Genomic DNA, 144,179 nt, shown 5'->3' with positions numbered 1-144,179 from the left:
GCAAAAGAAGGAAAAAGTACCAACAAGAGGAAAAAAAATAAATATCAATGTAATTCCCTAAGAGCCTCGTTTGGATCTACCTGCAATGGGGGCACTAAAGGTCCAGTTGAGTTACAGCAAAAGGTTTAGACCTTATTTCCACACTGTTTACTTTCTACTAGCTAGAATGAGCCAGTACAGGAATATCTATAGAACGGGCTGCATGGAGAACATATGCAGAGTCACTTGTATGGAACAGAATAGCTCCGTAATCTGGGAAGCATTTGAGATGGATCTTTAAAATCCAGCAAACACTCTACATAAAACGGTGCTTGAGCAAGAATTCCACTTGAAGCAATGGAAAGGAGTTAAGATGTGGAGGCAGAGATGTATAAAGAATCTAGGAGAATGTGAGGAAGGTCCTAGACTTAAGACAGGTCTGGACACTTTGAAAACATTACAGGATGGAATAAGAGAAACCCTAGGTCTCCTTGGCACAGGCTGAAATTTTCTTAATAGAGACCCAGAAACACAACAAATCAAAGAAAGGTTGGACAAATGGGATTGCATGAAATTGCAGAGCTTCTGCATGGCAAAGGACATAGCTAGCAAGATAAATAGAAAGCCCACGGATTGGGAGAAGATCTTCACTAGCCATACAACAGACAAGGGTTTCATATCTAAAATATACCTGGAATTCAAAAAATTAAATCCCCCAACAACAAATCTTCAAAGAAACAACTGCCCTATAAATAAGTGGGCTAAAGACTTTCCTCTGAAGAGGAAAGAAGGATGGCCAATAGACACATGAAGAAATGCTCAACCTCTCTAGCCATAAAAGAAATGCAAATCAAAACAATATTAAGATACCACCTGAGCCCAGTTAGAATGTCTATAATCAAGAACTCTAATAACAACAGATGCTGGAGAGGATGTGAACAGAAGGGAACCTTACTGCATTGTTGGTGGGAGTGTAAACTTGTTCAAACACTTTGGAAAGTAGTATGGAGGTTCCTCAAAAGACTCCACATAGCACTCTCCTATGACCCAGCAATCCCACTTTTGGGCATTTAACCAAATGTTCACAAACAAGACCACAGTAAAGCTACCAGCACGACTATGCTTATTGCAGCATTATTTACCATAGCTAAAATATGGAACCAACCCAGATGCTTCTCAGTAGATGAGTAGATCAAGAAAATGTGGTATATATACACAATGGAATTCTATGCCTCCATCAGAAAGAATGTCATTGCCCCATTTGTTAGGAAATGGAAAGACTTGGAAAAAATTATATTAAGTGAAGTAAGTCAGGCCCAAAGAAACATAGGTCCCATGGTTTCCCTTATTTGCAATAACTAGTATATGTCTAAGTCAAGCAGAAAAGGTCAGATAAGTTGATGCTAGAGAAATGAACCCTAAGATATGTATTCAAATGTTTTTTTTCTTTCATGCGATTGTTTCTAACACATTTATAAGATTATTTCTTTGTTGCTTTGTATGTCCCTCACCCACGGTATAACCCCTGCTTTCACTGTTGTTATAATTTGTGAAGGGGAAGGGAAAAAACAAATCGTTTAACTAGGGATACAGGTAGACCCATTGCAACAATGAGACGTACAAGTTGTATGTTGAAAATGAACTTTACAACTTTGGAGGGGGAGGAGGAGGGTTGGGGGGGAGAGAATGGGAAGGGGAAACAAAGGAGGAGGCTACAATGCTTGATAAGAAATGTACTCATTATCTTGCCCATGTAATTGTAACCCGTCTGTACAGTATTTTCACAATAAAAAAAAGAGACATGTCTGGAGCCCAATAAACCATGAATGACCAATGAAAGCATGGGAGAAAAACAAAGAAATTCAATACAGAAACACCTTAGCCTAGACTAGCCTACCTTAAACATGCCTAGAACATTCTCATTCAACCAAATCAGCTCACACCACACTTTATTTTTTTTAAAAGGACAGTGTTGGCTACTTGATACAATTTGTTGAGTATGTTTATACGAAAATATTGGCAGGACTGTGTACTGTAGAGTTTCTAGCTGCTCCAACTCATGATCATGAGGCTGACAGAGATTTGACGAACTGCTGTTACTCAACAGTGCAGGAACGTACGTGCTGTGTGCTGCTGACCTGGGGGAAAGACTGCAATTCAAAGTATATTTTCTACTGCATGCTGTTCCTTTTGTGGCAAAACAAATATCCTCATTTGAGGACCATCTGTTTAGGAAGTTGGTGGAAGAAACATAGGAAAAAGACATTGTGGCAGTATGGAAAAGAATAAAGTAGTTTACATTGAATCCAGAAGAAAGCTAGATGCTGAAGGTTTCTGAGCCTGGAATTAATTAAGAGACGGTTATCAGGGAAGGTAGCATGGTCACGTGCGAAGACATGGAAGATTACTTCGGGAGAAGAGGCCCATTCAATTCACTCCTTTATTCTGCAGACTTCTGGGGTGCCCATCTCAGAGACAGGCAAGAGCCACAAGCTCTTGACATATAAACTAGGAGTAAGAGAAACAGAATCAAGAGGATCTAGGGACTTACTGGGCGCACAAACTAAACAATGAAGATGATGGGCTTTGTGCAAATGTGACTCTTTACCTAATACACACTTTACCCTCTCTTATAGAGAGAGCTTCAGAGATCCAGACATCCAGACAAGCTGGCAGAGAAAACGAGTAAGAGGGAAGATTGAGCACAGAGAATGGTCAATTCCAAATGAAAGAACCTTAGGGAGAAAGGAGGATGCTAGCTTTAAAGAATTTGATGTTTCTTGAATGTTCTGGGGGGGGGGGGGGAGAGAAAGAAAGAAAGAAAGTAAAAAGTAAAAGAATGAACTAGGCAAAACTAATTTTATTACTATCGGATGAAAGTGGGACTATCCAGCAAACAATCTGTCTGCAAGTGCTTGCTCTTCTATGACTCTCTCACTTTAGCTGGTTGATATTAGGAATTTACCATCATTTATAAGGGTTTTGAGTCTCTGTGTGTGTGTGTGTCTCTCTGTGTCTGTGTCTGTGTCTGTCTGTCTGTCTGTCTGTCTGTCTGTCTGTCTCTCTCTGTCTCTCTGTCTCTCTCTCTGTCTCTGTCTCTGTCTCTGTCTCTGTCTCTGTCTCTGTCTCTCTCTCTCTCTCTCTCTCTCTCTCTCTCTCTCTCTCTCTCTCTCTCTCTCTCTCTCTCTCTCTCTCAGTAGACTCAAAGAAAAGTTGTAGAAACAGCTAACACCAAATATCCCCATGGTTCAGTCACTACTCAGAGGTAATAAGCATTACCAGGCTGAAATGGCCTCTTCCTTGGTATTTCTTGATTTACAAATAGGCCAAAGTGGATTTTCACTCTCACTCTCCTCTGTGTGTATCTGTCTGTCTGTCTCTGTGTGTCTCATGCTTGCACACACACACACACACACACACACACACACACACACACACACACAGAATGTCTAGACATTATATCTTTTTGAAGCAAAAAGTTGAAAAACATACAATGAATTACTGACAGGAAGGAACATATTATACTTGATTCTTGACTTCATGAAGTTCTGGGCAGAATTAACAGAATTAAAACTAGGCTTGAGGGGAGCAGAGGATTTACCCAAGACAGACCAAGAGTTAAAGAATTATTATAACCCAGATGCCTTCCCTCACCTTTCCCTTGGCCGATTGCTCTCCCCCTCAGCCCCCTCCCCCCCTCCACTTACCCCATGCACTGACGCCTGTGAGCTTATTTACTGAGTCAATTAACAAAAGATAACCTCCCATTGTGCAACCATCAATAAATCAATCGTGTTAATACTATCTTGGAATGTCCCTCGCTATTGACTTTCATATTATTTACATTAGACACTTGAGCAAGTCTGAGCCCTCCGAGTCAGCTTGTTCCAGTGTTAATGGATTCTGGAGTAGCCATTACTACGTATAACCCCCTTCACAAAATATTTAAGTGTCTCCGGGGTTCACCTGCTCCTCCCTTCTGTCCTCCTGTCTCCCACCTCCTCCCTTCCCTTTCCAGCAGACCAAGGCTACACCGTGGTGAGCAGGGAAAGGAACAATCCTCTGGGGACACACCTACTTCTTTGTGATTTGAATAATCTATGTGCACCCAACCCAAACTCCCCAATCCTGCTCCCTCCCTCCCTCCCTCCCCCCTCTTCCCCCCCCTCACTCCAGGCACAACTACCTTCCAACCAGTCTGGGGAATCAAATTAATCTTCAATTATGCGAAAGAATTTCAGGAATGAGCCCGCCTCAAGTTACCCAGTAACTTGGTGTCGTGAAAAGATTCACACTAAAAAAGCCACCCAAAATGCCAAGCTTTAAACGAATCTTCCTTCCTCCTCCTAACCAGGTGAACCTGCCCTTCCCAACCCACCTCCTGGCTCCACAAGAGGAAACTCCAACACTTGGAAAGCTACCTCTAAATGGAACCCCAAACCAAAACCTTTCTGCCTGCCATCCAGATGTGTAAAACCAGAGGGGATATGTCAGTTATCATCATCATCATCATCACCATCACCATCATTATCACCAATTTGGGTCTAATTGTGTTCCTCTTAGAACTTCCTTTTTAAAGATACAAGAAACATTTAAGAGAACAGATTTTGGGGGGGAAGGGTGTGTTTTGTTTGTTTGTTTGTTTGTTTGTTGTTTGTGTGTTTCTCCGAGCAGGAAGAGTCCTTGAGTATCCAAGCCCAGGGAATTAGCGAAAAACCATTTGGAGGAGAGAAGGGGAAAACTTCAGCTCTTGGAACTTGTGAAGTTTCAGGTTTCAGAGCTGGCTGCAGACCTGGGCAAAGTTCACTGCATGCGTTTCACGACATGCTACATACTTTTCAAGTTCCCACTTGCTTCTTAGAGAGGAAAAAATGTGGCCTCTGAGTTCAGGTTGCTAAGGACAAGAGGGGCCAATGTAACCCAGGCATTCCTGCCCTCAAAGATAGGCTTCAGTCCTGTTGTCATCTCCCAACACCCCCCCCCCTCCTGCTGTAAATACCAGAAAGTCTTGATCCTCCCCATTCTAAACAAATACTTAATGCTGCTACTTTGAAGCCCTCTTTCTTCTACCATGGGAATCCAGCTAGTTCCTCTCCTTCCCTCCCCTCTCTCCCCTCACCCCTCCCCTTTTCCTGCTCAAGTCATGACAAAAATGGATTACTATGCTACTCTGTGGCACATCTTCTTATCAAATATCTGGCTTTATTTTTCTCTCGATAATGATAGTTATTTAAAACTCATGTGACTAATGGATAACCCCCCCCCAAAAAAAACTTCATTGTTCTTAGTCTTTTTTTTTGCCTCATGATATATATGTATACTTAAGGTTGTTTTGAAGAGGGTGTAACAAGCAGCAGACAGTACTTTGAAAGGGAAAACAGACATCTAATTGGTTGTCTCTTGCAGACCTCTGGGTGACCCTGTACCAAAAAGAAAGAAAGAAGAAAACAAAACCTCAAGTGGACATGTGTGATTTTTTAAAGTCTTCACTTCCATAAACAAGTTTTATACCTTCTACTTTTTTTTGTATTTTTTTGGCAGCAGGATTTTTCATTCTCTTCAAAAAGGGATTCTTTTCTAAATGAATGGGTAAGGCTTTAGCACAAGTATCCTTCACCAAGGTGTGAAATGATTGTGGAGTGGTTAGGTTTTTATTTTTAAGGGGATAATATTAAATTTCAAAACAGAAGAATTGGGGTCAGTCATGAATTTAGTTCATGTCAGTGTGTCACTTTATATGCCCTTAATGAAAGAGCAGATACTTACATTCAAAGCATACTGACTAAGCCTAAAAGAGTTCAGAAAAATCAACTAGGTATCAATCCTCTTTATTCCAAAAACAAAAGATTCCCATGTTTATATGCAGCCCTGTAAATCCAATCTTGATACCTTATTAGAAAATGGTAAAAGTCAATTCAAATCCTTTTGTGCTTTAAAAGCACAGGAGATGGGCATCAATGTCTCATGCCTGTAATCCTAGCTACTCAGGAGGCTGAGATCTGAAGACAAGAGGTCAATGCTAGTCAAGGCAGGAAAATCTGTGAGACTTTCATCTCCATTTAACCACCAAATGCCAAATCAGTAGAGCTCAAGTGATAGAGCACCAACCTGGAGCAAAAACAATTCAGGGATAGTCCCCTGGCCCTGAGTTCAAACCTCAGGACTGGCATAAATTTAAAAATATAATAAAGCACATGAATAATTTGAAAAGAGTTATTCAGTGGCATGAAAAATGGGATTCCCCTTTTTATTTTTGACAAAAGACTAAAAGCCTCCCTCTCTCCAGAGAGCCTGAGAATTCCCAAGGTCGGCCATCTTGCTTTTTCCCTACCTAACATTTCCTTCTTGTTATTTTCTCTTTTTTTTTCCTTTTCTTTTATTTTTTGTTTTTTTTTCTGGCTTCCCTGTTGTCTTGTTTTCAACTTATCATCAATGTCATGTCTACTTTGATGTGGCTCTGTGCTCCCACCAACTCTCCTAAAATCACCTGTTTGCTTCCAGCTTTTTACATATCCATTTAACTACCACAATTTCATGGTCTCCTCGGCAGTGATGTGGGGAATTATTGCAGAAAAACAGACCAATATCACATTCTGAGGTTCCAATATGAAAACATAAAGACATCCCTAAATACAATTTTCAAAATATATTCAGGCCACCAAGCACCACTATCTCCGAGGATGTGAGGTTGGTGTGCAAATCCGAGAGACTCTTATCTCCAATTAATCAGCAAAAAGCCAGAAGTGGAGGTATGGCTCAAGTGCTAGAGCCCTGGATCAATAGCAGGAGTATAAACACTCTAGAGTAGGATCTAACTCTGGGAAAAGAGACTGCTCTTCATTTCTCTGTTGAAATTCTACTGCAAAAGGATACATAAAGTGGCAGGCAGAGAAACACCCCCATCCCCCAAGAGATGCCTTCAGAAAATCCACACATGGAACTGGGAAGGTAGCTCAGTGGTAGAGTGCTTGCCTTGCAGGCATGAGGCCCTGGGTTCAATTCCTCAGGACCACATAAGCCAAAAAAGCCAGAAGTGGTGCTGTGGCTCATGCGGTAGAGCACTAGCCTTGAGCTGAAGAGCTGAGGGACAGTGCCCAGGGCCAGAGTTCAGGCCCACGACCAACAAAGAAGGAAAGAAAGAAAGAAGGAAGGAGGGAAGGAAGGAGGGAAGGAAGGAAGGAAGGAAGGAAGGAAGGAAGGAAGGAAGGAAGGAAGGAAGGAAAGAAGGAAGGAAGGAAGGAAAGAAGGAAGAAAGTCCACACATGGAAAATGGTATATTCCTCTTTTACCTTCTTCTCTCCTGAGTATATGGAGTGACATGATCAGGACTGAAATCCTGGTCTCTTTAACCACACCAGCAACTTTCATACATTCCTCATATTCAAGGTCACTGTCTTTAGATTCAGAGTCTTCTCCCCAACTTTGTACAAGCATGGGATGAGTGTGTGTGCATAATAAAAAGAAAAATTACAAAAGTCCTCAGAATGCGCAGAATATGTAATTCTGGATTAACTGTTTCTTTTAAAGAGGCTCCACAGAGTTTAATCCGCAGGCTGATTCTGTTGCTTTCATGCAATGCCAATATTATCAGTAGCAATAACAGGACCCTGCCTCATCTATTTGGATGTCAATTAGCTGGGAAGTTCTGTTTTTTCTTTTTTGTTGTTTTTTGTTTGTTTGTTTGTCTGTTTTTTGTGGGTTTTTTTGGTTTTGTTTTGTTTTGTTTTTTTCTGAATGGAAGCTAAGAATTGATGAAGTAAGTATGGAAAAAAAGAAAATCCTGTTAGCAGTCAAAACAGCCAGGAGAGCTGCAGGGTGCTAAGCTTTCCCAGTGATTCACGGAAGAATCTCTTCAGACAAAACTTAAGTCCTGTGATACTCGAACAAAGTCTAGCAAGCCAAGACTTTTTCAGTTCAGACCTTTAGAATGGTGTGTAGGCCAACCTGGTTTAAAAAAATAATAATTAAACAACCAGAAGCAACAAAGAGCACCCAAAAGATGCTACAGTTTGAGAAGATGGAATGTAAGAAAACACACACACACACACACACACACACATAAATGTTCACTTTGGGGTTACTCTTCTTGTTTAGATCTTGAATGGTCTCCCAAAAGAACCTTGTGTTAAAGACATAGTCACAAAGCTTGGGCAGTGAAGGAATCTGTAGTAGACAGGGCCTGATGGGAGGAAGTTAGACCATTGGAGGCGTGGCTTGGGAGGAAATTTTGGATTACCGCCACTTCCTTTCCCTTTTGCAGTCTGTTGGCCAAGATGAAGGCAGTCATCCTCAGCCACACACCCCCACCACCATGCTATGCTGTGCTGACCCTAGCCCAGGGACAATGGGACCAAAGGACCACAGAAAGAAGCTTCTTAACTATAGGTGTCAATAAACCTCTCCTCCTTTTAAGCAGGCTTTCTAACTTGACACTGCCACCACGACAGCACTTTATAAACTTTGTTCCTGAAATCATAGCTCCCCAAGATAGGACAGATGGTCCTTAGAACTAAAGAAGAAATGCCAAGGGCCGTGGCACAAGCCAATCATGCCAATACTCGGGAAGCTGAGTCAGAGGAGTGTGAGCCTGAGTTCTATAGCAAGACTTTGTCTCAAAATTTTAACCATTTTCATTTATTCTTTAGGGCAGTGTGTACTATCAAACATGTTTAGGGAATACTGGGCAAATGGAGTTACTGTTCCAACATTCCTATGAAAGAACATTGTACTTTTGTTGTTGTTGTTATGGTAGTGGTGGCAGTTCCTTTTCCTACTCCACTTTTTTTCTCTTATTTTGACTAAAACTTACAAATGCAGTTTCCTTTTCTCATGCTTGTCATGTTCATCCATCTGCCTGTACTTTCTGCTCTAGGTGTGGCTCTGACTTCTCCCACACCCATTTTAGACAGATGTTTCCTGCCCCCCCCCACCAAACTTTATATCCTCTTTGTTTTGTACCAGGTAACATTTCTACTTTCTGAGGACAACTTCCCAACCACACACGTGGTTCCCCCAGCTTTCACTTCCTACACTCTTTTCCCCGTGTCTTTCCAGCTCCCATGCCAAGCATTCTTTGTCTGAACTCTGCATTGAAGCCCTTCCTACACTTCCTCTTCATCTCACAGCTTGGCAGTTTGGGGGGATGCTCTTGTTTGCCTCTAGCAAATTTGCTTCAGATCCTGGGTCTCAGCTGCCTTTCCTCTTGTACCAGGCTGAGGCTGAGTGCCTTGTGAAGATCTCCATCCCCTTCCCATGGAAAGAATCTCCCCCACTTTATCGTCAGCACATAATTCATTCTCCTGGATGAACCCAAGGCTCCTGCATAGAAGCCTTGCTCTATTGACCTTCATGGCCAACCTCCCAATACAGAGGGCCTTCTGCCATTTTGTTACCAGCAATGGATTTCAAACCAGCACAGCTGTGATCCATCTTCCCCTGGCTCAGCCAGTCACTTCGCTTCTTTGAATTTCATTTCCACATCTATAAATCATACTCTCAGTCTGATTTTTCTCCCAAAGTGATGTTTCTGTAAGTATTTACTATTATTATTATTTTTTAAAGATTGTGACACTTGGAAACTTTATTCCTGTTGAAGTTCTGGGGTAGAGCTTCTTTCTCTTCCAAATACTTCATCTCTTCTTACTTAGATAGATAGATAGATATCTATAAGAAGATATAGCTAGCTAGCTAGCTACCTACCTACATACATACATACATACATAGGACAGAATACATACATACATACATACATACATACATATTACATACATACATAGGATAGAATAAATAAATGTGTGTATATTGCTTACACATATATACATCTATATAGATTAGGATATATATATGTATATATATATATATATATATGTACATATGTGTACGTGCATGTGTGTGTATTGCTTGCTTTCTGAACACCATTACCTAGTTGTCTAGTTCAATCACAACACAGACTTGTTGCTGAGGTGCCTGCTAGCAAAGTCCTTAAGTGTGTTGTGTCTAGACTCCAGTCACCTGGCTGAAAAGCTGATTTCATCACTTAGTGGGAATAGGAAATTAGGGAAAGCCACTTAACCTTTGTTCTTCCGTTTTCACTTCTTCACAACAGGGATGTAAGTAAGCATGGCTGGGAGAGGAGACCCTTCTAAGGAATGTCCAGGGTCCATAACCTGCTCTTCTGTCCCTGACTCCCCCACTGTTCCATGCTCTCCTCTTGTTACCCTGATGCCCTGAGAGCTGGTGTGTGTGTGCATGCACACACACACACACACACACACACACACACACACACACAGAGGAAAGTCTGGGAGGGAAAAGTTCAGTCTTTGAAGCCTCTCAAGACCTGCCCCTCCCTTGGCTGCTGCCTTTGTGGCTGCCTCGTCCTCCTCCGGAGTTTTCTCTGGCAGGGTCCCCAAGTTTCCCCTGTCTTCCTGATTAGAGAGTATGTCAGCGTAGCAGGATAATTTACCGATATATTAATTTGGGTTTTTATCACAGTGTTTGCAGGGCTCAACTCTAACAAAGGAAGCAGCCACCCCCCCCTCCCGCCCTGCCCCGAAGGGAGGTTTGTTTAAAGAGGCCAGTGCCAAGCCACCTGGTTTTTGTTCCCCCAAAGCCCAGACTTTGGGAGCAGATAATGCCAGCTAGGAGAAGAGAAGAAAGAAGCTTAGGGGCTTGAAAGGAGGAAGGAAAAGGGAGAGAAGGGGAGAGAGGTGGTTTTGGTTTTGGTTTTCTTTTCTTTCTTTTTTTTTGAGTAGATTGAAACACTGTGTCAGCCAGAGCCAGGTCACCAGCAGGGACCTGAGCCCCAGGTCCTGGCAGCCCCCTAGCCTTGGGGGAGGGGGGCAGGAGATGGGGTGATTGGGCCTCCTTGAGATAGTCTTTTGGATGAGTCGAGATTACTGGACTCCATTCCTGGCCTTCAAGGAAGCCATGCTCTCACAGGAAAAGGGAGGGGCTCATGGACGCGAAGACAGCGGAAAGCAGAGGCAAGGGGTCCATCCTGACATTATCATCTCCCCTCCCCGCCCAACATCAGTGCCCAGCTCCGTGCCAGGATCTGTGCGCGGATAAGAAGCCTGATTGTCTATGACAACCTGGGGCCCCCACCAGCACTGGGGAGAAGTTAAGGCACGGCTTGGTGAGATCACACTGCCAGGACGGACTTGGGGGGAGGGAGGCAGACAGACCCATTCCAGGAAGCCTTTGACCACGTACTGTGAGAGAGACGTTCAGAATGTGATCCTGTATCAGCCAAAGGGTAACTCCAAAACACATAGGAGACTCAGAGAGACAGTAGCCATGCCTGGGGTCTTGCTGATCAGCTCCAGCTGCCACAGCTCTGTAGTCAGGTGCATTTTGAGAAAGGAAACGGCTCTCCCGATCTAGGGGGATTCACAAGCCCAGTGCGAGTGACCCATCCAGCAGCCAGATTCCTTTGTAGTTCCTTGTCCTTCCTGATTTACCCTGGGACCATGACCCGACCTTGCTGAGTCTGACTTCTATCATCTGTAAAACGTGGGGAAGTGTTTGCGGGGCAGGGCACATGGAATCCTGAGTGACAGGGGTCATTAGGAGCTATGATTATGATTGCTATCAACCCTGTGTTTAGACCTCTGGCCTGCCCAGCTTCCAGGACTGACTGCTTCTATTTATTTATTTGTTTATGGTGAGTCATGAGACTTGCATTCCAATCCTGGGCACTGTCCCTGAGCAATTTTGCTCAAGGCCAGCATTTATACCACTCGGAGTCACAACGTCACTTCCGGTTTTCTGGTGGTTCATTGGAGATGAGAGTCTCATGGACTTTCCTGCCCTGGCTGGTTTTGAACCTCTATTCTCAGATCTCAGCTTCCTGAGTAGCTAGGATTGCAGGTGTGAGCCACCAGTGCTTCTTTGATGATCTGTGTGGTTGTCTTCAAGCCTAGCTAGATGTAGCGATTCAAGGAGTCCTAATAGTGTCCAGGGGGTAAGCAAGGACAGTGCAAGGACCCCCCCACATTCCCCATCTCCCACAGCGCTCCAGGACCAGGACCCTCTAGCTATCCTAGCAATCCAGGAAGGAGGGCAGCTTTCCGGCAGAAATTAATGGCCCAAATCTTTGCAAACACCACCATGACCTCTACCTTGCCAGTGAGCGGGAATTCAGCACTCTCCTGTTCCACTCCTTCCCACAGGTCCAGAGAGTAGCTAGCTGCTGGACTGAGGCCGCCAGCTCCCAACACTGCCGCAGCGGTGGACTTGAGAGATCTGAGCCACACATAATTTGCATCATTCTGGGCCAAGCACCAAGGCGGCAGAGATGCCAAGAGCGCTCGGGCCGCCCATGTAGTCCCTAAAACCAAATTTCCAGGGTTTCCTGGAATAGGAAATTTTCCATGTTGTCAATTAAGCTCACAGGACCAGATGACATTCAAAGGAAATGTAAGTGGGGAATTCTGATGGGTAAAGTTCAAAAGCCTGTCATTGTGATGCTCAGATAGAGCTCTGCAAGCTGCTAAGAGCGTGCACTTGACTTCCCAAATCCAAAGGGGATGAAGAAACTCCTGCTTGGCCCATCAGAGAGAAGCACATACAGCCCTGAATAGCAGCCTTGGGAAAACATGTAGTTTCGAAAGCATCATGTCTACGTTCAATGAGATAAAGGAGCAAAGCAACTTGTTCTACTTCCCTGTCATTCTGAATCTTACATATCAGTTCAATGTTTGGTTTTCTTTTCTTTAGAAAAAAGAAAGAAAAGAAAATGATGTATCATTTGACTTAGATTTTTCCCCCCCATAGATAGGCAAGGCTGGTGACATGAGCTGGTAAAATCAACCTTGACTTGGGATTGCTTTTCAGTTCATATCGTGGTCAACTTAGCATAAAATGCCCGTTCTTATGTTTCCACTTCAGGAGTGTATTGTACTGCTAGCACAATGATTGAGTTCACGTGTCTATTCCCGGACACAAGAGAATCTACCTAAGTCAGCACAACCCATATCGAGCTCCTGTATTTATTTATTACCAAATTCACAGAGAAAGACAAGCTGAGTTATCACTTAGCCGAGCGGCATTTATGCACATGACTTGGAGGCAGGCTTGAAGGAAACACTCTAAACACACAGAGACAACCAAAGCAGAATCAATGGTGGCCCAAGAGAGCTGGTCTCAAATGGTTCTCCAACCCCCCAATGCAAGCCTCAAAGATCACAGGCTATAATCATTTGTGACAGACAGCTTCCTCAGTCTTCAGCTTTAAATTCTATATGATAAATCCAACATGAAGTGACAGTCACCACGGTATTCAGAGATCTCTCTTTTAAACAACAACAAAAAAATAACAAAACTAATTTTACTGAAGTTAAGACCCAATGAAGAAGAAAAGGCGGATGTATACCTGGAGCATAGATCAAGACTTTAATTAGTCTGTGAAAGCTAGAATGCTTATTTACAGCCTAGCTGATATTTCACTCAAGAAGCAGTGGGAGACTGCAAAATTGTATTGTGATGCAATAGTATTTCCATAGGTGACCTGGAATTAGTGGCTCCAGCCTGTAATCCTAGCTAGGCAGGGGACTGAGATCTAAGGATTGCAGTTTGAAGCTCGCCCAGGCAGGAAAGTCCGTGAGACTCTTTATCTCCAATTAACCACCAGAAAACCAGAAGTGGAGCTGTGGCTCAAAGTAGTAGAAAACAAACAAAAAAAACCTCAGGGACACTGCCCTGAGTTCAAGCCCCATGACTATCTATCTATCTATCTATCTATCTATCTATCTATCTATCTATCTATCTATCTATCTACACATACATATACATACATACATATATACATATATATATACATACATAATATTTTTTCGGTGAGGGTTTCCCTGTGCTGGAATATTAATAGGGCAAGAAAAGGACAACACATTGCTTTTAGTATCCACGTCACTGCCTTAAGAGAGTTGTCCGGTGGTTCCTTTCTAAGAACAGCTCTTCCTCCTTTTTTTATTAATCATCTGGAGCAGGGGTGGGGGGAGTGGGGGGAAAATTGTCTTGGCTGCTATTGTCTGTTTAAATTAGGCAAATGCAATTAAGAAGAGTCAAAAATATGCAGGCTGTGATGCTGGGTAAAATTAAGGTCACCAGTTGCAGTCCTAATCCGGCGGCATTGCATAATCTCTGTGTAAGCCATTACAACTGTGCAGAATGGAAATTATTTAGGTAGTGTTGGGGTCAATGTAGTCTACCAGGGTAACTAGAGATAAATCCTGTAAGTTTCCCCCGTGAGGCTACTGCTTCATATTGTCCTTTTTGAAAGAGTATGACTCGACGGGGCCACTCCTGATATGTTCCCTACGCAAACCCAAAAGTAAAAACTTTAAAAAATAAAATAAAGCCAGGAGCTGAGAGCTCACATCTGTAATCCTAGCCACTTAGGAGGCTGAGATCTGAGGATCGTAATACAAAGCCAGTCTGGGCAGAAAAGTTCCTGTGAGACTCTATCTCCAATTAACCACTCAAAAACCAGAAGTGGAGCTCTGGCTCAAAGTGTAGAACATTAGCCTTGAGCCAAGGAGCTCAGGAACCCAAGTTCAAGCCCCACAACTGACAAGAAAAAAAAAACACAACTTTTTTTCTTTCCAGTTACATAGTGCATTGGTTTTAATTTTATTTCCCCCTGCAGATATTATCCACAAGTTTGCCATTTGTGTATATTGCTTGCTCATGTCAAACAAGAATGTTCCTGTATTAATCCTCTGAAAAATTAGGTCTTGTCTGCCTGGTTTGAAAACATAAAGATGCATTTTTGTTGTTTGATATTATTTTGCTTTCTTAAGAAGTTGTTTCAGGTACTCAATCTATAAGAAAAAAAACCATTTAACATAGTTTAAAAAAAAGATGACATTTACAGCTAGCAGCTAGGTACAAAATTGCAAAGGTCATCACTGAGTAAACAGATATTAATGGTTAGCCCGATAACTGGCACATAAACAGGTCACATTAATAATTAACAGGAAAAACTAACACTTTCAACCAAGTACAGAGAAGTGGGTGCCCACGGGGGAAGCCCCAGAAGAAACAAGAAAAATTCAGAGGTGATATCTAGTTCCTAGAGTGTAGAAATGGCAATGATCTATATTTACATTCTTCATATCCTTACCAAAAAATATATATTTGAGATGTCCATAATACTTCTCCACCTATCCCCCCCAAAAGAAATCAGTGGGCAATAAAGAAGCACTTATGATACTTAGCATAACATTGAAAGTCCTCTGGTTTTTACAAGGTGTAAATATTTGTATATATATATAGATATATAAATATATATAATATATAAATATTTATAATATATAATATATAATATAATTTATAATATATATAATTTATAATATATATAGATATAGATATATATAAATATTTACACCTATATATCTATATATCTGTGTATATATATAGATATAATATGTAGCTTAGGGAATTTATCACTAATTTCCTTTTATTTTTCCCAAAGCTTAACCTAGTGGCCACTTTAGATTTTTTTTTTTTGGTCAGGTCGTGGGGCCTGAACTCTGGGCCTGGGCGCTGTCCCTCAGCTCTTCAGCTCAAGGCTAGCGCTCTACCACTTGAGCCACAGCACCACTTCCGACTTTTTTCTTTTTGCTTATGTGGTGCTGAGGAATCGAACCCAGGGCCTCAGGCATGCAAGGTAAGCGCTCTACCACTGAGCCACCTTCCCAGCCCCACTTTAGATTTTTTTTAAATAAGTTTTTTATTGTGAAAATACCATACAGAGGGGTTACAATTACATGAGCAAGGTAATAGGTACATTTCTTATCAAGCATTGTTGCCTGATTTTTGCGTGAACTTTTCAAACTTGGCCTGTTTGACTTCTAACTGAGTTGTACATTGTATTTCCAGTGTGTCATTTCTTTTAACCTTATTATTCTTACTCATTGACCCTCGGTTGTCAGGAAAACCTTGCATTATAACCAGAAGTTTGTCCAGGAGTTAGAGAATGTCAGAGCTACAAAGGATTTTGGAAATCATCCTAGGAAGGGATTTTTTTTTCAATATGTCTCCTTTAATCTTTTAATTTGCATTAAAATTTAGCATCAATACAATTAGACTAACATTGTAAATTTTGGGGGCTGGGGGGGGGGCTGAAGGGGTGGAGGAAAGTTAATTTGTGATAGAAAATAGCCCTGTTGCAAACAAAACAAAACAAAAACAAGAAGCAGCACAGTCCCAAGTACAGGGTCTTTCTTTCCTCCATTAATTTCTTAAAGTTGCTCCGAAAGTATTGGCTCTCATTTTTGCATTACGCCTGTGACTCTTGTATAAACTTCTGAACTGAGAGGGTAGCATTGCGCACGTGCCCCTTGGCCTTTTCTCCAGCTGGTGAGTTGGGGAAGGTCTAATGCAGATACCTGAACCTGTAAGCAAAGACTCAGTGACTGAGACCTGTCCTTCAGGGACTGTGGAAAACTGGGAACAAATGTGCTTGAGCTCAGAGAGTGACATCCTGACAGCCTGGGTCTCTGGGTGGTTTGTTATTGTTTATGGGACTCCTGGGGCTTGAATTCCCAGAACCTTGGGTTCTTTCTTGACTTTTTTGCTCACAGCTGGTGCTCTACCACTTGAGTCACACATCCATCCCCGCTTTTCTCTGGTTATTTAGAAATGGACTATCTCACTGACTTTTCTACCTTGGGCTGGCTTCACACTGTGATCCTTCAGGTTGTAGCCTTTTGAGTGGCTAGGATTACAGGTAGGAACCAGCAAAGCCTGGCTCTGGATACTTCAAAGGATGATGGGTTTTATGGAGCATCTCTAGATTGCGTGACATTGAAGTGTTCATAATTCATTGAGACCATGCCAACACTAAACAATAAGCATGTAACCCAGCCACATCAGGTCAATTCAAGTCTCCTGAGATATCTACATATGTATATATATATATATATATATATATATATCTCAAAATATGTATTTCTATAGATATAGGTATACCTAGATATATATATTTATATATACATGAATATATATATTTGTATTTAATATATAATGTATAAGTATATATATTTCCCCCCAATTTTACATTTGGAGTAAATATAATTTTGCCAAGGACAAACAGAATCTACCTTTAAATCTTGTTACAGACTTTTCCCTTCTCTTCTCAATGAATTCCTCTGGTTCTGTAGTGGAATGCTTTTATAAAGAAAACGAATAAGTTAATAGATTTGGTCCAACACCGGAAGGTCAATGCGGACCTACACCTGATCCCCAGAGGCTCATGAATAAAAGCCCAGGTTAGATGCCTTTCTCCATGAGGCCAGTGCCTTACATGTGAGCAACAGTTCTGCTCTTGAATAGAATGTGAAAAAAACAATGTTTAAAATAAGATGTGTAGGTTGACTATCAAGCCCACAGGAGATATTGTTACATACCCAACCTGAAAATCAAATTATTTAAGGTTGGTTCTACTAATAACAGTCTCTAACCAACTGCTAAGGTGGCTAGACAAACAGAGTGGCAGCCAGGCTGTCGGTGGCTCAGGCCTGTCACCCTAGCTACTCAGGGAGGCTGAGATCTGAGGATCACAATTCCAAGCCAGCTGGGGCAGGAAACATTTATGAGACTCATCTCCAACAAACCACCAAAATGGGAGAACACAGAGCGTCGGTTCAAGTAATAGTGCACTAGCCTTGAGCACAAGAGCTAAGGGACAGTGCCCAGGCCCTGAGTTCAAGTCCCAGTACCAGAAAACAAACAAAACAAACCAGACTAGACAAAGACAACCACAGAGATAGCTTTGAGTGGACCCAAGGATGTATAGTGGGGCCGAATGTGACATGGCAGGAATTGTTTCTGAACCATTTGGTTTAAGGGCCTTGTAACTCTGTCCCTCTGGTCCCCCTCACAGACATCCCCCTGCCCCAGGGCCTCTGTGATCACCCTGAACACAAAGTCCAACAAGACGGGCTCTCCCATCCACCCTCATCTCTGCTCACTTAATATCTTCCCCCACCTCCCCCCTGCTTCTGACAGGTCAGTTCCTCCTTCATCCCCACAGCCTCCTCAGCCTCTACCCAAGAGCGGGGGTGGGGGGGTGGGGGAGTGGGGAGGGGGCGGGCGGCGCTCCTTTTCTGTTCCCTTGGACTCCTGGCTCATACCTACCTTTGAAATACAACTAGGGTATCCTCTCCTCACAGGCCCCAAACTTCTTGTTCAAGGAAGGAGGCTGCCATTCTCTTAAAACTGCCAGTGGCTGAACATGGGCCCACGTGCTTATCATCCCAGTGAGGACGGAAAGGAAGCCTGAAACAGGTGATCCAGGTTCACACGCTGGGTGGGGTGATTGGAAGCCCTGGCCGAACTTCAGCATTCAACCTGTAGCACTGTGGTTGACAACAATTAGCTGTGCGTTTCAGAATAGCTAATGAAGGGGACGTTGAATGTCTCCAACACAAAGGAATGAGAAATGTTTCAGATGATGGATAAGCCAATTACTATCATCTAATTACTTCATGTTATAGACACGTATAAAAATAACACTCTGCAACTCACAAGTATGCACAATGATTTACCCATTAAAAAATACCTTTAAATGGCACATTTAAATGTATATATAATACAAATGTATTATATGTATTTATATAATATATAAATTTATATATAATATAATGTATATAATATATAATTATATGTATATATAATTATATGTATATATAATTATATGTATATATGTGTGCATATTTATATATATATATATATATTTATTTATTTATACACATACATCTGCACATCTGCTATCGGAGATTGAACCCAAGGTCTCATTCTTGCTTTGTTTGATTGACTCGTGCTTTTTGCTGATTATTTTAGAGATGGGAGTCTCACGAACTTTTCTACCCAGGCTGGCTTTGAACTGCTGTCCTCCAGATCTTAGCCTCTTGAGTAGTTAGGAATACAGGTGTGAGCCACTGATGCCATCTATAAGTACATTACTCTATAGACCATAAAACTGTTTCAATACTGGCACTGTTCACACTCAATTGTATGTTATATAATTAAACAAATTTTCTCACAAAAACCCATTGACCTCCGACAGAACAGGGCCAAGATGATTGACCAAACAACCCTGGCTGAGAAAACAAAGAAAGGCCTCATAAACAATAATGAAAACAATAATTAAATGTGAAAATAAAGGGCAAAGGCTTATGCTCTTTACAAAAAAAAGGAGGGGGGGAAGGAGAGAAAACTAAGGATAGGAACAAAATAAAATAAGCCCTCTGTGAAATTCCTTCAGTCATCCTTCCAAGTTTTCCCAAATTTCCAATGGCTCTGCTATTAAGTAATTCTGAATGTGTGAGGCACTAGTTTAAGAATAAATCTTGCAGTAATTCCAAACAAGGGCTTCTCAGTAAATAGTGGAAATTAAGCAAGGGGAGGGCGAGACATCTGTTTTCCATTAGGATGATAAAATAGTTCACTTGAAACCCTTCACAATATGCTCTGTTACAGGGAGGTGTCCGCGCACCTCTCCTCCAGCATTTGACACAACATTTAGAAAAGAAAAAGGAAAAGAGAAAGAAAAAAAAAGAACGAGCTTCAAAAGCCATGCTAGGCCTCTTAATCAAAAACTAATTGTAACAGATACTGGGGAGTGTTAACACGGTGTAGCTGGGGTGAGGAAGCGGCTGTGAACATTAAACACAACCCCTAGGTTGATAGGGCTTATCTCCATTTCAGAGGTAAGCCCTAAGTACCATAGGCCAGTATCTCTTTCTGTTGCTTTGTACCACTTCGGGAGTTAATTGCCACATCGGGCTTGGTTCTTCTTGATGAAATTTATAACGTTGTCAGAGAACTTGGAAGGTACTTGCTGCAGTCTAGGAGACTTTACAGAACACAGAGACATAAACAGAGGGGAAAAGAAAACACATACTTGGAATCTAATGGTTTTGAAGCCTGAGTAGAGCCAGTGCAGAACTCCCCAGGCCCAAGGGGGAGGAGGACGGCGGGGTGGGGGCTGGGGACCCTTCACAGCACATTAACTCTTTTAGTTCTGCAGTGGAATATTCACTGAGCTCTAATAGAAAGGTAATCATTAGTATCACAGGGCCAGATGAAAGCATTCAATAAATACTTAATGATCAGACTTACAAGGCTAGAATTGCCAGCAAAGAAGAATTGGCTGGGGTTTTTGTTGTGTGGTCTCCGGGCCTAACCAAACAAGAAGTGTTTTCTGAATGTCAGGTGGCTGAGATCTGGGGAATCACAGTTCAAAGCCAACCTGAGCAGGAAAGCCCATGAGATTCTTTTCTCCAATTAGCCACTAAAGAAAAGTTGGAAGTGGAGCTGTGGCTCTAGGAGTAGAGTACTAGCCTTGAGCAAAAGAGAACAAACCAAAGGGGGTCAATGACAACACCCAGGTTCTGAGTTGAAGCCCCAGGACAGACAGACAGACAAACAGATACACACAAACTTGAGAGTGGAAAAAAAATTAAAATCCTTAAGAAAAATTACCATGATCCTAAAGATGTTATACTCTGTAAATTGATTGGTTTGACTGCTTTTAAAGTATGTAACATACCAATGATCCAGATGCAATAGAGTTTATTTCTCTCTAATGTTAGAGAGATCCAGAAGGCTTTGTACCCACACTAGCATCATGAAGGACTCCCTTTAGTATTTTTTTAAATGGGGCAAATGTCCTAAACAAAAATCTTTCTTTATTCTTTTGTTGTTGTTGTTAAGGGGAGGGTCTTGATTTGATTTGGTTGGTTTTGGGAGGATAGATTCCTTGGAAATAGAATCCTTGTCCATCATCCTCTTTCTGTCATGACTTTCAGGATGTTCACCATTTCTATTTGACTTTCATTGTTTCTGGTAAGAAGTCAATTGTTCATCTCACTGAAGAGTCTTGTGATTCTCTAGCTACTTTGAAGATTCTCTTTTATCTTTCACTAATTTGTTGATTTTTTTTTTTATTCTGCCAAAAGTAGTTTAAATTTACTTCTCACCCTACTTGGTGTGGACAAAAATCTTGTTCTCAGTCCACAGGTCTGAACACCTTGGACAATGTTTGCCAGTGTTAGAGCTGATGCGCACCACAGGAAGAGTAAGGCCTGTCACTTGGGATTACGGGAATTAAACAAGATAAATATTTACATCGTCCTAGGAAATTTGCCACACACTTTTATTCCTCTTCTCAAAGCGTGAATCCCTTCTTTGGAACATTTCCAGGAAAGAATGCATCTCAGCCTGGTTCTGTGGAGAGGTAGAGACAGTTCCTTTTCATTCCTCTTAGCTCAACTGAAATATCACCTCTCCATGAGTTTTCCTTGCCACCCCTCCCCCGTGCTCCACCACAAAAGAATCTTTCCCCTAGTCACCCTTCTTCCTATTATAAATACAATAGCCCTTATTTGAATTCTGGGAGCCCAGAAACGTTTCCGATTTGTGATTTAAAAAATATATATCACAAGGTGATATCTTAGGGATGGGACCCAAGTCTAAACACAGAATTCATTCACATTTCACAGACTCCTTGCGCGCATAGACTGAAGGTAATTTTAAACAATAATTGTTATGCTTGTGTATTCTGACCATACACCATTCCCTGAGGTTAAGATTAGAAATGTCTACCTGGGGAATCAAGCTGGAGCTCAACAAAGCTTCAGATTTGGAGATGTTTTGGATTTTGAATTTCTTGATTGGAGGTATCCACCTGGGACCTGGGTTTGTGTGGCAAATGGTTTGAATTTGACTAGGACAGGGGTGAAAGATTTTCTAGGCTACTACCAAGGTAACCTAGAAAAAAAAACATTTATCATCAGCCTGTTGCTCTCTTATTCATTGTCTGGACCTCTATGTGATATCACCAAGTGCATTTAAAAAATTTGTATCTCCATCTTGTCAAGTTCTTCAACCTGAAAGGCTAGCTCATGAGGACTCAGTATTTTGGCTGGGTTCTTTGTGGCTTGATCCAGGTGCAGCATTGCTACCATGTCCATATTAAGCACAAAAGAACAATTTGTTCCCAAATGGAATGGGTTTTTGGTGAACTGGGTAATTCATTTTCTAAACTGTCCATCCTTCCTTTCTCCAAGTTCAACACGAGGAAAGGAGTGCCAAGTTTTCCACAGCACCACAGTTAAGGAAAGGACATTTTGTACATTCTGAGCTTGCAGAACCTTTTACCTATGTGGTTATAAGGAATTCAAATTGCTCTCTCTCTTTCTCTCTTTCTCTCTTTCTCTCTCCCTCTCCTTCTGCCTCTCTCCCTCTCCCTCTACCCCCCTCCCTTGATCCCAAACAATACAATAAAAAAAGAATTCACTGAAATGATTTTTTTTTGCCATCTACCTTGGAATGTTGGCTCTATCCAACATTCCTCTATTTGCAAATATGAGATTAGCTTTTGTTAAGGCAAAACATTTCTTCTACAAAAGCACATTCAGAAAGAAAGCCAACCTTTTCTTCTTCTTGTAAAAACAAGAGCATTACATATAAGACCCATAATTACTTTGCAGGATATAGGAAGTACAAACGTGGTCACACAATCTGAGAGCACATGATCCAACTCTGCAAGGAACCAGATAAAGATGATGCCTTTTTTTTCCTATCAGCTACTATATAAATGAGAAGGCATAACGTACTTCTAGGTTTAATTAAAGTAATTGGCTGAATTGCATTTTGTAGTGATGATTGCCATTAAGAGCCTTGACCTCTCTGTCACAGAGATGTGCCGAGAATTTTTCCAGTGGATATCTATCATGAGTATTATCATCAATAAACACTATCAACACATTAATTTTAACTTCTATATGGAGAACTGCAAATGCAACCAGCTGTTGAAAAACATCCATTCTAAAGCTTTCCCTTTTTTCAATCAATTCAACAAAGGCAATACCTCAAATATAACTAACAGGGAATTGTGTGTGTGTGTGTGTGTGTAAGCAAATTTCTCTCTGCATAAAATATTCATTTTTATCTCATTACATGAATCACATACCATGTTTTCCAAGATCAAGGATTCACTGGCTATTGGAAACCCTTATTGAACAGTTCTCACACTGGCTAGTTCCATTCTCTGTGGATATTTTAGGACCCAAGGCCATTTGGTTTTATTTTGACTGCTTGCAAAGAGTTTAATAAAAGACAGGCTTTGGTGCATCAAAAGAACTTAGTCCACAGGTGTTTGAGCTGGGCTAACTTGCCTGTAGAACAAAGAATTAAGCTCTGAAATTTGAGACTCTAAATTGTATCAGTTGAGCACCTGTCCCGAAGGGAGGAGGAAAACACCTCTCATTACATTACTGGAGGGTATGCGGGGCTGTGTGCTGTGTAGAGTTACAGCGGATCCTATTCAGGCGAGCTGGCCGAGATGGAGGGCCAGCTCCCTTCTCACGCTGCCACTGGCTTCCAGTTCAACAGTATTGTAGCCTTTCCCCATCGACAGCCATGCGCTTCTCCCTATCTTTCCCCGATGTCCACTGCTTTCCCTAGAAGTTCCAAGGTTGGCACGGTGCTAAAGATCTTCAATAACAACATGGCTTCTCACCCTCCAACCAGCTCTGCAGTGCTGACAAAGTCTGAGCCAGAGGTCCTCTCTGGCCTCTGTGGAGGACCCTCTTCAGGTCGTCTATGGCATCCACCTCAACCCTCTTCTCTCCTTTCTCAATAGAAGACGCTCCCTTATCCCAGCCACCCTACCCCACCGTGGTCCCCGCCTTCATCCATAACCATCCATGTGAAGTCTGTCTCTCCAGGCAGGTCTCCATCTTGTCCTCCAGAATGAGGAAAGCAACCTTCTCTTGCCATCTCTGCTGGAGGGACCCCAATGGGCTGCCCCCCCTCTGCTGAGCATCAAATGCTCATCTACCTGAGGCTTTTTTTTGGCTGTTCCCAGCTGTCCATGTGTATCAATGATACTGGTCTTGAGATGTTACACCTGAAGCAAGGTATGACCCACTCCCGTTGGTTGAGATGTTGCTAAAGAATATACAGCTTGCAGGAAGAGCTCCCCGTCCCCGCATAAAAACAATGATCTGGTCCAGCTGGCATGATTGGCTAGGCTGTTGCCATAGCTACCCACATATCACTCCAGCCAGGGGTTACTCTCTTCAACCCCATCTCCTCTCCACACGGTGACCCCCTTGTCTTTTACAAACACAGGTGTAGTGTCTCCTCTTCAAACCCACTGACGGATTCCCAGGTCCTTTATTGGGTGGCTTAACCAGAGTTCCTGTCTCTAGCTTTAAGCTGTTCTTTTCAGTCTTGAATTCCTTCTCTTTCCTGCTAGGTGACCCTTCGCCCACATACTTCCTGCATTCCTTCACACTTCTGCTCAGAGGTCATGTTAACAGAGAGACCTTGTCTGACCTTCCCAGTCCTCTCTCTCCCATTCTCGCCTTTCTTTCTTTCTTTCTTTCTTTCTTTCTTTCTTTCTTTCTTTCTTTCTTTCTTTCTTTTCTTTCTTTTCTTTTCTTTTCTTTTCTTTTCTTTTTTCATAGCACTGACAGCCTTTTTAAGTCCTGGTATATTACACACTTGTTTTTATTCAATCATTTGACCCTGTCAGTCTCCTCCCACCAAAATGGAATCCATTGCAACTGAGGTGGTATCTGTCTTTTGTTTAATGCTCTACACCTGCCTGTGACTATGTCCAACATATAATTGGTACTCAATAAGCATTTAGTGAAGGAGGAGGAATTCTTATAGTACTGGACTTTTGAATGGCACAGTTTTATGCTTGCTAAGCAGACCCTCTACTACTGAAACCATGCCTTTAGCCTTTTTAAAAAATAATAATTGTTTTGAGATAAGGTCTCACTCACCCTTTTCCCCCAAGGGTCAGCTTCAAATCACCATCTTCCCATCGCTGCTTTTATATAGCTGTGAATACGGTGTGTATCATGACACCAAACTTGCTTATTGACATGAAGTCTTGCCAGCTTTTCCCAGAGCTGACCAGACTTCAATCCTCCCAATGTTCTCTTCCTCCTGAGGATCTGTGATTCTAGGTGTGTGTCACCATGCCCATCCCACTTTTCTTTTCCAAATCTGTATGTGTTCATCACCTAAAAGGACTCAATATTCATTTGGATCGACTATTTGGCTAACCATAGATCATCACATAAATTCAGGAGAAACCTAATCTAAAACTACTGACATATGAAATAGTAACCTCTTTGTACAACTGCTTAACAGAAATAATAATAAAAGAAAACAAATCTGAAGAATAATATTAATAATAGTAGACAATTAATAGGAAACAACCAAATGGCTATCTCTTCTAGCCACTCATTTATGCATAGCTGTAGATTCCTTCACATCCAAAGCCGTGGACCTCAGATAGATGAGCTGGGATTTAGAAAGAACCAATCGACTTTCCACATCAGTTTCGACAATCCTAGTGAAACGTGGAGTCAGGTACATTTTGACTAATCCTTCATTTACTCGTGAGTTTTCCCATTACAGTCTAGATCCACTATAAATCCCAGGGATTGTGGCTAGGCCCATCATGGACTTCAGTCTTCAAGGGGTCGACCATCTTTTCCCAGTCAACGGAGCCACCTCACACATCTACCTGTCTTTGTAAAGAAAGAGGCAGCTTCTTCTGATGGCCAAAGATCAGGGTCCCCAAAAGCTTTGGTTGCCCCAAATGTTGAGTGTATACCATGATAGTATTAAAAAGTATTTTATATAATATTAGTAATCAGTGATGGTGATACTTAGAGCAATAGTTGCTGGAGTATATGGATTGCTTTCCATAGGTTTAACAGCCAGTCATTAGAACCTATACACAGGGGATACTGGCAGACCCTTTAAATATCCTCCAGAAAAAAAATGTCCCCATTATTGGGTCAGATAAGTTCAGGGATGTGAGAATTTCAAGACACATCTGAAAACTGTGCTTAGCCAAAAATGAGGATCTACCTTGCTTCCAGAGAGCATCTTCCCCTGTTGACCCATGCCAGGTACACACTGCAACTGTGAGCTGAATGAGACAGCCAGGCCAGGCTGGGGAAGAGATCATCACCACTACAAATCCAGCACCTGAGTTGTTCCCAGGCTAGGCTACAGTGCTGGTCTTCAGACTGCATAAAATAAGTGACCTAATCGGCTGCCCTCTGCTTTCTGTGCCTCTCAGAAAGATGTGGGCGGCTCTTCTAGACTCCTGGAGATAAATTGAGAAGTTTTCGTTTCTGTATGCCCGTCACAGGCCAGCACTGAGTCAATATCAGCACAAACCTTTGTACATTGCCCAGATAAGTTATATTTGATCTAGTAATCCAAAGGTGAACTGAAGGTTAGATTTAATGACACACATGACTCAAGTGCAAGTCAGTCACAAACCTTCTTACTTTCCTCTGAAATACCACCAAACCCCTTAAGGGAGTCCACTGATTATACTACTGAGGTTTGTATGAGCCAACTAGGGTAAATAATTAGACTGTATTTTTAATTAATATTTCAGTGCCTTCTAGCACAATGATATTTAAGCCAATGACAGGATAGAAGGATAGTGGAGAAAGTCTTACTACTGGTGAAGTCTGAAAGAACAATGAAGATTTTTGTCTAGTTGACAAAAATTATCCTACCATTTTGGCAATCCAATGTCCAAACTATCTAGTACATTTGAAGGAAGTTTTCAATTTAACATAGGCTCTGTTTGCCAAGGTGAATATCAATCTGTATTACATAATAATAATAATAATAATAATAAACCCAGAGAAAATGAACAGTAGGTGCTATGTATTTCTTATTATGTATAATTGCCATACTTTTTTTAATCATGTGAACTTTATGGAATTAATAATAACTTAAACAGATTCCATAATGGGCATATTTTCATTTTTTTCCACACATTTAATAAAAATATAGGCTCATTAAAAGAGAAGCCAGTTCAGTTAAATATGAACTTTTTATTATTAAATTCAACACCTTTTACCTGTTTTTAATTGATGGAAGTATTACATATTTTGCCAACCCAAGAGTTATTCACACTTCTTTAATTCAAACCAGCTTAATTTTTTAACTCAAATAGACTATTATTTAGCATCAACTGGAAATCAAATGGAGTGATAGTAAAATTTAAAATTTACCAAATATATTTCAACACATACATTATTTCCTACATTTATTTTATACATTAAAAAATGTGATAAATCTTGAGTTTAAGCCTAGCTAATCCTCACATCGCCAAAACTACAAAGATATGAATGGTCTACAAATCATAGTCTGCCAACAATATTCTTACAAATGAGAAAATCAAGTGTTAAAAGACTACGTCATGGCCAGGCACCGGTGGCTCACTCCTATAATCCTAGCCACTCGGGAGGCTGAGATCTGAGGATCATGGTTCAAAGCCAGCCTGTGCAGAAAATGTTCTCCTCAGCCTCTTCAATTAGCTACTCAAAAACCAGAAGTAGAGCTGTGACTCAAAGAACCTTGAGCAAAAGGAGCTTAGGGATAGCACCTGGACCCTGAATTTAAGACTCCTGACCAACAACAACAACAATAGCTATGTCATTAGCTGAGAGCTCATGGCTCACACCTATAATCTTAGTTATCCCAGAGGCTGAGATCTAGAGGATCATAATTTGAAGTTAATCCAGACAGAAAAGTCTGTGAGATTCTGTCTCCAGAATTAAAAAAATCAAGTAAGGCTAAAAGTCTGGCTCAAGTGATAGAGTGCTAGCACAGTAGGCAAGTTGAGAAAACTGAAGACCCTGAATTCAAACCCTATTAGTGGGGAGAACAACAAAACAAAACAAAACTTTTGTCATTCACCACAAGACACGTAACAAGGGAAAGTTCAGAATCCAAATATACTTTGAGTTCATTTCTTCAGTAAACTTCAGATCATAGGAAATCAAGCAATGGGTTCACCTTTTGTTTTTAGTCACTGGTTGTGGGTTTTTTTTGTTTGTTTGTTTGTTTTGTTTGTTTGTTTTTTTGCTGTTTCTCTTTTGTACCTTTGCTGGGTGAGGCATATATTAATAGCTCAATGAATATAGTTAATAAATCATTTGTATTTGGCTTCCTATTGAACTAGGCTTTTGGAACCTGTATGTTTATACATTTATGGTCAGGGCAACACTTGATTAATTATGATGACCCCTAAGATGTTGTAAGTTAATAAAGAGTCACCTGAAGCATTGTAGAAAAATCAAATTAACTCCATGTGTGCCCGGACTTGCAGATAACTATTTTCAATGGTTGGCTGTGCACAGATCTGATGATATATCTTATAGACAGCTCAATTATAACATGTCCCAAATTAAATTAAGTTTCTTCTCATCTACCTAACATGTCTCTTTACTGTCTAAACTTCACATCTAGAAATCAGGGATCCTTCCTAAATCTTTTTTTTTTTTTTTAACTCAGTCAACTTCCTCATGGTTACAGAATTCTACCTTACCAAAAAAAAAAAATCCTCAAAATTCTTTCTTTCCATCTTCATTGCTTTAATTCTGGACATAGTTTTCTTTTGTCTAGAAGAATTTTTTTTTTCAGTCGTGGGTCTTGAACTCAGGGTCTGGGCACTGTCCCTGAGCTTTCCCCACCCCCGACTCGACACACCACAGACAATGGTAAAACATGAAGCCAGATGCAAGCCGTAGCAGAGACAGATGCTCATCTCCATGGTCTATCAGGAGACTAGGTTCATGTGGTCCAGCCATCTAATTGCTTGGTGGTTCTCACCCACCCTCCACTTTGTGTGCACTCTCATATACCATCATTTCACAGGATGATCTTCTCCGAAAGATCAAGAGAAAGTTCTCAACTATAATCGCCAAGGAGAGATAGTGTCAGAATCAGGCATGGTTCTACTCACCACTGAGTGGTCATCTTTTTGTTTTGTTTTGCTTAATTTTTGTACCAGACCTGGGGCTTGATCTCAGAGCCTGGGACTGTCCTTTAGCTTTTACTTTGCCCAAAGCTGGTGTTCTACTACTTGAGCCACAGCTCCGCTTCTGGTTTGAGAGTGTTAAATTGTGTGTTGAGAGGGTTTCATAGTCTCACAAACTTTCTGGCCTGGTCTGGCTTCGGATGCTAAAGTCTCAAATGTCAGCCTCCTGAGTAACTAGGATTACAGGTGTGAGCGTCGGTGGTCATCTTTGTCCTATCCATTAATAGTAGCCCCAACAGGTACAGGAAGTTCTTCGCCACTGGAAGAACAAGGTCCACTGAGATGAAGTCCACGGTACTTGGCTTCAAAGAAGTTTATTTTCAAAAGAAATTGCATCAAATCAGTTTCTAATAGCAAGGCAGGTCTGCAAGTGACTCCGCTATGTCCGGCTGGGTACAGACGTTTCAGCTCTCCATATCCTTCCGGCGTGGAATAGGAGGATGAGAAAGGCCACATTTAAAAAGCATTTAGCACCTTGCTTGGCACATGGCAGGCAATCAATAAATGGGTTCTGCCCTTGGTTCTGGTATGCGAGAGTTTCCCTGTTTATAAAAAGAAAGAAAGAAGAGGAGACACTTAAATAAAATGAATAACCGACTGGAAAAATATGCTCCTGAGCACAATTTGGACAGATCTATTTGTCTCTGCCATACTCTGTGTGTGTGTGTGTGTGTGTGTGTGTGTGTGTGTGTGTGTAAAATTAAACTTAAAACACACACTGTAAGAAAATAAAAGGCTCTCTTTTATTCAGCAGCACAGCACTGAGAATTACGCTTCCTGAGATATACATTTCCATGCTGACTGGCGCCATTTGTGGCCCCAGTTTTAACCAGGTGAAACCGTATCTTTAAGGAGAGGCTTGTAGAAGACAGGTGTGTCCAGGGTAAAGCTTTACTGTGAGAGTTTTGGAAAACCTGGATGGAATCGAGCAGAAAGCAAGTAGTTCTTTGATAAGACTGGGACTTTTGAAATTCTCCTCCCATTATTCTGTAAGAGGACAAAAGGCATGAGGCAATTTAAACAGGCCAGGCAGGAAACTATCAGAACTCCCATCGGAGGCTGGACAAGTTAGACATGAAGAAGACCTGGGCTGCATGGTAGAGTAAGGCCACTGGCTCTTACAAAAGCAACTCCCCACAGCATTGGAGTTAATGAGGCCTTTGGTTCACTTATTTTCTTTCCCAGAGATTATCCTGATCAAATTTGCATGATGATTATGGGAAAAAATTAAAATACTATTCCCAAAGATCAAGTTAATAAAGGCCTTTGAGACCTAGAGCTTCCTGAAGGAGAAAGAAAGAAAGAAAGATAGATAGATAGATAGATAGATAGATAGATAGATAGAAGAAGAAGAAGAAGAAGAAGAAGAAGAAGAAGAAGAAGAAGAAGAAGAAGAAGAAGAAGAAGAAGAAGAAGAGAAAAAAGTAAGCATTAGTAATATTCATTTAGTTCCACAAAGCTATCATGAATTCATTCCTGCTCTCTCCCCCCAATTTTTTTTCTTATTTGTAGTCTTACATCTCAATTAAACCCTTGAGAACTTCTCTCCCTTAAGAGTAGGTAATGAATTTAATACAAATTCAAGGGGGAAATAAAGAAGGCAAGAAGAGAGTGGGAATGGAGAAGTGAAAATAAGAAGTTGTAAAATACACCTGGGGTTGAAAAGCCATTTTCTCCTCCTCCCGCTCCATGAGACTCTACCTAGCTTAGATTGAAACAGAGCATCATTTCTCCTTTAACACTCAGGCCAGCCTTAGAGGTGGGTATCCATGGTGGGTCGCTTCTCTGTTGAGTAGGGATAAAGCTAATCCTTGGAGATTCTTCCTAAACCTCTTCCCCCTCTTGGTTCTCAAATCCACTGCAATTCCTCCTTTCAGTTCTCCATTTGCCCATTCCCCCCCCCCCACTTCTGAGTCCTGATTTCTCCTATCCTGAGATCATCTCATTCTCTTCTCCATCAGAAAAGAATCTGGGCAGTTTGAGGTACAAAATCTCTGGGAAGCTCTTTTTGTGGGTGATAGTGGGCACATCAACAGAAGAAAATGTCAAGCAGATACGATGTGCGTTCTGTGCATGTCTCTTTGTAATCCTGGCCCCAAAATTGCAGTCCAGAGCACAAGACTGGATAGAGAGCCCTATCCCATGGCTAAAGATGTAATTGTGAACCGCTCACAACAGAATAAGCAGAAGGAAAAGATAGCTCAATCCCCTCCCCATGTACTATATCACCGCTGTTTTCTTATGAGTTTTTCTATTTCTCTCTTTCGTATCCTATACACAATTTGAACATCTTTTGATCATTTGTGCTGCCTCAGTTCCTTCGAACACACACACACATATGCATGTGCGCGGGTGCACACACACACACACACACACACACACACACACACACACACACACACACTTATGTGCTGTTTATATCCAAGACCCTCAGGAAGAGTAGAATACTCTCTTCTTTTCTCATGATATACTCAAAAGAAGTTATATAGTAAAAGGACAAACCTATGTTTATAATTATTTTTTTACTCTGTGTGTGTGTGCATTTGTGTATGTACGCACGTATGCACGTGCTTCTACTCAGAGCCTGAGTTCTGTCCCTGAGCTTCTGTTTTCTTCTACTCAAGCCTAATGCTCTATCACTTGAGCCTCAGCTCCATTTCTGGCTTTTTCTTTCTTTTTCCCCCCATCCTGCAGCTTGAACTCAGGGCCTTGGTGCTGTCTCTCTGCCTCTTTGTGCTCCAGGCTAGAGCTATACCACTTGAGCTTCCGGCTTTTTCTGTGTAGTTTATTGGTGATGAGAGTCTCAAGGTCTTCCCTGCCCAGGCTGGCTTTGAACCTTAATCCTCAGATCTCAGCCTCCTGAGTAGCTAGGATGACAGGTGTGTGTCATGGCTTTTTTTCCCCCTTATGTCTTTTTTTAACTTTGTATCCAGAGTTTACCCAATATGTTTTTCAATGGCTATAGTAATCTCTTTGAAAATACAATGCCATCAACAGTGACTGTAATACACTGTAACACACTGAAAACATTTAGGTAGCATGTTGTCGGGCCAAGCACTGTATCACATACATGCTAGTACAGAGAGACTGTCACAAACAGATAAACAGCTCATGCCCAGCACCCAGGCACCCAGCGGCAGGGGCAGCTCCTGGTCACCCTCTCCCAGCTAGCACAACCTGGATTGCCCTCACCCCCAAGAAAAGGCATCCTCTTTGCCATCCATCTATCCCAGCAGGCACCATTTCCTGCCATGCAAATTTCACCAAGGATGTTCAGGGTATCAGGATGTCAAGAGCTTATAATGGAAGAGAGGATCGTTACCTGAAAAGGCACTATTTCTAAAACAAAAGGGAAACCATTAGTGGACATTGCTTCTCTCTGTCACTTCTGTATCTCATTAACTTTGGGGGTAATTCCATTCTCTACCACCACCGCTGCTATTTCTCTGATTTCCACTGGAACCGTCATCATTGTGCCATTATGATTCACAAGAGCAGTGCACGGGAAAGCCAGACCCCTGGGGCCCCAGTTACATGGTTTGCTTGTATCAGGAGCATCGTCTATACTCACCCAAAGCCAGATGGGCCAGACAACTTCCTATCAGGGGATGTGGTAAACACAGGTGTCTGAGGTTCATCAGCCTCTGCTCATACATTGCTCATGGTCAATGAATGACTCTAAAAAGCACATGCCAGCCATGCTTATAGTCAGGAGGCTGAGTCTCGACTGGTTCAAAGCTAGCCGAGGGAGCAAAGTTCATGAGCCACTCATTTCCAATCAACCAGACAAATGCTGAAAGTAGAGCAAGGGTTCAAATGGTTAACAATGGTTAACAACCAACCTTGAGAAAATACATACATACATACATACATACATACATACATACATACATACATACATACATGCATAGCTAACCAACAGCTCTGAGTCTCTCGAAGTTCAAGTCCCAATGCTGGCACACACAAAAGAAGAAATACACACCAAACCAATAACTAAGGAAGAAGAAAGGACAAGAAAAGCCTTGAGGAAGTCCAAAAGGTGCCTAGAATATACAGGAACTCTCTCCTTCTCCTCTCTCTCCTCCCCCTCCTCATCCCTCTCCGCTGTTCTTCTCCCATCAGACTTCCAGATCCAAGGTGTGTGGATAGACAGATGTTCACACAGCTCTCCAAAGAGTCCGCCCTTTCTCACCCATTGGCCCTGCTTCGTGAGCACTGCCAAACCTGCACAGAGAGACAAGCAAACCCTGGATGAGGCCTCCCATCCATCTTCCCGGTGGTCTTTCATTTCTTTGCCAATAAGGTGGTCTGCTTCACAACACACTTCGATGTATTTGACATCTGTCATAAAACCCAGGTCGGGCAGATCTGTCTTCTGTTAAAATAAGCCATTCTGCAGAAACACGTCTTTTGCTACAAGGGACCTACCAGAAATAATTATTGACATATTGTCTGCACATCTAGCCAACCCTCTTAATGGGAGCCATAAATTGCTGGCCCTGGTGTACCCCCACTTCTCTTGGAGAAGCAAGGTAACACTTAAAGACATCCAGGAGGAGAAAGCCACCGTATTAAATCCTGAAAGGGGAGGAGGACTGGTTTCAAACAAATCTCTTCCTTTAACACCTTTCCAGAGTTAATGACTGTGGCGGTCCACAGCTGTTTCTTTGTGATGAGGCATGAATTTTCTCATAATACTACTACACGGAGATGAGTCTAAGATGGAAGTTTGACAACTTTTCCCCCAAACTTCCCGGGGGTGGGGCGGGGAGGGGGGAGGGACTCGGTCTTCTCAGAAACATCCAGGTAGAGGAGAATGCTGAACAGTCAGGTTCTTCTCACAGTGTAGAAATTTAGAGGAAAGGCACCAAAAGTATCTCATTCTCACTGCTATGTAGAGACCTAGATCTCAATTCCCCAAGAACGCACCAGTTGGAAGACTGGTCTCAAGATTACTAATATTGTTGTGATGCTCAAGGTTGTTATAACTCCTAGAAACATCTGAGTCAAATACATATAATATAACACAAATGATTTAAAAAATAATATTTTATACCAGATGCTGGTGGCTCACACCTGTAATCCTAGTTACTCAGGAGTCTGAGACCTGAAGATTGTAGTTTGAAGCCAGCCTGGACAGAAAAATCCATGAGGCTCTTATCTCTAATTAATGACCAAAGTAAAAACAAACAGAAGTGGAGCTGTGACTCAAGTAGTAAAGTCATAGGCTTGAGCACAAAAGCTTAGGGACAGCATCCAGGCCCTCATTCAAGCCTCAGACGATAGACAGACAGACAGACAGTTATAGATAACTGCTTCACCCTTGCAGAGAGAACATAGCTGGTCTTCCTGAACAAGAAGGACGAAATAGGCTGAGTTTCTAAAAAAGAAAGAAGCCTCTAGAAATATGTGATAGCTTCTATCTAATTTTGTTCAGGATAGGATCTCCTCTTTGAAAATATTTGCAAATACTTCCCTGTAAAGGGACATTTTTAGAAGAGATCCCTCTGGGCTTCAAGCTGTGGCTCTGTGGTAGAGTGCTTGCCTTGGATGCATGAGGCTATTTAGGATAGATGGAATTAGGAACGTTTAGACTTGGGGCCAACGTGATGTGCAAGCAGCCCATGTAGCTATTTAGGGAGAGACATACTAGAGAGAGGTTGTTGTGTAACAAATAAACACCAAGATGTAAAACCATAGGTGAGCTGGTTCGGAATCCTTGGAGTCGATTAAGAGTAGCCAAAGATTCAGGCTCCGGTGTAATCCTAGCTATTGAGGAGGCTGAGATCTAAGGATCATGATTCAAAGCCAGCCTGGGTAGGAAAGTCTGTGAGACTCTTATCTCCAATGAACCACCCCAGAGCCAAAAGTAGAGCCACAGTTCAAGTGGTAGAGTGCTAGCCTTAAAGCAAAGGATCCCAGGAACAGCACTCAGGCCCAGAGTTCAAGCCCCAGGACCAGCACCAAAAATAAATACGTAAATAAATAAATTGCCAAAGGTTATTCTCTGGAGTCTAAGCAAATTGAAGCATCTGGTTTCTCCAACAGGACTTTTATTTAAACATTGATTTGATTTTTTTTTAAAAAATACCTCCCATAGACAAATAGTAGGCACTAGAAAATAATATTTCTAGCTGTAAACTTCTTTCTAGGCCCTTCTTTTCACCCAGCCCTCAAAGACATGTCAGGCATCTTTGTCTCCTAGCCACCATGCTTAGAGGAGACATGGACCACCTCATTTAAACTGGAATAAATTGTTGAAAGAAATACGAAGTGTCTAAGAGTCATCTTCAGCACCAGGAAACCATTTCTCATTGGAATATGGCACAGCAGTCTCTGAAGAAGAAACGTGAACAGCACAGTTAGGCTGTTAAACTGGAAACGAAGGCAGCCGTTGAGAGAGATGCTCTCCCAGGACGGAGATGAGAGATTAACTCAATGAGAGGCAGAGGAAATCGCCTATTACACCTTGTCCAACCCACTCAACCCAAACCACCCCCCCAAAAAATATCTGTCAGTGGATTTAAAACAAGAGGAAGTGGCTTATTTTACAAGCAAATAACAACACCGGGGGTTGAAGATGTGAAGATAAGGTTACTATAGCTCGTGTTTCTAACTATGAGCGGATCAGTGGCAGGAATTAAAAAGAAAAAAAGAAAACATCACCAAATAAAAACAAAACAAAGAAAGAAAAGGAAAACACAACTGACAATGACAACTGACTCAAAATGCTCTGTGGTGAATGTCTCAGACCCTTAGTTTTGAAAGGCAGGAGTATTTCTTCTTATGTCAAAACAGGCATCCATCTTACATGAACTGTGAAACTGGCATCATACTTCTTGTTCAAACATGTCATCTATTCCTGAACTGAGCAGAAGAACCATCTTCTAACACTGTAGTCACTCCCATAAATGATTCTTCAAGACAGGCCACCAGCACCAGGTCTGAGATCTGTAGGAGTTCCTTCGCAGGGACTTCCTTCATAAAGTACCTCAAATGGTGTAAGAGTACTCCAGGGCAAGTCATGGTTTTTCTTTTTGCACCAGCAGCCAGAATTGGTGGATTGGCGGGTGATTGACCATTAAATCCTCTTCACCATCAAGACTTTTATGTTTTCTTTTTGTGCGCTTTCGTAGAGGGAATCTATTACTTACATTTCAAAGTAAGCTAGATGGACATAGCAGAGGTGCTGCAGAAGAATTAGTTTACCTTCCTGCCAGAGTTGGACCTATTTTGCCCCATTAGGCCTATATTGGGTGGCTCTCTTCATATAACTGACCATATATTGTTGCTGTTTGAGAAATGGCTCAACTCCATTGCACAAATCAAAAGTTGAGCTCTGATCTTGGGGACTGCTCCAAAAGATATTTGCTATCTACAGGCAAAATACACACACACACACACACACACACACACACACACACACACACACACACACACACACACACACACACACACACCGAAACAACCTCCTATGTACAAATGCGGGTTTCCTTTTTCACTTGTTTTCATGGTATTACCTCTCAGGGAAGGCCTATAAAAACTTTGATATACTTTTGGACATCCTGGGATCCGTACCGACGCTCATCCTTCTCACACTGAGTCCCCTACACAGCCCTCCCCTGGATTTGCTGATAGTTAAACTCACAGCACTGCACCCTTCCTCAGTACTGTCATCATCTGCTTAAGCCTAAATTGTGTGCCTGTAGGTGAGAAAGACTGGATCCTATTACCCCCGATTGCTGGCGATAATATTTCTGCACCCATTGTTAATCTTCTTACATTTCTTCTGCACTTTAGCGGTGTTTAGCCTATCTTTTTTTTTCTTTTCCTGAAAACCAGGACCAAATGTGCCTTAGGTAAAGGAAGATTCAATACAGTGTTGGAGGAGATTATCTAGGAGTAAGCTCTAGGAGGAATATATCAGCCTTGCTCAGCCCGGTCTCTCTATAAATGCACCTTTATAAACGTCCCAAGGGTAAACTGGGTGACTTGAGGTCGTTTCAAAACATCTGGGAGAAGGCACGGGGGGATGGAGGGTGCTGGGAAACTCTGTGCAAAGACTCCTGGAAGATGTCATGAAAACAAGAACATGACACACCCCAAATGACTCCAAACCACTCACTTGTTTATCAAAGCCCACCCTACTCATCATCCGCTTCTACTTCAAGGAAGTCGGGTTTGGCAAGGACCCTGAGCTCAGATCCATGGTCCTGCCTCAGGGTGAGCTCCAAATCCCCCCTCCCTAGCTGGTTTTTGGCAATTGGGAAACTAACCATGAGTGAACATCCATCCATCTTACCGTCCTCCATGAGCAAGGACCAAAAGTGAGCAGAGAGGCGGGGAGCAGAGGACAGCAGGCTCACAGGGGCTGGAGGGAAGGGGACCAGGGAGGCACCTTGTAACCATGGACAGGCCAATTGGGCAGGGTAGAGAAATGTTGGAGATCTAATGGACAGCCTGAGAATTACCATTAGTAGAAATGTGTTGGGCTGGGTGTATAGCCTAGGAGTAAAGCATAAGGCCTCGGCAATGCAATGTTAATAATAATAATCATACTAATCATAATAATGCTGTATTATATACTTGAAGTTTGCTAAGAGAGTAGGTCTTTGGTATTCTGGTCAGAGGAAGAGCATAATGAGGAAATTCCACCTGTATACCCCAACTGTTCAACCCTTATTAATTTCAGTAAAACGGGCTGTGGACAGTGGATATTAGTAGAAAACTAAGCCCCTAAAAACAAGAGCCTACGACAGCTACTCGGGATGTGACAGCGACCCCCCACCCTTCCTCTCTCTCCTCTCTTTCTCTCTGTAGCTATTTCAGATCAAGCAGCTATTAGTTTTCAAGATCGCCAGCAAATTGATTCCCCTTCCCAAGCCACTTTCTTCCAAGGCTGCAATGTTCTTATATCAATAGAGACTCAGACTTTTCAAGTGCCAAAAGTCCCTTCCTAAGGAAGGTGTTGGTAGCTCATGCCCAGGACCTTAACTACTCAGGAGACTGAGTTCTCAGAATCATGACTTGACGCCAATCCAGGCAGGAAAAGTTCCTGAGCCTTGTAATGCTAATTAACCAGGAAAAAGAAAATATGGAAGTAGAGCCATGGTTCAAGTGGTAGAGCATTAACCTTGAGAAAAAAAAAAAAAACAAATAAGCTAAGGGACAATGCCTAGGCTCTGTGTACAAGCCTCATTACTGATACAAAAAAAAAAGGAAAAACAAAAACAAGTCCTTTCTAAAGTGGCTTTGAAAACTTGGGACGCAATTGAGTAATGTGGTTCATGATTCTCATTTTCCTTAAAATATTAATTAAGAAAACAAATGAGAGCTTTTCCTGAAGGACTTCTCTAAGAGTTAAAGGACTAGCCCTGAGATGCCAGGCATATGGCTCTTCCCTCCTGATTAACCCACATCTGCCATCAAATTAAGACACACGCTCCTAGTGATGAGCTAGCTCTTACCCATCTAGCTTGCTTTTTTTGGTGACCTGGCTCTCATTGAAAGGCAGCCATTTCTCCTGCCTGGGACTGATTAAATAGAGACTAAACCTGGTCCTCTGCAGAGATTCTAAAGATTCCCCACTGTGCATGCCTCAGCCCGGCTCCTGCAGACGCCGGCTTCCCAGTTTTCCATCTGAAGATGAGGCATCCTTGTTTGGTGGAGGTGCTATCTTTTAATCATCCGGTGAATCGCTCTGGTGGGAGGGGGCACTGCTCATTTGGTACCCCAGGGCCGCCCTGAGGAAGTTTTCTTCTTATCAAGGGTCCAAAGTTACAACTTCGAGTAGAATCCTGTGACTTTAGGTTAAAAAAAAGTCTTCATGGCTCCTATCACACTACAATAATGTCCTTTAATTTACTTATTTTCTGTGTGTGCTAGTTCCTGGGGCTTGTACTGGGGACCTGGGTACTTTCCCTTCACTTTTGTTTGCTCAAAGTTGGTACCCTTTCCACTTGAACCACAGCTCCACTTCCAGCTTTTGGGTGGTGAATTGGACGTCAGAGTCTCTCGTAAACAGGAGACTGAAAGCTTCATTGCTACTAAGAAGCCCTCCAACCATTTATTGAGTAGGAGTCCTTAGCGTTTCCTTACACGGTGCAGATATTTGTCATTTATGGTCTCCAACCATCCAAACACTCTTCTCAGTTGACTATTTGGGGCCTTACTTTGTGGTGCGTAAATGAGAGTTAAGGGATGGTGAGTGGCAACCACATTCACACAGCTGCGGGGGAAGGAGGCACGTCCCTAACATAAACCAGGTCCACACATCCATCCTTTGACCTGTGCCATATTTCTTGTGCTACCTGGACCAGATCTCAAACTGCTAAGTGCCCACAATGCTTCTTCAGCTTTTATCACCTTGTTCCCATTTTGGTTTGCCACTTCAGATCTTTCGATGTTTTGACTGATAGGCATGACAGTTCCACTTACATCGTGTAGAACTCAAGCCAGACGAGGCCCAAAACCTTAAGCTGGTCCCTCTCCCCCTCCCCCACCCCTACCCACCCCCCATCCCTGTGGTAACAAGACAGCCTGAGACCTGGAGTTCCACTGAGCTGGGTACAAATCCTGGCTCCTATTGCTTCGTGGGATTCTCTATTCATTGCACTAACTACACCATCATTCTTTTCTTCTCATCAGTCTCCTCTCGGTCCACACGCACGTGTTTACCCCATCCCCAGCATCAGTACAGTCATATGGCATTGAATATGTGTGCGATAAAATTCTTAGTAAATCGGGTAGAAATATCTCAGCACGTAGCACAGTACCAAAGGACAAGACAGATCGTCATGCTATCTGTCTCAGAATCCCCTGCCATGCTTGATGTTAGTTTTAGTCATCTCACTATGCCTTTTAAGGAGCTAACCATTTGGAGCATACTGAAGCATGGGGAATCAAAAACAAGCAAATAGAAAATAGGCTGAGGGCATAACTCATGAAAGGTGGGTAGATGAGGAAAGGATGGATATGGACGGATAGAGAGACATGGTTAGGTGGAAAGATGATAGATGGACAAACAGAGAGCTGGATAGACAGAGATAGATAGATAGATAGATAGATAGATAGATAGATAGATAGATAGATAGATAGAGAAAAACAGATGAACAAATGGATGGATAGACATAGATAAAGGAAGAGGGAGAGAAAGATAGATGAGAGGCAGACAGACAGACATGCATAGATGGAAAGACAGATGGATACACACAGATACACAGATGAACAGAGATAGATAGAATACAGGGTAGACAGAGATAGCTAAGCAGGCAGACAGATAGACAGACAGACTGGCAGGCAGGCAAATTGTGATGTTATTAAGTAGCTTGTAAAGGAATTCAGGCTAGAGCACACTGAAAACTGTAAATGATCCTTGTTTGGTTTTCAATAGTCTCAGGGCATTTCACTCAAAATCATCATGCAAAACTTTTCATCTTTAAAAGACAGGAATAATGAAATTATAAATAGAGTCCTTTTATAGGAAATTCTACGGTGCAGAATCCGATATAGTTAAGAAGCATCAGAAAGTTTGTCCTGGATTTCCTATCTGCCTCCCGCTGCCTGCTCAGGGCCTAATGGGTCCACCAGATCCAAGACTGAATGGAGGACAGGTCCATCTGCAATGCAGGTACAGCACTGTGGCCGTGAAAAGTTATAGAGTGTTTTTTCCTCTCTTATCTAAAACCAGACATACTTGATACTTGGCCAGAATTGCTCAAAGTAGGTTATATCTCCATTTGACGTTGCAGTAAGTACAAAGAGAAAAAGCTTGGAAATTTATAAACAAAAGTTTCTTCTTTGCTTCAGAGTTCAGGGTAAAAAGTGGGGAGAAAAACAGAAAAAGAAAAACTTTCACTGACTCTCAGACGTACCGCAGCTTGAATGTTACAGGGGCATAAAATATGTTTATTGTTACTGGGGCTCAAAATTTCCATCCTCTTCCACCGGAACACTGATCTGCCGTGCACAAAAATAGCAGCAGCAACGTCGCCAGAGAGATCCAATAACCTTAACACAAAGTAAATATGAACACAGAAAAGAAACGTAACCTTTCTAAAGTTCTCCGCATGCAAATACCATGAAGAAATCACCCACTACCGAATCCTCCCACACTTCTCCAATATCTGCACCCCTCCCCCACGAGACATCATGGCAAGCTTATTTTGATCTCTCACAGACCTTCTTAAATCCCCACTCATTCTCTGATAGCTTCTGTATGTAGAGCCATCATCTAGAGGTAGTAAATGTTTTAAGAGCCCAAAGAGTTATAACTACACAATCTCTGTCTCTCTCTGTCTCTCTGTCTCTCTCTCTCTCTCTCTCTCTCTCTCACACACACACACACACACACAAACTTTTTATAAAACTTTTGGGCCTATTTTTACCTATTGAGATCAAATCATTCTTTTATACTTAAGACATGGTCCAAAGTAATCTATTAAAATAAATTGTGTTGAGCTGGGGATGTAGCTCAGTGGTATAGGCCCAACCCTCAGCACTGAAGACAGACAGACAGACAGACAGACAGACAGACAGACAGACAGACAAACAGACAGATAATGGTAGATCTGTGATAGATGATAGACAGGTGGTAGGTATAGATAGAAGATAGATGATAGATAGATAGATAGAGATAGATAGACCGATCGATCAGACAGAGAGACAGACAGACTAGACAGACAGACAGCATTTGTTGAAGCAATGTGCTCAGACTTGAGGGACATACAAACCCCTTCCATGCTAGCCCACCCACTAACATTGCTGTGCACAAGTGTACGGTTTATGTCAGAGCTATTTTGTCTTAGAGTATGGACTGAGAAGAAGTTTGGAGCAACTCTAGCTGGAAAGGTGTGGAATGCCAGGTGGGTAGAAGATGATGTGTATTTTTCACACAATAGAGGAAATGAGGGAGGGGTAGAGGAGGAGAGAGGAAGGGAGGGATGGAGGGACATAGAGAGTAAACAATGGGGTGAGACTTAAAGGAAAATATGGACACATATTTTTAGCATTTTTAAAAGCCTACATCTGTGGAAATAATCCATAAGTAAAGAAAAATTGTACATATGTCAAATTCAACTGCCTACATATATTAGTAACACAAAACACACTAAATCTTTCAGGAGGTCCAACTTTCAAGATAGTTTAAATGACCAAAAAAAAAAAGGAGTTTGCTTCAGACTTTCCTTTTTGATATTTAAGGGACATGTTAAGGGAAAAGGGAAAAGAAAGCAACTCTTGTCAAAATAACATTTCATCTCTGGGATTCGGTCTGTTCACAAGTGTAACAATGTTTTAAGTAGTTTATTCTTCCCATCTTGATTAAAGACAGTCAAGGCCAGACCACATGTGTGTTAAAAGATGTTTATTTGGCTTTTTATATTTTATTGTATTTTTTTCCCTGCAGAAACAAATGTGTTTCTGCTATGCAGACATATGGGACGGGAGATTCCATTCTCAGCCCAAAGGTGTCTAACTGACATCGATCCTGAATGTGCTTTCAAATCTTAGCTTCCAAAAGAGAGAAGCAAATAATAAAATCATTCCATCCTCCTCTTTAGAAGATAGTCTGTATTTGTCTCTCCCTAACTTACTGTTGTTCTTTTTTAAAGAAATGGACACTCACTCAAATAGGCTTTGAACGAGGCAAGAACATTGTCATTCCAAAGGAAAATTGCTTCTTTTTCTGATTAATTGTGATGATTCAGAACAGGACCCCTTGGCCATGATATAATGCTAGCAAATTCACAGTGAGCAGGGTGTGTGTGGGGGGGGGCGGGGGTTGTGGGTCTTGAACTCCAGGCCTGGATTTCAAGACCTCCATCCCTAACCATTGTTCTCAAGGCTAGCTTGCCCTATCACTTTGAGCCTCAGCTCAGTTTCTGGTTTTCCAGTGGTTAATTGGAGAAAAGAGTTTCGTGGACTTTCCTGCCGGAGCTGGCTTTGGACTGTGACCCTCAGATCTTAGCCTCCTGGGTAGCTAGGATTCTAGGCATGAGCCACCAGCACCCAGCTTCACAGTGATATCTAAAACCACACATTAACAAAAGCATGCTGTGGAAGCATGCACCAAATTCACATTTATAACTTCCTTTTCAGGGATAGGAATTTTCCTGCGGTCCTTTCTCCCAGCACAAACCCTCTGGCCTACTATATACAAAGGTATCGTCGATTATGAGGACTACTACAGTTATGTGCAAAGGCCCAAGGGCTAGAGTCCAGGAAACTCAACTGGTTTAACCAGATTGCATGCCGCCGCACCTTCAGCGAGTTCTAAAGTGACCGAGTCACTTAAAATCAAGTCTACAATGAGAAATGGGAGCATCAGGGAAATGCCTTTGGGTAACTAGCATCTGAGAGTTCAGAGAGGGTCATTTGTGTGTTTCAGACCACTCTGACCCATTCCAGTCCCCAAAGACAGAAAGACACACAGAAAGAGGGGCTGGGGGGGAGAGGCGCAGAGATTAGATGAAGACTCATCCCATACCCACCCAATTGCCTCTCTTTATACCTTGGTCCTGAAGCCCTCTCACCTCTAGTATGAATTAGCTTCTCCCGTCTTCCTGAGTATTTTTCTCCAACGTTTATCTTTCGTTTAGATCTGCGGGCAGAGCATTGAGCAAGTTACACTCCAATGACCCTCAATGACTTAACTTGTAGCATGTGATCATTACAAGTTTCTTCCTGGGGCCCTTTATCGATTGATTACTTTTATCCTCTCCTGCCACTTCCTTCATGTAAGCCATAATCAATAGCGCCGTTGCGTTTGAATTTGAATACATTCTCATAGAACACATGCAAGCTACCTCCTTTGGGGTACTTGGGGTGTGTGTGTGTGTGTGTGTGTGTGTGTGTGTGTGCGTGTGTGTTTTAGGGTTTTGTGGATATGTTTTCACTTACATAAATGTATCCATGGACTTTGTCCTTCTTTTTTCCGCCCAACATAGGTGTTATTTTATCGACACTGTTACCTGACATTGCAGGAATATCCTCCCTACATCTCCTGACCCATCTCCTCAGTGATAAGATACTTTATCATCCCCATCCTCAAACCACCCGGCAGCAACAACCCTCCCCACCCAGCCCCCCTGGTGGGAACAATATTCTGGGTTCTGCTGTCCCTGGAACAGCTGGTTCTTGGGATGGATGGCCTGGATTTCCTCAGGCTCCTCTGTCTTGACTCTACCATGGCAGACAGGCCACGGTGCTGGCCTGGGGCTCATGTCCTGTACAAGGGTAGAAGAACCAGAGGCGCGAAGGAGTTAGGTTACATGCTCCACTCCACATAGCTGGTGGCTGTCATGGACCTGTGGCTCTGTGTTGTCCACCGGAGATTTACGTAGTGGGTGGGTGACATTAGGCTGTGGTGGACTAATTTAAGGAATAGAACCTTGTTGGGGAGGGCGGGGTTCAAGGAGGCCTCTGGCTGCCCGCTGGCTGCTTGGCTGGCGATGGGATCTCTCTTCTTCCAGCTCTGATCCCATCTGCCATGGGCGATAGGGAGTGGGCATCCTCGCTGGGGCTAGTGCTGTGCTGCTTACACTTGTCTTTTCTGGGTCAGTCCCCAGTGTGGGTATTTCACTAGAGTAGCAGAAACCATGAACGTACTAGTTAAGTGGGGGAAAGCAAGAGGGGTGGGGGGAGAGCTGGAATCCAGGCCCAGTGTCTCTGACTCTGACTTTCAGCCTTGTCCTGTTAGGCCCCCATACCCCCCCCCCCACCCCGCGGTTCCATGGACTGGGGCAGAGCCAGGAATCCTGCTGGCAAGGACGCCAGGAAACACTCTCTTCCCTCCACCAGACAGCCATTCCTAGGGTGCCATCCTGCAAGCAGCACAGAAAGGATCCCGCCACACAGCCCTGGAATAATCAAGAGGAGAGAGCAGAGCCCCATTGGCTGGGGGCCAGACAAGCTTAGCCCCCACCCCCTCCCGCCTTGCACCCTGCAGCCAACAGATTAACAGCTGCCATCTGGCCACCAGAGGTTCCCCCTCGCAAGAGGCCAACCCCACACCCCCCATGAACCACTGGTGCGTCCAAGACCAGTCAGACCCAATGAAACTTTGATGGCTCCATTAGGAAAGATGAAAACGCCAGATATGCCAAATGCAGATTAAATGGCATCTTGGTAACGTGATTATCTCTGAATTACTAGCTGCCTAGCGAGACGGCCAAGTGACTAATCCTGGGGAAGGCTGGGTGTTTTGGATGGAGGATTCACAACTTCCGACCTGCAGGGCATCTTTAGCTGAATCAGAAGAAGTGTTTGACTACTCTGCTTTTTCAGCTCCAGCTTGGGAGGAACAAAACAAAAAAAACAAAAAACATCTCTGTCCAGGAAGTCACTTTTGTTCAGAGATAATTTGATTTCATGAAGTTCTGAGGGTCCAGAATGATCAGTAACAAATGGGGATGGGGGGGGGAGAGGAAAGATAGATAGAGAAATAAATACAAGACTGGCAAGTGTGTGTGTGTGTGTGTGTGTGTGTGTGTGTGTGTGTGTGTGTGTGTGTGTGTGTGTGTGTGTGTGTGTTCTGTAGGATTCTTGATTTTTTTTTTTAAATCATCAAAAAGGAAAGGAGAAGAGAAATAAAAATCAAGAAGTCCCAGGTATTTGCTCCTGCTTTTGTTGTGCCTGTCCTTGGCACATTCTTATTTAACAAGGTCTTCTCTGCTTGTGCCTCTGTAAATGCTCCTCATCTCTGTAAGTAACGCTATTTCCACTTTTTCTTTTTCTTTTTGTTCTTGTCAGAGACAGGACTTGAACTCAGTATCTAAAGCTTGCTTTGACTCATTGGTCACTGCTCTACAACCTGAGCCATGCTCCAAGCCCAAAAGGATTGGTTGGTTTTTTGGTTTTTGGATTTTGGGGGTTTTCTTTAGGTACAAGATCAAGACTCGAACTTGGTACCTGATGCATTTGCTCATTGGCTAGTGTCCCACTGATGCATTCGCTCATTGGCTAGTGCTTACTGACATGTTTGCTCATTGGCTAGTGCTCTACCAACTGAGCCATGCCTCCTTCTCTGAGAATGGACGTCTAAAGCTGCTCACCCTCTAGACTTAACTGTGCACTTACGGAAGTATCATGAGTTGACTTCACAATCTGAGAGAGCTACAGACATTAATTCCCCAAAACAAATGGGAAGCCAACTCCTAAAGAAGAGAGAATAAGATTTTTGTCTTCTTTAAGGCAGAAGATTGAGTCTTGCCAAGAAAGGATGATGTCGAAGAAATGAGATTGTTAGTCTGCATCTACAAATATTCTGAGGAGGAAATCTCATATGATTTAGCTAGAATTGTATACGAATATCTTGGGGAGGGGGTTGCAGTACTCAGGTCCGAAGTCAGGGGCTCATGTATGCTTGAACTACTTACTCTGCTGTCACTCTACCACTTGAACCACACCCCCTAGCCCAGCTTTCTGCTAGTTATTTTGGAGATGGGGTCTCAAGGACTTTTCTGACAGGGTGGGCTTTCAATCTCCATCCTCTGGGTCTCAACCTCCAGAGTAGCTAGTCCTGCAGCTATAAGCCACCAGCTTTGGGCTTGTAAGACAATCATGATCTTTGGCAACTATGAAGTGTGTGATGAAATCTGCAGCACTCCCTTAGTACCTAGAAATCTTTTTTTTTTTTTTTTTTTTTTTTTTTTGGCAATTTGACTGTAAGTGGCCAAAGGGAGGGATTGATGACGTGGTATGTGGTCTAGGCAGTGTATGACACAAAGTGAATGCCACGGGAGAGAGCACAGACTTCCTCTTTCCTCCAGAAGTCATTTCCGCCCCATGCATCAGATTAAACAAGACGGATTCTGAGCTTCCTGGTGGGTGCAAGGTATCTGTTTCAATCAGATGCATAATTGTGACGGAGCGCTTGTTTACTTTTCATAACCCTCTCACTAGCAACTTTAATTTTCAGTTAAGGCCTTTCCAATCCATTTCTGGGAAAGCAAATGAGATCGCATTCTCCATTTTCCTGGTAAGCAGGGTCTTTATCACACCGCAGATTCACAGAGTAATCAGCTAAATTCCATTGTCATTCTGAATCCCTTCTTTCTTTTTGTAATGCTTCCACAAACTCAAGCAAGTCTTCTGCCTTCTCAATAGAGAAACAACCATAAACAGCGCATAATTGCAAAGGGCTTTAAAAAGCCATATGGAAGGATGAATAATCTTCCTTTTTGTTTCCATATTCCCTAAATATTCTAAGGCTTTGTGTTTTGCAATACCTTTTTTTTCCCAGCATTGGTCAAAATTGTCACTGGCCATTTGCCAATTTGAAATGTCCTACAAAATGAATTCTTCTTTTGTAAATAAGAAGACTCAGTAACTTTGGGAAATACCGCTTCGAACAATACTCCACCAGAACTATAGCTAGCTGGGAGCACTTTGGGAGGGAGGGAGGGAGGAGGGAGAGTGCTTGCCTGTTCAGCATATATAAATCATGACCCAGGGAATATTGTGTGTTTAACTTCCAGTGGCTGTACTTTGGAGTATCACAAATATTCTCTCAGGAATGAATCACCTATTCCCTGTGTCAGGATGGCCTTTCAGATTGGGTTAAATTTTCAAATAACACTAGCACCAAGTGGAAATTGGGGCACATTGTTAATCACTGATTTTGTGGCTAAGTTTTAATGAGGACAGTACAATGTGAAGGTAAAAGAGTTCACCCAATTTTATGGCCTTCCTATGTTTACTTTTTGTTTATTTTTTTTTTTACTTTATGAAGTTCATTAGTATCTCTTACCATTTAAATGCCAAACTTTTCTACTTACACTCTGACAAGGTAACTTCTGACTTGTAGGTGTTGTCTTCTCTCTATCTCGATGTGTTTCAAAGGAGAAATCTCACGAAATAGAACATCTAGGAAAAATATTTGAATCGTAAGATCATTCTCAAATCAAGTGGCTGTCAAAATTAATCCAATTGTTTAGGGCAGGACAAGTCATTCTAGGACAGATTATCACATAAATAATCATGTCTACTACTCTTAAGGACTTAAAAGTGATAGAGAAAGGCTATACAGAGTGGAACATGCCTGGGATCCCAGCTTCTTGGAAGGTAGAGTTAAGATGATTGTAGTCCAAGGCTGGGCATTGTAAAAGTGTGAGACCCTGTCTAAAACTTAAACTAAGACAAAAAGACTGGAGTGGGATTCAAGTGGTAGAGCATTTTATGTAGCAAATGGGAGGTCTTGAGCTTAATCCTTAAATGACATTAGAAATATACTAAAAATAAAATCTCAAAGGTCCCACTTCAAAAGGCAAATGTTTATAGACTCTATTTTGTCCACTGAAATGAATTATGTATACATATGCATGAGTACATGTAGCAAGCCGCTATGCCTATTAAAGATAACTTTCCTCATAAAACTTTTCTAATGCATGATTCTTCTCGTATGTCTTAAATATTCAGACTTAGAAGGATATCGTTTTTTAAAGCTTTATTAAAAAGATGGAATGCTTGAGGAAGAAGTAAATTGATCATTTTCACTTAAAATACTATCATGACACTTTCAGTCTGTGAACTGTTTTCTGTTTTCATCACTAAACATCAGCTAACATTATATTTTATTTATTTATTTATATATATATATATGTACACACACACACACACACACACACACACACACACCTGGGCAGGAAATCACCATCATTTGTGAACAAGAAGCATCTAATCTCTCTGCATCATGGGGGAAAATGCAATCAGTCATACCAATACTTAGACAAAAAGACATGCAAAGACTCAGCTATTTCAGAATTCTCCATTAAAAATCAACTCGTGCATAATCTGTAATGAAAGGAACTGAAGGAATCAATGAATGAGATCAAAAACATCAAGCCTGTTGATTTTACATCTCTTTCCCACACACTTTTTTTTGATCATCCAAGAATAATTAATTTTAATGTCTGTCTGAATTGAGAAGAAAAACATCTTGGCTCTCTTGAGATATGTTGAAAAGAATAAGGGCTACTCAAAATCATGACATGAAATCATACAAAGACTCCATGACACACTTGGCCCATGATAGGTAACTGCTATCAGAGGAGGACTTTAGTTTCATTGTTATTTGTTTGTTTTAGGTTTTGGTGGTGATGGTTGTGGGGCTTGAACTCAGGGCCTGGGTACTGTCCCTGAGCTCTTTTGCTCAGGGCTAGCACTTCACCATTTTAAGCAACAGCTCCAGTTCCATTTGAGTGGTTCATTGGAGATAATTGTTTAAAAGGACTTTCTTGCCTGGGCTGGCTTGGAACCACAATCCTCAGATCTCAGCCTCCTGAGTAGCTAGGATGACAGGTATGAGTCACAGGTGCCTCTGGGTAAGACGCTGGTTTTTTCATTTTGTTTTGTTTGTTTGTTTTAATCTTATATCTCATATGCTTTCTCTATAAGCCAAGTTTCATTTTGGGAAAGACTTCATTTTTACCAGACCAAGGTCCAATATCACAAAAATCTTAAAGAAACAAAACATCAGATCCAGGTAGATTGGCTCATGCTTGAATCCTAGCAACTCAGAGGCAGAGATCAGGGAGACTGTGGTTCACGACCAGCCTGGGCAAAAAAAGTTCACAAGCCCCCACTTCAGCCAATGAAGAAAGGCTGAGTATCATTACATGTTCCTGTCCCTCATGCTACTTGGAAAGTGTCAATAGGAGGATCAGAGTCCCTGGCTGGCATAGGCAAAAAGCAAGACTCTTTGAAAAATATCAAAAGCAGAAAAGAGCTAGAAGTGAGACTCGAGTGATGGAACACCTGCCTAGCCAATGAGAGGCCCTGAGTTCAAATCCCCAGTATCACAAAGAAAAAGAAAGGGGAAAAAAAGTGGAGATTCTAGTGTCAGTAGAAATGTAATTAAAGCAACAGCTTCTAATGTCACTATAAATGTAGTACCTTAAGGAACATCAAAATAACCAACATCTACGCTTTACTACTGCCCAAATACTGTGGGTTTGTGTGTGTATGTGTGCCTGTGTGCTCACATAAGTGTTTACAAATAAAGTTGGTCACATCATTCATCCGTTAAAGGCCGCCGTGTGTTTGTCTAACGTGGCACGAGCCCACAGTTCTGTGAGCAACTACATCTGATTAAAATCTGTCAGGTTTATCTTTTCAGCAGGGGAGAAGAAATATGCATTTCCCTAGAAAGGAAATCAATGTGTCCTCATGATAGATGCCGAGTGAAAAGCTGGGTACTGTCACTTTAAGTGATGAAATAGAGGGGCTGGGCAGCTCTGGCCATTGGTTGTTGGCATCATTTCTTTGAGGCAAAGCCCCTGCTTAAATCTTATAATCCTTGTTTATAGGATAGACTTACAGTCACTGACCTAATAGTTATTACCCCAACGTGTTCAGTAACAGTGCCTTGTGCCTCAGGTGCCTGGGGCTTGCTTTATCTACATTTCCTTAGCAGCATCTTTTTAGCCAGAGCTCTGTTCTTCTGGGGTCTGCAAAAGATCACTCCTTTCCACATCCAAAGACAGCGTGTTTTTAAGGGCCCAGAACTGCACCAACGGATTCTCCTTTCTCCAGGCAAACAGAAGGAGAAATCCTTGAAATCAAGTCTCATATTATGGCAGGGGGATTCCAGGAAGATGAAGCTCCTTGGTTTTAACAACAATAAAAAAAAAAAAGGTTCCAATCTCTTCTTAGAGAATTCCCAGAATTCCAAGGGACTCCAGACAGAGCTGTGCTTGCTTGGAAAAGAAAACCTAGTTGACCCTGGCATTGGGCATCCTGACAGCTCCACCCCTCAGAGCCTGTAGGCTCACCGCCAATTAAGATCAGGTGAGTGAGGACATCTTGGCCACAAACGTATTTGTGTCTCCGTGGTTTCAACTTACGTTCTAAGGAGTTTTCAAAGATTGGCACAAGGTCTCTGAACTCACACAGCAGTCAAAATCGCTATCGTCTCTTGTCTCGTGAAGGCCACCTGTCAGTACTGGAAGTGGTTTATTTGCCATCAGTTTCAATAGCCATGTTCTACTCAGAGGCCTATGTAATGTCACTGAAAGTAATGTGTTGAGGTCTGTTCCTTAATGCGTGTTTCTCTCAGTTTTATCAATGAGAGAGAATATATGTGTTCTGTATATTAACCCAGACCTGAGGATTACCATCTGAGGCTGGCCTGGACAAAAGGCAAGAACTTATCTGAGAAAGACCTGAAGCAAAATAGGATGGGAGTGAGGGGAGATGGCTCAAGTGGTAGAGCACCTGCCCAGCAGCCACAAGGCCTTGAGTTCAACCCCCAATGCTGCCAAAAGAAAAGGAAGGAGGAAGGAAAGAAGGAAGATAGGAAGAAAGGAAGGGAGGGAAGGAGGGAAAAGTGAGAAAGGAGGGAAGGAGGGAAGAAATGGCTCTATTTGGAATTGAAAAAAATCTTCCTGGCCTAAGAAGCTTAAATTAGGCACCTATCCCTTTAAGGATACAAATCAAACACAGATGGCCTATTATGTTTATGACCTCATTGTCAATTACTCTAGATGGAGCATGCATTAATTATTGAAATATTTCCATAGTATACAAGGTTTTAGTGGTTACATTGCTACAGATAATTTCAACTTTCTGAATAGGAGCTGGTGTAAACAATGTTATTTATGAGAATTAATCTCTTGAATGTAGTAAAAGACTCCAAACACAGTAGTAGATTTTTGTTTTCCACTGAATGAAGCCAAAACTACAAATCCTGGCCTCTCTGCTTAGAAATCAGAGTTATGCCCACATTGCATGCAATACTTACATTCTGCCAAAATCGATTTCAGCTGTAGTAAATTTTGATTACTTGAAGGTTTTATTATTATTATTATTATTTGTGTTGAGAAGATAAAAGTAATTTTGAGAATAGTCCTCTTCTATTCAATGTATAGATTGCATCAAATATCTTGTTTTTAAACATTTTTCTAAAGAACACAACTACCTTGGTTGATGCTTCAAATTGTTGCAGTACTTCAGTTCAAGGCAATAAACATTTTAGATGATGTGGACAGTCAGCACATTAGACTTCTAATGGTGCCACGGGTTTGGTTTGGTTTGTTTGGGATTGGTTTGGGGGTTTGGGGATGTGTGTCTTTTTTCTGGAATTGCAAATAAAAGACTGGGGGTGTTAAGTAAGAGTGGTCCAGCCAGGCACTGGTGGCCCATACCTATAATTCTAGATACTCAAGAGGCTGAGATCTGAGGATTGCAATTTGAAGCCAGCCAGGACTCTGTGAGACTCTCATCTCCAGCTAACCACCAGAAAACCGGAAGTGGAGTGTGGCTCAAAGTGGTAGAGTGCTAGCCTTGATCAAAAAAAGCTCAGGGACAGCGTCCAGGCCCTGAGTTCAAGACCCAAGAATTGGGGGAAGGGGAGTAGAGTAAAGCAGTGTGTTCAAAGAAGGCAGGCAGAGAAAACATCAAAGATGCCTTAAAGAAAGATCTATGACTAAGTGCCAGTGACTCAGGCCTATAATCCCAGCTACATAGGAGACTGAGATCTAAGGAGTACAATTGCAAGCCAGCCTGGACAGGAAAATCTGTGAGACGTAACCACCAAAAATCCAGAAGCAGATATGTCGCTCAAGTGGTAGAGTGCCAGCTTTGTGAGTAAAAGCTAAGGGACAGGACCCAGACCCCGAGTTCAAGCCCCAGGACTGGCATCAAACAGAAAAAAAGAAAGGAAGGAAAAAAAATGTTTAGATGTTTTCAGTCTGGTGAGCACATCTATGAGCCTAGAACAGTGATTAAGTTGCCTGATCCCATTTTCCCTTCATTGAAATGGGTATCCTTCTTGAGGAGTTGCAGGCAAAGTTATTAACAGAGAAGAAGAGAGGATCAACTAACTTGTAAGTTTAAGTAGAGCAGAAATAGGGGTCTCAGAAATGATGATAGGATTGTCATTGTAATTTCAATATGACTATCAAGATATTAAATATGCATACTTAGGACCCAGCGATTTCACTGTAAGTACTAATGATAAAGGAATCCAAGATATAAGTACTGTTTATGTTATGCATATCATAAGTATATGAGTGATGTAGAATGTATACAAAGGTATTCCGATAACACCTTTGTGAACCTGAGTGCACATTAGATCAAACTCAATACGTTCTAATGTAAACATACAATGGAATATACTTGAACCAGTTAGAAAGAATGACTTATACCTGTTCCTACCAACACATTTCCATAATGATCATGAGCGGAAATATCAAGTGCACAATGACACATACATGATGCCACTTGTTTTTGAGATTCATCTGGACCAAAAAAAAGAGATTAGCAAATTGCTCAGTATTTGTGATATAGATGGAAATGGAGAAATCAAATGGAATTAGAACAAGTCTTTTTTCTGGGGCTTGAAATCAGGACCTTGGCTCTGTCCTTGAACTTCTCTACACTCGAGGTTAGTACTTTACCACTTGAGCCACAGTACCACTTCCAGCTTTCTCTGAGTAGTTTCTTAATGATAAAACTCTCACGGACTTCACAGAGTTTCCTACCCAGGCTGGCTTCAAACCATGATCCTCAGATCTCAGCCTCCTGAGTAGCTAGGGTTATCAGCGTGAGCCACTGGTGCCTGGCTTAGAAGTAGTCTATTAGGACTGATCTATTTAGGAAGGGAATGAACTTAGGGCAAATAAGAGAATTTTTAATTCTTTCAGCCTAGAGAAGTTTTTTACCACTGTAGATTCTACTGAATATATGTTCCCTATAAAAACGATTACTTAATTTAAACAAAATAAGTTATTGAGGAATTGGTTAATGGTTGAAGATTGACAGATGATAGATAGATAGATAGATAGATAGATAGATAGATAGATAGATAGATAGATAGATAGATGATAGATAGATAGATAGATAGATAGATAGATAGATAGATAGATAGATAGATAGATAGACAGACACAGACCAGACCAATGGATAGCATATAGACAGAGAGACAGACAGACAGACAGACAGACATACAGGCAGGCAGACAGGCAGGCAGGCAGGCAGACTGAACTATCTGACCCGGCTCCCGTCACTGCTTCTAGTTTTCTGCAGGATTACTAATGCAGCATAAATAGGTATAATAATGGACTCTCCACAACTCAAAATACTTTGGGAAAATAAAAACTGAGTGGCATGCCACTGAATTACAAGTGCAGGAGAATCCTCCCAATCGCCATACTTCAAAGGGCCAGTGTGAGTCAGGAGCAGGGGTAAAGGAGGTGCAGGAAAATAAACCGATTTGAAATCAGAACTAGCTACTAGAGATTGGAATTAGACACTGGCATACTTTTGAGGTTCAGAAATCAGTGGAAGCAAATTACTTTTGAAATGAGTGTCTACCATACCTGTATAACGGTTCCGATTCCAGAGGACAAATAGAACTAATGCAATTTTAATATAGCTTATCAGATAATGACTATCATAAAACCATCATTTGTTCCCTCTGGGCTTTGCTCCTTGGTTAATGGGCACCTGGGGCTCACATCTAGTTACTCAGGAGACCGAGATAGGAAGATCAGGATTCGAAACCAACTTGAGCAGGAAAGTCTGTACAATTCTTACCTATAATTAACCAGCCAAAAGCTGAGTGGAGGTGTAACTCGAGAGATAGAACACTAGTTTTGAGTAAAAAATGAGACAATGCTCAGGCTCTGAGTTCAAACCCCACATACAAAAAAAAAGTTTAAAAAAAAAAAAAAAGAAAGAGAAAGCTGGGTGCTGGTGGCTCATGCCTGTCATCCTAGCTACTCAGGAGGCTGAGATCTGAGGATAGAGGCTCAAAGCCAGCCTGGGCCAGAAAGGCCCTGAGATTCTTATTTCCAATTAACCAGTCAGAAAATGGGAAGTGGCCCTGTGGCTCAAGTGGTAGAGTGCTTGCCTTGAGCTGAAGAGCTGAAGGACAATGCCCAGGCCCAGAGTTCAAGCCCCACAACTGACCAAAATAAGAAGGAGGAGGAGAAGGAGGAGGAGGAGGAGGAGGAAGAGGAGGATGGAGGAGAAGAACTGGATGATGTTTGGGCTCATACATCTATAAGAGAGATTCCAGCATGTAAGAACAAAGAGATTATTAGCTCACCATATTAGCAACAGCTAGAATAATCCTTTAGACAATTTAAAAGAAACTGGGAACATAAACCCTAAAAGACAGCATACAAATTCTTGAAAAATGCTACAACAGTTACACTGCACTTCGGTGCAAGTCAGTTATTAATTTGACTCTTTCATGTAAAAGTTCTACATTTTAATTTTTAAAAAAGCTCACATCATGTTGTCCAGAATTTGAAAGGAATTGCTACTGACACTGGTTTATCAAAGTATTTCTGGGAGCCCAAAGAAAAACACCATCAGCCTTGCACCAAACCTCGCAGGAGTCACTCTGGGAAAAGGGTGTTTAATGAATAACTTTACAGTAAAGGGCTCTGGAAACTTCCTCTAAACATTAGACCCGTGCTCTCTTTCTGAAATACATTAACAGTCTCCAGAAGGCTCGTAGACACTCGCTGACCCTGTCGGGCAGACTTCAGAAGTCGCTGACATTTCCATTCTGTCACAGGGAAAGGTTTCTTCTGAGCCTTCACCCCTCCCTTGCTCCCTCCCGGGTGCCCTCCCCACCCCCCCCCACCCCCCGCCTCCACCAGGGGCTCCGTTTTGGAGATGGCGTTGACTGGAATTCTGCTGGAAAGATTGATAAAGCTAAGCAATCGGAGTTATTTCCTATGCATGAAATTGATTAAATGCTTCACTAAATGGCTTATAAATTTGTTTCTCATATTTCTGTCACCCACTGAAAAGATTACAGAAACGCGGCCTATAACCATGTTGTGTACAATACCAAATTACAAAAGGTTGTAAAAACTAATGTTTTGTTTAAAAGTTTTGAGCAGGACCATATGCCTGCAGTGACCTTGAGTAAGCTATTTTAATTCAAAACATTTCAAAGAATATAAAAAAAAAAAGAGCAGAAATATGCAACTACATAACAAACCAGACGGAGAGGTTGGGTGGGTGGACCTCAGTTCTGCTGTGAGCTGGACCTCTGTGCTTTTCTACCAGGGTGCAACAAAAACCTCTCTTAAAATCAATCGCCTTGTGCCTGGAAAATCAGGAGGCACATGTGGTGTCAATAGAGGAGATATTTACAAAGGAGATGAAACAAAGCCTTTGAGACCTCCCAACGTTGAGTCTGTTCTATTATTTTTAGTTCAGAAGGAACCATTCTAACCAGTTCTGAGGCTTGTAGGGACATGTGAGGGCTATGTCAGAAAGAGAGAGAGAGACAGAGAGACAGAGACAGACCGAGGGGGGAAGAAAAGATGGCAAGTATTAGCAGGGGTGGGTAAGATTGTTTAATTTGATTTTGAGTTTTGGGTGTGTCCGTTCATTTGGTCTTCCGTGTGAGAATTTCTTTGCACTGTTGTGTGACAAGGGGAGGTTGGGGATGAGGGGCTGAGAAGAGATTTATAAGGAAGCAATGGGACCTGCGGCTGTTACTTGGGAAATTAACTTCTTTTTTTTTCTAGCAGGGCTTTCGAGAAAAGTGCCTTCGTTTCTACAGGAAAAATGATATTCTTTCAGGACGTTTATAAGTTGTCATGTCCTCCGCAGGAATTAACATTTGGTATCAATGCACAGTTCTGGAAGGAGCTTCAAGAGTAGAAATTTTATGACCCATGATAGGCTTAAAATTTCTACTAGCTTGATCTCTGGTCCTGCCGAAGGCTGATCTGTTTCACCTTCGCCTTCTTACACTGGATGGTGGAGGGAGGGGAATGACCGCAATGGTGAAGTACTTGCCTAGCAAACAAGAGGTCCTGAGTTCAAGCCTCAGTACTACACAGTAAACAAACAAACAGCCTCAGGACAAAGATGTCCACTACAGCCACAAAGATCCAAAGACCAGTGAGATAGTAATGGCCAGGGCCATATTATCCATGGAAGAGGACAGAAGTACTTTGAAGCAAGAGAGCCATTCTGATGGAGAGCTGCTCTTGCTTTTAGTGTCTGAGTCCTTGCAAAGTGTCAGGATGGCATTATCGCTTATCTAAGAAACCACAATGTAATCTCACTTAGTAAAACCCAGGTAATGTGGTTTTTTTCTCTTTCTTTCTTTTCTCCTTCCTTTTTAAAAATTTTTTTTTTCTTAAATGAGTCCCTGCTCTGGGACATATGCCAATAATTCAGGGATGATTAAACCAAGCCGTCAGCAACTGGACAATGTATTTAACTCTTTGGTGCTGATTCTATGACCCTTCTGGTTGGCATTAAGCCACCATGTTAGTAATCCTGACGCTAGGTAGAGAGGGCTTAATAAGTCATAATGAAGAAAGAGTTTTCTTGCTGGATGATGTGCAGAACTAGCTTCTGCACATAGGCACCTGTGGTCTTTTAAAGACACGAATTCATGACTCCTGACAGCTGATCCTGGGATGAAGATTCTGAGAAGTATGATCAATAGTCATTTGTTCCTGTAAATCACTTTAACCTACTCTTGCTCACTTGATGTCAGCCATCTTTTTTTTTTTTTTTTGCTTCTGTATTAATACTAGAGCCATGAAATTGTTTAAAACCTCCTCTGCATAAGGGTGATTTAAATGTAGGACATGTTTGCAGACAAGTTAACCTTTGGGGAAAGCTTAGCAAGCTCTGAGGCGCTCCTTCAGGAAGATTCCTGCCCATGGTGACAGGAGTCTACACAACTCAAAGCAAGTGATAGACACTTCCTCCTCTTGATGGCATGTGAACCTTGTCCCGTGACATCTCCCCTCCTGGCTAAAGCATATTACATGTCCCATGGGTTTCAAAGTTGGCATGGGAGCCAGGCTTTGGTGGTTCACGCCTGTTATCCTAGCTACTCAGGAGACTGCAATAGGAGGATCTCAGTTCAAAGCCAGCCTGGATAGACATCCAAGAGACTCTGACTGTGAATGAAATGGAGGTATTATGGCCCAAGTGATAGAACACCGGAATTGAGTGGAAAATGCCAAGCTAGAATGTGAAGTCCTGAGTTCAATCCCCAGTACTGACACAGGGGGAAAAAATGAAGAAAGAGAGAGGGAAGGGAGGGAGGGAGGGAGGGAGTGAGGGGGGAAAGGTGGGAGGAAGGAAGGAAGGAAGGAAGGAAGGAAGGAAGGAAGGAAGGAAGGAAGAGGGAAGGGGGGGGGAAACACCAAGTCTTATCCCTAATCATAGTTCTAGATCCCCTAAGACGTAATCACTAAGGAGATTCAGGAATCTGTCCTTTTTCTTTCTTTCTTCTATCAACTCCACAGGTGATTCAAATCACACAAGTGTGAACCATAGCCAGAAAAGGCCAGGCTTGCCTTTGAGATGAAGGCCTCAGGTCTTGGGATCCCAGCCCATCTGGGTCTACAAAGACCTCCTCCCAGTGCAAAGTCCCTTCAAAGTACGTGATGAAGACTAAAAAAGACATGGGAATGCCTCCTTCAATACCTTGTCCAGTAATTGGTCTATTGATTGCTAGTGTCATCATGTTTTAGTATATATCAACCCCTTCATTCTAATACCCAGCCTCCAAAAATCGTTCCCCCCCCCCCGCAAAAAAACAAAAGTCATTGTTTATTCATTGTGGCTCCAAAACTGGCCCCCTCTGCTCCTGCTGGAGGGCTGGCTGATAAGAATCAGCAGATGATTGGACGCACACATTCTTAACGTGACTGACCCGTGACAGCTCCTAGGGCCGGGTCTCAGCCTGTCATTAGAGCACAATACTTTTCTTTCTTCCTTCTTATCTAGCCCAGATGATTTGGAGATTTTTATTAACTCGTAAATGACTGAAGATGTCATTAGACCCAATGGAGTGAGAGTTTGATGCTCTGGCTCTTTTTTTTTCCTTTTCTTGTAAAGTGGGGATGAGTATAGGATTTGCGGATAGTGGCGGGTGAGTTGGCTGATGCCACCTAGAAGATGATCTGAGTGACTCGACTTTATTACAAGTAGAAGCCTGATTGATTCTTCCTGGAATTAGAATTCTGCAGATGGCCACATCTGCTGGTTTTAGGAACTTGTTGGGGGAAACAGGACAAATATGGTCAAGGAAATAGAGCCTATAAAATCCAGAAATTTCTATTGGGCTGTGAAGCTCGATCCTTCCCAGCTAACTGCTAAATTAAAGAAACAAAACAATTTTTTTTTAGTAGCATGAGGCTACTAAAGCCCCTAAATGTTTCTTAACCTATGCAGTCATTAAATCGTATCTTGTTACTATGTGCCTTTAATTTTCACAGCTGTAGAATTGCCTTGAAAAATCAAATGAGATTTTTTGAAGGCACTTAAATTGCAATAACCTTATGGATACACACACGTATTCTCTCTTGAGGTTTGCCCTTTAAACTGGGCTATGTGTCAGATTACTGGGCTATCTCAAAGAAGTACTAATCATTTCAAAAATGTAAGAATAGAAAAAGCAGACTATTTCCATTATAACTGATTGGATTGACAATAAACCACAGAAGAGATGTTTGATCATTATGATAACTCTTTTTAAAGAAAATCTCTCTCCATCTCTTATAAACACACACACACACACACACACACACACACACACACACACACACACACACACACACACAAACTGAGAACAGTCACAAAAGGTGCTTTTCATTGCCTGGAAGTCTTTGAGTTCAATTTGACTTTATTCTTTGGGATTCAGCCCGGGGCATGTCAGAAGATGGCTCGGAAAGTGGGTTTACACTGATTTTTATCAGTTTGTATAATTCAGTTGGCAAAGGAAACATCTATTACTAGATGTATCTCAGATGTTCCTAAGTGTTTGCTAAATTTTACTATTGTCAAAACACACTGAATTAATCTAGTCTCGTATTTGAGGAAAACTATTCCTCAAGAGAGAAAATGATTGCCTGAACACCTTCAAAGACTTCTGCCTCTGGAAAATGATGTCGGTGTAGTATGACCGAGATTTAAATATGCTTTAAGCCAAGTTTAATTCTTACATAGCCTAATTACAAGGGGAGGGGTTGGTACTTATTTGCCTGGGGATGGCAGATTTTACTCATTCCGTATTATGTTAAAGAGGGTAATTAGTTTGTGTTTGCAAATTAATTGAATACAACAGTTTTATCTAACTCAATAAGGATGATACTGAGTCTGCTTTGTCACCTTTCTGAGAGGGACAAACACATGGAAACTAAGGGAAAGAAAGAGTTAAGAACCCAGATGTTTATAAAAATCCAGATGTCGCCCATCAAACACACATAGATGTTTTCTTTTTATTACTATACTTTTTTTTTTCTTTTTCACCCAGATGTTTGGTGTCATATAGACATGGTCTTACTCTGTTCAGTCACAACTACAGTGTTTCGAATATCATTCTCCAATATTTGAATCTCTTCCTCACAAAATTATCACAACAAATCCCATTTTCATTCATTTATAGGGAAAGGACAAGGATATAATCTCCAAAACCAAAAGAAAAAGAAAAAAGAAAAATGTAATGTCCAGCAAACTTAGGACACTCTTATCCAGCATGGTACCTGAGTCTTTATATTGGCAAAAAAAATTCATATCTATATTTTTAAATGAAGAAAGGTAATTTGACTGATTCTAACTGGAATACTGGAATGGGAATTTACTTTAAATCATCATACACATGCCGATTTCAGTTCTAGTAAGTAGCTTTGGAGAGTCCCAGGCTCTTGAGTATAAACAATAACCATCTTTGTGATGGCTCTTTCTCAGCTTGCTTTTACTAGAAATTAAAACCAGGTGCCCATGGTTCACGCCTGTCATCCCAGCTACTCAGCAGGCTGAGGTCTCAGGATCGAGATTTGAACCCAGCCTGGGCAGGAAAGTCTGGGAGACTCTTATCTCCAATTAACCACCAAGAAAAAAAAGCCAAATGTAGAGCTGTGGTCCATGTAGGTAGAGTGCCAATCTGAACAAAAGAGCTCAGGGATAGCATCAAGGCCCTGAGTCCAAGCCCCAGGACTGTCACAACAACAAAGAGAGAGAGAGATTAAAATCAAAATTAACCTTTCATATCTATGTGTTCCCATTCAACCAATCACAAATTAAAAATTTGTGGTACTGAAAGGATGACAGACTTTTTTTTTCTTTTTATCCTTGCCAATATTTCTTAAACAATGCAGTATTAAGAGTGTTTACATAGCATTCACATTGTTTTGTGTATTAATCATCCCAGGGTGGATTAATATATACAGGATGATCTACGTTACACTTAGAAAATAGTAGAATATGGCTAGGAATGTGGCTTAGTAGTGGGGTGCCTGCCTAGCATATATGAAACAGAAAGAGCCAGAAGTAGCGCTGTGACTTAAGTGGTAGAGTGCTGGCCTTGAGCAAAAGAAAGCTCAGAGACAGTGCACAGGCCCTGAGTTCAAGACCCAAGACTGTCAAAAAAAAATAGCAGACTGTTTTATATAGGGTACTGGTTTTTATACCTCTGGAGGAACCTGAAACTAATCCTTTAAAGATATTTAGGAACAACTGTACTTAATCATTTCAGGATAATTCCTTCTCTGTAGCCTTGGCTGGCACATTACGGTCCTAAGAATCTAAAGGCTCGGCAGCCCTTCCTATTTCCTGCGACTTACTGGGTACCCAGGGGGCACTGTGAGACATCACACTGGAACGGGTTGGGCTGGCATCTACTGTGTATAAATAATACAGGATTATGATCCTCCTTTCCCAGAATGGGTAGGAGAAAGGCAAACGTGAAGGCACCTGGCAGCTCTTTTGTGCTTCTGCATTTGTCCTGGCTGGATTGAAGAAGTCATATTCTGCAACTAACGCACTGTAACTAAACCGATGAACCACGACCCCGCTGACAACAGGGCCCTTCTGCCAGCCTGGGATTCTATTGTTGGCCAACTGTTCGACTTCCTTTTGACTCACACAACTTTCTTCCCTCTGGGGCAAGGCCGGCGTGATGGCTGACTCTCCACACAACCTCTCCGTGTCTATCACGGACACAGCCTTCATGGTTCCCGTTTGGTTTTTTAATTTTGCGAGTAGTGAGTTGTCACCAAAGATCAAGCTATTGGCCCGTCTCTTTCCTTTGCAAGAGAAATGGGTTTCTAAGTGAGAAGTTAATTCACACACTTGTGAAAGGTTCATGATCAAAAAAAGCAATCTGACAAATCTTTCAATCTGATCCTTTTTTTTTTTGCAATGGCTCCAAGATGTTTGGAAAAGACTTCTCAACTTTTCGGTTGGACATGGAAAATACTGAAAGATGGGTGAAGTACAGAGAGAGGGAAACAATAAAACAAAGGAACACAACTTGGTTCATTTTAAGGAAATCCATAGTGTTGGTAAACAAGCAATCAAGATGAAAGAGAGAAAGTGAGAGAGGTAGATGAAAGAAAGGAAGGAAGAAAGAAAGAAGGAAGGAAGGAAGGAAGGAAGGAAGAGAAAGAAAGAAGGAAGGAAGGAAGGAGGGAAGGAGGGAGGAAGGGAGGAAGGAAGGAAAGAAAGAAAGAAAGAAAGAAAGAAAGAAAGAAAGAAAGAAAGAAAGAAAGAAAGAAAGAAAGACAGAAAGACAGAAAGACAGAAAGAAAGACAGAGAAGGAAGGAAGAAAGACAGAGAAGAAAGGAAGGAAGGAAGGAAGGAAGGAAAGAAGGAAGGAAGGAAATGGAGGAAGGAAGGAAAGGAGAGAGGGAGGAAAGGAATGGAAAGGAAAGGAAAGGAAAGAAACAGAAAGGAGAGAGACCACATCTTAGAAATTTTCTAAGTTTAACCCATTTTTCCCCCCATGGTCTGAGTCTGAAGAAGAAGGAAGGCTAATCAAGTTTTACTTCTTCAACTTTGAAGTCCCAAATCACTCATTAGCCTGTTAACTGTATTTGAACACTTGCTCCAAAGAGCCAGAAAATCAATACAAAAGGAAACAAATCAGAATAAAAAGGGAAGATTCCTAGGGCCATAATAGAGAAAGGTGTGTGAGTTGGGAAGAAGGCACAGTACAGAAACCCATGACAAGTCATGATAAATGGGTCGTTATAAAATTCATGTTTAGGCAGCACCAGGCCGGGGATAAAGCCATTCGTCATGGAAACCCTGGGCCGCTAATGAGTCCTCATTGTATATTCATGTACGTGGTGATTCTCCTCTCCCTCCCACCCTGAGCCAGTGCCTGGAAATATCTCTACCTCAAGCTAAAGCCAAGCTTAGGTCTTCTCCTTCTTCTCTTTCCTTTCTTCCTCTTTTTTTTTTTTTTGTATTTGTTATGTTGCAGCAATTACACTGTAAAAGTGCTATCCAAGATTGATTGCTCTGATCTGTAGTTCAATTGTAAATTAGAATACACATCCCCCCAGAGACACACGGCCCCCTATTTGTGATTAAGGGGGGAAAAAAAAGCTCTATAATAGACTAATAGCTAAAAGTTCTCTCTCTTTTACTTTCAGGCAATTAGCTTGATGAAATGGCCTCTTTCTGTGTACCCTGGAAGTGTAAACCGATATCATAATGAAGTATATGATGTTTATTCTATTATTTTCACCTTGCCTGGGACGCGGGAATGCATAAGTAATGGCCGCTTTGTCTGGTACCATTTTTACCCATGCGCCAGGCCACTATTTCTTAAAGATGCAGGGTCTGCTTTCTGAGCTGGCTTCACTTCCACGCCCAGGGTTCAAGGCTAGAGGCTGGAAGTGGCTTTCTCAGGTAGGGTCCAAAGCAGAATTCCAACATGGTAGGGGTATCCGAATGCCGGGACCTCTATGTGGCCATGAGGTGCGAGGTGCGATCATTTGCGATCAAGGAAGGCCTCAGGACACTTTGAAGAGGTCACACGGTGACTCTGTGTCCAGTGACACACCAGCTGTTATCTTCTTCTGGATTATCTATTTGGTCCACACTTTGGGGGAGGAAACTACTCTTACACATGTGAAGCCATTATTACTAATTATTTTTTCAATGTGGATTGTAACGCTCACCTTAAAAATCAGTCTTGCCTTTGCAAGAGCCACTATTTTATTATTTTATTTGTCTCTACAAGTCTTGGGGTTTGAACTCAGGGCCTTGCACTTTGCTAGGCAGGCCCTCTAGGACTTCAGCCACACGATTTCCATCTTTAGAGTTTCCCATGGCAAGAAGACATCTTCCAGCCGCCCTTCCCCAGGTTCTTGTACACATGGGCTGAAGGAGACTCTATCCAGCCAGCCAATGAATCCACACCCTCGGCGCTGATAATGAATTACATACAAAGGCCATTTCTGTCATTTATATGTAATTCTTTCATACTTGCCTTCTTTGCATTTGCCAGGAGGTTAGAAAGATTAAGAAGAAGAGTATCCCAAATGACATTAAAAAAAAAAGAAAAGAAAAACAAAATAAAAAAAATTTTAAATGACAAAAACAAAGAAACCGAAAGCAAAAATAGAAGTGCCGATAAAAAAAAAAGAAATCTATCTTAATATTGATTGCTTCATGGTAGACTAATATTCCAAGTCTCCACTTCACTTTCTCTGCAGGTTAGAAAAAGTTGCTTTTACCCACCAAACACTTACTGGATGTGTGTACTCTTTCCATTAATTAATTAAGAATCTACCCTGGTCACTCTAAAGTGAATCTAATTTGAGGGGTTTTTTTTAATCTTTTTTTTTTTTTTTCAGTCATGGAGACTGAACTCTGGTCCTTGGTGCTGTCCCTCAGCTCTTCAGCTCAAGGCGAGCGCTCTACCACTTGAGCCACAGCGTCACTTCCGGTTTTCTGGTAGTTAATTGGAGATGAGTCTCACGGATTTTCCTGCCCAGGCTGGTTTTGAACCACGATCCTCAGATCTCAGCCTCCTGAGTAGCTAGGATGACAGGCGTGAGCCACCGGTGCCCTGCTTTAAATCATTTTTATAGCAAAGCATCTCAGTTATTTTCATACTGGCTTATTAACTTTTGAAATAGTCTTTAATTGCATATAAATACATTTAACCTCTTCACAGTTATTCCAGCTGCTTCCAGTTTAGAAAAGTCTTTAAAAAAAAAAAAAGTTAGTTACTGTATTCTAGAAAGTGACTGTGAGGCTAAATAAGTTCTCAAAATACTACAAAATGAGCTACCAGGAAATAGCTCATGAAAATTCATCTCTACCTTCCTTCTTAAAAAAAAAACAAAGAAAGAAACAAAGAAAGAAACAAAGAAAGAAAGAAAGGAAGGAAGGAAGGAAGGAATCAATTTTATTTTTTTTAGCCAATCATTATTTTAAGGGCTAACTTTGAGATTTTTATAACCTTAATATTTTACAGCCTTAAATGCTATCACCTTGAGCCTTTACCCTCAAGCCTTTGCTAAATTACAGGTCTAGAACATAAGTGTATGTTTTCGTTGCTTTTAGGAATGTTTTTCATATTTGCAATCTAGTATTGGAACAGTCAAAGGATATTGACACTAGTTTTCATCACCTGTCACTTTTTTTTTCCAGGCATACTTGTTCTATGTGATAGTTTAAAAAAAAAAAATCTTAATCTTAGTAGAGACTCTAGAATTTTCCAGAGGCCAGAGACAGAAAGAAGAGAAATGGGAAGAGTTTCGTCAATGGGTACAAAGTTACCATAGAGAGGAGAGGTGAACTATCAGGCTGTGTTACACTGTGGGATAATTACAAGTAACAACAACAAACTGGCTATTTCAAGATGGTTGGAAGGAAACTGATGATGCTTAAGTTGATGAGTGAATTGCCCTGATTTGAACAGCACGTACTACATGCAAGTTTCAAAGCTTCACATTTTACCCAGAAATAGCGACACCTATTAGACGTCAATTACTTAGTCTATACTACTATGAGTGCCTTGCTTTCATAATAACATGCAGAGGTTTTTCCATATAAGCAGTGCTATGAAATTGGTAAGTGGGATGATTTTATTATGACTTTCAAAGTAGAGGTGGATAACTGATCACCCAGAAAGCTGATATGACTTCTCCAAAAAAAAAAAAAAAAATCACATATTACTGAAGGCAAAAATTAAGCCTTATCCTCAAGGGTACAAATCCCAAGTCTGAAAAAAGTCCCATGGTCTTGGTGTACACTTGCTTTGCCTGGGCAATATTAACAAATGAGCTTTGCCTTTTGGTTCTTGGGTTGTTTTCTGTAGTACTTGGGTTTGAACTCAGGGCCGGAGAGATACTCTTATCACTTGAAACATGTCTCCAGCTCAGAAAATGGAATTTAAAAATATGAAGCATGCAAGTTTGTGGACATGTGCATGCACACACGCATGATTTTTTTTAAAAAAACTAGAAATTATAGAATTTACACTGCAATGTTAGTCCTGTACCCAAATTTAAGATACATAATCCCTCTGATATGACAGATATGTATTGGCTACATCTGATGCTACAGAGTTGAAGCCATTCTTCAGATGCTTCAAGTGTTAAGTTACAAAGGTGACCTTTTTGTTTTGGTCTTGTTGGCTTTCATTTTCTATTCATGGCCTGTTTCAAGACACAGGCATTTGAAAATCCAGGCATTTGGTTGAGTCTTTTTACCCAATGTTTCTGCCACGCGGGCCATGTCCTCAACCCCACCCTAAGCGCATGTGACATTGTTTCCTGGCCCAGTAGAGTCAACCAAAGGATCCCTTCTCTTCAGAGATGTTCCTTGACTTCCGTCCCTTTATCCCACATTCCTGTGGCTTTATCTCCACAGATGAGCCTTCTTTCCCTTGATAACAGCCTCTCCCCTCTTGAAGCTAGTGATCTGCATAGCCAGATAGGATTTGTACCTGGACACCAGTGGACGTGAGCGTTCTTTTCAGGGGTGCTGGACCTGTCTGTTGAGCTGGGGTTCACAACTGAGAAACCCCTAAGTGCCAAAAAGCCATTTTCAGAAATTTCATTTATTTGTCAAGAAATGAGCTTTGGTGGCTCACGCCTGTGATCCTAGCTACTCAGGAGGCTGAGATCTGAGGATCGCACCTCAGAGCCAGCCTGGGCATGGGATGTGAACCACTAAAAAGTCACCAAAAGTGGAGCTGTGGCTCAAGTGGTAGAGTGCTAGCCCGGAGTATAAAAAGCTCAGGGACAGCGCCCAGGCCCTGAGTTCAAACCCCAGGACTGGCACCAAATAAAAAAAAAAAAAAGAATGAGTACCACTTCAACCAGAATCAGGGGCCTGGCATATGGATGATTCCTTGCTGGATCATTGTACTAAAGAATCATTGTCCTAAAGAATTGTGCTGAAGATACTCACTGTACTCACTGTACTAAAGACAATTGTAGCAAAGCAGAAAACAATAAAGCAAACCAAAAAATGGCAAAAATCATAAAATGATACATGATTTCCTAAGAGAAACTATAGCAGCCTAGACTTATAACAGGAAGAAAAAAAAAAGAACAAAAAGTTAGCCCCAAACTCATGAACTCAGTATACGATATAAATACTTCTAAATCTCACATGTAGCATTTGCCTCAATCTGTAGGAAAAATGAAGGCATGAGTTACGATGTTTTCATTAATTCACTCAATAATTCATTCAACAAATATGGAGCCCTGAGGAGATGGTCATAAAGTGGGCATCACCCCTGCCTTTGTTGAAATAAGGGCTTAAAGGAAGAGATGATTATCTTATCATTGTAGCAGATAAAAAATATGCACACAGATTAAGGATGGTGGTGAGACCTGATACCGATCCATGCTAGAATACAGAATATCTTGCAATAGACGCCTGAAGAATGCGGATATAGGTGAAGTTGTCCAGAAGGGAGAAGCATTTCTGCAAAGAGCATATACAAAGGTCCAGGGGTCACCTTGCGAGTCAGAGAAGATTACATAGGCCGGCATGATTGCCCTCACCTCCGGGGCCTGGGTGGTAGAATGGGATGTGCCGAGGCCCAGGCAAGAACGTAATTGTTCAAAGCCACATCCGAGAGAGGAGCTTACAGACCTCAACCCTTCGGGTGGAGATTTGGGATGCCACCTTAACTACAAAGCAAAGCAGCTGAGAGCCCTAGGCAGGAAAGGCACGGGGTCAGAGCCGGGGCAGCCTGCAGGATGAGGGCATTCTCCTGCTTTCAGTCAGGAGATGCTCCACCTCTCATGAAAGAGGCTTCCCTTCGTCCAACACCAGCCACCAACCACACCGGTGACATACGCCCTGTCCTACGGGAGCAGATGTGCTCACTGGAGGGCCTCTCTCTCTCTCTCTCTCTCTCTCTCTCTCTCTCTCTCTCTCTCTCTCTCTCTCTCTCTCTCTCTCTCTGTCTCTCTCTCTCTCTCTCTCTGTCTCTGTCTCTCTCTCTCCCCTCTACCCAAGTCCTGGGAAAGTCTACCACCAGACCTGTCCATGTCGAATGAGAAAATCTGGTACGAAGTATGAAATCAAAAGCTTGTAGGAGTAAGCCACCTGCTAAAATGAAGACGCTAAAACAAAGATCCTGTGTGGGGTCTTAAGAAATGGAGTAAGAGCTTGGTCCTAAAGCTCTGACGTGAATGCTCGTTCTCCACATCTTGAAATGCTGTCTGGGCCACATGACGGGTTCTGGGTCACAAACGTACAGCCCCAGCCCTGATGAAGACCTGTCACTCACCCCCCCAGGTCTCACAGGGTTGACACTGCTTCTTAAAAGTCTGGATTCTCGAAAACAGCCTGATCTCACTCACCACTTTGGTATAAGATGTTTCCTTAGAAGGCGGGGTGTGCGGCTTAGTGGTAGAGTGCTTGCCTAGCATGCGTGAGGCCCTGGGTTGAATTCCTCAGTACCACGGAAACAAAGTGTACGTGAAACAGAATGTCAGTGTACTGAACCAGGTGCCCGTGGTTCAGGCCTTTAATCCTAGCTACTCAGGAGGCTGTGATCCCAGGATCAAGGTTCAAAGCCAGCCAGGGTAGGAAAGTCACTCTTATCTCCAATGAATCACAAAAAGCCAGAAGTGAAGCTGTGACTCAAGCGATAGAGTAATATCCTTGAGCAAAAAAAAGCTCATGGACAGGGCCTAGGCCCTGAGTTCAAACCCCAGGACCAGCACAAATATGGGCTTATAGCTGAGTGAAAAATCCTTACCCAACATGTAAAAGACCCTAGATTAGATCCCTAGAGCTGCAAGGAACAACTGGACATTTTATGCATTTATACATATATATGTGCATATATATATATAGATAGATATAGATATATATTAAAACACACCTAGAAAGGAGTGTGTATGTTAAAACTGGCAACGTCTGAATAACTCTCTCACCACGTTCACAGTTCTGAAATCAGTTCCCAGGATTTGTCATGCAGTGCAGTTAAATGAGGTGCTATCCATTGGAGAGACGAGGGGAAAGGGACACGGGATCTCTCTAAATTATGTTTTACAACTTCCTGTGAGTCTTAAATTATTTAAAATAAAATGTACCGATATACCTAAAATGTCCAATGAAGGCCAGAGATTCTCCCTTTAGCACCACAAAATCAAGTAGTTATAATTTCCAAACAAACTCATGTGGTAAAGAAAGACAGATATGTCTAGAATATCTAAGAAATATCTAGGATATCTAGAATATCTAAGAAAAATGGATGTGATTAAGTCACGTCACATAGTACACTACATACAGGAAAAGCAGGATCTCGCTCCTGGTGGGTATTCTTTTTATATGGTCAAGTTGACATTCAATGTATTCGGAGAATGAAGGCGTTACATTTGTGTCATTCACGTAGGTCCTCAAAATGATGTTTACAGGAACAAATTACTAGTAGCTATAATCTTCTCCTTTCCTTTTCTTCTAATCTGGGTCACCCCAGACTTTTCTGCTCTCTCTGGTAATCCTCTAGACTTTGGAAGACCAGAAGCAGTGACCAGCAACTGAAATAATCACAGTTCCCAAGCCTTTACACTTCTCCCTACCTAGCACTGTCCTTTAAAAAGAGAGAATAAGGCCCGTTTCAGAAAGAGATATCCTACATCCGTAAGGGTGCAGGGAAGTCCCAGGGTTATTTTTTTTTAACCCACTAACAATAGTCATCACACTTCGTACACTCTGAACTTGGTCAGAGTTTTATGTTACACAGTTGAGATTCCTGCAGTTGGCTAGTTATGATAACAAAAATATCAAAAATCGGAAGAAGAATAAAAAAGAGCCTTGTTCCCATTATCCAGGGGATCTGAGAACTACCAGCAAGAAATCATAGCTCAAGGCAAAATTCCAGTATGTCTCAAAACGTCTTAAACTGGTAAGAGCTCCCTTGAAGCCTCCACCACTATTCAGTTCTTAAGCTGTCTGTAGTCAATAGGATAAGGGTTACGAAGCATGAAGTAAACCTCTGTAAACATGGAGCCATACTCCAAGGTACCTGGCCTTCCTCCACTTACCTCGCCCCGCCCTGCCTTTTCTTTAGAGCTTGAAAACTCTTTAGGGTGCACATGTGAGACAAGCATCTATATCAGAACTTCCAGAGTTGTGCGAACTTACGTAAAGCAGCTTCAGCTTTGTGTTAAGAGACTCACCGTCATTTCTAGAAGATTCTGAAAGGGTGCGTAGCCAGGTAAAGGAAAACAGTGCCTCTCTGTTCACTCAGAAGACTCATTAGGGAAAGGCATCCAGCTCGACTTCTTCAGGAAAATATCCCCAAGCTATAAAGACAGGACAGGGCAGACAGTAAAGGAGAGAGAAGAGATGGGCAAAAATGATTTTACTCTTCGCTCTACTGGTGCACTGAATCAAAGAGGAATCTATCTTTGCCTCTGGTTCTCTCTGAATGGAGAGAGGTTCATTGGCACAATCTTTTGCACGGCAGAAATAAAAGGTTCATTCCAAAGAAAACCCATTTTTAACTATCCCCCAAAGAGATAAAAAAAAAAATCCTGCACAATCTTCAGTTCTTTAGTACTAGCTATGGGCCAAATCGTGCAATTAGAATCAGTCACTTTAAGTGCGAAAGTTGTGGGATGCTAATAGATCACTTTATAATGTGAGCAGTTTTTAAAAGTCATATTTAATTTTTCCGTTATTACTGTGCCGAATGCTGGCTGTATCTGTCTGTTCCATTATAGATTCTGAGGTCCAGGAAAGAAAATAGATTGGCGTTTGCTGGATTTCATTTCAGAGAGCTGAATTAGATCGACTCTGAAATAGATCCCATTTCAACTTTGTTCATTATTGTGTTTAATTTCATTTCCGAGTCAAATGATGAGAGATTCTCTCTTTTTTTGTTGTTGTTGTTTCATGATTATTGTATCTTAAAAAATGTACAGATGGAGGCCAAAGCTACAGTAGTAGGGGTGTGCCCAAATGAGTGTGTATGTATATGGGGAGGGGGGTATGTACAAACACAACTGTGTGGTTTTCTTTAAGAAAATGAAATGAACCAGAAAATAAGCCCTTAACAGTAACCCAAGAAATAAAACAAAATCATTTACAACACATGGGATTGTTGTGAGGTATGTCCAGATTAGATGGTTTATAGAAGCTATCCGGAATGTGGAAGCAATTACAATGAAACTCATGACTCATTAGCAAACATTCCGTACTGTGTTTCTCATTTCTGGGTCAATGTCACTGGGAAATATAGACTTAAGATTTAGATATTTTGTTGACTTGGGTGCTCCATTAGAGATAGTTGGGCCAGACCAGGACAAAAGGCAAAGACTTTTAAGGTTTTGTTTGTTTGTTTGTTGTCAGTTGTGGGGCTTGAACTTGGGGCCTGGGTGCTGTCCCCCTGAGCTCTTTTTGCTCAAGGCCAGCATTCTACCACTTTGAGCCACAGCACTACTTCTGGTTTCCTGGTGGATAATTAGAGATAAAAGTTTCATGGACTTTCCTGCCTGGGCTGGCTTAGAACAGCAATTCTCAGATCTCAGCCTCTTGAGTAGCTAAGATTACAGGCATGAGCTACGGGTATCTGGCCGACTTTAAGGTTTTGAAGTTCTTCATTTCACAGAAGATGGCCACTTAGTCCTTAAGATAAGTATGAAAAAAAATAGTTTCAAAAATGTAACAGTGCCCTGTACTAGTGGCTCTTCCTATAATCCTGACCACTCATGAGGCTGAGATAGTAAGACCATGGTTCCAAGTCAGCCTGGGTTAGAGAGTCTACGTAACTTTTTTTTTTTTTTTTTTTTTTTTTTGCAGGTCCTGGAGCTTGAATTCAGGGCCTGGGCACTGTCCCTGAGATTCTTTTGCTCAAGGCTAGCTACTCTATCACTTGAGCCACAGCACCACTTCCGGCTTTTTCTGTGATTAATTGGAGATAAGAGTCTCAAGGGCTTTCCTTCCCCAGCTGCCTCAGATCTCAGCTTCCTGAGTAGCTAGGATTACAGGTATGAAGTATGGGCACTTGGCTAAGAGACTCTTATCTCTACTTAACCACCAAAAAGCTGGAAGTGGAGTTGTGGCTCAAGTGGTAGAGCACTAGCCTTGGGCAAAAAAATTAAAAAGCTTAACGACAACACCTAAGCCTGAGTGCAAGCCCCAGGGCTGGTGCACTTGTGCAAGTGCATATGTATGCACATGTGTGTGTGCGTGCACATGCACACGCACGCACACACACACACACACACACACAAAAAGCATATCGGTAAGCATTAAAGGGGTTGATCAAAGGTTTGTCTAGGCACTGATGGTGTCAGTGGTGATTTTGCGTGCATTCCAGTTGGTATGCAAAATGGCGGGTGAGTTCAAGTACCCAATGCTACAATAATGGGAACCAGATGTCTAAGAGGGAGAGAGAGAGAAAGAGAGAGAGATTTCATAGCAATGAATGTGACATTGACTTTTAAAGGGTTGGCTGTGGTTAAAGCATTTCCTAGTCATACTTTGCCTTGTAGAGTAGTTTTAAGTAGGCTGTGTTAGGAAAAATTACTTTTGTGTTCTGAAAGATAAAGTATTTAACTTGCTACTAACTTCTGAATTGCATACAAGGGGGAATGATCTGAAAGAGAGAGGGGGGAGATTCTTTATTTACCAAAGCGTTTTGCTCAGCAAGGCAAAAAAAATTATATGTGTGTGTGTGTGCATACACATATATATGTATATATGTGCAAATGCAGCATAGTTCCTCTTGACCTTCAGGAACCCAAGATACACTAGATGTGATCAGATGCACACAGCTGTCTAGGGACAGGGCACAAGCAAAGCCTGGGAAAGAGGCACAAATTACTCTGAGAAATCAAAGGAGGAAGAGGAAACTCCTGGGCTAGGAAACTCCCATGTCCACCTGCTCTTCTGCAACTCATCCTGTTCTCCATGTACCTCTTATAAAACACTTCTCCAGGAAAGCTTGATGTTTCTCAGTACAATTACTAGTTCCCCCTCCATATGATTACCATCCCCCGCACATGTCCAGCCCAAGATACTAGTTTAAACTCAAGGAAAGAACAAGAGCCAGGTGCTGGTGGCTTTCACCTGTAATCCTAGCTATTCAGGAGGCTGAGATCTAAGGATCATGGTTCAAAGCCAGCCAGGGCAGGAGAGTTTGTGACACACTGATCTCCAATGAACCACCAGAAAAGCCAGAAGTAGAGCTGTGGCTCAGACTGGTAGAGTACTAGCCTTGAATGAAAAGGCTCAGGTACGGTGACCAGGCCCTGAGTTCCAATCCCATGACCACCACCACCAACAACAACTAAAGAGCAGGTACTAACCCAAGTCTGACCAGATGTCCTAGCCCCATTCTAGGTAACTTGAAGCAAGGGACCAGAGTTGTGTAAAACTCCTTCTGGGGGCTGGGAAGGTGAGTCAGTGGTAGAGCGCTTGCCTTGCATGCCAGAGGCCCTGGGTTCGATTCCTCAGCACCACATAAGCAAAAAGAAAAAAGCCGGAAGTGGCACTGTGGCTCAAGTGGTAGAGCGCTAGCCTTGAGCTGAAGAGCTGAGGGACAGTGCCCAGGCCCAGAGTTCAGGCCCCACGACCGGACCCCCCCCCAAAAAAACTCCTTCTGTAGCGCAGCAAGTGGCTTAGAGGAAAATACTGACCATCTAAGTAGTGATTTTTTTTTAATCCATAAAATTTATAAATATGGACAGGGGGAAAAGTTGAGAGGAATGAACATCAAGGTGTCAATGGCATTTCTATCTATAATACGTGTGTTATTTTGGATGGTCTATGTGTTCCAATTTTTTTTTTTCTGTAGCGGAGACACATCACTTTGTACAAAGAGAAAAAAAAAAAACGCGGCTTACCTGAGGATTATAAAGTGAATTCCACGGTGGGTGGTATTTGGAGACGAAAGGCTCAGACGAAGAGAAAGGTATTTTTAGTGATGACGGCAGGTACAAAATGCTTACCAAAGAAAGAAGAGCAAGTAAGCAGCAAACCCGCACTTAGACTGGAGCAAGTCTGCCCTAGCAGGAGGTCAAAGTTCTTTGCCATGGAGGCTGGACATGATATGACTCTGTGCTAAGCAAGCGGCTCCCAGGAAAAGAGAGATCCAAAAGAAAGAAAAGAAAGGCATGAGTCATGAGAAAATGAGACCTGATTTTAGAAGGCAGGAGACAGGCGCCCTAAGAGAGGAAAGCAAAATGAAAATTCCTTACCTTGAGCAGTCAACTGAAGGAGATTAGAAAGGGCAGAGGGGAGTTCATTGGTATGGAAGATGCCAAAGAAGAAGCCGGAAAGTCAGGCAAAAGAGGGGAGGAAGGTGAGGCTTCTTTACACCCAGGAAGGATGAAGTTGTGGCCGTGGTCCTGGAAGGGATGATTCCTTCGAGAGCTATAGCAGAATGATGATGAACTAAAAGGAGGATGAGATAGAGGAAGAGGAGACAAGCCCCTTAGCAGATACATTATTGGGACCAAATGCACCGGCTTGAGCAAAGCTAGCACTAGAACCCACTCCAGAGTTAGAGAACAGGAGCCACACTGTCCTGTTGGCTTTCCATGTCATCCTGGGACACTGCCTGTACTCTCCACCCTGGCAATGTCCCTGATACTGGCTTTGCACACACCCACTCACCAATCTTCTCACTCCTATGGCGGATGGAAAGTAATGGATGTTTGATTGAATGCTCAGTAGACTCGTGTGTGTGTGTGTGTGTGTGTGTGTGTGTGTGTGAGAGAGAGAGAGAGAGAGGGGGGGGGGCAATCTGGGGGCCAACCCCAGAATGTCTTGCCTCCTGGGCAGGTACTCTAGCACTGAGTTACACCCCAGCCCCTTCGTGGAACTAGACAGAAACTCCTGGAGGTCGGGAGCTGGGAGGTACTGGTGTGTGACGGTTGGATATCTTACAACTTCGGAGATGTGCTCACTGTACCACCTGAGTTATGTTCCCAGCCCCTTCGCGCTTCTGTTATTTTTCAGACAGGATCGCACACTTGTTGCTCCGGGTAAGCCTTCGACTGCCATCCTCCTATCTACTCCTGAATTGGGAAGATCCCAGGCATGCGCCACCGCACTTGGCTGCTACAAGTTCTTTGACGGTCTTTGAATCAAGAAATGCCTTTAGGAGGGATGATATGCTTATTTTATCTATGAAAGGCATTCCTATGGAGGGAAAACGGTTGACAGGGACACACACACACACACACACACACACACACACCATCAAGATATTAATGATGTCTCTATCTATCTAGAATGTTTGTTGTATACCGTTCTCTGGACTCTGACATGACCGTAGGGACTCAGGGACTATTACAGGTGACTTAGCCGAGAAGAGGGTTCTGTTTTGGAGCCTTGAGCAGCAATAGCAAAGCAAGGGATGAGATACAGAGCACAGAGCCCAACGCCATTCTGGTGCTCTACCAGGCTGTTCCAGCTGGAGGTGCGGCCGTGAGCAGGCTCACCAGCTATGCGAAAGAGGAAAGCCAGAGAGATGCCAGCCTCAGTTCCCCGTAGACCTCATCCACAGGAATGGCCCAATCAGCACTCAGAGCCCTGTCAGAGCAGGATAAAAATGATGCCTGTGGCTTTAAGTTAATCGATTTTATGGTGAACTGTCATGCAGAAAGATAACAAAACCAGACAGATTCGTTTCTCAATAAATATCTATTAAATCCATTTCAATCATTTAGCTAAGGGAAGGCCATGTTGTCTCCTGATCTTTTTCTTCTTCTTTTGGTCTTCTCCATGATTTTCTGTCCCTCAGTCAGAATTTCCTTATGTCTTAATATTCTCTCTCTTTTCTCTCTCCCTCCCTGTCTCTCTCCCTCCCCGTCTCTCTCCCTCCCCGTCTCTCTCCCTCCCCGTGTCTCTCTCTCTCTCTCTCTCTCTCTCTCTCTCTCTCTCTCTCTCTTCCTCTCTCTCTCTCTCTCTTTCTCTCTCTCCCTCTCGTCTTTTCTCTTGCCTTTTCCATGCCTATAAAAGGCTTCTGTTTGGACATGAAAAAAACAAAAACAAAAAAAGCCTCAATTCCTTTAAGAAAATAAAAACCGAAGCTCATTTCCTTGTTCTTCGCTGACTCCATGCCTCCTTCCTGTGTGATCTTCGCATCTTGTGTGTACTTTTCAGGTTGTAAAACGAGGAACAAGATACGGTGATGATCTTGGCTCTCGTTTCATCCTCATCTGGAAAGGGCTGTTATTGTTGGCCACCTGGGGACCTTCTCCTGGTTGTTCTACCCGTGTGTCCGGGAGTTCCAGCCCAGCCCTGGCCGTCAGCAGCGAGGGTCAGCAGACAGCAGCTGCGGCAGGATCGACGTGCAGGGTGGTCAAGAGAGCACCCCCACCCCCCGGGAGAGCACGGAGCCTCCAAGGAGGCCGTGTAGGTGGGAAGGCTCAGACACTGCGGCTTGGACACCTGCCTGGCTTACAGTGGGAAAGGCAGCTGAGCAGCTGATAAAGCATAGAACTGGTACAAACCGGACTTGCAATGTCCCTCCACTCTCCCCCTCCCCCCTGCCGAAGGGAGACCACCCCATCCATACTGCCCCTCCACAAGTACCTTGGACACTACATCAGTGTGCTGGACAGACAGCCGCAGCCCTCTGTGTGTGAGCGCTCACACACACGGAGCCAGAATTCTGGATGCACATGGGACTGCTCCAACAGAGAAGGAGGCGGCCATCTCAGGAATGCCAAACACGTTTGCTAAAGGGACCTGGTGCACCCATGCCAGGCAAAGCCCTACGCCGTCAGGTCAAGGAGAATGCCCCAGAGCCCAAAATAGCTACCCTTCCCAGTTGCCACCGCATCTAAAATTATACCATTGAAGATTTATTCCTTTGCATACCTCCTCTTGGTGAGCGGCAGCTCAGGGAAACCCATAAAACGTCTTCCTACGGGGGCCCCATAGTCCCGATGAGTTATTTAGGGGAACAGGGGGAAAGGAAAAAGGTGTTGAAAGGGCAGGAAGAAGACAGAGGAAGTACTGAAGAGGGACAGCGAAAGGAGCATGTCCTGTTTCAGAGTTGCCCACAGAAGAGCCTGGCGTGGCTGCTACATCATACAACCGAGGCCCAAACAATTTGCCAGTGGATTTGAACTACACGTATGCAACGCTCATCACCTGTTCCTTGAAATCACCTTTGCGTTCCATGATTATGCAGCACCGCATGTGCCTCTACTTCAAATGGCCCGAAATTGAGGGGGAACGCGCATGGAAGGTCAATTAGAAAGAATCACAAGACGCAGCGCGAGGCTCTGGCCTTTGCCAGCCTGCCACGCCACGACTCAGAGAAGAGAAAGCAAACACAGGTCATCAGATCGAGTCCACATCGTGGGGTGGAGAGAGAGATTTTTCTCAGAAATCCAGGCCAGGATTTTGCCTATATGTTTTCTATAGATACAAGATTTTAGAGATTGAAGGGTTAGGTTAAGTTAGCCTGACCCCAGAAGATAAAGCAGTAAACAAAATAAAAGTAAATGATCACAGAGCTGAGAGAGTCCATCATTAAAGTCCTTAGGAAATAGATGAGAATTAAAAACAAAATAAAAAAAGATAAACGTACATGGTTCGAGCCACTTCTGGGACAGAAGGCGGAATTAAAATGAGGGACTGGGAAAATGAAGAAGAGAGAAAGGAGAGAGTGGTAACCCGACGTGTTCAATGCTGCGATTAATGAAACCCCACTAGGATGTCAGTAGCTCACACCTGTCATCCCAGCTACTCAGGAGACTGAGGTCTGAGAATGGGGCTTCAAAGCCAGCCCAGGCAGGAAGGAGTGTGAGACTCTTCGCAACAGTTAACCACCAAAAATCCAGAAGTGAAGCTGTGACTCAAATGGCTTGAGCATCAGCCTCGAGTGAAAAAGTTAAGGGACAGTGTGCAAGCCTGAGTCCAAGCCCCAGTACATGCATACTGCCATGAAAATAAACAAATAAATACAAAATTATAACCAATGTTTCTGTACCACTTGGCAGCTTGTTAAAAAAATAAACCTTGATCCTCTAACACCCTCATGAAAGAAGCAAACTTTGCTTCCAGGTTATGAAGAGTATTTTGGATAACAGCCATTAAGATGACTTCTCCAAGATCCTACAGATGCTACAGTGGAAGCTAAATCAGTTGATGAGGGTTTTTTTTAATTTATTTTTTCCTACTCTTAATAGTTGTCAGAGTTACAAGGGTTAGAGCAAGATCACTCCCTGACCTCTTAAGTCATTTACTGGTTGATTCTTTACAACGAAGGCTTCCTTTCTTAGGTTCAATTCAATTCGCCCATGCCCTCAACCGCTGGTCATTGCTCTGGGCCTGGAACATGTACTGGGCCTGGAGGTTTTATGTGAGCCACTAAAGAGTCACTTGGGTGACATATTGACCAGGGTTTTGTCCCTTTCATCTGGTCCCACATTCTAACCATTCAGTCTAAGGTAGCTCAAAGCATCCTTTCCCAGTCACTCCTAATATGCCTTCAGTATTTGTGGGGGATAGGTTTTAGGATGCCCATAGATAACCAGACTCTGAGGATGCCTAGTTCCCCAAGGTAGATAGATAGGCAGATGGACAGACAGACAGATAAGATAAGGTAGGTGCAGCATTTGCATATTACCTATGCACTTCCTCCCAAACACTTCAAATGATTTCCAAATTGTGATGTCAGGTCGTTACTCAATGCAGTGTCAGGGCATGGAGATGGCTGTTGAGTTACACAACGTCAAGACGTAGAGTCGGGTGGAGTCTGAGGATGCAGAGCCCAGGTAGGTGTGTGGCGGGTTTTATTTAATACCATGTCGCACCACACGGTTCCCATATTTGTTTCACTATTTTCCTCTTGTTTTGCCTTTCTGGAAAATCAGATTTACCCAGATTTACCCCCAAACGGTATCTCCAACATGAACTCAGATGATCAGTAAATGTTCACCCCAGAGACATCAATGAATATCAAGAGCAGCTTTTTTTTTTGTATACTCCAGTGTCTTTGTGTCCAGGGCAGCTCAAAGCCATTTTGTTTAAATCCTCTCTTAATTAAGATGAAAAAATGCCAAGATAGACAATATCTACAGAAGACAAGAGTATCAGCTGGGCGCCGATGGCTCACACCTGTCATCCTAGCTACTCTTGAAGCTGAGATCTGAGGATCTTGATTCAAAGTCAGCCCCAGCAGAAAAGTCCCCATGAGACGCTTACCACTAGAAAACCAGAAGTATAGCTGTTGCTCAAAGTGGTAGAGCGCTAGCCATGAGCAGAAGAACTCGGGGACAGCACCCAGATCCTGAGTTCAAGCCCCACAACCATAAAAAAAAAAAAAAGTCTTCATCATAGTGAAGGAAGTATTGGGGAGATGCCTTGATTTCAAATGTCCCTTTCCCCGAGAACAAGAGCCAGCTGTGACAGTTTAAAAGGCAACAAATCTAAAACAAATAAAAGGAAATACTGTGTTATTGTTGTTGTTTTTAAGCAGCATATAATCTACCTGTGGAATTCATCCCCGCGGGACATTATTGAGGTACATGGTCCAGCAAGATTCAAGAAAGGATTAGACGTCCATACAAGCAAGAATAATATTGGCAGACTCACTAACTAGGTTAAAAAGTTACAAGCCATGTCTGTCCTGCGCTACAGGGCATAACAGTTCACCAGCTGAAGTGCAGAAGGAATTTCGCTCTGTTGCTCGGACATTGTATAATGGGCCAGATGCAAAAGGGCTTATTAATTTATTATTTTTTGCCATCTCCTGTAGCATAGGCAGACACATCTGCCCAGGGGAGGGCCCTGCAGTAGGGGATCCAAATGACCTCTAAACGTGACGTGTCTGTCTCCTTGTTACACCTACCCCAAACAGGATGCCGAATGCACATGAAGTTTTGGAGATTTGGGCCTAAGAAGGTCTTGTTGTGGGTTGTTGGGGTTTTTTTTGGTTGTTGTTTCTTTTTTCAGTTTCAGAAAGTAGAAATGGTAAGAATAATGCCCTTCTTCCAAAGGAGGAAAATACCTTAAGTGATAAAATCACGCTGGGCACCAAATCTTCTTAGCTGTGCCGATGAAATCAGAACTGTGCTAACAGAGCATCCACCGCTCAAGGTCCTGTGGAGTCTTTGCTGGCTGGTAATTTGTGCCATGGCTTTTTTTTATTTGTGTGTGTGTGTGTGTGTGTGTGTGTGTGTGTGTGTGTGCACGTGCTAGTACCAGGGTTTGCATACGGGGCCTCACACTTGGCTTATTCGTTTGAGTCATGGCTGCATTTTTATTTTTTAATTATTTTTTATTTTTCTGATTAATTGGAGGTACGAGTCTCATAGACTGTTCTAGCTTATAACTGCAATACTCACTTCTCACTTTCCAGTACCTGGTTCTTTTGTTTTGTTTGTTTGGTTTTCTGTTTACTTTTAACACAGAAAACCAAAATGGCAGTTTTGAGTCTGGCATCTAAACACAAGCATCCATAGTAAAGATACACGTTAAAGAAAGTCCTTAAAGTAAATAATTGATGACAGTTACTTACTTTACAATCTTTAGTCTCCAGGGTATACATGAACATCTCAGAAAGTATATCTTGGCTCAAAAAGATTTCTGTGCTATGAAAACCATTCTGCAAGCCATACTAGACAGGGAGATTTTCATTTAAGCGTTCAAACCAGCAATAGATAAAAAAGTTTTCCAGTAGACCACTTGCCTAGCAAGAGCAGGATTCTGGGTTTGAGCTCTAGTTCTACAACAACTAAAATAAAATTAAAATAAGCAATAAATGAAAGAGCTCTTAGACTCTTGAGTAAAAGTAAATATATAGTAACAGAAAGACATCTAAAGAGATATAAATTGATACCAATCAATAGACATCATAACGACAAATAAATAAAAACAATAATAAATTTATACCAACGATCTATAACTAGATCCATAGATAGATAGATCTATAGACAGATATAGACTGAGAAATACATAGACACATAGATAGACATTATGAATTTATTTTTTTCTGGAGAGTGAAAGAAACTATGGACTCTATTAATATTTCTGGATATGATCTCACATAAAATAAGTTTAAAAATATTTCTCTAGGCAACAGTCCAAAGAAAGTCCTCAAATTAGGACAAAGTCCTCCTGAAGTTTTTAGTCCTGCAAGTAAGGCATATTCCTTTTAACTGATGGGTATTAATTACTTTCTCCTCAGTTAAGAGCATTCTTAGTGAATCTTATTCTCACGCAGAGGGAAGACTTCAAGCACCTTTTTTTTTTTTTTTTGTCGGTCGTGGGGCTTGAACTCTGTGCTTGGGCGCTGCCCTTGTGCTCTTCAGCTCAAGGCAAGGGCTCTACCGCTTGAGCCACGGCACCACTTCCGGTTTTCTAGCAGTTTATTGGAGATAAGAATCTCACGAACTTTCCTGCACGGGCTGGCTTTGAACCGCGATCTTCAGATCTCAGCCTCCTGAGTAGCTAGGATTACAGGCGTGAGCCACCGGCGCCCGGCTGACTTCAAGCATCTTAAGTCTTGCTTCAGATAGAAAAGTAAATCACCTTACTAACTGCTGTAGCTGACTTTTCACAAGTTTGGCTACTGTCTTTTGCTCTACACTTCTCTATTTGTTTCCTACTGCTACTGTGAGAGTATAGCTAATCTGATACCTGTTGGTGGGTATAAGCTCTCTCTTTGGTTGTTAGTGTTTCTTTTCCACCAGAATTCTGATGATTTGATCAGTTATTAGTAGTTCAGAGTGAAAATGCCATAGTCAAGATGCACTGAAATCCCACATTCTCAGTGTGACTTCACTTAAACCAATTAACTTTCCCTCCCCTCTCTTTCCCTCCTCTGTACACTGGGGTTGATAATACCACTACCTAAAGCCTATGTGCAGATCAAATGACACAATGCCCCTGCTGCCTTTAACCACATAAGTAGACAAACATTACCTGCACTCTGCCCATATAGGTACACTCATTCAGAGAGTCCTACTTCTCCGTTCTTGCACAACACTCATACATTTTGATCGCTCCTCCTAGATAGTACCATTGGTTTTCCAAAGGTTTTCTGCCGATGCACCCTCCTTAGCAGGCCAAGCATGTCTACTCCCCCTCATCTCAGTGAAGAACGAGAATGGTAACTAACCAGGAGCAAAAGAAATTTTTAAAGATACAAAGGAAAAAAAAAGGGAATGAGGAATGGAAGCTAGAAAGGGAAAGAATAAGGAAAGGCATTTGTTTATATAATAATAATAATAATAATTTTATTATTATTATTATTATTATTATTGTTATTATTATTATTATTATTATGGTGCCAGTAATCTTTTGTGCTTCCCGATCTGGAAGGACTCACTCTGAGTAAATTCCCATTTTCCCTCTCCACCAATTTCCTTCCAAGCACTTTTGCATGTGTACCTCTGAGAACTACCCCCTCCTAATGCCACAGACCTGGTCGGTTTTTTGCTGGTCGAGTGAAGCCACAGAGCGGGAAGAACAGCCTCCTGATCTGCGAGATCTCCAGGGGTCTCACGAACGCTCAGCGACTCGACTATATAAGGAGGTGCCTGCTGCGCCATTCCCAGGGGAAATGAGACCTGGGGAAAACAAAATACAAATATTTTCCTGGAATCATGTAGAATCACACAGCCCACATCTGACCACAATCCACAGGGGGTGTAACCCAAGCAGGCATTGCACCTGAGCTCTGAGACGTATCATTTGTACAGGAACAGTTGGTTTGTATAGCTTTTCAACAGACCTAAATAATACCTGGTTTTGTGGGAAGAGCACGAAAAAAGGAAAGAAAGAGAGAGAGAAGAAAGAAAGAAAAAGAAGGAAAGGAAGGAAGGAAGAGAGAGAGGAGAGGGGAAGGAAGGAAGGAAGGAAGGAAGGAAGGAAGGAAGAGAGAGAGGAAGGAAGGAAGGAAGGAAGGAAGGAAGGAAGGAAGGAAGGAAGGAAGGAAGGAAGGAAGGAAGGAAGGAAGGAAGGAAAAGAAAAAGAGAGGGGAGAGAGGAGGAGGGAGAGAGGGAGGGAAGGAGGGAAGGAGGTAGGGAGGGATAGAGGAAGGAAGGAAGGAAGGAAGGAAGGAAGGAAGGAAGGAAGGAAGGAAGGAAGGAAGGAAGGACAGAGATAAAAACAAAGAGGACACTTCGGTGTTAGGAGTGAATTTACTTCCTATGAAAGGGGAGACACTGACAAGGTTAAAATGGGAAATTTTCTAACATGAAGAAATCAATGATTTCCTTATCCCTTCCACAATCACACATCTCTCTTGTCTCAAAACAAGTTGTAAAGAGGAACTGGGAACCCCAAATAAGCATTGTTCTCCTAGGAGGAGGCCTGACCATGCTGCCTATTGATACAGATTCTGATGAGGCGTCTCTCCTAAGTTCATGTGCCTGGTTCAGCAGCTTCTCTTCGCTCTGTGACAACGGAGGACTAGGAAAGAAGGCTCAAATCCCCGTTGGTCTTTTGTGGAAGATGAGCATCATTGCCTAAAACTCAGAGTCTGGGGCTAGGTAAGCAGCCACTGGATCAGATACTCCAATGTGAAGACCATGCTGGTATTCTGTCCTGCCTCTATGGGGAACTCCACACTGGAGGAAGAAACTCACGGGAGACAGACAACATGGTGTGAGAAAGACATACTCCCTGACTCACTGCTTGTGCAACCCTTATATGAATTCGCCTCCTTACAACTCTATGCCTGGTCTAGTAAATAGAGATAGTAACGCCTGTCTGGCAGAATTCTGGTACAGCTCCTAGGACAGGGAGGTTTTATTTACACACGCACACACACACACACACACACACACACACACACACGTGTGTCTGTGTGCAAATACTCATGTGTACTTGAGCTGTGGAAAATCAATTCTTGCTCTCTATCTTTATAGCTCACAAGGTGATTTTTTTTGAGGAGTACATCAAGAAAGGAAGGAAAGAAACATATTTTTTCCCTTCCAACACGAAAAAGCAATTAAATGTCAAATATTAACTAGTCCTGGGAGTAAATTTTTTTAATGGGTTAAAGGCTTGGCCATTATAGACCTCCAATATGTAATTTCTAAGAAAGGACCAGGTAATATATTTCTTAAATTAAGTGGAAGATAAAATGCGAGGACCTGTGTGTTCATTCAGAAAGCACTTTTTTATCCATTTTCAATAGCTTCTCAATTGCATCATGCCTTTTAAGAGGCCCAATTTGTTTAACAGCATTTTATTTTAAACCTTCACTTGTGAAGCGCATTGATTTATGCTAGAGCTGATTAAAGCAATGGTGTCCTAAGCAATAATGATTTCAATTAGAGGACTTCCACCAGTGTGCGTTACTCTGATTTTTCTCTTCATCCGTTCCACATTTCTATTCACTAAAGAGTGAGGATTGGGTCCCCAGACAAATTTAATATCAGAAAAGAATGTATGGACAGATGGACTGATGTGCCTTTTTTGATTATGTGAATGTATTGTATTTTAATATGCTCTGACAAACTCTTGAATGGCTCCCTGGTGAGCCCCTACCCAATATTATTAGGGTTATTTAGTACACAGATCCTGCTCAGTTCCCTCTGGGGTAAAGTGGTGGGGATGTGCATACTAGCTTCACTCCAAGTCTAGTACTTACAGTCTTGCCCTGTGAACTCTCTCTTTCCCTCTCCCCCACCCCTCCCTCTGTCTCTCTCTCTTTCTCTCTCTCTCTCCTGAGCCTTGATGAAGCAATTAAGCTCACACTAACTTAGACTATTTTAACTCATTCAAATCCAGCAACAATAGAAATACACACCGAATGGTGTTGTCCAATCCTGACAGCCTGCTTTAGTCATCTTTGGTGGCTGTGACAAATTGCCAGCCGAAATCAACTTAGAAGGAGGAAAGGTTTATGAAGACTTACAGCATCAGAGGTGTTAGTCCACGGTCATCTGTCCCTGTCGCTTCTGACTTATCAGTGGCACAGCGCATCAGAGCAAGGAGTATGTGGTGGAGGATAAGCCTTCCGTCTCATGGTGACTGGAAAAGCACAGAAAGAGACAGGAAGGAGTTTGATGTCCCCTTCAAGGGTTTGATCCCAATAACCTAACTTCCTTCCACTAGGCTCCATACATGTTCTTCTGCCTCCCAAAAGCACCTTGGGCAGAGGATCAAGCCTTCCACAGAAGCTTGCAGGAGCTTGCTCGATCCACTCATCTACAGCAGCATCGACCCCGACAAGAGAGTCCGGTGACACTCACCATCAACAGCAGAGGAGAAGCCTGCCTGATGGGGCAGCTGCTCCCAGGGTCCCCTGCCCACCATCACTAGAAGGATCTTCAGATGTCCCAAAGGAATCCAGAAATTCACATTGTCCTATAAAGCTGGAGGCCTCCATTGTTAAAAGTTAGATGATCTGCAGTGGTCAAATTCTACCCACAGCCTCCCTCTGCCATGTCTCCTGGTTGGTGCACAAGTGGACTATTCATTTATGGGACAGATAATCTGTCCATCATATTGGGCAGATAATCTGTCCATCTTATTGGACAGACAAGCTATCTATCACATTGGACAATGTCCATCTTCTTGGAGAGATGTACCACAATAGGGCACCATGTCTGTAAGAACTTAAAATTTAACAGGTTTTAGTTTTGTTCTGCTATTTCATAGATACTTAAAGACAATTCATTATGTCCTATGCACTGGGATTTACCAAAAAAGTTCCTTACTTCCCTTCAAGGATCTGATAGCCTAACGTGTGTGTATGTGTGTGTGTGTGTGTGTGTGTGTGTGTGTGTGTGTGTGTGTGTGTGTGTGTGTGTGTGTGTGTGTGTGTGTGTGTGAAGTAAGAAAGACTACAGGTTTTTAAAAAAATTATGGAACAATAGAAGTTAACATTGAGGGTGAAGCTATCACATTCAGACTTAGATGAGTACCTTCTTTGTCAGCCTTCAAGTAAGTGAGTTTGTCTGCATGCTCCAATTTGAGAATTGTGCTGGAAGGGGGAAGAGGGAGGCAGGGGAGTGTTATAAGGACTTGAACTCAGGGCCTGAGCACTGTCCCTGAAATTCTTCACGTAAGGCTGGCACACTCCCACTTGAACCACAGTTCCACTTCTGCCTTATTGTGGCTCATTGGAGATAAGAGTTGCCCAGACTTGTCTGCCTGGGCTGGCTTCAAACCATGATGTTCAGATCTCAGCCTCCTAAGTAGCTAGGATTACACTTTTGAAACTTAGTTTTAATTTGAAAGCTAGTCCTAGAACTAACAAAGTCCATGTATGAAACATTCCCTTAAGATCCCCAACAACCATTGGAAGGAGAAACTCTAATCTCACCTTGATAGAATTTTCTCTGTCAAATCCATGTTACAGATTTCTTAATTAGGTGATGTTATTAACGGGACCCTTGTAAGTTTGCAATTCAGCTCTTCATCTCAGCCACAGTACGCTGCTATAGTTTATATCAGAGCTGACCGACTTATGCTGCTTCTAGTACTGTCTCTGGGAAAATCTCCTTAATGTTTTTAAAACTTCTTTTGTATGAAAAGAAGTCCTAAGACATCAGTGAAAGCATTCAGTTCCAGCCATTGAATTTGTGGATTAGCACTTAAAAAACTATGTAGCAAATTGCTTTATGGAAGATAAACATATCAAAGATAAGATTCTTTTTAAACAGGCTCTTGCTTAATGCCTTCATGCCTCGCTTAAATGCCTTCAAAGTATTCTACTGAATTGTACGTGGATTCTCTTTATTTATTTCCTTTTCCTCCTTCCTTCTTTCCTTGGTTCCTTCCTTTGTTTTTTGTGGTAATGGCATTGGAACTCCTACTTACTTGGCTGCTTGCTTGGCTGGTGCTCTACCTCTCTGGCTATACATCCAGCCCTGCTTTTTGGCTGGTTATTTTGATGATGGAGTATCATGGACTTTTCCACCTGGGTGAGCTTCAAACCATCATCCTCAGGATCTCATTCTCATGAATCTCTAGGGTTACAGGCATGAGCCACCCTACCCAACAGCAATATTCCAAAGTCATTTCTAAAAAAATAAAAAGAAATCCAAGCACTTTTTGTTCCAGGCCCTTTAGATATGGGACATCAGCTTACCTAAAGTATGGATGGCCTCCTATTTTATATCAAATACCATGATCATTGCTAGAGAGCAACTAATGAATTAGTATCGCTCTCATGCTGATCCCATTATCCATCTACCATGACTCTTGTTGAGTCACTGAACTGAACCACAAAAGTTGAGAAGTTGAGAAGAAATTTGGAATTTCTGCCCCAATTTCTCCCCTTGTAAGACAGAAGACGAGAGTCAGAGTGAGTCCGAAGACCTAGCTTCTGTGGCAGCAAGGGCTAGATCCCATGGCTATTAACTATTGTCTCAAGTTCGTGTCATTTCAGTATTTTTAATCTAATTCACAATGTAACCTAACTTCCATGGGGATCCAATCTAACACACTTATCACAAATATTCCCTTTGATATCCTTTAGGTAAGTGAGCTTGTGGCTATGGGCTGTTCTGAAGCTCTATTCTAATTTGAGAATGAGTCCTGTGAGTACCAGCATCCCCCATAGGATACATTTCCATTAATACCTGCAATTGCAATGGACCATGGGCCCCTAGGTCCCAGGGATTCCAGGCATAGACAGAAAATGGCAATATGTACATTATGTAAGGTAAGTGCATCCACTAAGACTTGCAACATATCCACATTAAAAAAAAGCCTGCATGATAAACTGCACATCAACAAATATACTAGAGCAAGCACTTGTACATCATCGTGCTAATGTAATGTTTAGATTCCCTGTAAGCATATTTGAAATTACTACCTATACTTTCCATGTATTGTCCATGACCTGGTGGATCAATATTGTTCAGTAAATCTGAGCTGAAACTCAGATGGTAACTAGATCTCTGGAAGAAGTAAGTTACAATTTTTTTTAATATGGTCTTCCAGGAAGCTGCCTCTGGATATAACTTCAGAAAATTAACACAATAAGTAAAGCATTATAGAACAGCTATTAACTGATTACACTAATAAAAACCAAATGGGGCCTTTATTTTGTCCCTCTGGGAAAACTGGACACATAAAATAAACAACAGGGGGAAAAAATATAGAGCAAAGGGTAATTGATTTTAAACAATAATAATACAGAAAACTCCTACCATGGTAAAAGAAATGGAAAGCAAGCAAGCAAGCAAGAAAGAAAGAAAGAAAGAAAGAGAAAGATCTATCCATTTGTGAAAAGATAGAATAAAAATCTTATTGTGTATCCTTAAGACTAACAAATGAGAAAAATTAAAGAGAACGGACAAGTTTCTTCATTGCCAGGCACATGGTGAGAAAGCTTCAATTTGCTTCATTATCTTCCTAAGAGGAAGTCAGAGTTTCAGAGTGCACAAGCCACATTCTATCATTGTAGGTCAAGAAGTGTAGGGTACACAGACACCATGCAGCCCAAGACAAAGACAAGCAGACCAAGGCAAACTAATGACTCAGGCAGAAGTTGGGGACTCTTTATAATCCAGTGCAACCCTTCCTGTTGGAAAAAATTGTAATATTTTCACTCTGCCTGGTTTGTCCTATGGAGGAAATGTGTTAGAGAATGGTCTTTGTCTCTGTGTCTTATCTAAACCATCATCCCTAAATCAGACCCAGCAGGTTCTGTCCTAAGTACAGATAGGTGACTAAACTGTCTAGTGGAAGTTGTCTCTACTTTTTCCATTATCTCACAATTCAGAAGTGGCAGGCTCAGGGTAATCCCAAGAAAAGTTCAAGACCTCTCACTTTTTTGGGGGTGGTGGGGGGTCATAGGGCTTGGGTGCTATCTGTGAGCTCTTTCATTCAAGGCTAGCACTCTACCACTTGGAGCCACCGTACCTCTTCTCACTTGCAGGTTTTTGATGGTTAACTGGAGAATCTCATGGACTTTCTGGCCCAAGCTGGCTTTGAACCACAATAAATACTCAGATCTCAGCCTCCTGAGTAGCTTGGATTACAGGAATGAGCCACCATGCCCAGTGATCTCCCACTTCTTAGTCCTGTTCCATCCCTAAAGGCACCCCCCTGCCCTTCTCTTACGTAACATCTGTTGCTAACATATAGTGTTGGTATTTTTCCCCTCTGTCTCTTGTCCCAGGTTGTTTTAACTAGTCTAACCCACGAAATCATCTCTGTTTGCATAGTATATGCAAAATCCATGGTTATTTTTACTTCTCACTGGCAAAAAGTCAACAAACTCGAATGAAATGATCATTTCTGTGTGAGAAAATAGTTTAGCATTTCCTTAAAATGCACAAAAACCCACATTTTTTAAATCTTATGCATGACATAACTTTGAAGTTGGCAGAAAATAGCCTAGTAGTTTTATATGACTTAGATAAATAAAGCCAGGGCAGTTTAGGTTTTTAATGCTTTAAAGTTAAAGGAAAAAGTCTACTCTCAATGAACAGAGCGTGTTTAGACCTGAAAAGATAAATCAGTAGATGTATGCAGGCATTGTCTGTGCTTAGAGAGAACGCTGCTATCGACTATGAAAAGGGGCAAAAATATTCCACACTTGGTTGTGAGGCCTGAGAGACAGAGTACCAGGTCAGAAAACAGAGGGTTCAGAAAGGAAGATTGAAAGCTCAATCCAAAACACTTCCAAAAGTCAGAGCTCAGTAAAACTGCAATGTATTCAGTCCTTCAGACTCTAACTTACAAAATGCTAGAGGCATTTATAATGAAGGATATTTTTTAATTATTTGGTAGTTCTTGTCTTTTGCAATATGACAGGAAAAGAAATTATGTAATTTAGGGAAGGGGTAAAAAAACTGTTATTTGCAGATGGTAATGCTGCTTGCCTTAATAACTCAAAAAAGATCAAAATGGTAAATTTTGGTACAAGACACCAGTCAACTGGCAAATCCAAAACAAAAAGAATAAATAAATAACTTTTTCCAGAAAACAGTAACAAAATGCAAAAGGGAAATTGCACCCACAATAACACTGAATAAGTTTTGAGATTACATTGAAAAACTATATGGTGAAAATTACAGAAAGGTCTAAATCTACAGAAGGTGAGTATGTAAAAGGTGAGGAGAGAGAGAGCAGAAGGAAAGAAGGAAGGAAGGAAGGAAGGAAGGAAGGAAGGAAGGAAGGAAGGAAGGAAGGAAGGAAAAAAGGAAGGAAGGATAAACAGAAGGAGAGAGGGAGGGAGAAGAAGGGAGGGAGGGAGGAAGGAAGGAAGAAAGGAAGGAAAGGAAGGAAGGAAGGAAGGAAGGAAGGAAGGAAAAATAATGTTAATATTGATTTCACCTTGGGATCAAAGCTTCTCGAAATATAAAAGAAAAGAAAGAATAAAAGAAAATATTTATGTACTATGTTCTTAAACATATATATATATATGCATTAACAATTAAAAAACAGATGGCAAGACAGAGAACATTTTAATATGGAATAGGAAAAGGGTTAATAAACTTAATTTTTAAAAAAAAACCTTCAGTTTAGTGGGAAATTAGTGAATGACTACCAAGAAACACAGGCCGAAGTCAAATAAAATTAAAAAGAAGCAAGCAAATTACATATGCAGCAAACAATAAAAGCAAATAATGTAAAAAATAGCATCACAAAAATGAAGATAGCTATCACAAATAATTTTTAAATGGAAATAATAGAATAGCAAAAAAATATTGTTTGCAGATGGTAACATCATCTGCCTCAAAACTCAAAGACTACAATTTTTAAAAAAGACTACAATTAGTATATTCCTTGTTGCTTATCTTATTTTGAAAAGAGTTAATAATATTTCCAAAATTCCACATTCTTGTTCACTGTGAGTAGGACTACAAGTTAGCATAAGTACTTTGGAGCAACTCTACAAGAGATAACCTTTCACTGGGCGCTGGTGGCTCTTGCCTATAATCCTAGCTGCTCAAGAGGCCGAGATCTTAAGGATTGTGGTTTAAAGTCAGCTTAGGCAGAAAAGTCCATGACACTCTGATCTCCAATTAGCCACCACCAGAAGTGCTGCCATAGCTTAAAGTGGTAGAGCACTAGCCTTGAGCAAAAGAGCTCAGGGACAGTGCCCACGCCCTGAGTTCAAGCCCCATGACCAACAACAATAAAAACTAACTTTTCCCTCCCCCAAATAATAATAAGAAGAAGAAGAAGGATACTACTTTACTCAAAAATAATTTATCAAGAGGAATCAGAGATGCACACAAAGAATTTTATAAATAAAAAAATTACAAGTCATGTAAATGAACAATGGGTCAAATGAACCATGGCACACACACACAAGGAGTTAGAATGGTATCATAAAAGTCATGTTTGAGCTAATGAAATGACTCAAGTGGTAGAGTATCTGCCTAGTAAGTTTGAAGTCCTGTTTATAACCCCAGAGCAGAAGAAGGAGAAGGAAAAAGGAAGAAGAGAAAGGAAGAATGGAAGGAAAAGCAGGAACAGAAGTCATGTCTTAATAATGTAACTATTTATTATACTTTATCAAATGGGCAGTTGCCAAAACAGAAGATGGATTTAATCTGTGTGTAAAAAAAAAAAAAGGAGGGGAAAAAGACGAGAAACATGAATGTCAGTGAGTATTGAATGTTACTAGAAGTTCCAACTCAGCAGAGAGAAGGAGGCCCAGAACAACTTCTGCTTCCTTACTTCAGCCCACCTTTCCATAACCTCCAGGTGTGTTGACCTGCCTTGGACCACGACCTATTCATCCTGAAACTTGAAGAAAGAAAAAAACCAGCCACAATATTCTTGTGTTTTTCCAGTTAAACGTGGGGGCAGGGTGTGAGCAGAAGGTAGCCTTCCTGAAGGGGGCGTTGTAGGGACTAAAGGGCGCGATACACCAGCACCAGAGATGTCTTCTGCTGTTGAGTTTTTTAAAACCTTATTTGCCCTTATTTTTTTCCCCTTGTATCCCTTTTCATCTGCTGTCAGAAAGTTTGCTGCTTCCATTACCATTTTCCTTGTTCCTCCCGAGAGTGACAGACGAGTGTCCTGAGAATCCTTCATGTATTTTGTGTCAGGGGCCCGTGGGTCAGTAAGGTTATTTATAAACATTGCCTCTTGTTCTAATTTCAGTCCCTCCTCTCCTTGGTGCCTCTCTTCCTGCCCTGCTTTCCCTTTCGAGTCTCCATCTGACCCTTTTCCCCTCCTCTCCGTTAGAAAGGATTCGGCGTTCATTTTAGCTCAGTTTTCTGCCTCTTCTCCCGGAGTGATTTTTTTTTTTCCCCTCTATTGTTGGTGGTTTTCTTAAGCTTTCTTGGGGAATTTAATTTGGGAGGAAGCTGACTGGGACGTGTTTATCCCACGGGTATGGGAGTGTGAAGGGCAAAATGTGGGTGGGCGTGGAGAGGACTTTGTTTCTGGCAAGAATTTCTATTAGAAAAGATTTTCTGACCACAAAAATCAGCTAGGATGTGAGAGGCCAGACCACCATGGAAAGACAGGAGGTTGGAAGATAGAAGGAAGCGTTAAAGTTTATTATTTTTCGATTATCTTTGCTAAGACAAAGATAATGTAGTTTATCATGTGCAAACTCTGATACTTCAGTAGACAGACAGATGGATAAGAATCACATAAAGGAGCCAGACACATATTAATGAGTGTTTACTTAACAATGATAAAGCAATATTTTCACAGGGGAAAATATATTGAATTATTCATACTTTTCAAATTAACCTATTATACTTTTTCTGTGTGTAGGTATGCTAGTACTAGGGATTGAACTAAGTACTATTCAAGGTGAAAAGCTACTACTTGGGCCACAGCTCCAATTCTGGCTTTTTGCAGGTTAGAGGTAAGGGTCTTTCAGATTTTCCTGCTCAGGTTGGCTTTGAACCTCTATCCTCACATCTCAGTCTCCTAAGTAGCTAGGATTATAGGAGCAAGCCTTCTCCCAGTAACACCATAAGAAGCAGTACTTTATATACACCGGTTGGCATGCACATTAACGTATTCCTGTTGATGGGCAAGGAGGCTAGCCCTGAGTATCACCCATGGCCACCACGCCATGCTAGCACTCGCGCTTTACCCTTGCTCTCGACGCAGCACTGTGAAGAAGTCATTGTCAACCTCGAGATACAGATGAGAAGAATGGGACTCCCAGATGTGAACGCGGCCTTCCCAAGATGGGAGATTTAGTGGGGCACAAAGTGGGAATTCAAACCCGGGCTGTGCCTGCCAAAAAAAACACTGCCTTCAAGGGATCGCGGGTCAATAGACCGCGTTGTTTGCTCTGTGCACATCAGCAATGCTGAGGACTGAGGCTTAAACCCCAGCGTTTATTACAACAAGGGCCGGTGGTCGGTGAACACCAGGCCACTTGGGAGATAACAGGTGTGTGAGAACCCTCAGTGCTCACCTCCCAGAGAATCACATTTAGCCGGCAGCATCCGGGGAAAACGGCACAGAATGCTTAACATAGCAATGATGATAGGAACACGACAGCACACGCGTTACATTAGATTCTAATAACCATACGAAGGTGTGATCTGAAGAGCAAAGATTAGTGAGCCTCTTTATATCCTGGTTTTATAGTTTTACACACACACACACACACACACACACACTTTCTTTACTTAAAAGTGGTTTCTTTACATATAGACTATTTAGCCAAATTTAAAGGTATGCCTTTAAATGTTCTGAAGATACTCCACAGCAATGATCCCCTTCCTCACACATTAAGGCTGGAAGCAAAACACAGCAGGCCACCCCTCTGCAGACCTCCGTTTTAGCTACTTCCCAGTCCCGGCCTGGGGTATCTGCACGGTGTGGACAAGGATAAAGCATGTGGAGATGCGAGCTCCTGTTCTGAATGCTCTTGGGGTAAGACTTCTTGTGAAAACTGGCAGCTTTGTTGGTCTTCTTCTTCCTCGGCCTTTTGAACACTCAGCCAGGTCTCTCTGTGTTTAGCTGCACCCGCTGCGGCCGTGACTGTAACAAGGCAGAATTTATGCTGCTGACACTGCGTCCCATTGAAGTGTCTCTGCGGCACAGTCGGTGGGGGCCGTGTGGCTGAAAGCGCAGAAGGCCTTGCCCGGCCAGTGAAATAGCATATCTGCCTTGGGAGATGACAGACACGAGACGGAAGATGGGAACAGAATACAGGGCCGTCTGTGTACAAATTTCAAATGGCTTGCCACCCCCTTTTCCGAGACTTGCTGTCAAGAGTATCAGCATGTTACACACACGCCAGCCACGTATCCTATTACCCATGGACCCCAACCTGTACCGCTTTCTCCACTCTCCCAGCAGGGGCTTGCTTTAGGCTTGTCTATCGAACAGACAGAGGAGCACACACTGGTGAATTTTAGTCTTTGAGCTCCACTAATTGAGGAGGCAAATACTGAACCCCTTTAAATTAGTCTGGACGGAAAGCTCAAAAGAGAATCCTCTGGGAACGGGTAAGCTCTGAAGGGTGTGAATTTGCCACCTGTTGAGAACTTAACATGGGACCCAGTTGATGCCCAATGAAGTCCCCGCCAAGCCTGAGATCTGTAGCTTCCTTGCTGGTGTTCACAGGACCCCACGATTGTTTGTTGGTTTGTTTTACTGTGTGTTTTTGAATGAATCTTACAGTGGAATCTGCAAATGTTAAGGCAAAAGACACTCATCCATTCTCCTGTGTGTGTGTGTGTGTGTGTGTGTGTGTGTGTGTGTGTGTGTGTGTGTGCAAAAAACCCATGACTGCCCTTGTCAGCCCAGAGCAATCACAGAGTGAGCAGAATCTCCTGTTCTTTTCTGAATCTCAATGGTACTTAGATGTGTGATTTTTTTTTCTGGATGTCCTTACTGACTGGAGATCTGCCTAATGAAGGTACTGATACCAGGGTGGTGGGTGTAGCTCAATGGTAGACCATGATCCTAGCATGGAAACAAACAAATTACTTTTAAAGATACTTCGCTGTGTTGCACAGTACGATTGGCAGCAAAATGACTATTATTGAGATAGTCTGAGGCAGAATAAACCTAACTTCTCATCTTTCTGATCAAGATTTCCATTGGGAGCCAGGTGTGGTGGCTGACACCTGTAATCCCAGCTACAGGAGACATAAGGAAGAACACTGTCCAAGTGTAACCCAGGCAAAAAAATGTAAAACCTTCTCTGAAAAAAAAAACAGTATAAAGCTTAGTAGGAAGTATTTCATCGGCTCAAGTAGCACAACAATTGCCTGGCAAGCTCAGTCTTCTGAGTTCAAAGCCAAATTCCACCAAAAGAAGAAAAGAACCGAGAGAGATTGATTTTTTTATAATGTTATATAAAATGTATTAACACTAGAAACCATAGTAGAACGTCATCTGCTTACATCCTATGTCTAGACTACTGTCCAATCTTTCATCCTCCTTCTCAACATATTAGTACCAGACACATTCTTCTTGTCCTCCTAAGAAGACACTGAGAGCAAAAAATGTCATCCTCTTCTTTAGAGACCCTGCCTCAACTTATTCTTTGTAAGAAATAGTGCATGCTATGTGCCAGGCATTCATCTAAGTGCTTCACCTATATAAATTCACTTAATTGATTAAATAATCATATGCAAGCCAGGCCTAGTGGCTCATGCCTGTAATCCTAGCTACTCAGGAGGCTGAGATTAGAGGATTGTGGCTCAAAGCTAGCCCAGAAAGAAAAGTCTGTGAGACAACTCTTCTTCAATTAACTACCCCAAAGCCAGAAATGGAGCTATGTCTCAAGTGGTAGAATGCCAGCCTTGAGTAATGCAAGCTAAGGTGTTGAGAGCCTCATTTTAAGCCTTACTACCAACACAAAATAAAATAATATACCAACATTTACATTATTATTATTTATTATTATTATTATTATTATTCCCACTTTACAGTTAAAGAAACTGAGACACCTGGCATGTTTACCCAGGATTTAAACCCAAGCAAATCTTATATCAGAAATTCATTTATGAAGACAGGTACTAGTGGCTCACACCTAACTACTCAGGAAGCTGAGATCTGAGGACCAAGGTTCAAAGCCAGCCCAGGCAGGAAAGCCAGTGAGACTCTTATCTCCAATTAACCACTCAGAAAGCAGAAGTGGATCTGTGGCTCCAAGTAGTAGAGCACTAGCCTTGAGCAAAAGAGTCACCTGTCACAGTAGCCTTCCATCCTAGACAGGATGGAAGATGAGAGTCTGGAATAACAGAAACATCCTACCTCTTTCTTACAGAGTTATGGACCATGGGAATAAAACACATCAGAGTGTGAAAACTTTATGCTATACACAAAAAATGCAAGTGGTTAGAAATGAATTAACAAGGGGCTGGGAAGGTGGCAGAGCGCTTGCCTTGCATGCATGAGGCCCTGGGTTCGATTCCTCAGCACCACATAAGCAAAAAGAAAAAAGCTGGAAGTGGCGCTGTGGTTCAAGTGGTAGAGCGCTAGCCTTGAGCTGAAGAGCTGAGGGACAGTGCCCAGGCCCAGAGTTCAGGCCCCACGGCCGGACCCAAAAAAAAAAGAAAAAGAAAAAGAAATGAATTAACAATAATAGAATAGATTCAATGGCTAGCTCAAATAGTGTAATTCTTAAAACAAACAGATGGGGGGAAAATAGAGGTCAAAACCCCACAATATAAGTACCAGGATATAGGTACTCACAAAAGGGTAGGGTAGGGCCAGAGGAGAGGGGTAGAAGGATGAAGTACAGAAACAAGGAGAATGCAGGCAAGAATTCAGTATACATAGCACAGAATCAAGAAACATGAGGGAAGGGGTAGATAGAAGGATGGGGGTTAAGATTTTGAAGCAGATCAAGATGTGTGGTGCACATAAACTGTTTTATTAAAAGGCAAACACATATTTAAATATGTAACCTAAAGTTAACACCAAGCACCGGTGACTTACACTTGCCATCCTAGCTACTGAGGAGGCTGAGATCTGAGGATCACAGTTCAAAGCCACCCTGGACAGGAAAGTCTGTGAGACTCTTATCTCCAATAAGCCACTAGAAAACTAGAAGTGGCACTGTAGCTCAAGTGGTAGAGTGCTTGCCTTGAGCTGAAGAGCTGAGGGACAGCGCCTAGGCCCAAAGTTCAAGCCCCATGACCAAAAAAAAAAAAAAACATAACCTAAAGTTAAGATAAGTAAAGGAAAAGGTGGGGTGGGAAGGTTGAAAGGGGTGACATTTGATCAAGAAGCATTGTGTTCATAAACAGCTTTGGTGAGTGGCAACTCCTTTGTACAACTACTGACAGATAGTGAAAAAAAAAGTTCCAAAAGGAAAAGAAAAAAAAATACTTAGAAGAGTTGAAAATAAAGTTACAAGTTGGGCACCAGTGGCTCACACCTATCATCCTAGCTACTTAGGAGGCTGAGATCTGAGGATCACGGTTCAAAGCAGCCCAGGCAAGAAAGTCCGTGAGACTCTTATCTCCAATGAACCACCAGAAAACCAGAAGTAGAGCTGTGGCTCAAATGGTAGAGTGCTAGCTTTGAGGTGAAGAACTAAGGGACAGCGCCCAGGCCCACAGTTCAAGACCTACGACCAACCAAAAGAAAGAAGAAAAGAAAGTTACACGTGCTAGGGGTGATACACTTGACAAAGACAACGAAGAAAATTTGCTTAACAACAGCAGCTGTGGAGTAAATTCTTACCCTCCATTTCTAGCTTAATTAATGGCCTTTTCCCAGCCCTTCACACTATTGCTCTTGTTCTTGTTCTTGTTACCTGACTTGAATTTGCAACTGCTGACATGGTGCAGTCTTCATCTGCCAGCTCACCTGTCCATCTCCAGAACTCCGGCATTGACAGGAAGTTGGGCCAACAGCTTCTAAGTTTCCTCCTACAAGTAGGACTCTGTGCTTTTGGTTCCACGATGGAGCCTTGAATTCAAACAAATAAACAGATGAGATCTACTTTCTAGGTGAAGAAGTGTCAGCATGCTAAGCAGCGTGATGAAAGGCGAGACGTGTCTTCTACAACACCTCCATTGCTGCTCCTACTCCTACAGGACCAAACGTAGCATGCCCACAGTGCAACCTGCTTGGTCTTAACCTTATTCTAGAAAACTTGGCCTGGTCCCCTGTGGCCACTGGTGATCATTTAGCTGAGTGCTTACTACCATTTCTCAGTTAATTTGTGAGTTAATTGTAAATGTCAGGAAAGTGTGACATTGCAGAATGGTGAATGGTTGCGATAAACCAGGGTCAGAAAAAAAAAATTCATAGTTGAAGAAAGTTGTTCTTAGTTAAAAAAAAAAAAAAAACAGCAACAACAACAGTTTTTAATCAGGAAAACACATCAAGATGCGAAAGATCTAAAGAAGCACCACCTGTAGATTGCCTGTGTGGAGAACATGCTGGATGAATAATTGTTTTTTTTAATGTTAATTCTAACTTTCCAAAATTACAGCCTTGATTCTGTTTTTGTCTGAGGTTGTGTTGTTGTTGTTGTTTTAAAGACCTTTAAAAATGAAGAACTCAGTTCCCCACTGGGTCTATTTCCGACTTGATGGTATTGAATTTTTTAAAATCTGGATATCGGGCCTGGAGTTATAGCTCAGTGGTAGAGGGCACCTGCCTAGCAAACTCAAAGCCCTAGATTCAAACCCCAGTACCAAATAAACAAGAAGATGCAGGCATTGTGCCCCTGTCTCTCTGCTTCTTAGGAGGGAATTCATTTCATTTCTTCCTGCTGTCTGATCTCTGTGGATATTTTCCTCTACAAAGTCAAACCTTTAAGGCTAGGATTACCTTTAAAAAAAAAAAAATAGACAAACCGGTGACTCATGCCTGTAATCCCAGCTACTCAGGAGGCTGAGATTTGAGGATCTTGGTTCAAAGCCAGCCTGGGCAGCGAAAGTCCATGAGACTCTTAGCTCCAATAAAGCACTGGGGGGAGGGGGGAGGAAAGCCAGAAGTGGAGCTGTGGCTTAAATAGTAGAGCACCAGCCTTTATTAAAATAAATAAATAAAATTAAAGGGCAATACCCAGGTCCTGAGTTCAAGCCCCAGAATCAGCAATTAAAAGTTCTGTAAGTATTAGGGTTATTAATTTTGTTAAAAGGACTTTTATGGAGAGGGAGAAACCTATCACCGTCCCAAACAATGCAAACCTCTAGCTACTTGGGAGTTAGAGCCAAATGTTCTAGATGCTACTGTGTCCATAATATCTCTGTCCTTGCCATCATCTATGTGTAATCATTCTTAGTAGTCCTGCCGCTATAGGAACAACGCCACTGGTTGTTGATATCATCCACAACGTGTTAGAAAACGGGGCATTGTTGAAGTGCTATGGTGAACGAAGCCACAGATGCAAGGAACCTTTATTTCCCAACTTCCTTTGCCAAGCAGCTTTTCCAAAAAGTGGCAGGCCAGGAAAACACACACACACACACACACACACACACACACCCTGACACATCAGACCCAGTCAGACTCTTCTGAGTGACTAAACTTACCTCTCTTGTAGGCAACCTGTGTATTCAGTGTCTCCCCTGGCCTGGAAACAATGTTCACTCTCCTATTTGTGGAAATGCTCGGGCAAGCCATAACAGGGCTTCCTACCTGTTTTTCTCAAGCTTGGACACACACACACGGGTCAAGAGAGAAGTCAATGCTTACCTTCAACGCCTGTAATTGGCAATGGTGGAGCAGAGCCAAAGGGCTCTTGGGCTCCACGAGTGTAAACAGATCACCGTTGCCTCCTAATCTGGGTAATTGATCCCAAATGCGGTGACCACTTTACACATCGATGCTTTCACATACTTTCGGAAGAATCTGGAACTTTTCTCCACGGGCAGAGACTGTTCAGTGTTAATTCAATCCTTTCATCAACCCTGAGATTCCTATAAACAGTCAGGTGGCTTCTGCCTGGAGCATGGAGACATGGAAGCTCTTGACTTATCTGGACAGCTCTATTCTGCTTTCTCACCCATGTGCATCCATCCCTTGTTCCATCCCACACCCAAAGACAGCTGCTCGGTGTGTTCATGGGACAGGCACCCCATGCACATTTTTCTGAGTGATCCGAGCAGACTGGGCCCAGTTCCTTCATGGGGACCATTGGGGATTTCAGGAGGAGGACCAAGTTCTTCCCCAGCATCATGTAGGGTTCCTGGATGGAGCATGAGTTGTCATCTTCTGTTCACAATTGTGGGGACATCGTGAGAGGAGACAGGGTGGGATCCTGTGAAGCAAAGAAGCATCGACACAGATCAGAGGGACCTGGGCTTGTCTGCCCATGGTCAGCTGATAGAACCTCCCTGGACCTTGCTCCCCGAATTGGAAAGCCCAAGACGATCATATATGTTTTGTCTCTTTACATCCTGGGAGATTGTGAAAAATAAAGATACGGGCAGTTTGACATCAGATTATCAACATCCAAGGTGTCTTAAGGTGTGTCTCCTTTTATGTAGTCTGTCTTTCTACCTCAATCCTACAGATGATCAGGGACAAAACATTCTTGTGATAAGAAGCTTAGGGACAGTACCCAGGCCCCAAGTTAAAGGCCCAGGACTGGGGGGGAAAAAAAGGCTACAACTTTAGGCAAATTAGGCAACTTCCTTGGTGATGACTCTCCTCATTCTCAGAGTGGAAATGCTAACTACTGTTGTGGTGACTTAAATTAAGCTAATATATACAAAGTGCTGAGAAAAGTACCTTAGCTTATTAAGTATCCCCCAAATGATTGTTAGTAATATTTCATCCTTGGTGTTTTTTTCTTCTTCTACAAAATCTTAGGAATATATAACAACCTCAAAGCAGCCCATTTTCCCTCTGAGTCTCTCATATTTGATGATTTTCCAGGTTCATCTCTGAAAATTTCCTTCCTATACTGTCCTTCTGCACGATGTTACAGGAAGTACAAAATAAGATAAAACATGTCTCTCCCCTAATCCATCATCTATTCATCATTAGCTAAGCTGGGGTGCAAGATTTGGTGTGTACCCCGAATACAGATCTACTGCAGAGTAGATCTAGAATAAGTTGGGAAAGTCTGGTTTGACTTTGAAGCAAACTTCTCTTCTACTCTAAGATGCCAAGGGAGGACTTCCAATTTCAGGTAGACACCAAATACGATTCGGAAAGGCCATCTGAATTTTGCTTTGAGTTCACTGTTTGAATGAATGCAGATTCCCTACAACCGTCTTTACCTCCATTGACAAAAATAAAAACAAAAATTAAGAAAGGGTATTGAGTATGTGAGCAAATTACAATATTATAGAATCTGAACCTTTGCTTCAATAATAAATACAGTCTAAATTTTATAACTAAGTATCCAAACTGAAAATACCACATTTTGGCAATGTGCTTTAAGAAGTAAGCAATTTCTCAGGATACTTTCCTTTATTTGCTATCACGTTTATTTGACATGAAATTCCAAATTCTCTATAATTAGCAAAATTTTTTATATTCACTTCAAAAGAGTAGCATTACTTCATCTTTTATCCCTGGCTCCATTAAACTGTGACTTTGGGGGGAAATTTAAATTTAAATTTTAAGCTGTCTTCTTTTTTTTTTTTTCCTTCTTTTTTATTTTTTTTATCCTCCAGAAAACAGCCTAGACTTTAAGCTAGCTTGTTGCCTCAAATTATATGCTAGATCTTTGGAAAGATTTAAGGATAGATCTTTTACATCAAAATGATAGGTTCACAGTTTGTGATTGATGATCTTGTCCATATAAGTGATATATACCTATTAGATGAAGGGACCTTACAGGAGGGAGGGGTGGGCCACAGAGATCTTAGAGACACGTCTAAATCTTCTGTTGGGGATGTGAGAAAAATACTTCCAGTGTCTAATTTAGTATAAGGCAAAATAATCTTAGAGAGCTTTGCATGTCAATGAGCTTCAAAAAAGATTAGTTACCTAAAACCACACGTGTCTAAAAGTTGAATGAAAGCTACAGTTATATTGCACTGAATATATGCTTTTTTTTTTTTTTTTTTTTTTGGTCTGCCGTGGGGCCTGAACTCTGGGCCTGAACGCTGTCCCTCAGCTCTTCAGCTCAAGGCGAGCGCTCTACCACTTGAGCTACAGCGCCACTTCTGGTTTTCTGGTGGTTTATTGGAGATAGGAGTCTCACGGTCTCTCCTGCCCGGGCTGGCTTTGAACCGCGATCCTCAGATCTCAGCCTCCTGAGTAGCTAGGATTACAGGCGTGAGCCACCAGCGCCCGGCTATATGCTTTTTACTTTAAACAACCAAAGGTACCCTGACATATGGTTGATGTGGTGTTATTGTTGTTTTGTTTTTCTCTTTGGGGGGAGGATTGTTGTTTTCATGTGCACAATGCAAAATTCTCTCCAAATACTACAGAGGGACTTTCCACGAAATCAATAAATTTCACAGTAGTGAAACAATTAAAAATGGAAAATACAAGATGGGTGCTAGTGGCTCATGCCCGTCATCCTAGCTATTCAAGTAGTTGATATCTGAGGATCACAGTTCAAAGCCAGCCCAGGCAGGAAAGTCCTAGAGACTCTTATCAACAATTAACCACTTAAAAACTAGCAGTGAAGCTGTGGCTCAAAGTGGTAGAGCACTAACCTAGCAAAAGGTGCTTAGTGACAGTACCCAGGTCCTGAGTTCAAGCCCCAGGACTGGCAAAAAGCAATAATAATAGTAATAATAATAATAATAGTTAGTTTAATTAAAACAGTATTCAGCATCAAATTTTTGTTGGCCAATGGTTCCGGTTGTCATCCTTGAGGACAGAAACAGGCACACCAAAGAGACCAGGAGAACCGTCATGCAAGATATAATTCTGCACGCACACACACACCCCCGCCCAGTGCACACTCTCCCATGCACACACATAACTCCAGCTCACATGTCACATCTGATGGGGCTGTCCTCTGAGCACTCGATAAACTCGGGCATATTGTGAACCCTGGAAAGAATTTTAATCTACCAGGTTTGAAAATAGAGGCCTTTTTAAATATGCTGCCTACAATTTGTGATGGTCGTCTCTAAAATGCTGTTCCATTATCCTTTTCCATTTGGAATGAATGAGGCTAATTAATTTCAGGCCATACTTGATGAGGTCAACACCATACGAAGGGTGCGTGCTAGACATTGCTAATCTCTTTCAGCTGAGAGTAATGAATTAAAGATGAAGCAGGCCTAATTTAGAATGTATATCAAAAAAAAAAACCTACAGCAAATAATACTATACCCTACAACAAAGGAAAACTTGTTCTCTCAGACTCCCTGAGTTGTGTTGATTTTAAAGACATTTTCAGTCCTCTTTGGGGTTCCAGCTGTGGATACGTGAACCATATCAAGAAAACCGAGCCATCGCTCCACACATAGCCATTTGGACACAAAGTAGGATTAAAGGAAAGAAAGAGAGAAAACAAAAACAGAACACAACAATCAGGGTTTGATCCCTGTGTATTAAAATTGCATCTCCACATGAAGCTCTTTTTCTTTTTTTTTTTTCTTTTCACATCTACCCTCCTGAGAAAAGACCCCCAAATTAGCAATACGTACCTGTATTCAAGCACCGACCACCCAACTCTGCTGGGACCTTTCAAAGCAATACGTTAAAAGAAGCTGCTCGTTGTTCTAAGGCAGATTCCCTAATGAGGCTTATTAGATTTTTTCCCCCTGTCTCTAGTTTTGAAAGCCAATTGAGATTGTCCAGGTAGATAATGTGAGACCTTTTATTAAGCCAAGAAAGAGATTGTAATGCACTTGCCTCCAGGCCAAAATGTTCTTCTGGAAGTTTAATGTTAACCATGCCAACTTCCGAGTTGTGAAAAGGGAGGGGCTTGCGGATCTAAAACCTCTAAAGAGAAGAGAGAATTAGTCATCATTTCCCAAGGATGACGATAACGCATCTAGATGCTGGTGAGAAAGGAGGTGTAGGCCACAGACTGAAAACTAGACATTGGCCATTAAAAAAAGGTTTTAGCATACATGGCCAAAAAAAGAAAGAAAGAGAGGAAGAGAAAGGAAGGATGGAAGGAAGGAAAAAAGGAAGGAAGGATGGAGGGAGGGAGGGAGAGAGGAAGGGAGAGAGAAAGAAAAGAAAAGAAAAATGAAAAGGAAAATCTTACCAGGTTATTTGAATGCCTGAAGGAGTTCCAAGGGGTGGGCACTATATACGCTGCTTCTGTCTCAGTAGTTCTCATTAGAACTTAGCTGCTTCAAATTAGGCCCAATCTATATGCTGAATCAATCTTGCACCCTTTTGATTGTTTCTGAAAATATTTTTCAATAGTGCACCTTTTTGATTTTTTGGGGGGGTCTGGCAACTTCTGATGAAACCCACACAGGAGATTCCCAAAGCAGGCAATGTATAGGAAAGGATGATTTGAGACAGAAAAAGGAAAATTTTTTTTAAGTATAGTTAATATTTTCCCATTGGAGAACCATTAGATAATATAAATCTAGCCATTTTATGGAAGCAGCAGAGATAGGTTGTGATTTTTTTTTAAATCCAAATCAGAGTATTATTGGGACCTAATAGAAATTACAGAATATTTTTTGTTTGTTTGTTTTTAGATCTGAGATGGAAACTTGAACTCAGTACCTGATCCTTTCACTCTGGGAAGGCTGGCACTCTACCAACTGAGCCATGCCTCCAACCTCCAGAATATCCTTATTATAATATATTTCACTGCACCTCTGACAATTTGGAAGGTTAACATGGTAAGTGTAATGAAAGATTACAAAAGAAACATAAGGTACTTGCATATTACAACCAATCCTGGCCCCCAGCATTGTCACACCATACAATAAAGAAAGCTATCATTGAGACCACAAGTAAATAATCAAAAGCATGTCTTTTTGTTGTTGTTGAAGAATGGGGAGATGTTTTCAGGGTGCTGGCAAAAAAAAAAGGTTCAGATTTAACAGTGTTACCATTTGGTTAGATCGTCTTAAGTGATTCTCCTCACCTTAAAGAATTGGGTGGGGGTTTTTTTCTTGCTTTTTTTTTTTCTGGCAAGTAAAGGGGTAGGATCAAGGGTTGGCAAGGTTAAAATTCAAGAGTTCTTTCTAGAACATTCATCCCAAGGCTAGTCCCCTCTCTATGAACAAGTTCCACCAAGAGATGTTTGAAATAGATGATTTTTAAATTTCATCTGTATGAAACACATATAGACAGACTTAAACCAGACAGTGCAATGATCGACATAGCTGTTGTACTGGCTATACAAGTGGAGGTGTGGAAATGTATCGCACCATTTTATACAAAAGACTTGAGAATCTGCAGGTTTAGGTATCCAGTGGAGGTCCTGAACTCAATCCCCATTGGATATCAGAAGGCAACCATAGTCAGGTGCCCGTAGCTCTGAAGATCAAGGTTCAAAGCCAGAACCAGCGGAAAGCCCCAAGTGCAGCTGTGTGTGGCTCAAGTGGGGTGCTAGCTTTGGGCAAAAATGATCAGGGACAGTGTCCAGCCCCTGAGTTCAAGTCCTAGGACTGGGGGGAAAAAAAAGACAACTGTATTCAATGTGTGCTCTGGAGACAAGGGGAAAGAAACTGAGATGCTTTCTAATGCTGCAGTCTCATAAAAAGAGGAGTATCACCCTTTCACCTCATTCTGAATATCATCCAGGACCAAATGCCCACTTGCCTTAGAAGGGTTATTGCTTCTCTGTGCCTCTCTTCTTTCATCATAAGGACCCTGACAAAAAACGTAATGTCCTTTGTTTTATTTGGTGCAACCACCCAATTTCAAAGATGAGGGAAATAATAGGTAAGGTAAGGAGGTGGAGCTTTATACTTAGCAACGGCGAGGGTGAGAACTTGAACCCAGGTCTCAGGGTCCAGGGGATGTAGCTCAGAGAGCCACCACTTGGCTGGTGTGGGGGGGACCCTGACTTCAGATCTCTCGCACTTCAAAATGAGTAAATCCCGCCATAAATAAATAAGCCCAGCTCTCCTTATTTCTACAATAACAAGCTGCCTGAGGAATCTGAGGAATTTTTATATGCTGAAAATAAATGAGATTGCTTGTGACCATTCAGTAAAATTGAAGGCTCTTTGCAAGGGGAGAGTGGTTTTGAATTCAGATGTTATGCCTTTGACAGGCCTCAGCTTCCTGCAAGGTGAATTTTAGGCAAGTCCCTGAGCAACTTAGACCTTATTTTCTTTTGTTTTCTTTTTCATTTGGATAATGGAAATAATTGTGGTATCTAAGATAGCTGCATAGAGTACATGTTATTTGCAATTAACATCCTCATTTTTGTAGTGTATGTGTGTGTGTCTGCGTGTGTGTGTGTGTGAGAGAGAGAGAGAGAGAGAACTCGGGGTACTGTCCCTGAGCTTTTCTGCTCAAGGGCTAGCGCTCTAACATTTGAACCACAGCTCCATTTCCTGCCTTTTGGTGGTTCATTGTAGAAAAGAGTCTTATGGACTTTCCTGCCTGGGCTGGATTCAAACTGTGACCCTCAGACAACTCTGAGGCTCAGTTTGTTCATCTGCAAAATGGGAATTCCACATAGCTGCCTAACCAGTTTCCAATGCAGATCCAATAAGTTGTGTATTTATTAAATAAGAGGAAACACATACGCACATGCACACACATGCACCCAGTGTTGATGGTTTATTAAGACATTAGTAAACCAATGTTGGAAAAACCTCTGTATGCTTAGAGATAGTTAACAGATAATTAAAAGAAATAATGACTATGTTAATAAATCAGCTTGAAAATGAGACACAGACTGAACTCATCCATCGGCTGCAGAACTATTATTTCTGAAGGTCCTAGGTTCTGTTCTGCCCCCTGTAGAACATCCCCAAAATAGAATGCATGAAACGCTATTAAATCATTTTGAAGTGCAGGTCCTCAGCTACGGTTTAATTCCATTCTACCAGTGCCTGCCGAAACCTGTAGTTCTCAGCATTTTATTTTAACTTAGACCACAGAGCTTCATACTGCAAACCCACTCTGGATTATTTGCCTTTCCAGTAAGGATGGGGGCGGGGGGGGGGGGAGGAGGAGAATCTAAAAGTAAAAAAAAACGAACACATCTTACAAAATATTAAATGATGACTCTCAGAATTCTTCAGACCCCTCTACGCGTGCGCGTAATGAATAGATTCGTGATGAAGCTAGAGTTCCGCTTAAGCTGAAGAAGAAACATCCTGGGATAGCAGATTGTTTTCTGAGTGGGATTATTAAAGTGTTGGGACCTAAAAAGTGTATGTCTATTTTAAAAAGAAATTTTCTGATTGGAGATAACTTCTCAATTTGATTTAGTGTCGAACGATAGTGATAGGGTTGATAAGTGAGCATTCATCGGTAATTCATCTTGTGCTGGTAGAAATTTACAGCAAAGCAGTGCTTTTGCAGCACTGACAAGCTCTATTAATCTTCTTCAGACATATTTCGATAGGTGTTCCCATCTGTGGCCAACATCTAAACACTCTGGCATCACCGGCGACTTGAAGACACCTTCATTTCAACTTACACTAGTGAAAATGTGATACTAGATTGTACTCTATTTTTTAACCTAATTCTCTTCTCTTCATTCAATTAGCCTTTCTTGCCTGGATTTTCTACTCGTGTGTAACATCATTTCCCAGAGAGAGAGAGAGAGAGAGAGAGAGAGAGTTTCTTTGACATGCACAATCTCCCCCCAAGGTTAGAAATGCACGACTTTTGTTTTTAACAAATTAAAAGTATATAGAATCCAGTTTTGACAGCCATTGATCAGCCCCTGATTGTGTATCCCCTTAAAAAGTAAAGTCTTTTTTTATTGAGAAGGCTGGGCTGGTGAATGAAGGGGGGAGATACTAAAAATCTATTTGCATTCATATTCCAAATGCAATTATTAACCTGCACTATGTTGTTAAATTTCAGTAGAGGAGAATGCTAGAAAGAAAGAGGGCAAAAGGAGCAGAGGGTGTTGAAAAAGAAACCTAGTATACAAATCATCAGGTTTGTCCAATACATTTAGCCAAGTATGAAATCTCTCTCGCTCATCTTTCTGCACCCACTGGAAAGCTTCCCTTTCAAGAGAGAAAGAAAATAACCACATTAGGGATAGATTATTTGCTTAAATCACCTTTATTCTCCAAGCAACATGCACTAGCTAGCTAGCCGCGAGTTCAGTAGAGTTGAAAAATGTGGAGGAAGTGTTTTGATTTTAGATTGCACTAAAGGGCTTTTTTGGTGACCCTTTCAACCTTATTTTAAAAACCTCTTTTTTTTTTTTTAATGAGAGATTTGGTCTTGCACAGAGAATGGATTTGAGCAGCATTTCTTCTTATATGCTTGGGAAAGCTTCCAGAAGATAAAACTCGGATACCATCTTATTTTGGAAAGGGAAGACACATCTCCATCATGGTGGGATTTTTTTTTTAACTTTATCACTCACTGAGGATTTTTGACATGTGATGTGATGTGTGTGCACATGTACAAACATGCATGCATGCCTTGTGTTACCAGCGTGTACACAGTTACATGCATAATAAAGTTTACACTCTCCATAAATAAATAAATATACACATACACATATATTCTCCTCCTTCACAGGAACTAATTTTTTTCACAGTGATCATTTGAATTTGTTCTAGATCTCAATAGCCTTACAGTAGAAGGCAAGCTTAAATGTGCCATATTAATAACTTGTTATCCAAGACAAATTAAGTCCTTACGTGTCAAAAGCACTCAGCACTGGATTATCTACGAGACAAGTATTTATTGAATAAATGTTGAGACCAATTTTATTGTAATGTGTCTGACTGTAGGCTTCAGGCTCTCAGGCAAAGATAAAAACACTCAAACCTATACTGTACTGCAACGTTACACTTAACTTGTCTATTTCCATTACTATCTCTCAACTTAGAATGTAAAAGGAGGCCTCTCTCTCTCTCTCTCTCTCTCTCTCTCTTTCTCTCTCTCTGTCTCTCTCTCTCTCTCCTTGTTGTTCTGAAGAGCTAGAGGAGAGATAGAAAAACGGCTGGCATTCAGCCTAAAGAGAAATCATTGAAACAAATTAATCCTATGCCGTTTAAATTGACATGGTAATCCATCATCAGAGAAGGCAAACTCTGAAAGCAATCTAGAATCTGCCCTGCTCTTTCACTGGCCCCCAAGCACAAAGACAGATAGTAAAAGAAGGAGGTTGGGGGGGGGGGGAGAGAAGGAATCATAAAACTTAGAAATGCCTTAAAAAAGAATAAAAATAGTTACATCAACAATCCCTGTCCCTCCTCTGCATACCTCCTTTGGAAAGAAGTTAACTTTCAACAATTGCTCTCCCAAGCTTTCTTGGAGAAGTTGTTGGGTCCCCCTCCATTCCCAGGATTTAGCAGTCTAAACACGACTGTCATGTGAGAAAAAAAACAGAAAGAAAGAAAAAGTTGACCAATTGGGTGTTTAGCAGGACCCACGGTGACACAAAACCTGCCCAGTGTGGCAGGAGCTTCTTTAGGGGAAGCCCTTTGGGGAGGTTGGCTAGGAATGGGTTTTTGTTTTATTTGCTCTTGCTTTGGATTTAGGCTGTGGAAACATGGGAGGGGATTTTGTTTTTCTTTTCCTTTTCCCATTTACTCAGCCAAAAAAAAAAAAGTGTGATCTCGTCATTTTAGAAGGAAGATATTTGTAACATCCCTCAAACCCAAAACAAGCCATCGCAACTTTGCCTTTTTATCTGTCTTTTATCTTGGAGGATTATTTCACCAAATCTCGTTTCATTTCAGGAAACCAAACAATAAGGTGGTGTTACAACTTGACTTGAAAGTCAAAAATGATGCCTAAAACACAAGTTTATGTTCTACCTGGGTAGATACAGAAGATGAAATAAAATCTTCTTAAGAGTTCCACTAAGGAAAAGATATTCTTGTATTTCCAGTATGCTGAATTGTCTTTTTTTTTCTCTTTAGCTAGCAGATAGGATTGTTTTTTTGTTTTTGTCAGTTGGAGGAGGTGCATTGCAGAATGTCCTCATCTCATTGTGACCTAGACACACAAATTTGAACACCACAATGATTTTTTTCAAATTAATAATGCATGCAGCCACAAACAAAGCAACATGAATTGCTTTAATTTCCAAATTTTACTTTTCTAAAAATAATGTGTGAAGACAAAAACCCAGATACCTTAGTACCACAGACAAAAGACCCAAGAGATAGGATTTCTGGGTTTTTTTAAGTACATACCCAATAGCTGTCCTGTTGTAATTTATCTAAAATAGAATTTATTCTTGTTTATTGAGAAAACTCTGCTACTGAAACTTCAGTATAAACATCACATCTCTTTGCTATAATTAGAATTTTATTCACTGGTTTCTGAAGGGGGGTGGATAATTCTTACACACTGACTAATGCTTGTGAAATACATAAGCATAAAATAAAAGTGAAAGACCTTTCCAGGGTATATAAGAAAAGAGAATTAATAGGCTCTTATATGAAATATTCATTCATTGCCCTCCCACTTTCAACTTTAAGAGTTGTTTAAAAAAAAAAAAACAGATTTCGGTGTTTATTTGTTTTTTTATTTCTTTACTAGAACTTGCTCTTGAATAAAACAACATTCAGTTACACTCCAGAAAGAGAGAGAGAGAGAGAGAGAGAGAGAGATCTATGCCTCTGAGTCTATGTTCAGTTTATACACAATGTAGACTTTTGCAAGAGAGTATTTGATTTTAAAAGCCATTATACTAGCTAAAATCACATGAAAGGAAATCAATGAGTAAATAAGCCTATGTCCGTATCACTCAGAAGAGAGAATATAAAGTTAAAAATAGCTTTTAAACACCTCACTGCTATTTCACAGTACTGGTTTCTTTTTTAATATCTTGGTGACGTGGCTAGGAAGAATATACAAAATAGAAAATTGCAGCATGTCTTTGGGAGCAAATCAGTTCTTAACATAGGGTCTTCAAAGAAATAGGATGCCCTAACTTTTCAGCTTCTTTCCCCCCCATGCACTGTGATGTGGTCCTGTTGTGAAAGACAAATGTGACACTTGCCAGTGAAGGCTGTATTCCCTTCCTTCAGTGTTTTTAGTTTTACTGTTAACAATTTACAGTGACATCAGTTTAATTCCCCATAGCCTGGTACATAGGAATCTCTTGGACAAGTCTGATTAATCTATAATAAATTAGAATGGATTTTAAAATTACCTTTGTGGACCCTGACCTCAAAATACAAAGCCCAGTGGAGATTTTTATTCAAGCAATCTATTTTGTAAAATCTCCAGCTACTACTTCCAATGATCAAGAAACTAAATGTAATGTTTTACAACCTCTTCTTAATTTTGCACCAAAGTTCTTTAATTTTTTTTAGCATGTACCTCTGACATAGCCAAATACATATATATATATATATATATATATATATATATATATATATACACACACACATATATATATGATCATTTTAAGAGGATAAATGAAGGGGGGAATGCAATTGACTAAATGCCTTCCAAAGTCATGCATATCATTTTTTTTTCCTGTCATGACAGTGCCTGTCTCTGGTCAGCTAGTTATTCACAAATTATTTCACATTTTTTATTTTAAAAACTTCTGTAGAAGCCAATAGAATAGAAATTACCACTATAACAGAAATTATACTTCTTCTGGAATTCACCTGGAATTTGTGTTGAAAGTAAATCAAATCAAATAAATCTCCATTTGTGGTTCTGTCTGTGATTTTCTTGAAGTACATTGCTGCTGCTAATTAATAATATTAATTTATATAAACACCTTACTAATACCTTCATATTTAAGTAACTGGTACCTGATACCAGTTGATTGATGTTTTTTTTTTTAATATGCCAAAAATTAAGTGCCTTTAAAAGATTTAATTACTGGGCTCTTGAGAAAGAGAAAATTAAAAAAAAAAAATCAAACTACCATGCTTGCTTTGTGGACTGCTGACCACATGGTTTTAGATGTCTAGAATGTTCTCAACAGGACTTGCTTTGCAATATAATACTAATATTCAAAGCATTAATTGTCCACATCAAACCTAATGAAATGGACTGAGAGACAACTTTTGCTCTCCTCCTCTAGTCTGTCCTTTAATTCTTCACTACATTGAAATGTGACAGTAACATCCACATATCCCTGTATTTTGAAGTCAATATATTAGGTTTGTGAGAGAGAGAGAGAGAGAGAGACAGAGAGAGAGAGAGAGAGAGAGAGAGAGAGAGAGAGAGGGATGCTCACCTTTTGTTTAAATGCCCTGTCAAGCTATCACACTGGCAATCTGGGGGTTTTACTTTGAAGTGTCTTCCTGTGATGTTTGCAATCCACTGCAGCTTTGCTATTCCTAAGTTACTTCGGCTTGTATTACAACAATAGTGATTCCAAGAGTTCATTCAAAACTCTGCCCAGCCTTCTGCCAGACTCCCAGGACACACCCATGAGTGACAGGCTCTATCTAGTGCTGGAGTATATGAACCTTTAATCCATCAAGGCACTCCAAACACCATCAGACTACATGCACGCCATAGACAAGCACCTACATCCCAGGCCCATTACAGCAGGGCCTAGTCCAAAGCCACCAGGTTTGAAACCAGCAGAATGTATTTTTTTTTTCTCCTCTCCTCCAGGTTCCATGGCTATAATTGGGGGTTACTGACAAGATTCTAAATGAGCTTTGGCTTCAATGAAAGGAGGTAAACTATGCATCGGGTCTTTATTTGGTTTACAATAAAAACTCCCTGGCACAAGAATCAGTGACATGCACGTTAGAGACATTTGGAAGTGAACTGAGTGGTCACTTACATGGAAAAAAGGATTTTCACTACATCTGATTTTTCTCCGCCCCCCCCCAACCCCACCATTCTGAAGCGTGCTGTGTTGATGGATGGGACCATCGCCTCTCTCTGAATGGAAGCCGCTGGGTTAGGAAGGCTGGAAGTGAAGGACACAGAACTCTCACACCCTGGCAGCTAGAGTGCTTTCCTCCCTCCCTCCCTTCCTTCTTCCCTCCTTCCTTTTCCCTCCCTCCCTCCTTCCCTTCCTTTCTTCCTCCCTCCCTCCCTCCTTCCTCTCTCCCTCCCTTCCTTCCTTCCTCCCTCCCTTCCTTCCCTCCCTCCCTCCCTTCCTTCCTTCTTTCCTTCCTTCTTTCTTTCCTTCCTTCCTTCCTTCCCTCCTCTCTCTTTTCCTTCCTTCCTTCCTTCCTCCCTCCCTCCCTCCCTCCCTCCCTCCCTCCCTCCCTCCTTTCCTCCCTCCCTTCCTTTCTCCTTTCTATTTCCTTACCTTTCTTCTTCCCCCGATGTCCTTCTCTTTCTCCTTTTGCTGCCTCCCTTCCCATATCCTTTTTACTACCACCTCTTTATTAATGTTGTTGACCTTGTCTCTGGCCAAGACCAAAAAGGGTTAATGGAGCTGGGGTCTGTCTATCGGTCTGTCTGTCTATCTTGGGCCAGCCGTGTTCTTGAGCTTCCCGCACAGAAAGCTGAGGTACAGCAAAGAAATCGCTTTGCACCTGGACATATCGTTCAAGTGCACTTGGAGGTCATATTTGTACAAGAATGTATATGGTATATTTCTGTTCATCGGATCTAAGTTATATTCCCTGTTGCACCAAATCGGCCAAGCAGGGCATCCTTAACGGATCGCTCAAACTGCCTGGAAGATCCTGGCGCAGTGGAGCAGGGCAGGGACTCCTGCAGCCTGGGGTCCACGCGTGCTCGCATGCAGAGTGGATGTAGAGAGAGCAGGGGTTTTGTTGTAGTTGTTTTGTTGCTGTTTTGTAGGGAAAAGGCCTGGAGCGGGGGGGGGGGGGGTTGAGAAAGAAAAAGGAACGAAAAAGAAGCCCCTGTCCCTGTACCACCCGTTCCTGTCCCGCCTGGGAGCGAGCGCTCCGTGCTGGCTGGAGGTAGAGCCAGGGAGCAAGTCGGGGAGAGCGCCGGGTTCGAGCCTGGACCTCGCCGCTTGGCACTGGGGCGAAGGTTTTCCTTTTGCTTGATTTTCTGTTCCTTTGCCTTCCACCAGTGAAATCACAGCAGCACCAGCCCACCCGCCCCAAGCCAAGCCCCCAGGTGCCGCTCCAGGTCACCTGCGCTCCTAAGTGGGGTGAAGACAGCACCTGGCGCCCCCACTCCCCCTGCAAGCTGGTTCTCCGCAGGGCACAGGCCTGGGGCTCACGTGGGTGGGGGCGCGGGTCACCCCCGCAACCTGCGTGGCCTCGGGGTTCGTCCCCCACCAGAGTCCCGGGCTCCCCGACTCTACCCAGGGGTTGACGGCCTGGGGGACTCCGAAAGACTGAAAACCAGGGGAAGAGTCCAAGCCTCCGAAGATGTCTCCAAGGAGCCCTTTCCCTCCCCTTCTCCTGCATCCCTCCCCTCTCCCCTGCATGGCAGCCGGAGAAGGGGGATCACCCCCACTTGGGGCTGGCCTGGATAGAGACAGTGTGTGTGGGACGGGGAACCCTGCCATCCACCTTCGCTCCCGGGTCCCGTGGACCTTTGGCCCCTTTTGCCCGACGTGAAGCCCGTGGCTCCGCAGGTCTAGGGTCCCCCCACCCTTCTCCACGGCCCCCGGGGCGCGCGCACCGGGCGCGGGGCGCGCAGCAGCCCGGCGCGCAGCGGTGGCCTAGGCTTCGCCCGTCGAGGACCGAAAGATCCAAGAGCTGGGGGGGGGGGGAGGCTGTGATAAGGGGAGGGACTGCCGACACCCCCCATCCATCCTTCCCTCCCTCCCTCCCTCCCAGGCTCATCCCCACCGCTGCCCCCTACCCTCCAACCCCAGCTCCGGCCAAATCCCCAGAAAGCTGCGTCCTAGTCCCCCCCCTCCACCTCCGTCACCCCCGGGGGCTTCTAATCACTCCCTATCGATCTCCCTAACTCTTTTCAACCCGTGGAAGACACATCTTAAAACACGCCAGCCCGGAGTGTGCTCCGGGCTTTATCCACACTAATAAAATGATTTACCCGGCTCCCCGCGCGCTCCTCCACCACACCGAGGAAAATCGTTGGAGCCCCGGCTATTTGTGTGTGATCAGTAAATATTTAGTGCGGTGACATCCTCAGCTCGGCTCCGGGGATCGATGCCGGGGTGTGGGGGGGGGGAAGGCTTCCCACCGGGAGGTGGGCCTGGTGGGGACCCGGGCGGGGCGGGGTCCCGAGCCCACCACCGAGGGTGGGAAGCGGGGCGGAGGAGGAGGAGGAAGGAAGAAGAGGAGGAGGAGGAGGAGGAGGAGGAGGAGGAGGAGGGGAGGCAGGAGTGGGGTGAGGTGGGGGGAACTCTTCTCATCCTCACCCCAGCCTCTGATTTATGGCCAGAGAGCAACCCGCACCGGGGAAGGGGCGCCCCGTCCCCTGGTTTGGAGGAATGGGGAACACGCCTGGAAAATTGCCTTTTCAACCTTTCTACTTGTGACATTCAGCCACTTACTTCTCCAAGCTGCGATCCTGCCCCCTCCTCTCCATTTGGTCTCTCTCTCTCTTACCCCCCCCCAACACACACACACTCCCTGCAAAGGGCATTCAGGAAGACAGACAGACACACACACACACATACACACACACACACACACACACACACACACACACACACACACACACACACACACACACACACCTCTGCTCAGAAGGGAGGGCGGTCAGCTTCTTCCCCGGGGTAACCCTGCTCCCTATCTTTGCTGCGACACCCCCGCCTCCACCGAGTCCTTTGCCCACGCCAGAGTCTAGTCCTCCAAACCCCTGGGGCACACACTTCGATTTTCCTTCCCTTTCCATAGAAACCAAGAGAAAAGTGCTTATATGGGGGGGGGGTTCCAGGGGTAGGGTTTTGTTTTTTACTGGGGGTCCCGCCTGGGGCAAGGGGGGGGAATGTCCTCACCTCCCTTACCCTTCCCGCCCAACCCCGGGTTGGGCACATATTAATTCTTTATTACAGAGCTGAGAAACTATGCACTTTGGGATAGCCAGAAGCTGGCCTGCCGACCCGCGGGACACCCTGTGATCCTTAGGTACTCTGTCACCTCCAGCGGAGGTGTGCATACTACATACACGGATAGTGCGTGTACAATTTATCACATGGATGTAGGTTGCATATGTGGAATTCTATGTGCCACCCCCACCTCCGGTCCACGACTCAGGAGAAACCCAAGCTGGAAGTCTCCCATAGCTATCCACCTGTTAGCCAGTCTTTTTTTTTTTTTTTCTTTTACCTGGGGTCTGGGCCTTTGCAAATACCAGAGGCTCCCCTGCGGAAAAAAAAAGGAAGAAAGGAAGAAAGGAAGAAAAGAAGAAAGGAAGGAAGGAAGGAAGGAAGAAAGAAAGAAAGAAAGAAAGAAAGAAAGAAAGAAAGAAAGAAAGAAAGAAAGAAAGGAAGGAAGGAAGGAAGGAAGGAAGGAAGGAAGAAGAAGCAAAAAGAAAGAAAAGAAGGAAGAAGCAAAAAGAAAGGAAGAAAGGAAGGAAGGAAGGAAGGAATATGACCTTCCTGTGTCCACCCAAACTCAAGGGCTCTGGCCTTGTCCTGCCCAGGGTTGGCTAAATCCCCACATCTTCAGACTATATCTTTATACTAATGCATACTTAATTGGTCTGTCTTGACTGTCCATATAAAACAATTTAATTAGGGTACTTTCTTGCTTTGGAGAGCAAAGAGGGAGAGAGAGAGAAAAAAAAATCTGCCCAATGCTTATTGTATTTAGCGCCAATACAGGCAGAAAATGTAACACAAGTTTTTGGTTGAAAGAGCACCTCAGTACCCATTGAAGGGCGTTGATCCGAAAAGACAGAAAGGACAAGTAAAATCGATTTGAAGCGACCCTCTGTCCCTTTCACACCATTCAGAAACTCGGTTCCTTCTAAAACAAAGCCCAGTGCCTTGGGAATTCTCAGGGGACAAGAGGGACTCCAGTTCCACAAGCCCAGCGTACTTTAAAATAATAATCATAGTAATAACTGAAATTCCAGTGTTCTACTTGGAACCTTCCCTGGCTTCTCTGTCTCCACTGAAGACCCAGGCAGTAGAGCCAGAGAACTAGCCTCCGCCTGGCTGCCAAGCCTAGGAGACCAGAGAGACTGGCTTTTTAGGGTTAATACAGTCCTCACCTTTGACCCCCCCCTTCACTGCTCCCAAACTGGCTGAAGTTAAAAGAAAATGAGTAACTCACCCACCCACCCACACCCCCCCTTCAAAAACAATCTCCTAAATCCAAAGAAAGCAGTTCTGGTTCAGCTCCAGGAGCAACCTTATCCAAGAGCTACCTTCATCCCAACTTTTGGTTTTAATATTATTTTTCTGTTTCTTTCTTTGGCAATAAACTACCCCCAGCTACCTCTGAAAGAGGGAACTCAAGTTGTCAGAGTGTGACATCTCTGGACTGTGATGGGTTGGGTGGTCTAATTGGTCCTCTATTAGTACCAAGTTATCCCACAAGCACCCTGGCTGGGGAAGACAATCATCAATCAGACCTGGCCAAAAAGAGAGAGAGAGAGAGAGAGAGAAAGGGAAGGAGGGAGGGAGGAGAGGGAGGAGAATGGAGGGCAAGAAAGGGGAGGAGAGAGGAGAGACTATGACCACCTTCACCTGCCCAGAGTCCAGCCTCCCTGATCAGTGATCAGTCGACCTTCAGCTAGGGTTGAAGAGGGCAGGGCTACAGGGAGGGGCAGCCGAGTTACACAAGTGTCCTCCTTCTGCTAAGAACGAGTTCAGCATGTCCCCAGAGGGGTCTCAAGGAGCCATCTACTTAGTATAACTGATGAGACAAACCACAAGAAAGACAGAGGGAAGGGGGCAAAAACAACTTCTGCAGCCCATATTTATGGTATTAATGAATAGTTAAAAAAAGATTTACACTTCTTATGATCAATATTCTGAGTTCTTTCCCTCAAAGTATATAATTACAGTGTCTTCAGAGTTTTCATCATTGTTTGAGGTGGCAAAACCATTTGTAATTTTCATTAGCCAGTAAACATGTAATTAACATTCAGCACTGTGTTTAACTTAATTCCTGTTTAAGACAAGGACAAGAAGCAGTCGAAGAGCGTTAGTTCCATTTGTCAAGTCTGACATACATCTTACCATAACAGTTTCCTAAAATAAAAGATCCGTATTGCCCCATTATTCTTCTCTTAAAACAAAATGCGTGCACACACACACACACACACACACACACACACACACACACACACACACACACACACACACCAAAATCCATTAGTTAAAACTGTATTAAACTGCTAGAGGCAGCGTGGTTTATGATCAATTTTTGCCAGTTACTGTATTCCTGCTTCCTTAATTCATTCTTGGGAGTGCTAGCGAGAGGGGGTTGAATTCAGCCTTCAGTATGTGAAGGTATGAAATGGGGAACCCCTCCTCCCAAAAGAAATAGATTTCCTCTTCAGGAAAGTTCTAGAACAGGCATGGGGGGGGGAAGGGAGGGAGGCATTAATCCACAGGGGAGAGATAGAGAGAGAGAGAGAGAGAAAGAGAGAGAGAGGGAGAGAGGGAGAGAGGGAGAGAGAGAGAGGGAAATCACTTGGGGTAGGGTGGGGGGACTTGAGTTAAAAGTAGAAGATGAGAATTCCAAGAGATTCTTAGGAAAAATGTTGACCTCCTTTTTTTAAGTCCTATCTTTGATCCTGGGTGAACCAGCCTGTTTGCCAGTCTAAGAGCCTATTGCTCACCCCCCCCTCCTCTCCCACTTCTGTGGTGGTGGTGGTGTTTTTTGTTGGTTTTGTTTCCCCCCCCCAACTTGCTTTAGGATTTGCCTCCATCCCTCTGGACCCCAAACAGTGGAACTGCGCCTTGGGTCGTCTGGCTCTACAATACACGCGTAGGGTCGTTTCTGCTAAGGCTCAGCCGTTTGCTCTAGCCTCGGACTAAACTCATTAAGTTGGGAGTTGTTGTTATGTTGGTTGTTTTTTTTTTTTCTTCTTCAATTGGACGGGTGTTTTTAAAGTCTTGTCTTTCCAGCCCCAAACAAGGTGTAACAAGGCACTCTTCCTTCTAAGGAATGAGATGAGAGACAAGAATCACTCTAGACATCTCCTACCTACGGTTTGGGTTTTTTTTTTTTTTTTCTTAAAGGCGAGGCTCGCATTCCTCAGCAGCTGTGTTACAAAGCTCCCTGAAAACCTTGTCTCTCTAAAGTTAGTGTGCAGGCTTTTTCAACGCTGAGAGCACCTAATACATAGGCAAGCACTTCTCAGAGGTGGATGTGGGTTTTTTTCCCCCCATTACCTTTTCTCTTGTTCCCTGTGGGCTGTGCCTACTTTTCTTTTCTTTTTTTTTCTTTTTTTAAAAATCAGTTTGCACAATCGCTTAGATAAACACCGAGGAAGAGATTCTCTTTAATTATCAAAGTCACATCTTTTTTTTTTTTCCTCCTGGGGGCCAACAAAGCATTTTATTCCACCCACCCCGGCCAAACTAAAGGAGAGTCATTCCAGTTTAAAAGGAAGATGCAAGCGGTCTGGGACCTTGAACAAGGCAAATATGGTTTTGGTATGTTGACTTACAGTATTTTTTTCCCTCTTCTTTCTCTCCTTTCTCACGTTTTTTTTTTTTTCCTTGTGCTGTGTGGAGTTGGGGGGGTGTTGCTGAGGGGGGGGTGGAAATGACTTGTTTTTTTTTTCTGCAGAAAATCGGTTTGCTAACCTGTATGAGATGACTAGAATTGTGGTTTAAAGGGGTTGGGGAAGAGGGGGTGGTGGTGGTGGTGAATCAATTCACTGCGATGCCATATTTTATTACATGTGTGTGGTAGGGAAGGAGGGGAGGAGGGGTGGGGGGGAATGCAATTGCTAAGCTGCCAAAATATGATTAAACCAAAGCCTAAAGACTACCACGTCTCTCCTCTCCTCAGCCCTGTGTCCTCAAACTCATTTCCTTCTATACAGCAAACTGCAAACCAGTCCTATTAAAAGAAAAAGAAGGGGGGGGGAAACCAAACAAACCAAGCAGGCAGACGACTGGATTTGCTAGCAAGCCCAGGAGCCGCGGAGGCCGAAGGCGCCGATCGCTTTGCCTTTTCTCTGCGCTTTTATCTGGTAACCTAGTGCCGGTGACAGCACCAGGACAGGCGGAGGGAGAGAGAGTCAGAGAGAGAGTCAGAGAGAGATCAGAGAGAGAGAGAGAGAGAGAGAGAGAGAGAGAGAGAGAGAGAGAGAGAGAGAGAGAGAGAGAAAGAGAGAGAGAGAGAGAGAGAGAGAGAGAGAGAGAGAGAGAGAGAGAGAGAGAGAGGAGAGAGGAGAGAGAGGAGAGAGAGGAGAGAGAGAGCGCGCCGTGGCCCGCTGGGCGCCCGGCGCCGCGGGCTGGGGAAAGCCAGAGCGATCGGCTAAGCTATAAGCTATGGAGAACCGCGACGTCGCCGAGCGAGAGTACTCACCATCGGGCGGGGGGGAGGTGGGTGAAGCCGGCGAGCTGATTTCAGGCCAATCTCTACCTTATGGCTAATGCAACCGCGCCGGGCTGACTTAAGAAGCCATTCTGTGCTCTGTCCAAAATGTTCAAGGGATGGTTCTTCATTTAAAAAAGAAAAAAAGCCAGAGAGAGAGAGAGAGAAAGAGAGAGGGAGAGAGAGGACAGAGAGGGAGAGAGAGAGAGAGAGAGAGAGAGAGAGAGAGAGAGAGAGAGAGAGAAGACATAGACAGAAAGAAGAGGGGAAAAAGAGGAGGGGGTAAAGGAGGGGGGGACCGCACATAAACCCAGTTCAAAAAAAAAAAATCACCTCTTCACCATTGACTCCGGGCAACGTAGAGAAGCTCCGAGTACAGTCCCAGCAAACCAGAGCCAATTAATTTTAATTCCTGAAGAATTATTCAGATTAAAATGTACAGAAGTTTCATTCTCTCGGATGCCTACGTGAGCCCCAAGTCGTTTCCCTTTAAGAGCTGCTTTTCTTTTAAAGTTGAATTTTAGGCAGCCAGGACTCTTACACTAGGGGGCAGACACATACTGCACTTGCTCCAATCTTAAGCAATTTTTTTCCCCCTGCCAACATATGCTCTGATTTAGCACTGTAAATTTTTCAGAGGACCCAACTCTGACAGCCCCTGGTGATTTTCAAAGTACCACAAGCCAGTGGTTAAAAATTGCATTGACTTGGGGGTTCAGAGGGACACAATGGACAGCCCTTTCCCTATTCATGGATTGCAGCACGGTAGAAGAGAAAAACACACACGGACGAGATTGAGGGAAAGGGGGGAAATTCAATGAATCTTGGAGGACCAGTGGCTTCCCTGAGTTCAGAGTTAAACTCTGCATTTGCTGGGGTCTGTATTCATATTGTGATTTAATCTGTAAAGAATGAACTGATCATCCACCCACTTTCTGCAAGAAGAAAAAAAAATCATAATCCTAGGTGTTTGGATTTTTTTTTTTTAGATTAAGACAAATGGGGATTTTTTTCCCCTCCAACATTCACTAGCAAAATTAAAGCTAGCCTTTCCTCTCATTAAAATAAATTTACATCTGCAATAAAAGAGTGGGCTGAGTTTTTTTTAAGATAACAATGATGGATATTTACCTTTTAATCTGGGAGCTTTTTAATCTTAGGGTCAAGGCAAATGAATATCTTTTGACGAAGACATGTTTAAATAGTTTTTGCCTTTTTATTTCTTCCTAACCACTGTCCTGTCTCTTCTGCCATAAAATGAACAACAATTTATACAGTGATACTTTTTCCCTTTTTGGCAGTCATTTCCATAACTGAATGAATCCCCAAGTACAGGAGATCCCTGTGGTCTGTGCATATCTGACTCCAACTCTTTGACAGATACTTGGGATTTTTTTTTTCATTTTTAATTTAAAGCCAGCAGAACTTTCAAATGCCCCCCCAAAAAAAATCTCTCCATAAAGCATTTTCTCCTCAAAATCATCCCTTCGCATGGCTGTTTAAAGTGATTTTACTATGGAAGTCTTTGCCCTCAGGAGGCAAAAGATTAAGATTTCCCTATAATCAATTATTATTGTCTTCTCTTAAGTTGAAATGGGAATATCCATTAGAGTTCTCGTCTCAATCCTAGTACCACTCTATGCTTGAGGTTGCCTTTCATCTGACATTACCCGCATTCTTCCTGGAATCATAGAAGTTGAAAGAAAGTCGGGGGGTGTAGGGGGGGACCAACAATAACAAACAAAACACAAAACCTTGTCTTCTGAAATGATCTCTCTCCCTCCTTCCCGCTCACTTGAGGCAAAACTTACATGGTGTTTGTAATTAACCTAAAATTCTCAGCCTGGTTTGACCCTGTGACAAGCTGAGCACTTATCAGTGCCTTTTATATATTGGTTTTTTTTTTATAATGTCCAAATAATCATAGCACCTGCAGCTTGGGCAAAATATATGAGTTCTGCAGAGCAAGCAAAGGCGATGAGGGCTCGAGGGTGAAGCTTAAGACCCAGCCTCTATCTGCCTTCATCTTTGTGTGGTTCTTACTTGGAGTGTTCTGCCTGTGTGTGTGCGCGTTAAAAATAAAGAAACTGAATGGAAACTGCAGTCTACACAAGTGAACTATACGAGGGTCTTTATATGTTTTAATCTCTTTATCTCATCAATTGATTTCTTAAGTCACCAGAGGTGCTTTTCTGAATGTATCCATTTACTCTAGAGTGTTCTTGTTTTAATTCTCGGTGGTAGCTCAGGCAACTGTGGAGGAAAAGATTCTAATTGCTGGTGGACCTGGGGTGGCTTGTGGGTAACGCCTAGTTCTGGTGGGTGTCAGTGTATCACAGATGGAACCCTCTTTTTTTGCTGGTATCATGTGAAATAATTCGGATCCACTGATCAAACAGCAAGGTTGCTACAATGGAATACAATGCGTGTGGCACACGGGGACCGTTCGATGCGTCTGATGCTATCCTGGAAGGCAAAGCCCCGATTCTATCAGTGATTGTGTTAGTACTGTGAGCGGGAAGAGCTCAGGCTCTGAAGTTGTTCTTTCTCTCTCTTTTTTGCACTGATTCCCTCGAGGTAGAATATGGCTTGTTGTGTGGTTCTGGTGAGTTCTATGGGTAATGGCAATTTGGAGAAGGATCTCTGGGTATGTTGTAATGACTAGATGAATGTGCAAAGGGAAGTTGGAGAACAATGATTTCGGCACTCAACTGTCCTGCGACGTCATGGAAGCAGAGTCTCAGAAGTCTTTGTCTGTGTCCCCTGATACATCTGATACATGTGCGCTTACATGTGTGTTGGCACGGGGAGGGGGGGGGTTGCCGGGGGGATGGAGGGAGGTTGAGCGGCGGCCTCTGCCTGTCCATCAGCGTCTTTGCCTTCTCTTATCACGACTGGGTGTGTGTCAGCACAGTTGCTTGTCAGTTAGCTGAAACCAACGAGAGAGAATAAAGTTGAGCACCATTTATTTTCATTGCGTCACGACAATGAGATGAACTCTACTCCTTCTGCTTCTCAGCATCTGAGAGATGCTTTATTTGAGCAATTAAAAATGTCAGGCCGCCAACCCAAGAAGTGTTAACCCTACCAGGAAAGGAGGGATACCGAGGGATTCCTTTCCCTCATTTAACAAAAAGAAGGAAGAACACGCGCGTGCACACACACGTGTACACACACATGTGCACACACACAGACAGAGCTACCCAACAGAGCAAGGAGATGAGTGAGACTTGATGAAGAACAAGGACTGGCCATCACCCGGATCTATCCAAATCTTTCCGTTTGGAAAAATGTCCTCATGCTCAGTTCGCGCCCACCTTCCCCATCTCCACTGCCAAACCTCACTACAATAAAGGAGAGATGGAGGGGGGGGGAACACCAACCCTGGGAACTTTTCTCTTTCTCGGGTATCGTGCGCCGGGGGTGTGGTGGGGGGTAAATGAGCCGGGGGGGGGGTCCACGGTGTTGTGCGTGCGGCGGATTTCGTGGCAGCTCCCAAGTTACAGGAGAGAGGCAAAGTCCTGGATTTCCAGGCAAAGCTTCTCCTTTAAGAGGCGTGCTAGGAGTGTGTGTGTCTGTGTGTGTCTGTGTGTGTCTGTGTGTGTGCGTGCGCGCGCCCCGCGCTCACCTCCCCCGCCCCGGGGGCGGGAACCCCGGGTGCCCGGGTGCCCTGGGGGCGCAGGGCGATCGGGGGGGGGGGAGAGAGAGAGAGAGAGAGAGAGAGAGAGAGACCGCGCTTCCCCGCGCCCTTCTCCCCCCCCCACTCCCATCCCCCCCTCCTACTTGGAGACCCGGGTGGTTTGCGGCCACCCGGTTCCCCGCCCCCCCTTCACCTCCCCCCCACTCCCGGCCCGCGTCCACTACTCCCCTCCCTCCTTTCCCCGGCTTCGGTCGGTCCCTCGCGCGCCCCGCGCGGCGGTGGCGACGACAACGCTGGCGCTAGGACCGGGCGGCTGCGGCGTTCGTCCGTGGCCCCGGGGGTAGCGGGGGGGGGGGGGGAGTGGGAGGGGGGAGGAGGAGGAAGAGTGGGGAGGGGGTGGGAGGAGGATGGCAGGGGGGCGGGGGCCGCCGCGCTCTCGGGCCAATGACGGCGAAGGGGGCGGCGCGCGCGCGCCGGGGCCAGGCCAACCCGGGCGGCTGCCTTCTAAGGCGCGCCGTCGCCATGGCAACGCGCGCTAAGTTGCAGCAGTCGTGTCAAAGTTCACTATATAGAGAGCTCAGTGAGCTGAGCGCGGAGAAGCCACTTCTGCCAGCCCCGGCGCCTATAAATCGCATTCCCTCCCGCGCCCCCCTTTTTAGCATATTTGATCACTTTGATTCTCTGTTCTTTTCTCTCCGCGGTGTCTGTGTGTGTGTGTGTGTGTGTGTGTGCGTGCGTGTGTGTGTGTGTGTGTGCGCGCGTGTGTGTGTGCGTGCGCGCGTGTGTGTTTTCTTCTCCTTCTCCTCCTCCTCCTTCTTCTTCTCCTTCTCCTCCTCCTCCTCTTCCTCCTCTGCCCGAGTTGCCTCTCCTTTTTCTCCGGGTGCCGTGGCTGCCGCCTCTCCCTCTCTCCCTCTCTCTCTCTCTCTTTTTGGTAATTTTCCCCCCTTCTTCCCCTCCTCCTCGTCCATTCTCTCTCTCTCTCTCCCGTCTTTCTCTCCCCCTCCCCCTGCGCACGAAGGATGTGCTTCTAGGTGGTGATCTGCCCTCCTTTCTCTCTTTTATCATTTCTCCCCCGCCGCCGCCGGCGAGTTGACTCTTTCCCTATGTGTGAGAGGCGGCGGCGGCAGCAGCGGCAGCAGCGGCGGCGGCAGCGGCGGCAGCAGCAGCGGCAGCAGCAGCGGCGGCTCCGGCTCCGGCTCCGGCAGCAGCCGCGGGAGGAGCAGCGACTTCACCGGCGGCGGCGGCGCTAGACCGCGGCGGCGGCGGCGGCGGCGGCGGCTCCGGGCCCGACCCCCCGGCGGCTTCAAGCGGCGGCGGCGGCGGCGGCGAGCGCGGCCCGGGCGGCCCCCGCAGGGAGCGGCGGCGAGCGGCCTCCACCGAGCGAACGGGCGAGCGAGCGAGCGGCGGCGGCGGCGGCTGGACGGAGCCCAGCGCGCGCCGGGCGCCCCGGGCAGGCGGCGGCGGCGGCGGGCGGCCGAGCGCCGGGACCACGCCGCGCAGCAGCGCCGGACGCGGATCACTTTCATGCTGATATCCCCGGACCCGGGCAGCGCTCCGGCCACTCCGCGCGGGCCGCCGGCCTCCGACCCGGCCTGCCCGGATCCCTGGGCGCGCCCGCGCCCGCGCGCCTCGGCTCTCCAAGTCCTCCAGATGTCCATGGCTTTCCTGAATGGCTGACTGTGGGCTGCCCTGGACTTGGCCCCCGGACAGTCGCCTCTCCTTCTCCTCCTCCTCCTCCTCCTTCTCCTCCTCCTCCTCCTCTTCCTCCTCCTCCTCCTCCTCCTGCTGCTGCCGCTGCTGCTGCTGCTACTCCACGGCTGCACACCCGATCTGAGAGCCAGCGAGTGAACGAGAGAGAGAGAGAGAGAGAGAGAGAGAGAGAGAGAGAGAGAGAGAGAGAGAGAGAGGAGGGAGAGAGAGATCTTTGGAGAGATTTTTTTTTGCCTCCTACTTCTGTCTTGAAGCAGACAATCGACTTGCAGCTCTCGCTCCCCTCCCTCTCTCCACGCTCGGCTCCCACTCGTCCCTCTTCCCCCCCTAACTCCCTTCCCCTACCCCTCCCGACGGAAAGCCCCCCGAAAAAAAAAGCAACAAAGCTGAGCCGACAGAAACAAACAAACAAACAACAACAACAAACACATCGGGCCAGACAAGCCATCGACCAAACTTTTGCAAAAGCAAAACCTCTTCCTCCTCCTCCTCTTCCTCCTCCACAAATAACCAGCAACCAAAAACAAAAAACAAAAAACAAAAAACCAACCAAAAAAAGCCAAAAAGCAAAACAACCAACAACCTAAACGCAAAAGCAAAAAGGAAAAAAAAAAACCAACAACAACACAAACCAACCAACAACAAACTAAGCAACCTCCATCAACTTAACCCTAAGCCAGCCCAGCGCGCCCTCTCCTGCGTCCTTCTCGCTCCAGGTTCACACAAAAGGCGGCGCGTCCCGAACCCGGAGACCCCCGGGGGAGCCGCCCCGCCGACACCCGCCCGCCCCGCCGACGCCCGCAGCTGCAGGGGAGCAGGAAGAAGTCCGGACGCGGCCCCCCCAATAGATATGGCCATGGTAGTCAGCACGTGGCGAGACCCCCAGGACGAAGTGCCCGGCTCTCAGGCTAGCCAGGCCTCGCAGGCACCCCCCGTGCCCGGCCCGCCGCCTGGTGCCCCGCACACGCCGCAGACGCCCGGCCAAGGGGGCCCGGCGAGCACGCCGGCCCAGACCGCGGCCGGCGGCCAGGGAGGCCCCGGGGGCCCCGGAGGTGACAAGCAGCAGCAGCAGCAGCAGCACATCGAGTGCGTGGTGTGCGGGGACAAGTCGAGCGGGAAGCACTACGGGCAGTTCACGTGCGAGGGCTGCAAGAGTTTCTTCAAACGCAGCGTGCGCAGGAACCTGAGCTACACGTGCCGGGCCAACCGGAACTGTCCCATCGACCAGCACCACCGCAACCAGTGCCAGTACTGCCGCCTCAAGAAGTGCCTCAAAGTGGGCATGAGGCGGGAAGGTATCGGCCTCTCCTGTCTCCCTCCGCACCCCGGGACGCCCCCCCACCCCACCCCGATCTCCAGCTCCTGCGTCCTGGGGGGGGGGTGCTGGGGTGGGGGAGGGAAGCGATCGGGCCGGGGCAGTGAGGGTGGGGGGCGCCCCGGTATGTGTGTCTGTCTGTCTGGGGGCTCACTTAGCCTTATTCTCTTCGTTACGGCGGTGTGCAAAAGTGTGGGTGTGGGGGGGGTATTTTAAATACTAGGAGCGATGTCTGCTGAGGAATCTAAAGCTCCCCGATCTGTATGCTTTGGCAGACCTCTCTCTCTCTCTCTCTCTCTCTCTCTCTCTCTCTCTCTCTCTCTCTCTCTCTCTCTCTCTCTCTCTCTTGGGGGGGGTCATGATCATTTTCTTTGCATTGATGGCGAGTTCGTCCGAGTTCACCTTTTTGCAAAAGGGGGGCAGTGGGGGTGGTGTTTGTTGTTTTAAATCTCTCTGTAAATCTCTCAATCTCTCTCTCTCTGCCCTTGTTTTTCCTGCATGTTCAACATATGTCCCTCCTCCTCTCCCAGCCCCCACCCTCTTTAAAAAAAAAATACAAAAACCAAAACCACCGCCGACAAACCCTAACCTGAGATTGTACTTTGGGACAGAAGGTTCAAATGGCAAATGGCCGTGTGAGGCGTTTCGCCCTGTCCACGCGGCCCGCCCGCCGCGGGCCGGCTTTCCTCCCGTGACCCGGCCTGGGATTTGCAATTCTGCTTTAAAAGAAAAAAAGAAAGAAAGAAAGAAAAAAAAGAAAAAGAAAAAGCGGGGGGTGGGGAGAGCCTCGGGTTTTCTTTCTTTCTTTTTTTCTTTCTATTTTTCCTTTCACTTTGGAGCCGTGGCGAGGGCTGGGCGCGCGGGGGGCGCGCGGGGGGCGCATGGGGTCCCCTTTGCCTTCGTCCTGCGCGACTCTGGGTCTTTGTGATCGGAAATTCACCCGGGCGCCGCCGTGGCCTTCCCCGGCCGGGCCTCTGCCAATGGCGCTCTCGGCGGGCGGGCGGGCGGGCGGGCGGGCGCCGGGCGCGGGCTCTCTGGCTAGGAGAAAGCCAACGCCGGGCTTTTCTTTGTGTTTCTGCGAGAGCGACTCTCCCGGTCCGGAGTCAGATAACAGCTCCAGCCCTCCGAACACAGCCTGGCCGGCTGGCCTCCTCCTCTTCCTCCTCCTCCTCCCGGGTCCTCGCTTGGGCCCTGCCTGGGCTTTTATTTTATTCATTCATTCATTAATTTATTTTGCTCCGGGCCTCTTCCCGGCTTCCTCCTCACCGTAACCGGCCTCTCTCCCGTTCCCAGCTCACACCGATCGATTAGGCAGACGCCAGCAACCCCCCCCTCCACCCCACCTCCCAACCCCTATACACTCTCTCTGATCTTCTCTAGCTCGGAGTTGTGCCAGTCAGGCTTTGTGTTGGGGGGGGTGGGAGTTGGGGGGTTGGAAAGGTTGGGGTGAGTGTGATTTGGGGGGAGGGACACAGTCATCCTGGGGGTGATCCTAGGCCATCTGGGGATACACTCTCTGTGTCCTTTGCCAACGCGTGTCACCCACCCTCTTCCCTGGGCTCGCCCCCTTCCTGCCCTCTGGCTTCCGATCAATAAGAAATACCAGCTGTGTAGAGGTTAAAAAAAAAAAAGGAAGATGCACCCCCTGACCCTCTACCCGGGCTCCTTCCTGCTCACAGCCACCGGGACACCCCCCCAACTCCCCTACCCCTGAACCCCTGTCTGCCCAAGGCCAAGTGGCCGATTCTGGGTTCTGGGTGCAGCAAGTGTGCAACGAACTCGGGCCACCCGAGCCGGCCTGGGTGGTGACCTGACACCTGGCATCCCGCACACCTATGGCAGGCCTAGTCTGGTTCTTTGCCCTCCCTCCCCTTCCCCAGCCCTGGGTCTGGGACATGTTTATTTTGTTTAGGGGGGAGTGGAGGGGTGGTCGTGCTGGGGTAGAGGCTCCTGGGGGGTTTTGGGGGGGAGAGGAAGGCTCTGAGGACGGAGTCTGGTCACTCATTGCACAGTGTCTGTTTTCCCTCCCCCGCAGCGGTGCAAAGGGGCAGGATGCCACCCACCCAGCCGACCCACGGGCAGTTCGCGCTGACCAACGGGGACCCCCTGAACTGCCACTCGTACCTGTCCGGATATATTTCCCTGCTGCTTCGAGCCGAGCCGTACCCCACGTCCCGCTTTGGCAGCCAGTGCATGCAACCCAACAACATCATGGGCATCGAGAACATTTGTGAACTGGCCGCAAGGATGCTGTTCAGCGCCGTCGAGTGGGCCCGGAACATCCCTTTCTTCCCGGACCTGCAGATCACGGACCAGGTGGCCCTCCTGCGCCTCACCTGGAGCGAGCTGTTCGTGTTGAATGCGGCCCAATGCTCCATGCCCCTCCACGTCGCCCCGCTCCTGGCCGCTGCAGGCCTGCACGCATCGCCCATGTCAGCCGACCGAGTGGTCGCCTTTATGGACCACATACGGATCTTCCAAGAGCAAGTGGAGAAACTCAAGGCGCTGCACGTCGACTCGGCTGAGTACAGCTGCCTCAAGGCCATAGTCCTCTTCACCTCAGGTAGGAACGGGGAAGGGGGACCTTCCTGGGACTCCTGGTACACAGTTAGGGTCTAGAGAAATTTGGGGGAGGGGGTGTCCCCAGGACAAGGCAACCTTCCTCCTCCCCTCCGCAACACACACCCTGAAAGTCCAAACAGTAGGGTGTGCAGCTTGAAGAAAAAACTTTGTAGCTAGCTGGCCATCTCTTGGAAGGCTGGGTTGCAAAGAACATACCACAGATTTCAGGCCTCTTACCCTTACCTCCCCCCCCCCACCACCCCTCACACACCAACAGTAATCAGACTAGGACCCTGACTGCCTGGTTTATTTACTTCCTTGAGTCCAAGCCTGCTGGGCCTAGTTAAGTCTCCAGAGAATATCCTGGAGCCTCAAACTTCCTCTGGCACCCAGCTTGGGCCTGGAAGAGATAGATGGCCCTGGGCAGTGTAGCATCCTCGGCAGCCATCCCTGCTGGAGAAAAGTTTCCCCCTACAGGGGAAAAGTTTTATCTGCTAACTCTGTAGGAGTTGAAGCTTGAGGCAAATCCAACCGGAGGGCAGCAATTTTCAAATTCGCCTTCTTATTAAACTAATGCAGACTGGCAGCACAAGGGAAGAGAGATGTCAGACAGGGGTAAGAGAGAGGAAAGAAACCCACATAAAGGGGTGAGGGCTCTGGCTTCTAGCTCCTTTGGCCTAGGCAAACACTTAAAGACAATTTGCAGAGTAACCCCAGTGTATGCCAACGTGGGCCAGCAGCTGTGCATGTTGCTGGAGATATAAAACCATCATTGCCTGCATTATGAAATCTAATTAGTTTGCATGTAGTTTAACCTGTGTGAGTAATAGATCTGATATTAATTAACTCTTGAGGCCAAATGATTTTTGAAAGTGTCTGGCTTTCTATTGCGGGCCACACCTGAGCCTTTTGGCTGCCTCTAGGCTGAGTTCAACAGTCTAGGTGGGTGGAAATTACCCCCCCCTTCACATTCTTGTACTAAGTTGTCAGCTGATCCCTTTGTCACAGCTGAGAAGGGAAAGAGGGGTTCCCAACTAAGAATAACAAACATTTGGACAGTAACAGAGGGCTTGGAACCCAGTCACCCACTTGCAGTTTTTGAAGCTTATAATCAGGAAACTAGGAAAGATGTGTAGTTTATTTGGGAAACAAAAAGACAGAGAGATACACAGTTGTATCTTTATTGTTTGAAAGAAGTCTGGGGAGCCAAGTCCTTTGCTAAACCTATTTCAGGATCTAAGCTCTCAATTCGCTGCCTTCTATGCATTGCTGCTTTGTATATAACACCCTCTTCCAGCCCCCACCCCCACCCCAACACACACACTTGCCCCAAATCCTGTCTTCAGAAGTCTTAGGTAATTCACTAGAAAGCAAAGTTTGGACAAGGAAGAGCTGCATACAGAAGGTCGGATCAAGATTCTGGATTCTTCTCCTCCTGTCTAGACTTTTTGCTTGATGCAAATGTAGAGGCAAGATGGTCCCCTAGCCCTCCAGTGCATTCACCCCTTTCCCACAACTTGACATCCAACCCACATTCTCCCATGGTGGGTGGGGGGTGGTTGTATGTTCTCCATATCATTGCTAGTTCTTTGCCTTCCTTACCCTTGCTTGGTCTTTCAAAGCAAGAAATGCCCGATCCTGTCATAGCAGTTTAATTTATTAATATTTGCAAATTGTGAAGGCCTGGGGAGAGAATGTAAGTCACCTCACAAAGAGATAAAGGTCCGTGTTATCTGATTCAGTGGGAGACACAAAGTCCCAATGTGGAGGAATTGAGTCCTAGACAAACAGCTACTTTAATTACACACACACACACACACACACACACACACACACACACACACACACACACTCACCCACACCCCCCCCCACACACACACCTATGCCTTCTGAAGATATGTAGAGTCCTAGATACTAAGAGGAGGAGGAGGAGGCATGTGTCCCTGGTTCTAGGAGTGGATGTGGTGGAAGGTGCTTTCAAATATCTGTTTTAATGATTCACAATGTGCATGTGTTAACCCCAGTCTTGTCTCGGGGAGCCCCTCAAAGGTCAGGTCACAACCTGAACCGCCTTCACCAAGAAAGCGTCTCATTTCAAAGGCACTTATTGTATTTTCACATATCAGAAAAGAAAGAAAGAAAGAAAGTAAAGTGTTTTCCTGCAGATAACAGGGAAGGTTGGTGTAGGGAGGGGGAAGATTGGGGATGCTTCTTGGAGGAGCCTGGATTTAAATTTTAAAAAAATAAAATAAAATAAAGGGGAGTGGGAGAAAAAGAGAGAGAGAAGAAAAGGGGGGAGAGAAACAGCTCAAATGAACAGAGAGATCACAGTTTGCATGGCTGCCCTTCAATGGGCTAAACTGACAAGATCAGTTTTAAAGGACCACTTAAATCAGTTTCAAAGACTGGGGGAAAATGAGTCGCCCTCTTTGGGGGAGAATCTGAAGCTGGATGGTGGACGCCATTACTCAGGGCTGGGCCAGGTTGTGGCCCCCCTCCACCCCCACCCCCATCCTATATAATTATAGGCCAAACTGTTATTTACAGAGGATGAGGGGGAGGAGCGGTGGCAGTTTGGGTTCATCTGTTTGTCTATCTGTGTGCTGACTTGGGTCAGATTCACCCAGTGCACTTTTGCCTAGGCCTCCCAAGCACCCAACGTGAGGACTGAGGACTGGAGAGACCAGGGAAAGCCCAGAGCTCCCTGAGTGTGTTTGATTTTGAAGCAAACACTCCAGGACACCCCCCCTCTGTCTTTCCCTCTCTCTCTTTCTCTCTCTTACACACACACACACACACACACACACACACACACACACACACACACACCCTTTTTAACTTTCCAAATGCATTAAGCACTAGGACCTAGTCTAGTTGGGCAGTTTTGACAGAACTCTGTATGTATACTGGATGACCCATTTCAAACCTCTTAATCTGATGACTGAATCCCTCTCTCTCTCTCTCTCTCTCTCTCTCTCTCTCTCTCTCTCTCTCTCTCTCTCTCTCTCTCTCTCTCTCTCTCCTCTCTCTTTAAACTTTCTTCCAGATGCCTGTGGTCTGTCTGATGTAGCCCACGTGGAAAGCTTGCAGGAAAAGTCCCAGTGTGCTTTGGAAGAGTACGTTAGGAGCCAGTACCCCAACCAGCCAACGCGATTCGGAAAGCTTTTGCTTCGCCTGCCCTCTCTGCGCACGGTGTCTTCCTCAGTCATAGAGCAATTGTTTTTCGTCCGTTTGGTAGGTAAAACCCCCATCGAAACCCTCATCCGGGATATGTTACTTTCCGGCAGCAGTTTTAACTGGCCGTATATGGCAATTCAATAAATAAATAAATCAAAATAAGAAGGGAGAGTGAAAACACGCAGAAAGAAAAGGCAAAAGACTGGTTTTGTTTGCTTAATTCCCTTCTGTTCAGAAAGGAGGTAAAAGGATGTTACAAGTTTGCTTAAAAAAATGAAGAGAGGGGAAGAAATTAATGGACTGTGAATTTCAAAAAAAAAGACTGTCATGAACTTTTACAGAATGCATTGAAAAAAAACTCTTGTGTTGGTCAGAACAACTTGCTACTTATCATTTTTGTATAAAAAAGGAAATTAGTCTTTTTTTCTTTTTTGGTAATTTTTTTGAAAACTATTGCTAAAAGTGCATTTAAGGAAATTGGGAGAAAATTAGCAGAATGGAGAAAGTAAGTCTTTTTTTTTTTTCCAAATTATTAATTGTCCTGTGTCTATGTATCTCTAGCTGTTTTTTTTTTAATTTTTTGTACTTTTCTGGTTCCAAACCAGTTTATTCTGTGGTTCTATAATAAGTTTTGATATAATCTTGGCTTCTAAAAAAAACTGTGTATCATTAAAATATATGTTCTGCAAGAATTAAAACTGAGTCCATGAAAAATATCATAGGAAGACATAAAACGTTTAAAAGACAACTCAGAGGCTGGAAATGCACTTACAAGAGATGGCCAAAAAATTGTAGGTGAAATTAAGCACTCTAATAATTAGGAAACTGAAGGAACCACTCATCACATTTAACTTTGCCCTGCCCCCCCTCCTATGCCATGATAAACCTAGCTTTTTAAAAAGAAAGAGAATGAACTGTGGAATTTATTGGTAGTCCAGGAGTGTGTCCAAGACACAGGCTGAGGTTTTGAATTTAAAAACAAAAAGTGAACTTTTGTAATTTGAATTGGGTCTCCCCCCTTCCCTTAGTTCTTGAATTGTTATGAAAATCCTATAATCTGTTTGTATATTTGCAAGCCCTTTGTATTATAATTGTTGATATTTTTCCCTTTTTAAAAAAATACCATTGAAATCAGCATGACAAAATAACACTGTTGGCACTTATAGGTAACGTGACTGAGTATCTTAGAGTTTACAGTTTGTGTTTTTGAAAAAAAAACTGAAGGTTTTTTTTTAAGTGCAACATTTCTGTATACTGTAAAAGTTATAATAACTGAACTGTTTGGTCGAGTCTTTGTGTGTTATATTCCAAGGAAAATTGAAAGTATTCAGAAATTAAAATATTATTTGATATCTGAAACCTGTTTTGCTGTCCACACTTACTGTCTTTCTGTGGCGGAGAGCCCTTGTGAGCCCTGGGAAAGGGGGCTCCATTTGTTTACACCCCCTCAATCAGTTTCTGCAAAAAAGGTAGACTAGTGTATTTGCCTGTTTAATTTGGGTGTGTGTAGGGGGGTGTTAAGGAAGCTGAAGTTAATGGTTTATCTATGGTTTAGAAAAGTGCCACACTGATATAGGAAGCCGCCCCCATTCACCTAATCCTCCTTTTAATTAAAAATGGATTTTCCAGGAAAAAAAAAGGCTCTTATATTTGTCACACTTAAGTGCCTGCTTAGGGAAGTATTGTGAAAAGTATTAGAAATCTTGAGATCAGTATCTATTTTATGATCAGGAAAAAAATACTCTTTTGTACATTTCTGACAGTTGTGCAGAGAACTCAAGCAAGCGAATCATAGCATTGGAAGTAGAGGGCAGTTGTTTACAATGCAAGAGTTTTTCCTTAAGTAGGTGTGATTTTTGAAATATATAGATTCTGTCGTTCTCATCTAGCATGGTTGAGGGGAGAATTTCCAGTTCAGTGGTGTAGCTTAGAGCCCTGAAAGGTCTGTTTTTTTTTTAAAAAAATATATGTATATATGATATGCCATGTCATATATCTCATGTATATGATATATATGGCTTGCAGTAAGATTGCCTGTCCACTCCCCCACCCCCAGCTCTGTTTCTTAGAGCTTGGCCAGATATAGGTCAAAAGGATCTTTTCCATTGGAGTTATGAACATACCGACATTTGGACATTTCAGATTGTGTAGGTATCTAATCTACACTTGGGATCCTTTGTCCTTAACCAGCCAAATAAAGCAAAAGAGGAGAGGAGAAAGAAGGAAAGAAACTTTACAGGGAAGGCTGATTTGGAAGTAGTAACTATTTTCTTTTAATCTTACCCGGACCAGCTTCACCCTCCCCTCCCCCTTTCTCTTTCTCTGGTTTGGGGGGGAAAAAAAAAGAAAAGGCTTGGGTGCTGGAAGCTTGTAATTTGTTTTTATTTGGACTTTCCAAGCTACCCTCCCTCAAAACATGTTGCCAGACGGTGGCTTCATCTTAAAATTGGGGCGTAGAGAGGATGAGGAGGAGGGTGCAAGGAGAGGTATTGGGTTGTTTTTCTTTTCCTTTTTGTCCTCCCTTCTTTTTGCAATGTGTATTTAACTTTGATACCCCTTTTCGAGTCCACACATGCAGACCCAAGCAATCTGTCTGATGTGTGCATTTGCGCAGAGTTGTCTATGTGACCCTCAGCTTCTTGCTGTAGATATATACATATATAAATACAAGTCTGTTCTGACAGTGCAGTATCTGACCCTTAGGAGCTTTGGTTGGTTGTTGTTTATGTTCTCTTGCAAGTACTATCCGTGTGAGCGTGTGAAGTTTTCTCTAATAAGTAAAACGCAGGCCTTTTTCCTTGTTTGTTTTGTGTTAGCTTATTGTAAACAGCCATTTGTTGTAAATTATTATTGGCATTAAATTATAATTTATGATTTTCAAAGCAAAAGACAGTCCCTGTTTTATTATGGCTATAAGCATGTGTTGGTAGATGTTGAAAAATCACCCCCTCTCTTCCTCTCTCTCTCTCTCTCTCTCTCTCTCTCTCTCTCGCTCTCTCTCTCTCTCTCTCTCTTTCATTCTTTAAGTTTCAGCAATAAGCTTGGGGGTCTCTCAGGCAGATACCCAGGACACAAAAATTTTTAGCCGCTTAAAACAAAACCCCTTGTATGTGTTTAGAGTGGCCGGAGGAGGATCTGTTTGGAGTGTTGAGTTCGGTTTAAGTTTATTGCATTTAAAGAAAGTTTTTCTTTTCATGCTGAGTTAGAACAAAAGATCTTTGCTGGGACTGAATTGGACAAAAGAAGAGGGCTGAGACCCAGCGAGGGTGTCCTGTGTGAAATTGACGACATCTTTTAAAAAGCAGCTAAACATGGCGACTTTAAGTGTCTCTTTTTTCCTTGCTGGGTCCCCCCCTTCTGTCTCTCTCTCTCTCTCTCCTCCATCTGATCTGAGCTCGCTTTATTTCTTTTCCCAAACCTGACCACCCCTCCCCTCCTCTCTTGACGCTCGGGGTGTGTGAGAGAGAACTCACTAAGACGCGAAATGCAACAATAGTCGTTGGAGAGAGAGAGAGATTGAGAGAGAGAGAGAGAGAGAGAGAGAGAGAGAGAGAGAGAGAGAGAGAGAGAGAGAGAGAGAGAGAGAGAGAGGATCTCTGCTTTTGGCCACTTTCAAACAACCCTGGGGGTGGACTGAGGTGGTGAGGGAGGGCAGGGGTGTGTGTGTGTGTGTGTGTGTGTGTGTGTGTGTGTGTGTGTGTGTGTGTGTGTGTGTGTGTGTGTGTGTGTGAGCGCGCGCGCGCGCGCAGGGGGGGGGATCCCAGCCCGTCCGCCCGGCTCGCTGCCCTCCTAGCTCTCCAGTAGCTCTGGCCCTGGGCCTCCCAGGAGCTAGCTAAGGCTCAAAGTTAGCAGGCGACGGTCCGGGGCTAGGGGTTCGCCTCTGGGGTGGGCTGCGGGGAGGGGTGTGGGGGGGACTGGAGGGGCTGGCAGCAGCTATGGGAAAGCGCACGGCCCCCCCGAACCCCCCACAGCCCCCACCCCCACGTACAGAATCCCCCTCCCCCAGCGCCCCGGGAGAGCCGGGTGCCGGGCGCTGCGCGCGCGGGCCGGGCTCCGGCCTGGGCCGGGCCGGGGGTGACGGGAAGGCGGAGGCGAGGGGGTGGGGGGGGTGTTCGTGGGGGACCCGGAGCGTGTGAAACTCTGCCTTGAGGCTCGCTTTTGACTTGGTCCTCTGAGCTGAGCCAACATGGCGTCTCCCATGCACCGCGAGCGCCCGGCTGCCAGGCTTGGCGCAGCCGGTAATAGGAAACACATTGGGGACCAAAAAAAAAAGGGGGGGTGTGGGGGGTGGGGTGCGCGAAGGGCCATTCCATCTGCAGGCCGAAAAAAAAGAAAAAAAACCACCCTCTTTTAAACTCTTGCTGGCCAAGTGTGCAGACCTCGATGATTCTGTAATTAAAGCAAGGAGGAATGCGTAGGGAAATGATGGGTAGCGGCCTGTAACCCTCTCCCCCTGGCCCCCCCCCCGTACCCCGATTCTGGACAACACAACCCTCCACCGCCACCACCCTAGAGTCAAAAGAGCTGATTGCATATCTCTTCTCCTTGCAAGAAGTCTTTTTTAAATTAATAATAATAATTATAATAACACCCCCCCCAATCTGCATCCGCGAATGATCTTACACATTTGAATGGTATTGGGGAGCAGGGAAGGAAGAGGAGAGAGGGGGTGGGGGGGAGAGAAGCCAGGATTTCCAGGCGCCGGTCAGTTCCCGTGCTCATTCATTCAAGGGCGGAGGGAGAGGGTTGGGTGGGTGAGTGGTTTCGAACCCCCGTTGAACTAGGGCAGAACTTGCTGGCTTGTATGTCAAAGTTGGGGCGAAGTGTGTGTGTGTGTGTGTGTGTGTGTGTGTGTAGGGGTGATGGTGGAAGGGGGTGGTGGTGTTTGGTGTGCAGGAGATGGTATGAGATTTGGCAGGGTAGTGGAAGCGATCGCAGAACTGAATGAAAGCTGCTGTTCGGGCAGGGTGGTCGCAGCCACTCACATATGCTGCCTGCGCTGTGCCTAATAATAGGTTGTGGGAGGCCACCAGGGCCTTAGGGCAGTAGGGGTTCACCTGGGCCTCAGAGAGAGAGAGAGAGAGAGAGAGAGAGAGAGAGAGAGAGAGAGAGTCCTTCCTGGGCCTGTGGTTCAGAAAGCTCTGGTAGATCAATCAGGAGAATCACTGCCCACATCCAATTCCAAGCCCTATCCTGGGCCTAGGAAAGCCCTGACTGGCCTGGGAGAGAGAAGCAAGCAAGGTATATTCAGAATTCCAGCCCTCCTCAAGATTTATTGAAGTTGGTTTTAAAAAAAAAGTGCTTCAGATGATTTTTTCCCCGTTTTCTCAGATTTCAAAGACTCCCTGCAGTGCGGCTGCCTAATTAATGGTGAAATTCAACTAAATCTAATTATGCAGTAATTTTAAAGCAGTTAGTGCTGGGCGTTGGTTTGTAATAGGACCCCAGTTTGTTTTTGTTGTTTTTAAGTTTGCTTACTGTATTGGTTTAGGGGAAAACTGTTTTATCTATGGTAAAGAAAGATGGAGAAAATGGTGATATTTTCCCCCCCTTATGTGAACTGGAGCGGGAACTCCATCTCCAGCTCCATCATCTCCAGTTCTTTCTGCTATCCCTCCTCTCTCTTCTATTCAGGTTTAAAAAGCTGAGCAAAGTGCTTACCCAACCAGGAGACCTAGTTTCATGGTCCAAGAGGAAAGGGAAGAGGGGGGAAAAAAATCTTTCATCTGGGGATACAAAAGGTTTGCTTGGTATCTGTCCTGAATCTGACTGTAAATGCCTGAAAACTGGGAAGGGATTCTCATCTCCTCTCTAATAGAGAACAGATTTCCTCTCTTAAAAAAAAAAAAATCTATTGTCATTAAGGTGTAAAGCTGACTCGTGGAGTTATAAATCTTATCGTCCCTCTGATAACACACTTCTAATAAGTTAGCGTCCTATTCAAAGTGAATGGTAAAACTGCCTCCTTTAATATGGCATCTGTGTCATTAAAAGTTGTTGTTGTTGTTGTTGTTTTCCTCTCCCGTTAGTGACTTGCAAGTCTGGCCTTCGGGCTAGCGGGAGGTTCCTGCCTCTTTGTGGGCCTCTGGGGGTAGAGCCAGAGGAAGAAAGGTGTGAGATTGTCTGCCTAAATTCAGCTTGGGGTGAGAAACCCCTAGGCCGAAAGGGCTTAGGGAGTGGTGGTCTCTCTCCGATCCCCCCCCACCATGGCCCCCTCAAAATGACATTCTTTGAAAGAAAAATGCGTGTGATTAGCTAAGCAAACACATCTGCTTTTGGAGTTGGGCCTTCGTTAATTAGTTGAACAAAAGGCCATTTTTTTTTTTTTTTTGCCTTTTACCTTTTGCTAAGGGAAGAGCGTGTTCTGCCTGGGCCCACCTCTTTTCAATCGCAGCCACCACGTTAATTTTATTGGGATTACTGATGGGAAATGAGGTGGTGCGGGCTTCCGAGAGGAAAACCTTGATCATTACCCCCTCTGGAACTATATTTTTTCTCCCCAACCTCCTGCTTGCGAGGAGGGGGGAGGCGACTGAGGTGGTGGGGGGGAGCGAACTGCGCAGCAAGTTCGAAGCAATTGGAATCAAGCTCTCTGTGCGCTGATCTCGGGTGACAGAGCGTGTGTTGAAGCTGAACTCTATAATTTGCGCTTCTGTTCCTTTATTAGGCCTGGACAACGAACTAATGAGCTTTGGCCCAGTACAATGTCACTTGTATTTATTTTCTTATGGCAACTTTCAGATAGCACAAGTGTTTCTTACCCAGGGCCAGTCTATCCCTCCCCCCCACCCCACCCCACCAATCCAGCCGGCTACTGTCCGGGATTGGGTGGATGGGGGTGGGCAGGGAGAGATCAGTGGCTATGAAGACAGGCAGAGTGCTAGCGGAGCGCAGAGCTGATGGATTCGGGGGAAGGGACCCTGGGTTCAGGGGTCTGATCCTTTAGATGAAGTCCACTGGAGGCATTTCTGCAAGCGTTAGGCCCTTTGGGAGACTCTGGCTTCCTTTTGGGCCCAGCTCCCTGAGACTGAAGTCCAGGGGTGCGGGCTAAGCAAAGGGCAGACCTCCAGGTTGCAGGTGCAACCACGGTTTGGGGAGGTGCTTCAGCACTTGGGGCAGATGGGGAATTCTTCAGCCTGTCGGGCCAGGGAGGCTGCCCAGCAGAGAGGCCTGCACATCTGCCTCCGGCTGGGATGCCCAGCCTAGCTCAGAAGCGCTGTGGTTAGATCAGGGCCTGCAAAGGATGCTTTAAAAGGCGTCCTTGGGGGGAAAAGCTTGGAGGGCCTAGCTCCTGCTGCTTCCTTCTTAGTCGGCCTGTTCTAAAGAGTGGCGGTTGGAGAGATGTGGGGTAGAGAAGAGGGGAAAGGGAAGAGACATCCGGAGACAGCACAATCAGAGGTGGTACTCTTGCTGAGAAAATAGGAGCCACCCCTCCCCCACACACCCCTCATCTCTCTCCCACACACCCAGCAGATGAGGGGGACCGGGACAAGGAGAGGGAAACCTCGGAACTGCCAGTGGCGCAGGTTACTTTTCCTCTCCACAGCCCGAGACTTCCCGCCGACCTGGCCTCTCCTGCCTGAATCCCTACCAGGCTACCCCTAACCCCCTCCCCATTTCACCTCTGCTTCCATCCCTAAGCTCTACCACACACACCCCCATACACCTCTGCCTTCCTTCCTGCAAATGGGTGTTAACGTGAGTCTTTATGTTCTGTCTGTAACTAGGATGCAATCACGCACCCCATGCCTCTCTCTAAAAGCATTTAATAAATGTCTATTAAAGCGCTACAAATGTAAGATGAATTTAGTGGCGCGCCCGACTCCCTGAATCCAAACGGTAATGATGGATTTATCAACGGGGATTCGCCTTGCAGCTCCGCGAGGGAGGTTTACCCAGCAAATACGACACCGCCGCCGCCGCCGAGCACCCACCCAAATGCAATCATTGGAAACCCCTGGGTGCGCGCGCTGCGCCCCTTCCCCGTAGCTGGACTGGGGGTGAACAAGACCAGATCGGGAGGGTCAAGGGGGACTCATTCATTTCTCATCCTTTCCTCCGCACCCCCCCCCCCACAGTTTGGACTTAGTATGGCCTGCTCAGCTCCGAGAGGAGGGAGGTATGTGGGAGGGGTGGTCTTTGCCTTATAGACCCAGAGATGGTGGGGACACAAACATGGGCAGTTTGGGTTTGCTGGGACACATCAAAACTCACACCCTTCTTGGTTTTGAAGTGGCCTCCTGACCAAATCTCAAAGGCCTGGCATTCGGCGGCGGGGACTTAGCTATTCCAGAAAAGACACCTTTAAGATCCAGAGAGTTCTGCTCTCCAACAAGACAGTGGGATGTAGGGTACTCCAGGGTACCCCCCCCAGAACTGACCCTACATGGTACCCGAAGCCCTCCCCAGCCCACCCCCACCCCATCAAGCCAAAGCAGAGGTAGCTTTTGTTAAATGATAGATGGAGGGGGGGGGTGGGGGGAGGGAGGCAAAAACTTTCAAGTCTTTTTCTCTAAACGGATCTTATTTCTCCCCAGCCACTTGTCCCTGTCCCAGCCTTCCCGGGTCACTGGAAAGTTCTAAGGGCTTGTGGATTTTCAGAATTTAGTTGGGGGGGGGGCTGTGATCCTTAACCCACACAGATCCATTGACCCCACTACCTCCTTCTTTCTTTCTTTCTTTTGGTCTTTTATCTTTCTCTTTTCTCCAGCAAGGAGGAAGAGTGCTTGGCCTCAAGACTCTCCGAATTCACACTTGCTTCGGCCTCTGATATTCTGATATTCATTCTCTCTCTCTCTCTCTCTCTCTCTCTCTCTCTCTCTCTCTCTCTCTCTCTCTCTCTCTCTGTCTCTCTCTCTCTCTCTCTCTCTCTTCTTTGGAAATTTCATTGAGATGTCTCCGCACTGCGCCTGTCAGTTATCTTTGTTCCTCTTAAATAAAGGGCTTTTAAATGGACTTATTGCTCCCAGCGTGGGTTCCTCTCTCTAAATGTTAGAAAATTGTGCCATCTACCCGCTATGTGGAGTACTGTCACACGCCGAGACCTCAGGGGACCTGCGGGCCCGGCTTCAATGCTGCTGTGTCAGGGGCTGCGGGCATCAGGGGTGCGGGGTGGGGTGGGGGGTGCTGGTGAGGGGAGGGGGGGTCTCGGCGGATTTTTGCAGATCTCTGTCCGCCCCGCAGCCAGCCTTCGTGACCACGACCGGGTGGCGGCCGGGAACCCGCCTTGCCCGGGCTGGATCGCAGACCAGATTTTTTCTTTTTAAAGACTGAAGCAGCCGCTCGCTCTCGGGGTCACCGATCACCGCGGACAATGGGCAGCGTGGGGGTGCGGGGGGCCGCTTGGGAGGGGAAAGAGGGAGGGTTTGGCTGAGCTGCTTCGAGGCGCTCAGGCCTGGTCGCCTGTCCCCCTCTCCGCCCCAGGGAAAGCCAGGCTGAGGCCCTGGGGAGGATGAAGGGTTTTTTTTGGGGGGGGGTGGGGAGGAGCAGGGGAGGTGATTTGGGGGTCGCCTGGCCAGAGAGAGCTCGTGCCAGGCAGTGTGGCTGCAACTTTCAGATCCGTTTTGATTTTTTTTTCCAGGTGCAAATATTTCTGTCTTCTTCTTCTTCTTCTTCTTCTTCTTCTTCTTCTTCTTCTTCTTCTTCTTCTTCTTCTTCTTCTTCCTCTTCCTCTTCCTCTTCCTCTTCCTCTTCCTCTTCCTCTTCTTCTTCTTCTTCTTCTTCTTCTTCTTCTTCTTCTTCTTCTTCTTCTTCTTCTCCTTCTCCTTCTCCTCCTCCTCTTCTTTCTTCTTCTTCTTCCTCCTCCTCCTCCTCCTCCTCCTCTTTCTTCTTCTTCCTTTTCTTCCTCCTCCTCCTCCTCCTCCTCCTCCTCCTCCTCCTCCTCCTCCTCCTCCTCCTCCTCCTCCTCCTCCTCCTCCTCCTCCTCCTCCTCCTCCTCCTCCTCCTCCTCCTCCTCCTTTTTGAAGACTAGAACTGCTTTCTTTAAGGGGAATGTGGTTTAGATAGACCACATTGGAACAAGTGTGTCTGATGTGGGGGTCCCTTCGCGGTGGGGCGCCCCTCCTCTACCAACCACCCACCCACATCCACCCACCCACACGCCAACCGCAGGCTGTTTTGAATGAGTTAAAATGGATTAACAGTTTAGATTTTTATTATGTGGCGACTCCCTTTCAGATGCTGGGTGATTTTTTTTAACCCATTAGGAATAGTATTAAGCTAAGATTTCCAGGTGTCATTTGAGTATTTATGTTTTGGGGGGGGAGCTCCAGTATGTAATAAAATGACTTTTATTACATGTTTCACACTGTTCCAGAAATAGTTTTAAGCAACATACACTTGAATCTATATTGCTGTTTGGAGAAGGGCCAAGGAACTTGGCCATCAATTAGTTTAGATCTTTGTGATACTTGTTGCTAAAAAAAAAAATCAGAGCATAAAATTACAACCTCTGAATATAACACCTTTTCCCTGGTTTTATGGGGTCACATACCTTCCACAGAAAATGGCAATTTTCTGTCCCCCCTCAAGTTGAACCACCCCCTGATTCTCCTCCCCATAGAGTAATTCTAAAATAATCAGGTTGTTCCCTCCCCATCTTGTTTTCTCTTTCCACCAGTTTCTCATCTCCCACTTTTATCTATGCAGTTAGTTTATAAATTAGTCCTTTGGATTTTTGTATGATTTGAAAATTAATTTTCCATTTGCCTTTTTTCCCCTCTCCCACTCCCCGTGCCTGGCATTAAGGAAGGAAACTGTATTGCAAAATAACCGTGATAATTTAGTGGATTCCAGACAAAGGCAAAATGGTATGCTTTATAACCACAACAGGCAAGAAGGGCCTCTCTCCTCTCTCTCTCTCTCTCTCTCTCTCTCTCTCTCTCTCTCTCTCTCTCTCTCTCTCTCTCCTTTCAAAATGTAAATAGCTTAGGAGATATTCTCCCGAATTGAGCAGGAAATGTTGCTTTCTTGAAAATGACACCATTTCCGCACCCTTAACCATCAGTGTGTCTGTGCACCAGGCTCTGCCCTTGGCCCTGGTCCTGTTTGTGGGCCTGGGGTTGTTTCCCTCCTGGCCAAGGATGGCGGGCAAAGACTGTGAGGTCTTGCTTGCTGGTGTATATCTGCAGAGACAGGGCTGCTAGCCAGTTCCAAAGAGAACCTGCTAATTTATTAACGAATTCTTTACTTTCCCTCCACGTCTTCCTACGGCTCCTGAGGCTCCAGAGACGGTAGAAGAGGGGGCGGGGGAGGGAACTAACACTGTCCATGCTGGGCCTTCCAGGTTCAACCTCCTCCAACCGCTTTGCTCAGGGGGCTGTGGCTTGATTAGAATGAAGTGAGTGGATGACAGGAAGTCTAGAACCTCCCTTCCTTTCCAGAAAAAGGCTCCCGAGCATGGTCATGATTGCGGGGAACTACCTCTAGAGTTTTCCTTTTCTTCCTGGGAAGTGGAGACTCCTGGGGTGGAAGACATTTTGGTGGCAGCCTTCTGGCCAGGGGCACAGACTCGGAGAGAGCGGTAGACCCCCCCCCTTCTCCACCCTCCCATCCCTTCCACA

At 43.8% G+C, this 144,179-nt stretch overlaps 1 protein-coding gene and 1 long non-coding RNA gene across 7 annotated transcripts; one reads left to right on the top strand and one right to left on the bottom strand.

The window, feature by feature from the left end:
- Window positions 1-26,901: 26,901 nt before the first annotated feature.
- LOC138842045 (uncharacterized) lies at window positions 26,902-120,755 on the bottom strand. Of its 5 annotated transcripts, none has more exons than XR_011376570.1 (10): window positions 120,206-120,755; window positions 99,570-100,134; window positions 97,728-97,829; window positions 84,919-85,034; window positions 82,476-82,621; window positions 70,259-70,384; window positions 47,644-47,731; window positions 43,399-44,446; window positions 40,741-40,876; window positions 26,902-29,409 (listed from the first exon to the last, which is right to left on the bottom strand). It is a non-coding gene; the product is annotated as an uncharacterized lncRNA (long non-coding RNA). The 5 variants fall into 5 exon arrangements; XR_011376568.1 differs by having other exon boundaries at window positions 43,399-43,466; XR_011376572.1 differs by lacking the exon at window positions 40,741-40,876 and adding an exon at window positions 32,439-32,660 and having other exon boundaries at window positions 43,399-43,466.
- Window positions 118,669-133,977, top strand: Nr2f2 (nuclear receptor subfamily 2 group F member 2). 2 transcript variants are annotated; one of them, XM_070043175.1, is made up of 3 exons: window positions 118,669-119,322; window positions 128,915-129,442; window positions 132,488-133,977. In XM_070043175.1, exons 1-3 carry the CDS (start codon window positions 119,280-119,282, stop codon window positions 132,760-132,762), a joined length of 846 nt encoding a protein of 281 aa, XP_069899276.1. In that variant the 5' UTR covers window positions 118,669-119,279; the 3' UTR covers window positions 132,763-133,977. The 2 variants fall into 2 exon arrangements, with proteins under 2 accessions (XP_069899276.1, XP_069899275.1); XM_070043174.1 differs by lacking the exon at window positions 118,669-119,322 and adding an exon at window positions 126,325-126,859.
- The last annotated feature ends 10,202 nt before the right edge of the window (window positions 133,978-144,179 follow it).

This window comes from Dipodomys merriami, unplaced genomic scaffold (assembly GCF_024711535.1).
Source record: "Dipodomys merriami isolate MVZ:Mamm:240054 unplaced genomic scaffold, mDipMer1.0.p SCAF_33, whole genome shotgun sequence".
NCBI classification, from domain to species: domain Eukaryota; kingdom Metazoa; phylum Chordata; class Mammalia; order Rodentia; family Heteromyidae; genus Dipodomys; species Dipodomys merriami.
The sequence above is the reverse complement of the archived record's forward strand: the minus strand, read 5'-3'. Positions and strand labels throughout refer to the sequence as shown.

Bases quoted from the DNA above. Each gene is read 5' to 3' on its own strand.
- Nr2f2 (XM_070043174.1), top strand. From the start codon at position 126,415: ATGGCCATGGTAGTCAGCACGTGGCGAGACCCCCAGGACGAAGTGCCC. The intron at 126,860-128,914 runs GTATCGGCCTCT...CCTCCCCCGCAG, and splicing joins AGTGGGCATGAGGCGGGAAG to CGGTGCAAAGGGGCAGGATG. The intron at 129,443-132,487 runs GTAGGAACGGGG...ACTTTCTTCCAG, and splicing joins CATAGTCCTCTTCACCTCAG to ATGCCTGTGGTCTGTCTGAT.